The sequence below is a fragment of the Andrographis paniculata genome, unplaced genomic scaffold (genome assembly GCF_009805555.1).
Source record: "Andrographis paniculata isolate CXL003 unplaced genomic scaffold, ASM980555v1 Contig34END, whole genome shotgun sequence".
Taxonomy (NCBI): Eukaryota; Viridiplantae; Streptophyta; class Magnoliopsida; order Lamiales; family Acanthaceae; genus Andrographis; species Andrographis paniculata.
Window position 1 is genome coordinate 5,315,546 of NW_026137567.1, and position 143,549 is coordinate 5,459,094.

The 143,549-nt window shown below is 30.9% G+C and overlaps 19 protein-coding genes and 2 long non-coding RNA genes across 26 annotated transcripts in view; 12 read left to right on the forward strand and 9 right to left on the reverse strand.

The window, feature by feature from the left end:
- Positions 1-5,251: 5,251 nt before the first annotated feature.
- Positions 5,252-5,686, forward strand: LOC127248523 (extensin-3-like). The gene has a single exon (XM_051270886.1). It carries the CDS (start codon positions 5,252-5,254, stop codon positions 5,684-5,686), a length of 435 nt encoding a protein of 144 aa, XP_051126843.1.
- Positions 5,687-6,082: 396 nt separating this feature from the next.
- Positions 6,083-7,789, reverse strand: LOC127248812 (probable aquaporin NIP-type). 2 transcript variants are annotated; one of them, XM_051271350.1, is made up of 4 exons: positions 7,595-7,789; positions 7,284-7,508; positions 6,983-7,180; positions 6,083-6,387 (listed from the first exon to the last, which is right to left on the reverse strand). In XM_051271350.1, exons 1-4 carry the CDS (start codon positions 7,709-7,711, stop codon positions 6,139-6,141), a joined length of 789 nt encoding a protein of 262 aa, XP_051127307.1. In that variant the 5' UTR covers positions 7,712-7,789; the 3' UTR covers positions 6,083-6,138. The 2 variants fall into 2 exon arrangements, with proteins under 2 accessions (XP_051127307.1, XP_051127306.1); XM_051271349.1 differs by having other exon boundaries at positions 6,983-7,204.
- Positions 7,790-8,799: 1,010 nt separating this feature from the next.
- Positions 8,800-11,668, reverse strand: LOC127248919 (U-box domain-containing protein 4-like). The gene is made up of 2 exons (XM_051271487.1): positions 11,323-11,668; positions 8,800-9,959 (listed from the first exon to the last, which is right to left on the reverse strand). Exons 1-2 carry the CDS (start codon positions 11,616-11,618, stop codon positions 9,101-9,103), a joined length of 1,155 nt encoding a protein of 384 aa, XP_051127444.1. The 5' UTR covers positions 11,619-11,668; the 3' UTR covers positions 8,800-9,100.
- Positions 11,669-16,692: 5,024 nt separating this feature from the next.
- On the reverse strand, positions 16,693-18,517 carry LOC127248789 (transcription factor RHD6-like). The gene is made up of 5 exons (XM_051271313.1): positions 17,799-18,517; positions 17,566-17,694; positions 17,391-17,456; positions 17,182-17,247; positions 16,693-17,075 (listed from the first exon to the last, which is right to left on the reverse strand). The coding sequence occupies exons 1-5, from the start codon at positions 18,375-18,377 to the stop codon at positions 16,950-16,952; spliced, it is 966 nt and encodes a 321-aa protein (XP_051127270.1). The 5' UTR covers positions 18,378-18,517; the 3' UTR covers positions 16,693-16,949.
- A 5,140-nt stretch (positions 18,518-23,657) lies between these two features.
- LOC127248946 (pentatricopeptide repeat-containing protein At1g77360, mitochondrial-like) lies at positions 23,658-25,957 on the forward strand. The gene is made up of 2 exons (XM_051271542.1): positions 23,658-25,504; positions 25,606-25,957. Exon 1 carries the CDS (start codon positions 23,780-23,782, stop codon positions 25,340-25,342), a length of 1,563 nt encoding a protein of 520 aa, XP_051127499.1. The 5' UTR covers positions 23,658-23,779; the 3' UTR covers positions 25,343-25,504; positions 25,606-25,957.
- A 936-nt stretch (positions 25,958-26,893) lies between these two features.
- On the forward strand, positions 26,894-29,782 carry LOC127248429 (probable receptor-like protein kinase At2g47060). The gene is made up of 5 exons (XM_051270759.1): positions 26,894-27,906; positions 27,987-28,417; positions 28,493-28,572; positions 28,656-28,803; positions 29,127-29,782. The coding sequence occupies exons 1-5, from the start codon at positions 27,393-27,395 to the stop codon at positions 29,457-29,459; spliced, it is 1,506 nt and encodes a 501-aa protein (XP_051126716.1). The 5' UTR covers positions 26,894-27,392; the 3' UTR covers positions 29,460-29,782.
- A 1,295-nt stretch (positions 29,783-31,077) lies between these two features.
- LOC127248813 (probable calcium-binding protein CML18) lies at positions 31,078-37,910 on the forward strand. Of its 3 annotated transcripts, XM_051271353.1 has the most exons (3): positions 31,515-31,638; positions 36,961-37,179; positions 37,470-37,910. In XM_051271353.1, exons 2-3 carry the CDS (start codon positions 36,987-36,989, stop codon positions 37,724-37,726), a joined length of 450 nt encoding a protein of 149 aa, XP_051127310.1. In that variant the 5' UTR covers positions 31,515-31,638; positions 36,961-36,986; the 3' UTR covers positions 37,727-37,910. The 3 variants fall into 3 exon arrangements, with proteins under 3 accessions (XP_051127309.1, XP_051127308.1, XP_051127310.1); XM_051271352.1 differs by lacking the exons at positions 36,961-37,179; positions 37,470-37,910 and adding an exon at positions 32,482-32,498 and having other exon boundaries at positions 31,078-31,638; XM_051271351.1 differs by lacking the exon at positions 37,470-37,910 and having other exon boundaries at positions 31,079-31,638; positions 36,961-37,159.
- Positions 37,911-38,724: 814 nt separating this feature from the next.
- Positions 38,725-41,271, reverse strand: LOC127248524 (transcription factor MYB114-like). The gene is made up of 4 exons (XM_051270887.1): positions 41,169-41,271; positions 40,938-41,067; positions 38,856-38,945; positions 38,725-38,794 (listed from the first exon to the last, which is right to left on the reverse strand). The coding sequence occupies exons 1-4, from the start codon at positions 41,269-41,271 to the stop codon at positions 38,725-38,727; spliced, it is 393 nt and encodes a 130-aa protein (XP_051126844.1).
- Positions 41,272-53,626: 12,355 nt separating this feature from the next.
- LOC127248526 (transcription factor MYB114-like) lies at positions 53,627-54,519 on the reverse strand. Its single transcript, XM_051270888.1, has 3 exons — positions 54,402-54,519; positions 54,146-54,275; positions 53,627-54,017 (listed from the first exon to the last, which is right to left on the reverse strand). The coding sequence occupies exons 1-3, from the start codon at positions 54,517-54,519 to the stop codon at positions 53,627-53,629; spliced, it is 639 nt and encodes a 212-aa protein (XP_051126845.1).
- Positions 54,520-61,586: 7,067 nt separating this feature from the next.
- Positions 61,587-62,972, forward strand: LOC127248825 (uncharacterized). 2 transcript variants are annotated; one of them, XM_051271366.1, is made up of 2 exons: positions 61,587-61,849; positions 62,448-62,972. In XM_051271366.1, exons 1-2 carry the CDS (start codon positions 61,588-61,590, stop codon positions 62,627-62,629), a joined length of 444 nt encoding a protein of 147 aa, XP_051127323.1. In that variant the 5' UTR covers position 61,587; the 3' UTR covers positions 62,630-62,972. The 2 variants fall into 2 exon arrangements, with proteins under 2 accessions (XP_051127323.1, XP_051127324.1); XM_051271367.1 differs by having other exon boundaries at positions 61,587-61,843.
- Positions 62,973-70,746: 7,774 nt separating this feature from the next.
- On the forward strand, positions 70,747-75,628 carry LOC127248740 (MADS-box transcription factor 23-like). Its single transcript, XM_051271253.1, has 9 exons — positions 70,747-70,826; positions 70,937-71,176; positions 72,947-73,025; positions 74,306-74,367; positions 74,613-74,712; positions 74,836-74,877; positions 74,977-75,018; positions 75,145-75,290; positions 75,424-75,628. The coding sequence occupies exons 2-9, from the start codon at positions 70,995-70,997 to the stop codon at positions 75,437-75,439; spliced, it is 669 nt and encodes a 222-aa protein (XP_051127210.1). The 5' UTR covers positions 70,747-70,826; positions 70,937-70,994; the 3' UTR covers positions 75,440-75,628.
- LOC127248741 (uncharacterized) lies at positions 71,005-75,391 on the reverse strand. The gene is made up of 4 exons (XR_007838138.1): positions 75,343-75,391; positions 75,122-75,253; positions 71,647-71,742; positions 71,005-71,107 (listed from the first exon to the last, which is right to left on the reverse strand). It is a non-coding gene; the product is annotated as an uncharacterized LOC127248741 (long non-coding RNA).
- Positions 75,629-81,825: 6,197 nt separating the features above from the next.
- On the forward strand, positions 81,826-86,876 carry LOC127248611 (probable cytosolic oligopeptidase A). The gene is made up of 16 exons (XM_051271048.1): positions 81,826-82,252; positions 82,338-82,505; positions 82,611-82,734; positions 82,840-82,916; positions 83,254-83,397; positions 83,520-83,750; positions 83,813-83,903; positions 83,993-84,114; positions 84,659-84,766; positions 84,863-85,108; positions 85,312-85,457; positions 85,652-85,769; positions 85,954-86,145; positions 86,269-86,334; positions 86,419-86,490; positions 86,579-86,876. Exons 1-16 carry the CDS (start codon positions 81,887-81,889, stop codon positions 86,654-86,656), a joined length of 2,349 nt encoding a protein of 782 aa, XP_051127005.1. The 5' UTR covers positions 81,826-81,886; the 3' UTR covers positions 86,657-86,876.
- A 639-nt stretch (positions 86,877-87,515) lies between these two features.
- On the forward strand, positions 87,516-90,962 carry LOC127248931 (uncharacterized protein At4g37920). Its single transcript, XM_051271517.1, has 7 exons — positions 87,516-87,748; positions 87,830-88,095; positions 88,264-88,429; positions 89,377-89,621; positions 89,794-89,981; positions 90,063-90,268; positions 90,431-90,962. The coding sequence occupies exons 1-6, from the start codon at positions 87,601-87,603 to the stop codon at positions 90,265-90,267; spliced, it is 1,218 nt and encodes a 405-aa protein (XP_051127474.1). The 5' UTR covers positions 87,516-87,600; the 3' UTR covers position 90,268; positions 90,431-90,962.
- Positions 90,963-91,095: 133 nt separating this feature from the next.
- On the forward strand, positions 91,096-95,559 carry LOC127248930 (glycine-rich domain-containing protein 1-like). 2 transcript variants are annotated; one of them, XM_051271515.1, is made up of 9 exons: positions 91,096-91,214; positions 91,578-91,750; positions 92,178-92,295; positions 92,371-92,622; positions 92,751-93,200; positions 93,564-94,102; positions 94,200-94,395; positions 94,478-94,645; positions 94,741-95,559. In XM_051271515.1, the coding sequence occupies exons 2-9, from the start codon at positions 91,593-91,595 to the stop codon at positions 95,374-95,376; spliced, it is 2,517 nt and encodes an 838-aa protein (XP_051127472.1). In that variant the 5' UTR covers positions 91,096-91,214; positions 91,578-91,592; the 3' UTR covers positions 95,377-95,559. The 2 variants fall into 2 exon arrangements, with proteins under 2 accessions (XP_051127472.1, XP_051127473.1); XM_051271516.1 differs by having other exon boundaries at positions 91,106-91,214; positions 91,559-91,750.
- LOC127248932 (uncharacterized) lies at positions 95,073-97,665 on the reverse strand. Its single transcript, XR_007838201.1, has 3 exons — positions 97,517-97,665; positions 97,181-97,268; positions 95,073-96,905 (listed from the first exon to the last, which is right to left on the reverse strand). It is a non-coding gene; the product is annotated as an uncharacterized LOC127248932 (long non-coding RNA).
- Positions 97,666-111,542: 13,877 nt separating this feature from the next.
- LOC127248453 (transcription factor bHLH93) lies at positions 111,543-113,238 on the forward strand. Its single transcript, XM_051270794.1, has 4 exons — positions 111,543-112,281; positions 112,361-112,534; positions 112,632-112,799; positions 112,908-113,238. Exons 1-4 carry the CDS (start codon positions 111,739-111,741, stop codon positions 112,992-112,994), a joined length of 972 nt encoding a protein of 323 aa, XP_051126751.1. The 5' UTR covers positions 111,543-111,738; the 3' UTR covers positions 112,995-113,238.
- Positions 113,239-121,659: 8,421 nt separating this feature from the next.
- On the reverse strand, positions 121,660-122,545 carry LOC127248679 (uncharacterized protein At5g65660). Its single transcript, XM_051271145.1, has 2 exons — positions 122,057-122,545; positions 121,660-121,936 (listed from the first exon to the last, which is right to left on the reverse strand). The coding sequence occupies exons 1-2, from the start codon at positions 122,288-122,290 to the stop codon at positions 121,760-121,762; spliced, it is 411 nt and encodes a 136-aa protein (XP_051127102.1). The 5' UTR covers positions 122,291-122,545; the 3' UTR covers positions 121,660-121,759.
- Positions 122,546-128,747: 6,202 nt separating this feature from the next.
- LOC127248763 (auxin-responsive protein IAA9) lies at positions 128,748-131,664 on the forward strand. Its single transcript, XM_051271279.1, has 6 exons — positions 128,748-128,999; positions 129,792-130,350; positions 130,439-130,665; positions 130,741-130,882; positions 131,011-131,072; positions 131,332-131,664. Exons 2-6 carry the CDS (start codon positions 129,824-129,826, stop codon positions 131,367-131,369), a joined length of 996 nt encoding a protein of 331 aa, XP_051127236.1. The 5' UTR covers positions 128,748-128,999; positions 129,792-129,823; the 3' UTR covers positions 131,370-131,664.
- Positions 131,665-140,728: 9,064 nt separating this feature from the next.
- On the forward strand, positions 140,729-143,121 carry LOC127248539 (E3 ubiquitin-protein ligase WAV3-like). The gene is made up of 2 exons (XM_051270920.1): positions 140,729-141,118; positions 141,218-143,121. Exons 1-2 carry the CDS (start codon positions 140,729-140,731, stop codon positions 142,916-142,918), a joined length of 2,091 nt encoding a protein of 696 aa, XP_051126877.1. The 3' UTR covers positions 142,919-143,121.
- Positions 143,076-143,549, reverse strand: part of LOC127248540 (protein RMD5 homolog) — a 5,169-nt gene continuing 4,695 nt past the window's right edge. Inside the window, exon 4 of the transcript XR_007838118.1 lies at positions 143,076-143,549. This exon is cut by the window's right edge and continues 14 nt beyond it. The gene's annotated coding sequence lies outside the window, so the exon portion shown is untranslated.

Here is a 143,549-nt window from a genome sequence, read left to right on the forward strand (position 1 = left end):
CTCTCTCACCTACTCTCAATATATATTATATCATTTTAGTCTCAACATACTACTGTATTTGTTTGTTTAGTAATGGTATTTTTAGCTTAATAGAAAGTATTTATATTCTTTACAAAACATTACAAAAGAATTGAGAAAACAATAAAAAGATAATAAAAAAATGCCTATAAGGAATGCTCTTAGCAAGCACATTAGTGCAAATACATTTTAACATTTTAATCAAATATTAAAAAATAAATGCACACTTACCACTATATAGTAACACACTAGTAATTATTTAAAAAATAAATGCACATTACCATTTTATTTAATATCCTATCTTATCCAAAAGATCTTAGTATTAGTGGAGTTTACATAACACTTATAAAATGTTAAATTTTCTCTTCCAATGTGAGATTCCAACACTTTCTACTTTAATTAGTTGTTATATTTAATTTCCAACATGATCAGAAAAATAATACTTCATCCGTCCCATATACCATGTCCACGTTGCCGTTTCTATTTGTCCCACATATCATGTCACTTTTCTTTTTTTTGGAAAATGATTACACACTTTAATTTCATTTTAAATTTTTAAATTTTATTTATTTTTTTAATTTTAATTAAACTAATTAGTTATCTTAATCTTAATTTATAATTATTTATATTATAGAATAATTATTTTCACTAATACATTCTTAATTATCTACTAATTACATCTCTCCTAAAATACCGTGTTTACGGTGTAGCAGATACGATATCTGGGACGAAGAGAGTATTAGCATAGTTATATATTGACCTGCATAGATTTCTTTTAGAAAAAAACATTTTCATGACAACCAAAATCAGAAATGACATATATATAGTTGAGACATTCAATTGAAAAATATTCTTTAAATCCATAGGCTTGATTGTAAAAGCTTCATCCATTATCTGGTCCAAATCCGGTTCGCCCGGTTCAATCCTTCCAGAAATTTCTTTATCTAAACCAAGAACAAACACATCCTTGATTTCCTTATAGAACTCATCCTAAACCAAGAATACGTGGATCTCGATGAGATGCTGTAAACTGCTATAGGGATCGAGCGAGCGAAGGATTTTTTTCGATTGTAAGATGAGTGAGATGAGCTGCTATAGAGATGACAAGAATTTCTTTCGATGGGATGATGAGTAAACGGGGAGGTAGATCTAGAATTTTTTTTTTATTGATTTTATCTTATTGGAGCTGATAATTTAGATTTTTTTTTTTTTTTTCAACTCAAAATTTTAAATTTTTACTCTGCATTAATATATTTTTTCCATTTTCTGTAACTAATATTCTGCGGGCAAAATTGATAAATTGATGCACTTTATTGAAAAAAAAAAGAAGGAACCGAATAGAAAAAGCAATAATAATAAATAAATAAAAGAGAGCTACCTATTACTATTACTATTACTATTAATTTCGGGCAGTAATAAAGAAGGAGAGATTCCTCTTGTCCGCCCGTCCGATCCACGCGGCCCATTTTGCCCCAAATTAAACCAAATCGAAACCTCCTTTCCCCAAATCTTCCGGCGGCACAGCTCCGCTCCGCTCCGCTCCGGCAGCGGCGGAACCCTCGCCGTCGTGATCTCGTCGGAGATGAAGCGCAAGAAGTGGTCGGAGGTGGAGGAGCAGAGTCTGCTATCGAAATACGCCGATCTCCTCAACACAGGGGCGTTATCGAAGCTGAAGACGCGGGAGAAGAAGTTCAAGCCGATTGCGGAGCACGTGAACTCGCTGCACCACGCTCACGACCCCGTCGCATTCCCCTTCAAGTGGACCTGGCGCGACGTCTCCATTAAAGTCCAGAACATGCGCCACCAGTACCTGGGGGTCAAGCAGAAAATTAGGGTTTCCGACGCCGACTTCAATTGGGACGACGGCCAGAACCACTGGGAGAATTTCCTCAAGTACCGCCAGGTCTTCGGGGACATCGACCTCCCGCTCCCCGACTACGCCCAACCTAATTGCAGCAAAACGTCGTCGTTTGGGGAAAGGGGGATTTCCGATCTGTTCGAAGACGGAGGAGACGCCGCCGCCGCAGTCGGTTTGGGCTACGAATCGGACATGGACGACGAGGATGACGACGACGACGGTGTTGAAGATGAAGATGAAGATGAATTTGAAAAAAGGCGTGAGGAGAAATTTGGGGGCGATGAGAAATTAGGTCAAATTGGGGATAAACAGAAATTGAAGAAATCGTCGAAATGGAGGTTGCTTGGAGCAAACGTGTTGGAGTTAAGGGAATTGATTGTGAAAAGGGAGGCGAGGAGGAGGGAAAGAGAGTGGAGCAGAGAAACCGCCGCCATGGAAGAAGGATCATCATCATCATCAACAATCAAGGACAGGGAAGAAAGGATACTAACAAGGGAGCACGAATTGCTGGAAATGCAGGTATCCTGGATGAGGAGGGAGGTCCAGAAGCGGCGCCGCCTCGAGAGGGAGCTCGATGACGAGCGGTCGCGGCGGCTGAAGCTGGAGGAGCAGTGGGAGGAGGAGGAGATGCAATGGCGGGAGAGATTATTCGAAATGCAGATCGAACATGAGAAGCAGATGATGCAAATGCACGCCGACGCCTGCCAAAACCAGCTGCAGGTTCTCGGCGCAGTCGCCCGCCTCGTCTGCCAGTTCTTCGGCTCCGGCGCCGACGCCTTAACCTCCGGCGTCGCCGCAATTCCGCCGCCGGATTTGCAGAATCTGCAGCACCCCGCCGGATTGGGCGCCGGCGATCAGAAGCCCAATGCCAGCTTGCCGTCGGAATTCTTGTAAGAATGCTAATTGTCGATATTTATTCGGGTTTTTAAGGTTCCCTTAGCCGTTCTTACATACAATGCATATGTTTCTTGCTGTTTTTGACATCAATAAGTAGGTAAGAAATTTGTTGCATAAGGTTAGAAATGTTAGTGAGCTCTTAATAGGAAAATCAGTTATTCTTACCTAACAGTAACAAAAGCTACTCCGATGGCGGCGGCGGAGCTTTCCCACCGGAAAAATCCATCTCCGCCACCTCCTCGTATTTCTCCGAATGGCATCGAACTCCTCTGAGAATCGGTTTCTTCCAAATGGCGTCGTAATCATCATCATCCTCCTCCTCTTCTTCGGACAATTCGACTGCGGCGGCGCCGGATTTCTTCGACATAAACCTTCCGATCAGAAGGGCTTTGTCGAAAAATCGGGTCTTTGCGATTTTCTTCACCATCTTTGCGGGATTGTTCTTGATCCCTCTTCGCAGGTGACCATGGCCGTGCTCGTCCCAGCGGCGAGCGCAGAGGAAAGAGACGGCGGATAGCACACAGAGTATGGCAGCGGCCGCTGCGAGGAGATTGGCGGCGGCGGGCGGCGGCGGCGATAATGGGAGGGTGGGGAAGGGCCTGGGCATGGATGTTGGTAGAGGTATAATTGAAGGATTTTGCAGGTGGGAGTTGGAAGGAGGAATTGGTGGGCGTAATGGTATTTATTGGCTATGAACGAGTAGCCAAATTGAAGATTGGAGGATAATTAATTGTTTGGTGATTTGATAGGATGCAATCCTCTTTTGAAAATGTGTACGTAATTTATGTATAAAAAATATTGCATCAAATACTATTATTTTTTATATAAATGTATTTAATATTTGTTTGAAAGATTTTCATCAGTTTTTATTATTCAGTAAATTTTTTTTAATAATATTAAATCAAATATTTATTTTTTCATGTTTTATTTTAAAATTAAAATTAAAATTAAAATATTATATCTAACACCAGTTTATTACACTGTCATACGATTATTCAAATTTAATGTAAATTCAAAATTCAAAACATTCAATCCAACACACCATTAAGAGTTTTTTTTGTTTCATTTGAGTTTGAATGTTATAAATATTATTTAGACATAATATTTCATTAAAATAAAATATATATATATATATATACACTTTTTCAATGAAAATCATACAAATTGAATAAATGAGTTCAAGAAAAATTTGTCAAAAAAATATGCCTGTTTCAATAGATAGAAGAATATTAATCAGCACATCGTTCTACCCGACACATTGAATAAGCTTGTTGTTATCGACTCTCGTTCAAAATGTAAAAAATAAAATAAAATAGACTCTTAGGATGTGTGTATTTTTTTAAAATCTAATTTCTTAAATTTACAATTTAAACTCTAAGTTTTTAAATATATATATATATATTTTCACTAAATATTTTATCAAATATTATTTAAATACAAGATTCAAATCAAATATTCTTAAATCAAATCTAAAACATTATTAAATGAGGATTGAACCCAATTTTCAACAATGACTTGAATGTGATCTTCTATTATGTAAATTTTTGATGATCTTCTATTATGTGAATTTGAGTTGAATAAAAGGGATATAGATGTAAACATTCTTTACTCAAACTCATGTTATTGTGTATGTTTGTTGATTTACATTTCATACCACAAAGTATTTCATTTAGCATCTCATTTTTATGAAGAAAATTTGCACTCTATCAACCAACAAATTCCAAATCTAGTTTGTTTGGAAGTTTGGATTTTGAGTTGGGATTTGAATAGTAAAAATTTTGAATTTGAATAGTTGTACGATGAGATATAAATATGTGTTGATGTAATGTTTTGAATGTAAAATTGATTTTTAGTATAATATAAAAAATAAAAAATAGACGTTTGATTTGATGTTTTTTGGGGAAAAAAATGGAATGAACAGTGGATTAGAAATCCAATCCCCAAACAAACACACCCACTTTTCAATCAAGTTCAAAACAACTTATAAGTTAAAACCAATGTATATCTATTAATTCTTCTATATCAAAACTTTTCATTTTTTTTTATATATAATAAGTTAACTTATAAAAGTTACTTTTCAAATAAATTCTGCCAACTTAGTCAATTATAAAAAAAAATAAAATAAAATTTAAATCAGTTATTTTATAATATGGTTAAATTACCATACCATACAAACTCGACCACCAATATCATTCACACATCTCTTGTTTTATTACCATAGTGTGGGATGTTTGTCCCATTCAAACAAGAACAAATCTTTTAGAGTGGGTCACCTCATGCATGCATACCAAGTCTCATCAAAATCACCTAACCCTAACAAATTACAACTAACACAAAAATACACACACATATAAATAAATAAGGAAAACATTTTGCTAAATCATATTAAAAACAATAAAATCCTATATATATATATATATTATTTAATATATTCTCCACAAGATTATTCCAACAATGTTAAAATTATACCCAAACATCATGAAGATTCAAATTATGCTTTTTATTCTTAGTATAATTTTCCACATCTCCTCATCTTCATCTTCATTAATCTCCACGAAGCTGAAAACAACCTTAAAGTGCGGGGAATGCCCCTGCACTCTCAATAACCCCTACACCCTGCTGCGGCCGCCACTACCGCCGCCGCCGCCAATGCAGTATTATTGCAGCCCTCCGCCGCCGCCGCTGCCGCCGCCGCCGCCGAGATTTGTATACGTGGCGGCGGCGCCTCCGCCACCTCCTCCGAGGTTTGTTTACACGACGGATCAGAATTATTTTCCCCGAGTCGGTAACTACCTGTATCCGTCGGAACCGCTCGACATGGAGATATACTCCGCCGCAACTGTGTGTGAAATTGAAATTAAGGTGGCGCTGCTGCTGTTTCCTGTTGTTATGATTGTCTTCTTAGGATTTTAATTTTCCTGCCTGAATTTTAGTTGAGCTTAAGGGATTTTATTTGTAAAAGGAAGTTACTTTTAATATCGGTTTTGTTCTTCTACCATTTTTTTTTTCTCTATGTTTTCCTAAACATATTAATACGCTACACACATTTATTATTTTTATATTCATTTTCTATATCTTACATAAAAAAAAAAAAATAGGGGCTTTCAAAAAGAAAAAAAATACCCTCTCTTATCCAGAAATTGGGTTGGATACGAGATTTAAAAAATATTGATATTATATTGATAGTTGGCAAAAGGTACAGATAAAAGACTTTTTTTTGTTCATGTGAGTATATTAGTGTAAAAAATAGTGGCAAAACATTCACAGATTCAACAAACTTAATATTTAAAAAAAAAAATAAAACCTGATTATAATCACCACACCATTGTCACATTCATTATATATCATCTGTCTTAGGGTTAGAGTTAGGGTTTGAATTTGGGGAAATCAGCAAAGGGATCGTTCTCATGCCGGAGCAGGCTGTAGACCAGGCCGGCGATCATCATTCCGGCGACAGGGCCGAATATATAGGCCCACAGTGCCCGGAATTCGTGTTTTACGATGGCCGGACCGATGCTCCTCGCCGGATTCATAGATGCGCCGGAGACTTGCCCCGCCACGAGCACATCCAACGCCACCGTCATCCCCACCGCAACTCCTCCCATCTGCCCAATCTGAAACACACACACCATTCATATATAGCATCATAAATTCAAAACCATGTTTACACACCTTTTCCAAATTATTTTTTGCAATATTCAAAATGTTACACATTCGATACATGTTGAAAGTTTATTTTCTATTGTAACATATTGCATCCAATGCCTCTATGTACATTATGAAATTCTTACCTTGACAATGTATCCAAATTCATATATAACCAAATTCCAATACATTTTCTGGCCAGCTTAATTACTCAAGGGTTTAAGTATGATAATCACAGTAACATAGTGGTAGATTCCATGTAATTAATGATCATTTCCCAAACATTGTATCAAGTTTAGATTGAGGTTTTTGGAGGTGTTTGGAATTTTGGAAGTTTGAAAAAAAAAAAGTAAAATATTAGTATTTGATTTAATGTTTTATGAAAGAAAAAGTATATTTGATGTGATGTTTTTTTTAAAAATGAATAGTGCGAAATTGTTTTGCGTAAACAGCGCCTAAATTTTTTAATATTTCAAAAAAAATTAGAACTTGTATACAATTTGTCCCATCGATTTGAAATGGATAATATAGCTAATAGCTACACCCATATATGTATATACTTACAGAACGACCATCGGTGGTGGCCCCTAAGACGACGAACATGAGCACGAAAGAGACGATGATCTCCATCACCAAAGTTTGGCCGACGGATCCCGCCGGAAGTGTGCCGAAGTAGGTTTTCTCAGTCACGTTGAACATCAAATCCAGCGTCCAACTCGCCAGGATCGATCCTAAAACCTGAGCTATTACATAGAAGAACACCTGCAATTGCAAATCCAATCCAAACTAAATTAATTCATTAATTAATTAATGAACCATATATATATATATATATAGATATAGATTTGTGTGTATTTATCAAAACCTGTTTCCAGGGAAACTGCCGGAAGGCGGCGAGGGTGAGGGTGACGGCGGGGTTGAAATGGGCGCCGGAGACATGGCCGACGGTGTATACAAGCGCCATTACGGTCAGTCCCCAGGTCAGGCAGATTCCGGGGAAAGTGACGGCGCCGGCGAATACTTTGTTGGCCACCACCGACCCACAGCCGGCGAATATCAGAATATACGTTCCGACAAACTCCGCAATCGCCTGTCAGATCGCCGGAATTCATTCAATTTTTTTTTTTCATTTTCAGGCAATGGAAATTGAGGGATTTATTGAAATGGATCGTTTACCTTCTGTGCAATGGACACGGGCGTGTTGGAGGAATTAGAGATTTGGTCTTTAGCAACACGGCCGGCTTCCATTCTAGAGAATCCTGAATCGTCGTCTTGCGCAGGCGTTGGAGCCATTGTCAGCAGTGGAAGATAGTTTTGGGCTTCGATGATCTGATCGATGATGAAATAATCTGAGCTGCTTGGAGACGAAGGTAAAAATCTCTGTTTGGATAAGTTTTTTCTTTCATGAGATTTAGGGTTTGATAACAAGTAAGCGAATGAATGGGAACAATTTTTAAAAAATGTATATATATCAAATATCTATTTAAATATATATATAATTAAAATATAAAAAATTTCTATCTAATCTCAATCGGAATCTGTCGAACTTTCTAGAGCTATGCGGTATAAAGAACCTAAATATTTGTATTTTATTTAATTATTTTAATCTGGATGTATAAATATATGGTGTGTATATGTGCGAATTGCCGCAACTTCGGTGATTGATTCGTTAATATTGAATTTTGCAATTATATGTTTTAAATTTTATATTAGCCTTTCTCAGATTCATTTATTTTGGTAATAATTATAATTATCATTTCTTATAAAATGCAAACTTTAGTAACTATTATTATTATTATTGTTATTATTATATGGTTGCAATCATTAATTGTATTTCCATTTTAGATTTCAATCCACGTTATAATAGGCATCAAATTAGATGGCCATTATACAATTATCCATTACTCAAAAGAGATTTTTATATAGTAATTGTTTACGATTAATTTGCTCCGAAAAACACCAGGTTAACATTACCTCCAATAAAAATATTATACCAATAATTATTTTATTTAAAGAATTATATTTACAAATAAGCACACATGTAAGAATGAGAGAGAATATGTAGGGGACCATTATAGTTTTCACGGATTTTAATTTACCTCACACATTAAAAAATGTAGACAAAAACAGGGCATGCGTTCAAACCCGACACATCCAAATACACAAGTGTGACTTATCTATTGGTCCTAGTTTGCAAAATACTAGATTTGACCAAAAATTTATAATTCGATCTAGTGTGATTTGTCTGTTAAGTCAAATTTGCAAGGTATTAGATTCAGCCGAAGATTTATCAGCTGCGCACTTTCGAATAGTAGCTGCGAATTCTACATTATCCAAAAAAAAAAAAAAAAAAAAGGAAAAAAACAGAGAGAGCTAGAGAGGAGGAGCAACAAAATATGCATGGCTTTTGTGTAGACACAGTTACTAAACAAAACAACAAACCACACATAACATAACATAACATACCCTCAATAAGACTAGTAACTTATTATTATCATTATTTATTGACACTTACCAATCACCAAATGCCCAAACTCAGGGCCTGGACTGGCATGGCATTTCTCTCCTAACTTATTCTTTCCTCTAACCCTTTTCTCTCTTTATTCCATCCCTCATCGTCGTCGTCATCGTGGTCGTGGTAGCATAAAGAGAGACAACACCACCGTTCGAGAAGCTATACACTCATTTCAAATGAACTTCAGAAGCGCAACTATTCACAGGTAAGTCGGGGGGAGTACATACCAGCGCGCGGTTCTGCAAATGTCGCAGGCTCTGTTCCATGCTCACCTGCACCATCTCCGCCAGCATTTGCTTCGCTTTTCCTGTATGATCTTCTCCGTTGTCGTCCATATGAGATATAATGTCGCAAACAATATTCTCCAGCGCATCCGGTTTCAGCTCGGATCTTGGATAAGGCGTGTCTCTCAGAAGACGTAGAAGAAGCTGCGCCTTGGATTGAGATTTTGGCGTGCCTTGTACGGTAAGCTCAAGAAGCCCGGGAATTACTCCTTCTCTGAGTATCGGTTCTCTGTACATTGCGCGGTCGCTCTGACACATTGTGAGAAGCGCTCCCACCGCGTGCTCCCGGCTCTGACGGGACCCGCTCTCGAGGATTTCGACGACTGCGAGAATTCCACCCTGTTCGGATGTCAGTGCCGTTCTTCCCTCTTCGAAGGTCACCAAGGATTCTATCAAGGCAGTGCACTTCTCGACTATTTTTGAAGACTTTTTACAGGATGTGAGGAGGTGGACCAAGGAGGGAATCGGTCTTGCTTGTAGGATTTGTGTAAGATTGTCGGGTTGTGTAGACAGGTTGTAGAGAGCCATCACACCATCGAACATAGCTTGCGGAGTTCCGTTTTCTAGAAGGTCGACAAGGAGAGGAATCACGCCGGATGCGGCGATTGTTGCCTTGTTGACAGGGGAAGCAGAGAGGGTCACTAATGCGGCGGCGGCATGCTCCTGCAGGGCTACATTCTCGGACTGAAGGACTCTGATAATTGGTTTCAAGGCGCCCGCATCGATTATGTTTATCTTGTTTCTGCAAAGAACATGGAACTAGAGCCGATCATTTATGTGAACGAGTAAACAAGAAGGCTGCAAAGAATATCAGACAGTTATAATAAGGCAAATATAGATTAAGGGCTTCATCATTGTAAATGGATTTCCACTGGTCTAAATTAACAGATTGAAATAACTTAAGAATGCAATGCCAACAGTTCGATCACTCCACCAGCTTTAGCATATAATTTGGATTTCAGACGCATCGGCAATGGTTTAGCAAAAACACTATTGTGAAAATTGAAACATAATTGCAATATTACCATTCAAATTTAGGAAAGGGCTCAATGATATACAATATATAATTCAAAAGGCTTGTTGAATGTTGATAATCTCTTTAAAAGTGTAGATATTAGTTAAACTACAGTACCAAAAAAGAGAAAAAGAAAAAAGGTAGAGAAACAAGTAGTATATTAAATTGGACCTCTTTTTGATTAATAAACACTATCTTAATGGCAGAACCAATCTAGAAGCGACAAAGAACTTCAACCGAAAAAAAGGCAATACTGAAAGAGAAGTTTAGCGACACAGATAGCTAAAGCACATTAAATAGCTTAAAGAACACGATTAAATGAAAATGTTTGATGACACAAGCAAAGGCATGGATTCAAAGAGAAAAGACTGAAATCTAGAAAAATAAAAGTGAAAGCAACACGTGAAACTAGACAGCGACATACAGACTACGCTCAATCAACACGACTATATCTTCATTGTGTGCAGAATATACCTGAAATGTCTGATATTATTCCAAAATATCTGAGTTCCAACTTATAAACTATGATCTAAGAAGGCTAAAGTTCTGCATATAAAGATACTATTCCACAATCGAAAGTTAAAAACTAACAGGATAATTGCATCACAACTGAAGGATCACACCATCTGATACATTTACCCAAGCAACAACATTCCAACAAAGTTATAGCAACAACAATTTTGTTTTAATTAATGTAATCCTGTACAAAAAGAAAGCATATAGAACTTTTGAGGGCAGCTCGACAACAAATTATAGCAGTCAATTCTTCATCACATATTTTAAGATATTTCTCGATTCTACAAGTTCATATTACAGAATCCGAGGAGAAAGGTGGGTTCAGAAACAGAAAAAGGCGAGAAAGTGACTCCAAACAAAAAAATAAAAATAAAAATAAAATAAAACTATCAAAACAACAAGAAGGAACAAAATCAGCTTCAAAATTTCACAATCACCATCAGAATTTCACTCCTTAGAATTGATATATCTCGATATTCCGAATCCAGAACACAGGAACAAAATTCGTAAAATCCAAGCAAACACACAAACAAAAAGACACACACCGATTAAAACCTTAACACACAAATCTTACATCTCGTCCTTGACGGCAAGGTTCAGCAAGGCGGCTAAACCAGCCTCCTTCGCCTCGTCGGAGCCGCATCGCAGCATGTCCACGAGTGGCCCCACGGCGGCCGACAAATAACGTCGGTACCGCTGCGACGTCTTTGTGAGGCGTCGGATCTCCTTCGCCGCCTCCACTCTCGCTTCCTCATCCTCCGACTGCAGCAGAACTAGCGCTTGATTCGCAGTGTACGATGAGGACGCCGGCGGCGAAAGAGGCGCTTCCACCTCTGCCGCATCGTAACCAGCGGTTGTTAGTTCGCCCATTCCCTTTTCTCTCTCTCTCTCTCTCTCTCTCTCTCTCTCTCTTATTTTCGGCGATCACAAAAAATCTAAGGCCCAAAGGCTTAAATAGGTCCGTCGAGAAACGTGAGGCTACGGAGTGATGTCGTGGCGCAATAATAAGCCCGGGTAGTTTCACACCAGCCGTTGGATTATTTCCGATCGTACGGACTAAAATATTTAAATCATTAATGTTCCGACAATATACATAAATATATTTTTTCATGATTAGTAACGATATTTTCATAATAATATCTTTTTAATTAAAATATTTAATGAATGAGGATTTTTTGTAATTTCAGTTAGGTTAGGTGGTTATTTACAACATTTGATTGATTCCAATCCAATTGGGAATTGCACAATTCAATTTTTTGTAATATTATTATTTTAAATTATGTAGGCCTATTAATTAATAAAGCTGCAGCATCCAATTTATTTAATAGTTGCACAAATTGAAAGGTAAGCTATTGGGGCTACAGAGAACATTACGGATTAAATAACAACCATTTGATCAAACATATGGTAAATTGAACGGACCAGATTATTTTAATAATTTTACATATATTTTGACTGTTAATTAGATGGGCATAATTAATTAATTAATTAATTTAGGTGGATTATTAAACATATGGTTAACCCAAAAAAAAAATGCAATGAACTCGAATACGTGTAAGATTTTGATTATTTTCCATGTCATGCACATGGTCCACGTGTGTTGTCACAAAATCAATGATTTTGATTAATAATAATGCACGATTGCATATTTTATTTTGTATGTTTATATTAATGATGATTTGTCGAAACCCAAAGTAACGATATTTATATTAACATTATTTTTGCACCAATTGATGTAACGTCCACGGGCCACTTTATATCGTAGTTTTAGAGCTGTTTCTGCATTAGAAACAAATTGTAAAATCCTTTGAAAAGGTTTATTTGCTACGTGGGTTGTTTATTACTCCCTCCGTTCCACGTTGTAGTTACAAGAATTTAGGATAAGTATAATTAATAGATAATTAAGTGTATTAATAAAAATAATTACCCTCTATTGTAAATCATTATAGATTAAGATTAATATGACTAATTAGTTTAATTAAAATTAAAAAATTTAAAAAAAAATTAAGATGCTTACTCATTTTACAGAAAAAGAAAGTGGGACTATTTTTCTTAAAATACGGTACTTTCCACTGTTTCAATTCAAATAAATTTGAAATTTTATAATAGATTAAAAATATTTCTTCCGTTCCAAAAAAAAAATTGTTTTATTTTTTTATTTTCGTCTATTCCAAAATAATTGTCATGTTTTCTTATTTAGTCTTCACTCGTTATTAATCTAATTTACTTTAAAAATCCTTAAAAAATGATGATATTTTAATATTTAATATTCTATTTTATACTCCACTGTTATTATTCCTTCATCTCTATTCCAACACCCAACTAGATATCTTTTAGATGAGTGAATAATATTTATTGGTTAATGAAAATATGTACAATGTAAGATGATTTCTAAATTTCTATTTTTATATTTTATATGTAAATTAATTATATTTAAAAAAAAAAAAAAAAAAACTTGTTAGTTGTATATAAAAATATATAGTTAGCATTTAATGCACTTGTACCGTTGATATAATAAAAATTGAAGATGGGGTGGAGTTTACTTTTTGGGCATTCAATTCAAAGAAGAGTTAATTAATGAAACTTTAATTAATGCTAAAAGGTCCAGCAAAGAAGAGTATACAGAGAGCGGTAACTATTGAATTGCAAGAGAAATATCTTATCCATTAATTAGGCCTGGCAAAAATTAACCCGACCTGATAATCCGATCTGAATTTGACCTGAAATAGTTGGGTTTGGGTTGAGATTTTTGACCAAATTAATAATTGGGTCAAACCCGTTTAACTTATTTAATTAAATGGGTCATGTTAAGGTCTACATTTTCGATCTGAAAATAACTCGTGTAACCTGTTTAATTAATATTACTTTAAATTTAAATGTATTTTTTACATTTTATCAATACAATTAAATATTTATGGTTAATTTTATAAAAATAAACAATAAAAAATAAATAATTGTGTTGTATACTATTATGTAGTGTTTGTTAATTCAATTCTTGAATATCGGTTTCATGATATGAATAAATAATTTTTTGTTTTAATATGTATATATATTATGCATTTAAAAATTTTGTTCGTATACATTGTAATTTTAAATTAAAATTAAAATATTTTATATTTAAACGGGTTATATGAGTCAGATTCAGGTTGACCCGATTAATAAAAAGTCAGGTTAAGGTTGCAAATATCAACGCATTTAATTAAATGGATCAGATTTAGGTCAAAGATTTTGTAACCCGTTTAAGCTGACCCGAACCTGAACTCGACCCGACCTGATCCGTTTGCTAGCCCTATCATTACCTTCCTAAAAGTTCCAACAAAATATCCGTATTTAAAAAAAATAAAAAATAAAAAATAAAAATGTAATAATATAATGATTAAAATAAATACAAACCACAATATATAAATTATAAATTAATGTAAAACTTTGTTCATAGTAAATATTGTTTGAAGTATGAATTAGAACTACAATACACAGAGGGGATAAATGAGATGGGCCGGGTCAGATTAATCAGGCCTGGTATAATGGGCTTTATCATATTTTTGGGCTAGTTTATAATTATATTGAATTTATATTTTGGTGGGCAGACTTAGCCCACTGCTAAATACGTTTAAAATAAATATTCTCTCCGTCCCAAACACCTGCAATATTTTTTTTTTATGGTATGTTTCAAACATCCTGCTAACATTTCCAAAATATGAAATAATTAATTATACTTAATCTCTACCCCACACTTTATCCCCTCACATCATCCAAATAAAAAAATAAAATATATATTTCTCTCTCCATCACATCACCTAATTTCTAAATTATCCTACTTAATACTATCCACCTAAAAATCCGTGCCAAAAGCAAATGTTGCACCTTGTTTGGGACGGGGGAGTACTTTTTTTTATATAAAAGTAAATTTTTTATTTTTTTATTTAATCTGTCCAAGTAAAAAAAAATTTTTTTAAAGAAATAAATATCAATTAAATATTACAATTTTTTTTTTTTGCATTGATTTTACTTTAATATCATTAGCAAAATAGATATTATATTACTTTATTACTTTACATATCTATAAAAATACTAATTTATATTACTCAAAGTGCAAAAGTCAAATGAAAAATTGATGTATAAACCGAAGGAGTATGTATATATATTTGAAAAAAATGAAAATTATAAATAAGTTTTGTTACACTTCCTATAAATTCAAATTATATTATTAAGAACTAAATAATTAAGTGGTGATCCCGTGGTATGAATTAGCTAAATCATGAGTTCAAACTTTCAAATTCTTCGTAAAAGTATTAATACATTACAATTGTAAAATATAATTGTTAGTACAAATGGTAGGTTGCACAGTGCAAATGTAATTTAATGCTATATTCGTCCAGTTCGAAGGGTTTCACTTACTTTTGACGTATTCATTTTTTAATATTAATTATTATTTGACAATGTAATACAATTAAAGAAAAACGACAAAAATATTTTTAATAGTATCTTATAATACTATTACAATGACATTTGTGAAATATTTTTTTTTTACAAATATAAATATATTTTTGAATACTCTATCTGTCCCGGTGCAAGGTTGTCGTTTACTTTTTGCACGTAGATTTTTTAATATTAGTATTATAATGGATTGTAGTGAAAATAACGAAAATGCCCATATTAGTATTGTGTAATATAAAAGTAATGACATTTGTGTAATATAGTGTAAGTAGGAAGGATATTTATTATGTTAGGTAGGCAGTACAGTTACTAAATTAGCAAATGGTAATCTTGTTTTGGGACGAACGAAAATGAAAAATGACAACCTTTTAATGGGACGGAAGGAGTATTAAATATAATGACGCAAAAGGTAAATATGATATAGAAGTACTTATATTTAAACCCAAATTAATTTATTAAATGTATCCAATTGCAGCTTCATCTCATCATTTTTTTTTTTTTCTCTTCCATTTTCGTTTTATGTTTTATTTTATTTATTTTAATAATGTTTATGATTTAAAGTATAATTAAGTCAACGCTATTATATTAATATACGTGCGAATGTTGAGTTGGTAGCTCATCAATTGAGAATCTTTCTGAGTATTTTAAGCAAATTTGGCTCTATATGTATTAATGCATGGACGAAGAAAATGAGTTCCGACAAGGACATCGGTGTCATTGCAACACAAGGTTAATTAATAATACGATGAAGTATATTTTAAAAGTATTTTCGAATTTAAAATTAAAATATATAATCATATATTAAAAATATATATATATATATATGTAAAATGAATGAAAAAAAAAATGAATAAATTATATGTGAATAATTAAAAAAATATATTAGTAAAAATAATTATAATGTAATAAAAATAATTATAGATAAGATTAAAATAAGTAAATAGCTTAATTAAATTAAAATAAAAATTTTAAATTTTAAATTTTAAAATATGATTAAAATGTATAATTATATTTTTAAAAAAACACAAATGAATTATGAGACAGATGAAAAAAAAATAAAAGTGAACAAATTAAATAAAACGGATAAAGCACTCTATTAATAAAAATCAAACTCAAAATCGGATTATAAACCCAAAATCAAATAAAGCCATCGCTAATAAATAGATGTGATGTTACAATTTACAACTAGTGAACAATAAGGATTCGACATGTGACAGCACATGCGTGGCATTAAATGAAGTCACACGTGCTTTAATTGCAATTCAGTATATACTAATTATTACAAAATTATCAACCACTTACCTAACATATTGAATTTAAATCATCATTTCACACTCTATATATTCTTTAATTTTTATAGAATATTCATCATCTATCTACACAATAATTTGGAAAATCAAATACTTCCAATTCTATAAGAACAACACATCCAGATTCGAGTAATTAAGTGTTTTTTTTTTTTTTTTGAAAAAAATAAAATAGATTGATTATTCATGAGAACCAAAACTGCTGCAAAGGTTAATTGGAGATCACAATTTTTTCGAGACACTCCAAAACACAATTGATTCGTTGAATAAACATCAAGATGATGGAATTAAAGAACACACTAAACTTATTTAATTAATTAATTAATTAATTGTACCCTTCCTGTAAGATTCTTGTAAATCGTTGGTAATCATCGACAAATTCGTTCGAACCAATGGCTACTATGGTCCCTTTGATAATCGTATATAATCAAACTCTTCTTCGGTTACGATCGCATCATTATTTTGAGCTCGAATTTCGATCGGATCTTTGAGAAGCAAGAATGGCATCAATGGCTTCTCTAACTTGGGAAAGGTCAGGAGCTTTCCCACCTTGTGCTGGCCAAAATTCATCAGTAGCCAAAACCTAACCAAAAACATTGAATTCATTTAGGGTTTCTTATATTTAATTTATATGATTTGAAAAAAAAAAAATTAAATAAAATAATATATATATATATATATATATATACCTTCACTTGCAATTGCAGAAATTTGACATAGCTTATGGCTTTCTCCAGCATAGTGACCAAATCAACCTTGAATAATACAAAAATAAAAATGTGAATTATTGAAAATGTTTGAAAAAAATGTGAATGTAGACAAGTTTGCACCTTGGATCCATTAGTAAAAGAAAATAAGAACTTGTAATAATGTCCATGAATTGAGACAAAGGTTGTACCTTTGATCCATTAGGAACAAGATCTTGTAGTATCTTTAGCCGCTCGCTAATCCGTTCGCGTCGATTCTACAATATCGAAAAAAAAAAAACATTCTTTTAATTTCCTTAATCAACACACAAACATTTCTTCTAATAAACTAGTCATGTATCGTATTAACTTCAGGCATAAGCTAACCTTGGCAGCAATGCTTTGTGTGTCTTTCGACGGCGACAACGATGCCGGTTTCGGTTTCGGCTTTTTCGAAGCACTACTAGAACCAGCTCCTCCACATTGCTTCTTCATTGCTTGTGTGCTGCTCTCTCCCTACAAAATTTCATCCAATTTTTTTTTTTTTTTTCAAAACCCTAATTCCCAAAAATAAAAACAAGAAACCCTAGAATTTGGGAATTTGATTTGAGGATTCTTACAGTGTAAGGACGCTTGTTATGACCTCCTTCATGCCTACCAAGTTCTTGATTGACATTATCTTCTTGATCATTCATCCACTCGAATTGAAACCCATTGCAGGTAGAAATTCCAGGCACGCCATGGTTCATTACATTGGGTTTAGGATTTAAGTGATAGCAGCCATTAAGGTTGTTCAAATTATCCTCCCAAACTGGATATTCATCTTCTTCTTCTCCTCCGCCGCCGGCGATGAGCTTCGAGTAAAAATTCTGAGGAATCCGTTTAGGGTCTGGTGCATCGAAAGCGAGCAAAGATCTGTGAGAATCGAAAGGGTTTCCAGCAAACTGATCAGGCTTGAAGCTGATGACAGAATGATGATCTTCCTCGGACAAGCTGTAATTGGCAGTGGCTTGGTAACCTAACCCATTCGAATTCGTGCTGCTGGGGCTCGATTGCACTGATGAAGAACCCAAATTGTTCGAATTCTTGCCCTTTTCAGGGCTGCCCGAGTCCCGACAGGCTTCGGTCGTCGTCTTGTTGTTGTCGTAGAAAGCACTGGCTTGGATGATTGCCATGGTGGGAGTGTTCTTATTACCCATATTTGGACAGATTATTAGGTCAGAATCTTTCTTGATCAGTAGCTATTAGAGGGAATTTTATTTCTAGGTTTTGATTTTGATGTTGGAGATGGTGATAATGAGTGAGAAAAGGACAAAAGGACAAAAGGGGGTATGGAATTAGTAGGTGTGTGTGTTCGAAGTTTGTAGGGGGTTCAATCCTTGTATTAATAGTAGGTGGCCAAGATTGAATTTTTAATTTTGTTTTTGGAAAATGGCAGTGTGGATTAATTAAGTGTGGGTTTGATGGTTAGGTTATTTTTATATATGGTGTGTATGGGGATTGTTAGCTGGCAATGTGATGGAATTGAAAATAGGATTTATAATTTTATTTATTTATTTATTAAAAGTAAAATTAAAGAGGGGATTGGAATTACTGAGAGAGTTAAAAACCAGCTGAAGGCTCGGCGCTTCTCTCGGCCTGCCCACGTCTTTTAGATTATATACATACACACATATATATATATATATATAGAGAGAGAGAGAGAGAGAGAGATGAATAAACAAACCCATGAGCACGTGGGTGGGTCGAAGTGTTTTTTTTTTTTTTTTTTTGGGTTCTACTTACTATTTAATTTGTTAATTACATTCCATGCAGATGATGATTCATGGATATGCTTAGAAATTAAAAGTTGAAATGATATTTTTTATGACATATATATATATATATATAAGATTAAATTGTTAGGAAATATATTATGTCATGTCAAACACGTAGATTAACCAAAAAGATCTTAAAAAATCCAGATCTCGATCAAGAACTCATAAGAATGTAATATTATGCAATAAACTATATATACCTTAGTTAGTGAACCCTTCTCAGCATCTATAGTAAATAGCGAGTGACGTTAATCTGAGTTTTTAGAATTTTTTATTGTTAGTTATAAATAAGTGTTATTAAAATTTTATTTCTATTATTAAATAATTTATAAAATAAAATATATATATTTTATAAATTTAACCAGTCGACAAAAAAGCTTATTGATTAGTGAATCCAAATTAATATAAACAAACTTTAACGTAAGTATTTACGAGAGTTTGTTTCTTTAAAGTTTGGTTTTTATCTTGCAATTTATCCTCATACTTCAATAATTCAGTTCTATTCATAAGTAACAACATATAATAATGGGAAAGGTTAGGCTGTTGATTTGAAAAATTCAATAGCCTTCAAATCAACACTCGTAATATATATAAACAACACAGTTTTATTATATATAGCACATGACGTATATAGTAAAAACATGTGATGTTTGATTTATACTTATAAGTATTGTATAAAAGTATGTGGTGTGTTGAAATTAATTATTATTTGTTGTATAAGACTATAGCATGTGTTGTTGGCTCATAATTACAACTGTGTAGTATGAGAGTATCTGGCGTGCTGAAATTAACTATTGCTTGTGTTGCATAAGACTATAACATCTTCATATGTTGTATTTGTATTATATAAATGTATACGGTGTGCTGTCTAAAAGCATACATTGTGCTATGGTGTGTTGTCAGGTGCTGAATAATACAATATAATATTCTGACAATATAATAAGTAATAATCTCTATGTTATTCAAACTTATTTTTATTTTTATTTTTTATCATTTAAATTTATTCTCGTTTATCTTTTTAGTAAAAAAAATAATCACTCCATACCATAAGTAAATATTCATTTGTTTTTTGCACCTAGTTTTAAAAATATTAGTATTATATTGGGATATAGTAGAAATAAAGTAGAAACGACTAAAATAACCTTATTAGTCTGTGTGATATAAAAATATGACATTTATGTAATATATTGTAAGTTGTAAGAGTATTTGTAATGTTAGGTAGATAATATAGTTACTAAAAAAAGAAATGGATACTTTATTATGAGACGGACTAAAATAGAAAAATAGATATTTCGTTATGGGACAGGAGGAGTAACATTTTTTCTACTTTCGTCTTTATTATAAAAGAAAAAAGTTTTTATCTTTATCAATTCTTTTAAATTCGTACCCGATCAAATAGACATAATTTTAAATGACGGATAGAGTAATACAAGACCTATTTTCATCATCTCATATATATATATATATATATATATGTAAATTATTATTTTTGCTAAACTCCAAACTCAAACTAAAATAATAATAATAATAATAATAATAACTGAATTTATTATACCAGTATACAGCGGAGCCACAATTAATCACGGTCAAACTCTGGTTTAAACTTTTCATTTTTTATAAATCATACAGTATTTATTTCTAAATTTTCTTAATACTTATATGTACATGATTGGTTGGGACCACCTTGACTAACTGTTAATAAAATTTCAATTATTATTATTATTACCTTTTTTTTACCAAGGATGTACACATGTATATGTAATATATATACAGCACGTAGGATATTTATTTATTTATTTAATTATGAGAATAGATCAGAATGAAGTAATAGTGAAGTGTTACAATTTAATTAAATTAAATTACTGTAACAGAACAGATGTCTATATACTAATGAGTTAGTGCCTAGTTGTGGCACATCACAACTTCACCCTTTTCCCCTGACCCTCGTTTATTAAAATGGACGGCCCACGTTGTTTCGAGCGTCCACGTGGCATCCGGAACACCGTAGATCTACTGTACAGAAAATCCATGCATGCATGGATAAGGACACTCCACTGATTTATGGATAGATCGACAGTACGGACACAATACGAATATACGATCAATTCCATGAACATTATCTCACTTCAGACGATTCTTTTCTCGATATAATAAAATATTTGCAAAATGATCACTTCATTTAATGAGATCGATTGCAATTGTGATGGATTTGATTAATTTATATATATATATATATATATATCAGACAAGTTTATTTTTGAAAAATTGATCTTGGGATTGACAGAATATATATGAAAATGTAACTGAATAATAATAATAATTATTATTATTTTGTTTAGCAATTAATTTTAAGTATAGAGGAAATCAAAGCTGGCTTTGGAATGTGGGCAGTTTGCCTTGTCTCCTGGAGATTTGTTAATTTTATGAAAATATTAAATTATTACATATAGTATATATATATATATAGTTGCAAAACATTAAATGATGGGATGTAATTTTAAAACTAAATGATATTATGGGCATTTCGATTAAGGGAATATTGTGATTAATTAGTCATTTAATTTGATCCTCCACCTGATGAAGTGATTAATTAATTAATTTGGTGATAAATAAATAATTATGAGCTAGCTAGTGTTGTGTGTCACAACTCAAATGTGCATTGGATCGATTCATGAATGTCAGCAATAGCACATGGACATATATTTTGTCAAAGCACAACATCTTAAGATGATCTGCTAATAATAATAATAATAATAATAATAATAATAATAATAATAATAATGGGACAACAGTGAATTGATTGCTGTGAATGTTGACCTTATTTAATAAAACCCTAATAGTATATATACTAATTTTATATGTAAGTATGTTTTTAGGAGTAGTGAAATGAGCATGCATGGATCAATAAAATTAGTTTGATATTTAGGTTTGTGTTTGATTATGTTTGGGTGGTGTTTTCAATATATATATATATATATATATAATACTTGTTAGAAATTTTGGGGAAAAATAATGAAATTGTCTTATTGATCATCAAAACAAGGAGTCTTTATATAAACAATACAAAACATATTCGATATACTCAAATCTAAGTAATCTAATCTATAAATAAGATCAAATTTAAATACGTACATAAAAATAGGTTAAATATAAGAAATATATATGTGAAGTCATTCGTATGAATGATGTAAATAGATGAAAAATAGTGAGTTGAAATTTAAATAATTTTTTTTTAAAAAAAATAAATACCATCTAGCACAATTTTGGTGGATAAACTAAAATAATAAAACAATATACACTTTTTTGTATAGAGAGAGAGTTTTAAGGGTGTGTTTGTTTGGGGGATTTCTCTCCTAATACATTATTTATTCTATTTTTTTCTCAAATATATCAAATCAAATATCTATTTTTTATTTTTTATATTATACTAAAAATTAATTTTACATTCAAAATATCACATCAACGCTTATTTATATCATATCATACAACTATTTAAATTTAAAATTTTTACTATTCAAATTCCAACTCAAAATCCAAACCCTCAAACAAACATACATAGGGATAAGTCAATGCAGTGCTAATAGTACATTATATACTAAGTAAGTATTAGGTACCACAAATGTTATAATTCAATACAGTGTTAACAGTACATTATATGCTAATAGACATCACTGTCACATAACTAAAGACAACATACTATTTATATTAATTAATTAATTAATTTTTTTGTGACGTGAGAATTCGCGATCATTTTGGTAAACTCCTGATCGAATATAATACCCTGCAAACTAGATTTGAACAGATAACTTACACTAGGTGAAACTAATATTGCATTTAATTAAATTAACAACACATACATTGTTATCATTACTTTCAACACAATATATATATATACATGAGCAATTCTTCTTCTTCTTTTTTTTTTTATTTTTATTTTTTTATTATGTAAAATTTTATTTAGTATTTTAAATAAAGAAATTTTTAAAAATTAAAAAGAAGATGCGAAGCCTACAAGCCCGAAAACCTAATTGGGTCCAACTTCTAGTTTTATACATAGATTTGGGCTCGATATTATTGTATTGGGTTATTTTATATTTACTGGACAAGTTACATTCCATCCATTTTGAATATTGTCCCTAGGTAAATGCCCTAGGTAAATGTGTGAGACTCGTTAGTATACAAGGGTGAAGGCCACTTCTGTGTGGCCTTGATCTCTTCTTAAATGAAAAAAATTAGTCTGAAAATAAAAGAATGATTTTTTTTTTTTTGGGTGTAAAATAAAAAATTTGAATGAAAAAAAATAGGAGTATAACCTAAAATCAATTATTATTTATACAAAACATGATGTATAAATTAATAATTTAAAAATACATTGATCAATAAAAAGAAATAATGTCTGAAAGACTTCACTATCAATTTGCAAAACTCTTCGATATATATTTTTATTTCCTCAAATTAAATTGAAAATAATTTATTTTTTAAATTTTCAATTCTCTAATTTAAATTTTAGAAAATCATTTTATTTTTATTTCTCAACCCTTATTTCTGTACTCCAAACACCTCTGAGAATTCCATTCGCGATTTTATTTAATATAAAAATAAACTATTTTGTTTTTATAATATACAGGGAGGGGTATTTCTGTCAAAAAAAAAATTATGTACAGGGCAGCACCCAAACCCCTCTCGGCGCACGAATTAGGGTTTCAATCGATTTCTGAAATCCATCATCGATTCGTCGGTCTAGAGGAACGCCCATGCTGCAATTGCGGTAGTCAATCGAAGCAATGAGGAATAACAGGAAAAGGTCTCATGGCGAAGATTCATCCTCGTCATCGTCGTCCAAGATGGACCACAGTAAAAAGTATCACCACTACCACCGGTACCATAGTTCCACGGCGTCGGACTTTGAAATCAACAACCATGTCGCTCCGCGTCTCAATTCCCACCCCGAATCAACGAATAAGCGATCGCTTTTCGTTTCGTACACTGATGTACCCTCGCTGCCCCCAAAACTCAAAATCCTGTGCGAAATCATCGCGAAGAACCCGGTGGTAACTGTGGAGAGCATTCTCGAAGATTCAGGCATCCGTGTGTCTGAAGAAGATGTGATTGAGGTTCTAAAATTGTCCTACGGCCACCCAGGCTCCGCCGTGAAGTTTTTCCGGTGGTCCAGTTTCCAGTTGAACAGCAAGCACAGCCTATACGCTTGGAACCTGGTTGTCGATTTGCTGGGTAAGAATTGCTTGTTTGATGCAATGTGGGACACTGTTAAATCCATGATAAAAGAGCATCTGCTCTCTATAGATACTTTTGCTTCTATATTTGACAATTATGTGATTGCTAATCGTGTGCAAGAAGCAATTCTTAGTTTTGAGGTTATGGATCAGTATGGTGTTCGAAAGGACTCCGCAGCAATGAATTCATTGATCGGCGCAATTTGTAAGGTGGAAGGTCCTCAATGTGCATACGAATGCTTTAAATCATTGAAGGATAAGATTAGAGCAGATGGGGGGACATATGCCATTTTGCTTGAGGGGTTGGAGAGGGAGGGGAATTTAAGTCGAGCTAGGTTAATCTTTTCGGAAATGTTGAACGAAATTGGATGGGATACGTCAAATTCCCCTGCGTACGATTCATTTTTGTGTACCCTCCTTGGTGGCGCTGAAGGAATACATGAGGTTTTAAGGCTTCTTGACATGATGAGGAGCAGGGGATGCTATCCGGGCATGAAATTCTTGAAGTTTTCGATTGAGGATTGTGTGAAGAAGAGTGACGCAAGATCTGCTAAAGTGATTTGGGACGTGATGGTGGGGACGGGAATATGTCAGCCAGATACGGGACTCTATAAATCGATGATTTCGATGTATTGTATCGCCAAGGAATTTGATTCTGCCGAGAGGTTATTCGATGAAATGGTGTATAACGGGGCGTTTCCTGATTCCGAAACTTACAGTTTACTGTTCCACTCTTTGATCAAAAACCGGCATCTGAAGGAAGCGACGCCGATATTCAAGGAGATGGTGAAAAATGAATTTGTGCCATTGCAAGAGGACTGCAACGTCGCAGTTAGGGCGTACGTAAATGCCGGGGATCCTCACATGGCGACGAAAGTGTGGAGATGCATGCTGCAAAACTACAGCTCTGATTTGGATGAAACTGGGAATCTTCTCGTCGTCAGGCTTCGAGACATGAATCGTGTTCCGGAAGCAGTTAAGTGCGCCGAGGACATGATCGAGCGAGGTATCAAGTTAAGTTCCGCGACGCTGTCGAAATTGAAACAGAGCTTGTCTAAAGTAGGGAAAGCCTTCGCCTACGAACAGCTTTTGCGCAAGTGGAACAACTGCTAACTGAACACTTGTACAAATCGCGTTGATATTCTTGTTTGCGCTGACTTTCCTACATCTAACCGACTAACTTCTGTATGTCGAGCTGCTAGGACTGTTGTGCCGTCTAGCCAGCCATTTGGGCATGACCGGTGGATGTTTTCGGGTCGAATCGAACTTAAATTGGTAAGCTTTTCTTACAATAGCTAACAAACACTTCAATTGATTCTTGGCTTGTGATAATGTCGTTTTCTGGCAAAATATTTATATATATATCTATTGGGCAGTTGGAATCCGGCGTTGCAGTTAGTCGAGAGAGGAATTTTCTTGGATTATTGGTAAGATTGATTGTTGAGGGCCATAATTAGTAGTATTACATTTACAACCGTCAAATTAATTGTCATAAATGTGATTAGTTGAGACAACGGGAAACGGAACTAAGTTTGACACAAATAGGATATGATGTAACAATTCCAATCTACATCAACATCTGCAAATTGGATATATATATATATATATGGTGCTAATAATTTGTTTATTTGATGATGACCAATTAGTTGGTTAGTATTTAGGAGTTATATATATTTTTGATAATGTGTAAATTCGCAACCATTATTATTGGATAGTCCTTTGGGTAAATATTTATTTATTTTTTTCTCCTTTAACACATGATATTGATTCGCAACAGAAACATACATCAATAATGACACGCACCCCAAAAAAATCCCAAATTTATTGAAGGTGCAAATTTAATTTGGACGTATCCATCAATGGAGTGGAATTAATGCTTAAACGGTGCTGCAGTTGGATGTTGTAACAAAGAAGAAGAAATTACTAATTTGCTTATTATGCAATTACGCCATCAATTTTGTTTTCTTCCTTCCAACTAATTTAATTTAATTCAATACTTTACGTAATTTTTAGCTTCGGACAAACCGTCACACAAATATCGGTTTTTCTTTAACTAAGATCGATCATCGAGCACTCACACAAAACGTTCTTCCTTAATAAGTGCATCATTTTCTTGGCAACTCCGTGGATCTCGAGCTCCAGAAATTAATGGACCATCCATTTCGCGTGGGGTCAGCCGGGCTGGATCCGAATCCGATCCATCTACCGTTGGATTTTCCTGGGCAGCTACTGGCTACTGCAAATTAAAATTAATAATAATAATAATAATAATAATAATAAAAGGTTTCTAAATATCTTGTAATGTCGCGTCAGTAGGCAACAATGGAAGGAAATACGAAGATAATCTAAAAGTAGGATTGTCCAAAAATATTAAAAATTTATAAATATAATTGAAAAGGAATAAAATGGGGAACCAACAGCAGAGGATAAAGGGGGTTTAAAATTTAGGTAACTTAGCCATATCTTGTGCGACTTTCGCACCCACCAGTCGCTGCCAAAACGCCAAAATATTTTATTTTATTTTATTTTCTTAAAGAAACAGAAATAACACGATATTATTATTATTATTATTATTGGTAATAATTATGAATATCGATGATATATAATCAGCAGCAGCTGAGATGGGCTCTCCTCCTCTGCTGTCAAGCTGGGTTGTTGGGGAATGAGAAAAAATTATTTGATTTGGAGGGGTCAGGTCACCCAACACAATTTCTGGCATTTTCTTCAATCTTGCTTTGTTTTGTTCTTGCCACCATTAAATTAATAAACTATTCTAGCCCCCACTTAACTCTTGATTATTAGTAGTATTATCTGAGTTTCAAATTGATTATATAATGTTATGTGCCCCCTTTCATGCGGGTAGCTTGTCTTGTTCATCTCTAACCTCTAACAATATCATATCATTATCTCCACTCAACCCTTTCTTATTTCACTATTATTATTATTATTATTATTATTATTATTTTGCATTACATTAGCCCAATTCAAACAACTTTGTGGAGTCTGGAGATCTGTCGTCTTCTTCCTCCTCTTCTCTGTAAACTAAATACTATCCTCTCTTTTGAAGCAAAGCTGCTTCAGACTTTCTTGCTTTTTCTCCATTTCTCTTTATTCTCTATTCTCTCGGCTTTTGGGAGATTTGTCATCAGAATCAGTGAAAAAAATGGGGTTTTCGAGGAATGCTTGCCAAACTAAATTTCTTACCTCTACCGATCACGAAGATTCCGACGAATTCGACGACCAGAACGACGCCGTAAAGTTCGAGTCGTTTCTCTACAAAATGATCTGGGACTTCGGATTAGCCTGCGCCATCCCTCGCCGCCGGCAACGGACCTCCGGCGCCGACGACGAGCTTAACCCAAAATTTGACCACAACAAAGCCTGGCTCCTGGCGGAATCCGGCGGGTGCGGCGGCGATGAACCCTACTCCGGCCACTCCTCCTTCCGCTTCTGCTTATGCTCCCAGGTCGAGCTCGAATCCATGGCGGTCCACCCCACGCGCTCTGCTACTGTCCTCATGGTTAACCTCGACAACGGCTCCTTAATCGATTCGAACCTTCGAGAAACAAAATGGAAACGCCTCGAATCTCTCGAACGAAGCATTTCCCCCGTCGCACACTCTCTGGTCCGATTCACCTACTCCCAAATCCTCTCCGCCACCAGGAATTTCTCCAAAGGTACCCCTAAATCCATCGAATTTCAATTGAATCCCCAAATTTACAAAAATTCTAAAAAAATCGTCTCTTGTTTCGATTAGGTCGAGTTTTAGGCAGAGGAGCGTTGAGCTGCGTCTTTTGGGGCCGCGTCGGATTCCTCAAAACCGCCGTCGCCGTCAAACGTCTGGACAAAGAAGATAAGGAATCTTCCAAAGCTTTCTGTCGGGAGCTCATGATCGCCAGCTCTCTCCACAATCCCCACATTGTTCCTCTCCTCGGATTCTGCATCGATTCCGACCACGGCCTGTTTCTGGTCTACCGGTTCGTCTCCGGCGGCAGCTTAGACCAGTTTCTGCACGGTAAGAAAAAGTCCGGCGCCGCCGCGGCGCTACTGACGTGGCAAGTCCGGTACCGAGTCGCCGTGGGGATCGCCGAGGCGATCGAATATTTGCACAATGGAACAGAACGATGTGTTGTTCATAGAGACATTAAGCCTTCTAACATCCTCCTTTCGTCGAAGAAGACACCGAAGGTAATGGTTGTCTTGGCTCAGAATTTTAACCCGATTGTATATAGTCTAATGTTTGGTTGGATGATTTTTTTGCAGCTGTGCGACTTTGGTTTGGCGACGTGGACTCCGGCGCCGTCAGTGCCGTTTCTTTGCAAGACCGTTAAAGGCACATTCGGGTGCGATCATTGATTCTTGATTCTATATTTCTCATTTCCGGATAACGATGTTTGAAAAGTTACCAATCATTTGTATCGTGTAGGTATCTCGCACCGGAGTATTTCCAGCACGGGAAAGTTTCGGACAAGACTGACATTTACGCCTTCGGCGTCGTGCTGTTAGAACTCATCACCGGACGGAAGCCAATCGAATCCAGACGAGGTCCCGGCGAGGAAAACTTGGTCTTATGGGTACGTCGCCGCGTTTATTTTCAAATAACATTTTACATTTGAAACATCACTCGAATATCTAATTTTTATTTAATTTTTTTATTTGAATGTAAGTTTTGGACCCTCCTAAGTTCATAGGATCGAACATGTGGGTATGATTGTTGTTTCATTAGTGCATAAATTATTTGCCATTGTCGTCAACTTGATGCTCAATAATGCATGTGCCTCTTCATGTTCATCAATCAGAGAATATTTCCAGTTTTTAATGTACCAAATGTTAGGTTTCCAATTCATTTAATTTATTCAAATATTTTTTTAAAAAAAAATTAAAATTTCCATTTTAGGCTAAGCCTCTGCTGCAGCAAGGAAATGTCGAAAAACTCCTTGACTCGCGACTAAAGCTCCGGCGCAGGAACATGAGCCAGGTGGCGAACATGGTCAGAGCAGCCACGGCTTGCATACACAACGAGGAGTCGAGGCGGCCCGACATGGCAGAAATCGTCGCCATACTTAGAGGAAAATCCGGCGACGGGATAAATAGAAAGAAGAGCTTAAGTAGCGCAGCCGAGCATCACAACTCGCAGCTGCAGCGGACAAAGAGCGAAATGAAGAGCCATTTCGCGCTGGCGATGCTGGGAGTCGAGTTCGACGAGGACACTCACCTTCAGTGCCGCTAATCCGTCGTTGTCAACGACGACGAATTTTTTTTTTTTTTTTTTAAAAAATAGAACTTTATCATGTCTCTGGTTTTAGTAGCAAGGAAGATGTGGTTTTTGTAACCAGTAGGACTGATTATAATGGCTATTTGTATGTTGTATAGTTTTGCATCCTCCCTTTTAAAATTTCTGAATTTAGAAAGGGAGAGATGACATTTTTATTTTTTTTTTTCATTTTTTTTTTTTTTTGGATTCTTGTTTGTTCAGTAATCAGACCATGTGCCATGTTCTTGGTAATAATGTAGTGGCCATGTGGTGTGTGGTTTGTACTAAGATTGAAAATGTGTATTGGTTTTTTTTTTTTTTTTCTACTTGTATTATGGAATTAGATTAAGCCCATTTATGGGCAGCCCAAATACAAAAGGGCCCATCTCATTTAAAGTCCAACAATGGCACATGATATGACACGAGATAATTTGGTAAATAAATTGAATATATCTGATCCATAAATGTGTGTGACAGATACTTGACTCTAGTCTGAATAATTTAAATTAACTGCCCCTCTGCTTATGTGCCAGGGTGTTGTCTAATTATGACAATTATGATATCGGCAGGGTGGCAATTGGATTACACGTGTCAAATTCTGTTTGGCTTTCAAGTACTCTTTAGGTACACTGGAACATGTCGGGCACCCTTTTAGGTTCAACCTAAAGCTCATTGTCCTAATTGTTTTTGCTTTTTAGGTGCGCTTATTCCATAAATTTTCACTTAGAATTTGAATAATAAAACATTTGAATTTGAATAATGATATAATTTGATATAAATAGGTATTGATACGATATTTTGTATGTAAAATTAATTTTTAATGTAATATAAAAAATAAAAAATATGTGTTTGATTTGATATTTTTTAGGAAAAAAAAAAAAATGAATAGTAAATTTAAAATTCAATCCCCAAACAAACACACCCTTAATGTTAAAATCGTAAACTTCATGTGATAGTGCGGTATCGGGTAAATTTCGATCCAATCTAGTATAGTATAAATTAAATTTAACAAAATAAATCACACAAAACAAAATATGAGTACCTCTTTTTTTTTTTTTTGTATAATTGAGGTTTAGGCTACGTATAAAAATACCATAATATATAATCCTTATCTCTCAAACTTATCTCGTTTTATAATACATTAATAAATTATAATATTTTATTTATATATAAAAGTATTTATGATAGTTTGATATTCATATTTTTTGGTATTTTATTATTTTTAAATATTACATCAAAATTCTCTTTATGTTCCAATTTAAAGGTATTTTTTGAATTTTTAGAATAAATTAAAAAATAATAGTAATATTTTATTAATTAATGAAAATATATAAAATAAATTTGATGTTTTTATTTTGTATATCATATATATATATACACATTAATTATATTTATAATTTTAAAAAAGTTAATATTAATTAATAAAAAAAAGTAATAATTTTAAATACTTTGAGTTGAGAATACTATTTATTATAATTTGAATTATTTATTTATGTTACGATATGATATGTATAAAAGTGTTGAGGGGAAAACTGAAATATGACTCAACGCGTTTAGAAAAGCGCGTTTTGGGCGAGCGGGCTATAAAAGGCGTTGAGCATCCCCGGGTGTCACGCAAAGCCTGCTACCGCTACTCTACGCATATCTGCCGTCTCGCGATTCGTTGCAGGCCTGCCTCCCTCCCTCCGTCGCCAATGGAGAATTCCGCCGTGCAGATTCCGTTGACCAAGGAGGAGGAAGTGGAGAAGGTTTTCAATAAGTTCGATGCCAACGGCGACGGCCGAATCTCCTTGAACGAGCTCGCCGCGGTGCTCAACGGCCTCGGATCGCCGACCTCCGCCGACGAAATCAAGCGCATAATGGCGGAATTGGACACGGACGGCGACGGGTACATCGATTTCAAGGAGTTCAAGGCCTTCCATTGCGGCGGAGGAGACGATAACAAGGAGTTGAAGGAGGCGTTTGATCTGTACGACAAGGATAAAAACGGTAAGATCTCCGCGAGCGAGTTGCACTCCGTACTCCGTAGCCTTGGGGAGAAGTGCTCGCTCAAGGATTGCCGGAAAATGATCAGCTCCGTCGACGTTGATGGCGACGGTTGCGTGAATTTCGAGGAATTTAAGAAGATGATGACTAGAGCATCGTGATCATCGCGGTACGCCTGTTATTGTAATTCAGCTAACAAACTCTTCTCCACTCGTTGCTCTTAATTTTCAATCCATTCCAATTTCTCAGAATTTTAGTAACCGCTAGGGTTAGTTTAGTTTTACTTTCTGTATAGGAGTACTTCCTAAGCTCCTCCAGCTTCTGAAGTCCTAGAAAACGAAATTTGCCCCTAATTTTCAACCAAAACAAAAAAGTAGCAGCGAATAGCGATGCATAAATCACGAGCACGAAAAGGTAAAGCGTGTTGGCATTTAATTGAGAGAGATGTTGCCAGCAATTTGCCTATGCCTTCTATTGCTTTCAAAATAAATGTTACTTGGCCTTAATTGTCAACTATCACTGTTCATCTGCACAGCACCGCTCAACGCGTATACGCACTAATTCATAGAAATTATTGCAATCAAGTTACGTCTCAGCAATTTTACTGCAAATTTTATATAACTTAAATTCAAGACTACTGTGGCTTTTTGTTGGTGTATTTTGAATTTAATACACAAGTGGGGCTTTATTCTGGAATGAGTGGTGGTGCATAAGAGTCTTTGGGGTCATATATTCAATGATTGTAGGTAAATAAGGCAATTAGTTGCGAGGTTGTGGCTACTATAAAATATACAGTGTCAGTTTTATATTGAGATTTGTGTTGTGTTAATTGTTTGTTTATGATTGGTATATGTATATGCTTGGAATGATATATGTGGTTGACCATAATTCCATGTTTTATTTTATTTTTTTGAAATTCTTTTCCTTATAAGATGGAGTGGCTTTTTGGGTTTTTTTGTTCCTATAATATTAATTCGAATCAAGTATATATTGTGTCACATTTTCCGAACAGAGGAGGAGGAGCTACGAATATGAAATTTGTGGTCCCGACTAGTTTAAATGTTGTATTTTTCATATCCCACCTCTCTTCTTGTGTATGCTACTCACTTCCCAAGTGTTCTATCTATTTATTACTTTTTATTTAAAATATTTATATTTTCTCTGCCCCAAAGAGTATATTGGCTTTTTTAGTGTAGATTTGATTTCACGAAATTGCTTCAAATCTCTCGTACTTTTGAAATTGAAACTGCGTTATACTCCGTCGTGTTTTCATAAACTTTGTGTCTAACCCTTTTGGCAGTCCTTATTTAAGGGTATTTGACCTAAATGCGTCAAACTGCGAATAAATTTTAGAATTTCAATTTTTAAACTTGAGAAATTTTTAAAACCTGAGAAAAAGTAACTATATTTTTTAGTATATTTACTATTTTTTTAGGCTAAATATTAAAAAAATGAATATATTTGTAAATTTAGAGGTTCATAAATTGAGATTCTAAAATTTATTCGCAGTTTGAGCTAATTTAGGTCAAATCCGAGAGGTTTATAAAATGAGCTCATTTAAACGCAGAGTTTATGAAAACCACAAGAGAGTTTGACGCATATGATTTGACACAATTTTATAAAATGAAGGGTTGGTTTTGTGCAATTTAACCTAGATTTTTTAATAGTAGTAATTATTACTCCGTCCGTCCCTTAACAATCTATCAATTTTTCCATTTTGGTCCGTCCCATAACAAAGTATCCGTTTCTTTTTTTTAGTAATTGTACTATCTACTTAACATTACAAATATTCTTATAATTTACAATATATTATACAAATGTCATTACCTTTATATCATACAATACTAATAGGGTTAATTTAATCTTTTTACATTTATTTTTACTTTATCCCAATATAATACTAATATTTCTAAAACTCCGTAAAAAAGCAAATGGATAGATAGATCGGGGACGAAAGGAGTATAAATTAAGAGAAAATAATAAAAATATTTCTATTAGTTTTTTGTAATAATATTTTTAATAGTATTAATAAAACAAATAATATCCCTTTCTTATGCACAGAGGTAGTATTTAAGTTTTTTTTAAAAATGATGTGTGTTTGATTATGGATTTTGGATCTTAAATAGTAATAAATTTTTTAATTTATGTAATTATTTGATTTGATATAAATTTAATATTTTAAATACAAAATTATTTTTTAAAATAATATAAAAATTAAAATTTTAATTTGATATACTTTGAAAGAATTAAAAAAAAATTAAAAATTTGATGAGAATAGCTCCAATAGACTCCATACGAAAAAAGATTCTCCAAATTTCGGTGGCCCTCCATTTTTTAGGAAAAATAATTCTCCAAATTTGGAAGGATATTTTTTTATTATATTTTGAAAATAAATTTATTTTATTTTGAATGTTTGGTACTTTTAATTTATTTTTACATTATTTTGTAAAATAAAAATTAAATATAAACACAAATTTTCATATTATAATGAATTAAGTATAATATTACACTAATTTTAATTATTACATCATTAAAATATGATATAATATAAAATAAATTAGCATTATATTAACTGCAAATGTTACAATATATAATTAAATAAGAGTATAAATATTCGTAAATGTTAAAATACAATCTTCACATATTTATAAATAATTTTATTTTAAAACTTATCATTATTATAGTATAATTTAAATATATAAAAATTTATTTTGGGACAATACGTAAATAACTTAAAGCTAAATGAAGCTTGTGTATCTGTATAAAATAAATTAAAAATAATAATTAATTAAAATCCACATGTCGACCCTCCATTGCTGGGCGCAAGAAGGGTTGTAGGCACGGGACCGATTATCGCAAGCCATATATATATATGTATAATTATGATTTATGACCTTGTTTATAGACATGTTTTTAGAGATTTTGCTGCTATTTCAAAATAATATTCCTTCCGTCCACTTTGAAAGTTTACAGTTACCTTTTGCGTCATTATACTTAACATTAAAAATATCATTGTATTTTTATAAGTTTGTCTACAAATATCATTATATTTGTATTATAAGACATTAATAGAAGTAATTTTGTCTTGTTTACTTAATTTATACTATGTTTTGATATAATAATTAATATTTAAAAAGTAATACGTAAAAAATAAATATAAACCTTTAAAGTGGACGGATGAAGTATTATTTAAAAAAATATTTATCATATAAATGATGACGGGTGCCCCGATTTCGGATAACGGCTTTTTACATCATCCCAACGGTTTTGGTGTAGTTATCCATAATTTATTTGAAGATTGAAATATTTTTTTTTAAAAAAACATACTGGCTAGCTACCTATTTTTTTTTTATTTTTTTTATTTTTAATTGTTTTAGATTTTAAAATTTTTAACCATTCATAGATAGTGAAATGCAATCTTTAAAATGAATTGTATTTTAAATATGATACTCCCTCCATTACATAACAAAATATCTATTTTTTTATTTTAGTTTGTCCCAAAATAAAATATTTATTATTATTTTTTTTTAAGTAATTGTACTATCTACCTAACATTACAAATACCCCTTACAACTTATAATATATTACACAAATGTCATTATTTTATATCACACAATACTAATAAGGTTATTTTAGTAATTTCTACTTTATTCATACTAAATTTTATACTAATATTTCTAAAACTCCATGCAAAAAGCAAACGGATACCTAGTTATGGGACGGAGGGAGTATATATTGTCAAAATTTTGTACACAAATCAGAACAAAATGTGTTCAATGAAAAATATACATTTTTTTTTCTTAATATTTCATCTTTATATTTTTCAATAAATATTTGGTTTGTCTAGTGTCAGACTTAGTTTATTAAGCTATTAGATTCGATTGTAGATCTATCAAAAACATAAATAATAATAATAATAATTAAATAAATATATAAATATAGTTCCTTAAAAAATAGTTTTGACTTTTGACCACGAGGTCAGGTCAAACTCTAATCACTTCAAATTATGAGTGCCAGAAATGGTATATAATTAATCATTAAAATATTTACTAAATGAGTAAAAAACCCTATATCCATGTTAAAAGATGCAACAAATTTTGATATGGATGCTAGATATTTAATTTAGATTTTAGTTTAAAATTATTTAATTGGATTAAAATTAATTAAGTAAACAACATATTATTATTATTTTTTTATGACGTGGAAATCCACCGTCGCTACTCGAAAGGCACACTAGAAACTGAATCTATTAAGTCCGGCGAGAAAGTCACATTAGGAGAATCATGAATGGCAGGTAACTTGAGGTGTTGGAGGTTTGAACCTATAACCTCACGATTACAAGTCCAACCTCTACACCACCAGACATTGTTACGAAAAAAAATAAAATAAAATAAAATAAAATAAAAAAGTATTTTATTTTAGGCCTCATTTAAATATAGAGGCACAAGTGGGCTAATTTGTTGGCCCATTTAACAATTTTGAAGTATTTTAAAACAGGCCTCATTTAAATATGGACTTATATTTTAGGCCTTTCTAATATGAGTTTGAACACAAGAAAAAAAGAATAAAATAAAAAAGCCAATTTCTTTATTTGCCGTTTGATTTTCGATTTTGATTTTGACTTTTGGTATGAATTGTTTTTCAAATTTGATATATGTATTATTAAATTTAAATATTGTTATAAGAAATCGTAAAAATCATTTAGTAGAATAAAAAAAATATTTTATCATGTTTAATCATTCCTAATACAATATAATTTCATCGATTCGTATCCAACCGCTTTCACTTAAAATTAAAACCAAAATCTACAAAAATATATATATAGTATTTTATTATTCAATTTTCTAATTTACTTTATTTATTTTTGAATAGTTAAATATATCAAAATTCTAAAATAAATTAAATTGGACAACTCCCTTTCTTAAATGATCTAATACATTTTATATATTCAATTTGAGTTGAATTATCTAACCAACCAATTTGGTATTAGGTACTTTACATACATGATTCACGACGTTATACTGCACCTTCAATAATACACTGCACCCATCAATAGTTCATATTTAAATTTTATGAAATTCCATTCAGATAATAGTTTTGAAAGTATTAAAGTTTCGAAAAAGTTTGAAATTAATAAAAAGCTAAGTATTTATAATATAATTTATTTAATAAAAAATTACCACAAAAAAAAAATAAAAATAAATAATAATAATACAAAAACTTTCAAAAGTATATATATATATATATATATATAAATAGACAATCTTTAGCACCCAAAATTCTACTATATATACATGTTAATTTAATCGAAGATCTCTAATTAGAGTAATTTAATTGATCAATCCTACCTAAAAATCATTTGCTGAGATTTATGCTAGATTTCACAATGGTTACATTAAATCATATAATAAGCCCTTCTTCTTCCCTATAAATAAATGCTAAAAAAAATAAAATATATACCATCACTTAACTTAATTATTATTGGTATCAGAGTAGTGTACTTTTCCGACTGCCAAAATGGCCTCCAACCAAATCGAGAGCGTCGACATCACTTCTTCAGTGAAAGCCTCGCCGGACAAGTTCTACAACTTTTTCAAATTCGAAATAAACGACCTCCTAAAAATAGTCCCCACGGTCTTCATCGGGGTAAAGCTCCTCGAAGGCGAGGAAGGCAAAGTCGGATGCGTCAAGCAATGGAACTACATCCTCGGTTAGTTTAATCAATCCATTTTTGTAACATGTACTTTAAGCCCATAACCTAAAAATTATAGGTATTTGATTTTCTTGGATGACTTTATTTTTTACGTTAGATGTGAAAAATTATATTAGTAATATAAAAAATATAGTAATACATTGGCTTGGTTGAAAAGTTGACTTTTTTGAATGAATAAAGTGTATATATTATATTTTTATTAATATTAATTGTATCAGATAAAAAAACAAAGTGAACAAACCCTATTTATCTATAGTACATGTACTTTCTATTTTTCATGCATCTAGGCGCAATCCCAATGAGTGCAAAATTGAAGCTTACGGCGCTAGATGATACTGCAAAAACCATAACATTCTCGGTGTTGGAGGGAGATTTGTTGGTATTGTACAAGAGTTTCGTGGCTAGCCTTGAATTCACCGAGGGGTTCGCCAAATGCACATTTACCTACGAGAAATCTACGCTCCTTTCCCCGCCTCCGGAGGCTTATGTTGTTATTGTTAAATCCATCTTCATGTTGCTCGATGCTTATCTTCTCCTCGTCTAAATTAAAAGCCACTCTCATCCATTTTCACTCGTATACATATGCATGTTTGCGCGTTTAATAAGTGTCCCTATTCGATCTCGCGTTTAAATTTCTATTCCTCTTAACATTCCCTCGATTTCGCATCATTTGTACTTGCATTGCTTGTGTTTTGAATAAAATTGTGTTGAATTTGTTTCTTGTTTTCTATCGATTTATCTATTAATTATTACATACATAATGTATTCTTGTTTAGATTTTTAATTATATATATATATTTATAAAACATAGCATGGATTCGGTATTTACATATAAAATACAGATATTGTACTAAAATTAATTATCTCCTATATTGTTTTTTGTTAATTCATTAATTAACCTAATCAACACCAATCTGCCTCCATATATATATATATATATATATCTATTGATGTATAGGTTTCTATTATTATTTTTTATGATTTTATTAACCTAATCAACATCAAGATTTTTAAATAAAACCCTATGTCATCCGTTAGATCAAACGAGCATGACTAATCCAACTATTAATATAAATTCAAAAGCCTATTCGACTTTCACGTAATAAAAAAAAAAAAAAAGAAAAAACCACAGCCGCTAGATAAAATGCACGCGATTAATCCAACGGTTGATATAGATTGAGTAAGAATGGCGACTCAATTAATAGTGACTAGATCCGCAGCGCAGCCATGCCAACTCATTATTATAATGGCCATCATCCTCCCAGTCCCCGTCCCAGCGCGAACTTCCGAATCCATGGGGAATATTCCAAAATCCATCGTTCTCCTTCTCATATAATCCCGCCGGCGGCAACACCGGCACTTCAACTCCGGCAGAATCTCCGGCGGGGTTTCCTAATTCCTGATCTCCACTGTCAGCTGTCTCCAGCAAGTTCTCCCACCAACGAATGCATTCATCCTCAGCCGTCCGATCACCAGATGGCATCTCAAGATGACGATGATGATGATTATTATTATTATTATTATTATTATTTATATTATTGATTAGGAAGTTCCGAGGTCGGGGGCGTATGACGACGACGTTATCGGTCGCAGAAACGTTGGGCTGAGTAGTCTTTACATGGAAGCAACAATTATGATTAGTAGTAGTAATAAGATTGGGTGGTTTGGATTGCAGTGCTGATCTTTTCGAAATATGAGTGTTCCAGAAATTCTTCACGTCATTTGCAGTCCTGCCCGGAAGTCTGCCCGCAATCAGAGCCCATCTGCCCACACGTGACAACGAAAATTATTACATTAATTCACATACTGCCCTCCACCGCACTGAAAACAACAGTAGAGGTTTTGGACTACTGCCATGTATCACTTCCAACAACAAGGACAAATTTTACAACCGATTAAAAAAGAAAAGAAAAGAAAAGAAAAGAAAACGACAAATTTGACTATTTATTAGTAGCTCTGTCCCACTTATCACGTCTATGTTTCCGTTTCTGTCTGATCTACATTTCATGTCATTTTCCTTTTTCAGAAAATAATTATGTATTTTAAATTTAATTTTTTTAAATTTTAATGAAACTAATTATTAATCTTAATTTTAATTTATAATAATTTATATTATATATTAATTATTTTTATTAATACATTCTTAATTATCTACTAATTATACTTAACTTAAATTCTCGTGTCTACAATAACTAAGACATCAAATTAAATATATATTTTTCATTCTTTTTTTTATATTATACTTCCATGTCCAAATGGGTCATTTGAAATTTTAAAGTAAATTAAGAAATAATAGTATTTTATTAGTCAGTGGAAGTGTGTTAGAGGTTTTGACATTTTTGTTATTTAACTTTATATAAAAATATGTTTGTAATTTAGGTAAAAGTTAAAAGTATTTTTATAGTGCATAATTACTTTTACTAAAATAAAAAATAGATACTTTGAAGTGAGACGAACGCAAATGGTAAAAAAAATACTTTGAGTTGGGACGGGAGAATACTAAAAGTTAATTTTATATTTAAAAATTACATCAACACCTATTTATATCGCATCAAACAACTATTAAAATTTAAAATTTTTACAATTCAAATCCTTAACTCAAAATGCAAACTCCAACAAACACTCTACTATATATGCGTGTAGTGTGAAAAGTTCTCTCTTTTTCAACACAAAACGTCTCTGCTACAAAATTATTGGAAGAAGACATTTTATTTATCTATTTATTTATTGCAATGCCAATGCTAAGACTCACGCTCAAGCATGATATATAATGAATAACAGTAATAATAATAAAATGTAACACATTCCTCAAAAGTACTAGTAATATTTAGAATTGATCCTTTTTTTTTTTGGGGGGGGGGGGGGGGGGGGGGTAAGGGTTGTGTTTTGATATAGTTCTTCAAAGTGTTATTTAAAAGGTAATGATTTCATCATTTTCTAATGTAGGCTTATTTCTATTTTTAGCAAGTCTTACAGTATATTATAAATGCTTTTAAATCATATATACTTACATTAAATACCATTATATTATATTACATGGGCAAAATTACTTTTACATAAAACATTAACACCATTTACTGTTTCAATACAGTATTTTTTCATTTATGTGTAGTAAATGATTAAACTATAGTTGGTATTGAAAAATAGTAGGCTTTTTTGATGGTTTGATTTGCAAACACTCCAAAGTAAAAAAAAAAAAAAAAAAAAAAAAAAAAAAAGCCTTCAATTTAAAAATATGCTATACTTTTAGATATAGATTTTACCATCAATGAATAATAATTGATAGTTTTTATATTTTAGTATTAAAACATATATTAAAAAAAAAAACATATCATGATTTCTTACTTAAAGAAAAAAAAGAGACATAAATTATTACTTTTGAATGTTACCTAGCAAAAAAAAAAGTATATTTTTTTGGAGGACATGCAATTTTTAAATTTAAACTTTTACTATTGTCTTGAAGTAGAAATCCAACCCCAAACTCTTGAGTAATCATGGTTCTTGGAATTAAAGTGTGATAGAAGTTTTTGTAAAGCTGTTGGTCAAACCTAGCTAGGCTTCTATTTTCAACAAATACATCGATCCATACATCATGGAATAAATCATAATTAATCACTTACACAAGAAAAATCAATTCCATGCATATATGCACACACGACACCCCTTTTGATCGAACTTATATAATATATATATATATGTAATTAAATAAATGAAGATAAAAGTGATGAATATAAGGTGCAAGGTAGGTAGAATGCCTGTTGCCAAGAAGTTTGTGAAGCCTGATAATGAGATCGACTTCATCTGTGTTGAAGAAGCCCCTTTTAATATTAGGCCTTAAGTAATTCATCCACCTCAACCTGCAACTCTTCCTGCATCTGTTCAGCCCTACAAACAATTACAAGTTATACCTACAACTCACCCACCCACTGTATATACATACATATATATATATATGTATATATATATATATATATATATACACGAACCAGCTCTAAAGGGGACTTGGTGCCACTTCCCTTCTCCATACTTTTCAATACATTTCCTGAGAAGTTGGTCTTCTTCAGCACTCCACGCACCTTTCCTCGCCATTTCCATGTACACGCAGGTCGATAGATATATGATCAATAATGAAGATGAAGATCCTCTTCACCTTCTTCCTATATATATATATATATATATATGTATATATAGATGTTAAATATATATGTCATAGTCTTCATAAAGGTATTTACTTATTTAGGGTTTCTCTATTTTTAATTTCTTATTATTCAGTTTTCATGTTTTGTTTTTTTTTTTTTTTTTTGATAAAAATATAAACTTGTTATGTCCACTTTGAATGTATTTAATTTGCCATTTTAGCCTTCATTACCTTTTTTAGTAATGATATTTTTTATTTAAAAGCAAATGAATTAGGGGTAAAATTTTTTACTATTATATATAAATTACTAATATTTTAAAATTTACGTGCAAAAGGTAAACAATTGCGTTGGAAGTGAATGGTAGGATTATTTTTTGTTTTCTATTTCAAGTATTATATTAAACAATTATTTAAACTAAATTACGAACCTAAAAGAAGTGTTTCTTTTTTGTTTGAATTGAGTTTACTTGTTTGGACATTTAATTTAAATAGTAATTAATATGATGTTTTTGTAAAAATATATATATTATTCTTATTACTTAAAAAGTAGTGTTTAAATAGTTAAAAAATAGGAAAATACTCGAAAGAAATAAAGATTTGTTGTTGTTTTCTTATATCATGATCAGCCTGCATGTTTCACTAATGTCAGATTCTTTTTTTTTTTTTTTTTTTAATTGACCTGGAAATTTGTAATCGCTACTTGAAAATGCGCACTGGGTAAAGGCCCCACCGAACCTAATACCCTGTAAACTAGGCTCGAGAGGCAAGTCACACTGGCACTATAAAAAAATAGTATATTTGTAACAGAATTCCGTCCCTAAAATTTACGTAGCTAATGTAATTTTATCTCTAATATCATTAGTAACAAAAAAGAAAAAAGTGAATTTGATTAATCAAGAACGAAACTTCGTTACAGAAACAATATTTTCTTATAGTAGATTAACTATAAGTAACAGGTGACCTGAAAGGGTAGGGGATTTGAACTCAAGACTTTACGGTCATAAGTCCAGACCATACCACCAGGACATCCTTCCGGCACACTAATGTCGGATTCTTACATTTCCCTGCAGTGAATCGAAAACTTCCAGAAATAGGATAAAGATATAATAAGTACAAAAACCTCCATGTTGGGAAGTGGGGCTGAGGGTCCTCAACAGATATAAAGATATATATATATATATACATATACACATGCATATACATATATGGAAATTGAAAGAACACAAAACGGTATGTAAAGGCACTGTACAAAGTCAAGTATTTGAGGTGTGATTTAAAAATATAAGTAAATTATAACGGCTGTTATAATTTACTAGCAGCACATCGTGCACTAAGATACATTACATAATATTACTACATATAATATACTACCTCCGTCCCACGTACCGTGTCTGTTACACTGTAAACACGGTATTTTAGGAGGGGTGTAATTAGTAAATAATTAAAAATATATTAGTAAAAATAATTATCCTATAATATAAATAATTATAAATTAAGATTAAGATAACTACTTAGTTTAATTAAAAATTTTTTAAAAAAATTAAAAAGTTTAAAATGAGATTAAAGTGTATAATCATTTTTCAAAAAAGAAAAATGACATGGTATGTGGGATGGACAGAAACGGCAACGTGGACATGGTATGTGGGATGGAGAGAGTATTATTTAGGTTAAATTGCACAAAACTCACATGTAGTTTCACGAAATTGCGTCAAATCCCCGTACTTATAAAACTGCGTCAAACTCTCTCATAGTTTTATAAACTTTGCATCTAACTCCTTGGGCAGTCACTATTTATCCGTATTTGATCTAAGTGAGCCCAGACTGCGAATAAATTTTAAAATATCAATTTCTAAAACCCTAAAATTATAAATATATATTTATTTTTCTTATATTTAGCTTGAAAAAAAAAACAGTAAAAATAAATTCTTAAAATATGAGAAAAATAACCATTTTTGAGTGTATTTAATAATTTTTTGTCTAAGTAAAAGTAATTATACACTAATACCAAAATATCATTAATTTTTACCTAAATTTCAAACATATTATTACATATACAATTATTTTATATATAAAGTCAAACGAAAAAATGTCAAAGTCACTTACACACTTACACTAACTAATAAAATACTATTATTTTTTAATTTACTATAATATCCAAATGGCTATTTGGAGTTGGACGAAGGAAGTATATAATTTTTAATTTTGGCACTTTATCTATTATTGTTTTGAAGTATAGTTTTGGGTTTGTATCTTTAATTACATATCTATATATATTAACACTAATTTATACTTCATTATTTGAAAAATATATTAGTGAGTTAATATTGTAAAGTTGTTTTTGGACAAATTGATAGCTGAAACGATTATGACATATTTGTAATAAGTACAATATTGGAAAAAGACAGATATATATTTGGTTGATAAATGAATATTATAGTACTACCTAGAGCTACTATCTATGTATTTGTTTAAATATTTATTGTTATTAATTAAATTAAAAAATAGTAATATGTTATATGTGATGGATTGCAAAATAACATAGAGTAAGATGCTGATAATTTTCGATAAATATAAAAATATTTTATTATTACGTGAAAACCATCTCTATAAAATAAGAAAAATAATATATATATCCTACTGAATGTGACCATTCAAATTCAAATAATAAAATAGATGCATCAATAGTGTAATATGCTTGATAATTAGTTACTTATAATACTAATATAATGACATTTTTATAAAAATTTATACAAATATAAAAATATTTTTAACGTTAAGTACAATAATGCAAAAGGTAAATGAATACCTTGTTATGAGACAGATGGAGTATATTAATTGGAATTATTACACAATGATTGTGAAATGATAAAAAGTCATATATATATATATAAAATATCAAACTATCCGAAGATAGATTTTCTAAGAGAACTTGATTAACCACCGCATGAATAAATTAATATATTAATTGGAATTATTCCGCAATGATTGTGAAATGAGAAGAAGTCGATGAAAAACGTGGTCGAATTTCAGACATAAAAAAGTAATCTTACTTTTTAGACATGAGGATCTTTGGGTGTGTTTTTTTGCCAAAAATAATACACGTATTTTTATTAAAAAATATATATATATTATATACATTTACTATTTTTATATTACATAAACAATTTTTTTATATCTTATATAAAAAATATCATTTTACACCAATTTTACTAATATAAAAATATATATTTTCAATATATGAAAATAATATATACAATAGCAAGTGTACATTAACGTATTGTTTACGTAGAATTTTTGAATGATATAATTCTCATAAATATTTTTAAAAAAGATAATACGCATATTAACACAATATATATAATATATTTTATTTTTTATAAAAAATTAATAATACAAACAAAATATTATTTTTTATTTTTTTAATACAATATTTCATACTTAATATAAAAAAAGATATATTTATCCAAAAAATAAAAAATAAACAAACCTTATATAAAAAGAAACATTATATTTGAACTAACAGCATATAATAACAATAATAATTCATACACCATTTAGTGATTGATTTTAATACAAAAAGAAAGTTAACACAACATACTTGTAACCTATAAACTTGCATTGCATCGTAATAATTTATATGGTACATGTTGTATTAATGCAAAGTATAGTGGTTGATCATATTCACAATATTGATAATATTGATGTATCTCAATCAACACTATAATCATTATCATATATGTGTCGGATGTGCATAATGATCGTCTCATTTAAAAGTTCAAATTTTTAGAGAAATACATCATTAATTTATTTATCGGTAAAACGGGAGTTCCCAACACGCTCATTCGATGCAAGTAGAGGTATGCGAAAACTTGTACTTACATATGCCGAAATGGGGACGGTAAGACTCGAACTCGAGACTTAGGACTCTGCTACCATGTGTTGTTACCTGATGTCAAGGCTAAAAAAGGGTGAACTGATAGAACCTGAGTGAATATGTGACGAAGGTCCTCAAAAGTGGGAGGCGATTGTGATACGCTAGTTGCAGCAACAATGGTAGAGGAAGAGCCGGAAGAAGAGGACTAACCAGTCTTCGGATTCTTGGGACAATTATGATGGATGTTGTCATTTTAATGACCGTAGCGACACTCAACCTTAAGGTAGTGAATAAAAAAATGATTAGCATTCAGGCAACTGCGACATTTATCATACTGAAGTGGTCGAGCATCCTTGCGATTATCATTATCCCTACAATAAGGAGTAGATGAAGAAACTGCGAAGACCGAAAATCATGGGTATGAGGCTTGAGCATTTTGAGACGAGTGTCCTCAAACAAAATCTCCTTTATTGTTGTCTCCAAGGAAGGCAAGAGATGACGGTAAAGCAAAGAAAGATGCAAAGACTTATATTCTCGACCAAGTTTCATCAGAAGCTGAATCAACCAAAAGTGCTCAATCTATATATCTGCTTCATTAATACAATTTCTCATAGACTGTATAGTAGAAAAGAACTTATTCATATCCTAACTCGAGTCAAGTGTCAACGTATTCAACGACCCAATAAACTGATAATAACGTATACCTCTACTGGCATGATATCGATACTGCGAATGATCTGAAGCTTTCTTAGCAGTGTTCATGCGGCGAAGTTGAATCTAAGGGTGTGTTTGTTTGAGGGATTGGATTTTTTTTCACTATTCATTCAATTTTTTTCTCAAAAAATATTAAATCAAACACCTATTTTTCATTTTTTATATTATACTAAAAATCAATTTTACATTCAAAATATCACATCAATACCTATTTATATCACATCATACAACTATTCAAATTCAAAATTTTTACTATTCAAATCCCAACTCAAAATCCAAACCTCTAAACAAACACACATGGACTTGGAAGAGGTATTTCGAATCCAAGTAAGAATAATGTGATTCTTACTATCTCAATCATCCAAGGTCTCCCGATAATCCATAAGCTCCTTATTCGTAGAGGCGCTGCAGATGTGATAACAGAAGCAACCGGAGCATTAAAGTGACTCGTAATATAACGTCATAATCTTTTATCAATTAAGATGTTTTTCATGGATTTAACCTACAAAACATAATTATCAGTAGAAAGAATAACAGTAATTCTGAAAGATTCTACATGATCCATATTAAAAGTCATACTATGAAGCGAAAAGATAAAAAATAGTACAGCGGTACAAAAAAATTCGTGCAGAAAGTCAGACTGATTAAGCTAACCCAGTAATATCGCAAAATAAATTCGAATCATGATAAAACCGACCATACCGGGACGTCAGAAATCGAAACATAAGGCTGCGGCCAAAAGACGGCTATCAGATGATAAAAGTAGTATATAGAACTCCCTCCGTCCTATTTCAAAGTATCATTTTCACTTTTTTCGTCGGTTCCACTTCAAAGTATTTATTTCCTATTTTAGAAATAAATAATTACACATTAATACTAACATACTCTTAACTTTTACTTTAATTACAAACATACCATTACATATACAATTACTTTATATATAAAATCAAATGGCAAAAATGTCAAAACTTCTTACACACCTACATTAACTAATAAAATATTAGTATTATTTCTTAATTTAATAGAAAATCCAATAGGACCCCTTTGAAATGGACCGGATGAGTATTATATTAGTTGATTTTGATATAAATGAGTGTTTTGAAAAAAAAAATACTAGCAAGTTAATAAGGTGCCAGCAAAATTGTAATGAATTGAATGTACAAATGATTGTGACATGTTCATAAATAAACATAATATTTGAAATATAAATTAAGAAAAAAACAAAGATAAATTTGACAGATATAAAAAGTATAATTCTCTTTAAAAAATTACATTAATCACATTATTTATTATTATTATTATTATTATTATTATTATTATTATTATGTTATTTTATTTTATTTTATAATTTATTTTTCCCTATTATCTCTTCGCAGAAGAAGAGAAATCCAATTGTGGATGTGGATGCAAGATCAACGGTTCGAACTTTGTCAACGTCTCTTCCAATACAAGTCTGTTATCCAGAGTGGATTTCCGACCTATTGTACTATCTATATTGCAATATTCATAATAAAATAACAATTAATAAATAAATAATTGAAAGCTGGATTCTCCGACATGAATTCAAGATTTCCAATCTCTTGCAACAATCAAAATCGGATACCCTACAAAATGAATTAATTAAATCCTCTGTTTTCCTTGTAAATTAAAGTGAGTGAACTTATCATATTATATATATTTTTTATATGCAATATATTAAATAAAGATAATATATATATATTTTTGTTGTAGTTTCAAATTAATTTTAAATGAGTTGTTAATTTAAATTTTTGTTTAAATAATATTTTTTCAATCTCAATTTAATAGTCTTGTTTTACCAATATTATTAATCTTAAAAACAATAGTCTTGTTTCTATAAAATCATATTACTATAAAATTGTCCATATATTTTTATTATTATTACACAAACTTTACTATTTTTGTATACAAACACACTCACAGAGTAAAAAAAAAAAAAAAAAGTATTTTAATTATATTTTCTACGGACTATCAATCTAATATTAATATTTCTTTAATTTTCAATTCAACAAAAATCTGTCTATTATTTCAGGACGAATGAAATATTTTTATACGATATTTTATAAGAAAAATAATATATTTTTCATATTAAAAATCATATTGTATAAATAATATTGATTTGAATTTAATTTTTGTTTATTTTTATTTTTTTTAAAAAACTCTATAATAGTTTAAAAGAAAAAAAAATAGTATATCAATAGTAAAAACAGGAAGGGTAAAATACAACCAAACCACATATATTCTATGAGATATCATTTTGATATTCTTGTATAATTTTCTTAGTTATATAAATATATAAATCCAAAAAAACAAGATCGATCGAACAAAGATTCCATGAGTTTCTAGATAGTGTCTCACAATAACTTAACTCAATTAATGCATGTCGCGTCCAAATAATAGTTTTTGTCGAAAAATGAAGCTCAGTCAAATCTCATTCGAACAAAAAAAAAAAAAAAAAAAAGGATAGCCAATTTCACTAAGCGTGGTTAACTGACAGTAATTACAATACTCAATCAACGGAATAAATACTGAACTTCAAATCAATAAATGAGACAAATTTGTTAACCCAATTCGATTATCAATCAACTTACATATGTGAATCTCAATTCAGAAATAGTTCAACTATAATAAATGTGGATTACTGATAAAAAAAAAAAAAAAAAAAAAAAACAACCACAAACTCCCTTAATGCATTTCTTCTACAATGACTAATGTTTGAATACCTCTACATAAAGGCACTGATTGTCACAAATACGTATCGACAACAGAGTTTACAACGGTCATAAAGTAATGCAGCTCAGACTTGGTCGTCTTTTCTGGTTGGACTTCCGATAACTCCGTCCTCCGGCAACTCTTCAGCATATGTTATAAGGGTGATCGGTAATATTTATATATATTTCAACATATTTATAATAATATATATAATGTTATAACTCAACAGCTAATCACCTTATAGTATATACTGATCCGGTCAAATACTGATTTAGCCGGATTAACACAAAATCTGCCGCCCAAAATAAGTATTTTTATGTGAATGCTCCAAAATATTAGAACAAGATAAAATTATTATTTATTATCTCTTAAAATAATTAGTCTTTTATATGAATTATGTTTAAAATTAATTACTAACACCCGGCTCAATCACACCAGCTATTCAGGAGTCAAATTCCATCGACAAAATTAAATAAGGTATATAAGATAAATGGCAATCAGACACCAAGCTATTTTGAAATAGGTTTATAATATTAGTATTAATATTAAAATTTAATTGATTAAAGGTTTTCATTTTCATAATAATAATATATACATTTGTTTGTAAGTACATACATATTTTGACACTAAGTAAGATGCAATAATATATATTTTGAATATATCTCAAATTTAATTAAAAGATTATATTTTATACTACATCTCTCGTACAAATGTGTGCTCATTTGACTGAGTACGAGTTTTAATAAAAGTGAGTAATAATTACTCCCTCCGTCCAGTTAGAAAGTACACATGTTTCTATTTTGGGACGTCCAATTACAAAGTAACCATTTCATTAAATATCCAATTTTTTTCACAAATACCTCTACTTTACATCACATCATTACTTTTATAACAAAAAAGTAAGGGCAAAAATGTCATTTCACTACTTTTACCTACCTATTATAATTAAAATACTATTATTCCTTAATCTCCGCGCCAAAAGTAATGTATACTTATTTTGTGGACGGAGGGAGTTTTATTTTTTTTTTATAGTAAAAAAAAGTACAAAAATATAATAATTTTTTACTTAAAAAAGAATCGAGAATATTTTTTTGATGACAATCCTAAAAAAAAAAAGAGTATAAATTTAAATGAGAGATGAAGTATTTATTTTTCTTTAAAATATATTTTATATTAAAAATTCATCGCTATCGAAAATATAAATACGATTTTTCCAAATCAAAAATAATGACCGGTTTGATTCTTTTAAGGGTTTTTTTTTAAAAAAAAATATTTAAATTAAATAATAATTTTTTATGACATTTTATTAAAAATTTATAGATCCAAAACTTAAAACCGAATAATAAAAGATAAAATCCTAAGAATTAATAACAATTGATGTCCCGATGGTAATGGGGTATGATATAGTGTATTATTATAAATTTATAATATATTGTTTCTGTCCCATATCAAACTATCTATTTTGACATTTTAGTATGTCTCATAATAAATATTTATTTTTTTTAATAACTGAACTATCTACCTAATATTACAGATACTTTTACAATTTATAATATATTACACAAATGTCATTACATTTATATCACACAATACTAATAAGATTATTTTAGTCATTTCTATTTTATTCATACTATATCTCAATATAACATTAATATTTCTAAAATTACGTACAAAAAACAAACGGATACTTAGTTATGGGACGAATGAAGTATATTTTTTACAATACAAGAATTCACAGCCGTTGCGCTTTGGGTAAATATTTGGTTGAACATAATAATCTGCAAACTAGGCCCGACAAAACAAGTCACACTAAACGAATCATGTGTAGTAGATAAAAAAGATCTGAAAACGTCAAAACAAGTCACACTAAACGAATCATGTGGAGAGTATTAAGTATGGTAATTTGAGATAATTTAGATATTAATTGATGTGATTAGAGAGAGAAATAATTATTTGTTTTTTTTTTATTTGAGTGATGTGATGGGATAAAGTGAAGTGTAACTTAATATATGTATAAAAATATTATTAATTATTTCTAAATTTGGAAATATTGCAGTGAGTTTGGGACAAACAAAAAAGGAAATGTTGCACGATATTTGGGACGGAGGGAGTAATATTCTTTTCGTTCCATTGAAAATTTGTCATTTTTTTATTTTCGTCTGTCACAAAACACGATTATTATTTTTTAATTTAATAATTGTACTATCTACCTAACATAATAAAGATTCTTCCAACTTACATTATATTATATAAATATCATTACTTTTATATTACACAATAATAATAGAAGTTTTCTTTTTTTAATCTTTTTCACTATAATTTAATATAATATTAATATTTAAAAATCTACTTGCATAATTTTTTTACTGATGAAATATTAATATTTTAATATAAAAATTAAATAAGTAAAAACTAAGAATCTTATTACAATTTGATTAAAAATTTGATAAGAGAATAATTGAGCTAATTAGTTAGTTAATAGTGCAATTAACTAATTAACGATTATTTTGTACTACATTGATTAATATATTTATATATGAAATTGTGTATAGTTAAAATAGATATTAGATAATGTCCATAAACTAACGTCTTATTTTTCTATTTGGGGTGTGTTTGTTTGGGGGTTTGGATTTTGAGTTGGGATTTGAATAGTAAAATTTTTGAATTTGAATAGTTGTATGATGTGATATAAATAGGTGTTGATGTGATATTTTGAATGTAAAATTGATTTTTAATATAATATAAAAAATGAAAAATAGGGGTTTGATTTGATGTTTTTGGGGAGAAATTTTTGGATGAATAGTAGGATTTTGTTTAAATCCTACAAACGAACACACCCTTGGAATATTCAACAATTATTATCTTTCTATTTTTATACATAAAATTTACTCTTTTATCCTTACTTTATTTACTTTTTTATTTTTTATATACAAGATTAAGGACAAATTTGTCATTTTATAACAAAAACTCTAATTATCTAAAAATATGTATATATATCAAATAAGACATTAAAAAATAGACGAATAGAGTATATATATGGGTGGAACCCGTGAGCGTTGGTGAGTCATACATGCCGTCTGTACATCTTACTGTTATAATTATTACAATCATGAAGGGCATTAACGTCATTGAGATGCCTCACATTATACATTTTTCGCTACAATTATATTTCATTTTCACATCAAAGTATTCAGTATTTTTATAATTTATTTTTCTAAAAAATAATGATTAATATTTAGATCATTTTTTTAATTTTATAATCTATAATTTTTTTAATTTTATTTAATTATATTAATATAAATATTTATATTATATCATAATTATTTTTACTAATATAATTTTTAATTATTTATTTTTAAAAAAATTCCGAATCTACAGACGAAGGAATAATAATAATAATAATAATAATAATAATAATAATAATAATAATAATATAATTTGCAATAGCATGTTCGATTGTTGTCCAAAAGGCAATGGGATAGTGTCTTATTTTATGTTTGTTATTTGCCACTTTATTCAGTGGCTCCCATTTGTACGAACTGAAATGAATGATTCTTGTCATGTGCATAATCCACGACAATATATCCATTTGTTCTAATGAATATATAATCGGGTGTGTTTGATTTGTAAAAATATTAAAAAGTAAATAAATTTATATGAAGTATAAAAAATTGTATAAAAATATAAAAATAATGAATATATGTATAATGTATTAATATTTTTTAAAAAACCTAAAACAAGAAAAAATAAGAACAATATATCGACATTTTTAAAATAATATAAAAAATTTAGTTATTTAATATAGTATAAATAAATAATTAACTAATATATTATTACTACTAACTACTATATATATTATTTGAAATGATTTTTAGCCATACAATGTTCCTTTTTAAAATAGTATTTTCTTTCTCCATGAAACTTATGTTTTACTATTTGGATATAAATATTCAAAAATAATAATATTTTAATATAATAATAAAGTAGATAAAAATTAAAATGAAAATATTATATGAATTTTATTAAAAATTCGTTTAAAAAAATAGTATAATAAATATAGAAAATAAGGTCAAATTAATTATTATATATTAAAGTATAAATAATAATATTATAGTTAAATAGAACTTTTTACTATAAGTGAATTATACAAAAATTTAATGAATAAATAAATAAATAAAGTAAAAGAATTTTGATGTATACCGTGCATATATATTTTACAGCAAAAACTTGTAATGCATTTACTGTGATGCATTAAGGGTGTGTTTGTTTGAAGGATTTTGGAGGATTTCTACTATTCATCCAATTTTTTCCCCCCAAAAACATTACATCAAACACCTATTTTTCATTTTTTATATTATACTAAAAATCAATTTTACATTCAAAACATCACATCAAACCCTATTTATATCACATCATACAACTATTCAAATTCAAAATTTTTACTATTCAAATCCCAATCCAAAATCCAAACCCCCAAACAAACACACCCTTAGTGTGATTTCTTCCATTAGTGATACGATATTTAAGATAATAATTAATTAATTAATTAATTAATTAATAAGTTATGTTATTTTTTATATGATTAATAATATTGAGAGATTAAAACAAATTTAATATATATGATTAAATAAATTTAAAATATATATTCAAATATTTTAAAAATTATATCGCAATAAAAATATATTCAATATGAATATTATTTTGTAAAAAATGAAATTTGTAAACAAAAAATACATTTATATATTTATAATTAATATAAATTAATTTTATAAAAACAGTAAAAATATGCTAATTAATTCAGCACAAGAGCTGATGTGTAATTAATTGTATAATTAAGAATTTATTATTTAATGATGTTACTACCCTTTGAAATACAACTTCTTTTACACGTAAAATACTTATTTTCTGAATTCTATACAAAAAGTAAAATTTTAAATTAGTGTCAATATATATATATATATATATATGATATGTAAATATTTGATTTATTAAGCAAGTTGAGGGGCATAATATGGATCAACAAATAGTTCAAAATCTCCATTTTGAACATTTGTTTGAAGAAGCAAGTTGCTCCACCATTGGATGCATTCTTCCGCCTCCACTCTCTCAAAATCGAGCGATGATGACGACGATGAAGAAGATGACTGCTTTCGGACATCATCGTCGAACTTATGATCCATTTTATTACATGTTTCCGGCGGCACCGTAGCCGTAGCCGTAGCCAAATTCTGAGGCTGAGGCTTTACTAATTTGTTCTTATTTTGATGGTCAATATACTTCATTTTCTTCTTATTATTACTATTTTTAATCTTCGTGTTCCAATAATTCTTCACGTCGTTCGCCGTCCTCCCCGGAAGCCTACCGGCAATTAGCGTCCACCTTAACCAAACAAACAACCTAACCTTAATTAAGTTTTTTTAAAAAAAAATTAATAATGTAAAAAAAAAAAAAAAAAAAAATGTCATCTAAAAAATGAGCAAAGAAGATGATTTTGATATGAATATTGCCTGTTGCCTAAGAGATTGTGTAGTCTGGTAATGAGGTCAAATTCGTCTTTTGTAAATTGGCCTCTAACAATATTAGGCCTCAGGTAATTAAGCCACCTCAGCCTGCAGCTCTTACGGCATCTGTTCAGTCCTGCGTAATTATTTGATTTATTAATTTTGATATATAAACATTTTTGGAATCTTGAAATTAAAAAATTAAAAAATAAAAAAAAAATAATAGAATTAATATGTAATGAAATAATTAATATTGAATTACCAGCTCTTAGTGGGACAAGACTCCAGTTACCCTCTCCATACTTGTGTATGCATTCTGTGAGGAGAATATCTTCTTCTTTTGTCCATGTACCCCTTCTCACTCCTCGATTATTCTCCATTACATAATTCTCCTTCCTCTCTCTCTCTCTCTCTCTCTCTCTCTCTCTATATATATATATATCTATCTATCTTTGATTATATATATATATATACATATATGTGTGTCACCGATTAATTTATATGTCTAAAATGTAATACAGCTGAATGATATAGGCAGTAAAAAATTTTTAAAAAAGGATTATGTACGAGACAGGAAATTACTAAAAACATGAACATATAAAATCATTAATTATAAACCCACAAGTTAGAGATTGTTCGTCTACAAGAATTTATATATTCCCACTGTTTCCGATAAATTGTCTATATTACTGTACATACGGAAATTTAAGTAAAATATAATTAATAAGTAAATAAAAAATATATTAGTAAAAATAATTACAAATTAAAATTAAAATAATTAAATTATGATTAAAAATTAAAAATTATATAATTTAAAATGTGATTAAAAATTTGGATAGAAATTTTTTATTTTTGTTATTTCCTTAAATACTAATTATATTTGGTGATCATTCATATAATGCTTTATCGCGTTCACGTATGCTGTTTTAGCTGATAATGAGAAAAAACAGAAAGTAAGAATAGTGTCCCACTAACTCAATGATAATCGTATTTTCGTATGGGACACTAGTGCAAAGAGAATAATAATAATAATAATAATAATAATAATAATAATGGATTTTTTTAGGGAAGTGGAAGTTTTAAAATAAAATTATTAAGAATATAATATTTATTTGGTCCACAAAATCTCTACCACTTAAAACTCGATTTACTAAAATCACAAAATGTGAGGCGAAAGTATAAAAGCAATTCAAATAAACTTAAAATCAATTCTCCAACATAAATATATATATATATATATATATTGTAATAACTGAGGAATTGGCTATTTAAGACTTCATAAATCTTGAATTATATTATATATAAATTTAACCAATATATAGAAAAATATGATATAATTATTTCAGACCGTAAATACATTATATTTTATTAAATTACAAATATACACTTTCATTTGTTAAAATATTATATATATATATATATAATGAGTACCTATTGATTTGGAAAAATCGGTATCATTTCAATTAATAAACTAAAATTGATAGAATACATATTTTTGTTTCATGTACGGTATATTGTATAAAATAAAGAAATGTATTGCCTATTTTTATTTATAAGTGTATTGTATAGAAATAATTAACTATTGTATGTGTTGAGAGGGGGTTGCGGCTACGATACTGAATTGTAAATTCAATACAACACAAAATATGCTAATAAATAACACTCGATATTACTATTAACAACATATCATTTATGTTAATATAATACAAATACAACACATAATATAATCTTACGCAGTACATAACATGCAAACGTTAATTTTAGCACATACTCCCTCCGTCTCAATACAATAGTCTTGTTTACCATTTTTGTCCGTCCCAAAACAATAGTCTAATTTTCATAAATAACCATATTACCATAAAACTATCCCTATTTTTTCATTATTATTACACAATTGTCACTACTTTTTACACTAATATACTCACAAGGGCAAAAAAGTTATTTATCCTTAGTTTTTTACCAACTACTCATATAATATCAATATTCCTTAAATCTCGTGCCCAACACCACAAAACTATACTTTTGAGACGGAGGAAGTATAACATATTCTTATACAGTATAAGTATAAACAAACAACACATGTTTTTATTACACACAACGTACTTTATGTAATAAAAACATGTATTATTTTTATATACTCCTATTACGTATGTTGAAATCAGCACGACAGTGTAACCCTTCCCATTATGTGAGTTGTATATGTTGTTAGTTTATGGATTATATTTTGTATCATATTAATATAAATAATATATTGCTTGAGATATATCGTATGTCATCTATTACCATATAATATATACGGAGCTAAATTTTAAAATTCAGTTCAATAACCACGACTATATATATAATTTTGATAAAATAAAAATTTTGTACGTATTTTTATTAAATTAAAATAAAGTATACATATATATATAATAATATTTTTAAAGTAGTTATTTGTTAGACCCTACTAATAATTTCCCCGTATGGAATTATTCACACACAATCAAACAGCTAAAAAAAAGAAAAAGGAGATTGAAATTGAGGACAACCCACATAAATAAGTACGTGTCCTGATTACATATATATATATATATATATATATATATTATTTGCTAAATAATTTGCCACCATCTTCAATTCATCAATTTTATTTATCCAGTTTTAACTTCAAATATGCAGTTGCTACGGTAATTTTACTCCAACTATAACTCTATTTTTCACTATTATTCTTTAAATATTTATTTTTTCCTATTATTTTAAACAATTTTTTATTTTTATAATTTAAAATAAAATTTTAAAAAATTTGAAAAAATAAAATCAAATTTTAAAATCAAATTTATAATTTTAAAAATTAAATAAATTAAAAAAATAATAACACAACGCAAAAAGAAAATGGCATTGCTACAGTACAACACCAAAATTGGTTGGCGTTGCTAGCTAATTTTTTACGTTGAATTTGGCGTAGGTTGAAGACATGGCGTTGGGTTGGAGATGGCCCGTCTGATTGTGCCCCACTGGCTGGACCGCCTCATCCTTTTGTTATAATTATTCTATGGGTTTGTTTCTTTTATTTTCAAAATTCATGTTTCTATTTTTGGATTTTGCGTTTTTTAATTTTTTTTTTTTTTTTGAAATATCGTACTCATTCCTTTTTAATACAATAGTCTTATTTATCATTTTTGTCTGTTTCAAAACAATAATCTCATTTCCATAAATACTCATATTACCATAAAATTATTTTTATATTTTCATTATTATTACACAAATGTCACTACTTTTTACACTAATATACTCACAAGAGCAAAGAAGTTTTTACTCATATTTTTTACCAACTATCATTATAATATTAATATTTTTTAAATCTCGTGTCTTACTCAAATAAGATCATAATTTTGGAACAGAGGGAGTATTATACATTACTTTAATATCAAATTTAAACAATTTTTTTTCAAATTAAATAAAAGAAATATATACATACTTTCTCTGTTCTAATTTAAAGAGTTTTTGGAGTTTTGTAATAAATTAAAAAATTACTCCCTCCGTTCTAATATAATAGCCCTGTTTATCATTTTTGTCCGTGCCGAAATAATAGTTTCATTTCAATAAATAATCATATCACTGTAAAACTACCTTTACTTTTTCATTATTATTACACAATTGCTGCTACTTTTTACACTAATACACTCACAAGGGCAAAAAAAACTTTTACCCGTACTTTTTACCCACTATCAATATAATATCAATATTTCTTAAATCTCGTGTCAAACATAGACTATAGTTCTGAAACGGATGGAGTATTTTATTAGTTAGTAAAAATATGTAAGAGTTTTTGAAATTTTTGTTCCCTAACTTATAAAGTAATTACATGTGTAATGGTATGCTTGCAATTTAAATAAAAATTAAAGATATTTTTATATTAATATATGATTACTTTTTTCTAATAGAAAATAAATACTTTGATGTAAGACCGAAAGCACATCGAATTGGAATGGATAAAATATAGATATATATATATATTAATAATTTATGTAATACTATACTATAATTATTTTCCTGAATTAAATTAAGTTTAGGTCTAAAGTAGCTGTTATTAAAATGGGCCGAAAGTCCACTAATATATGGGCTAGTTATTGGTGAGCATATGCATATACAGGAATTTTGGTCTTAATAACTTTAATATTTCCTATATCCAATAAAATTAGGTCACTCCCGTTGGAAGATTAAAAAAAGATAAATATATTAGTAAAAAGTTACAAAAGTATAAAAATAACTTGGGGGTATTTATAAAAATTTAGTTAAAAATGTAATGATACTTTTTATAAACAATTGTTCAATTTATTATTAAAATTAAATATTGATTTATTAATTTTATGAAAATTTATAATGAGATAAATTTAACGAACAAACCAAAATAAAATACGAATAAATTTGATGGATTGGGAGACTATAAAATATTATCATTTTTAAAATAATGAATGTGAAATGAGATAGCAAATAGGAGATTCTGCATAATTTGTCCCTATTTTTTTATTTTCGTCTGTCCCACGTGACTTGTCCTTTCTATTTTTGGAAATATAATTATGTACTTTAATCGCATTTTAAATTTTAGATTTTATAATTTTCTTAATTTTAATTAAATTATTTACTTATTTTAATCTTAATCTATAATTATTTTTACTAATACACTTCTTAATTACTTACTAATTATATTTTATCTAAATTCTCGTGTCTACACTAATACGCGCATATTACATGGGATGGAGGGAGTATGATATATGATCTCAGTTGGCTACTTCTTTTGGACATTATAGTTGACAATAATCACATTAGAATATTTGTTGTAATTATTACATACAACCATGCATGTGTGCATACATATGATGTGATTTTTATATAAAAAAAAATATATTAATATAATATTTTTTAAAAGAAAAATAAGAATAATGCCAAACACCTTAAATATTTGATTGTTTTGTGTTATGTTTTGAAGGGATTTTTTTTTTTTTTTTTAATAAGGTATGGAATAATGAGTGTGTATAATATATTATTGTTTTTAAAAAAATATATGTTAATTTTTTATTTTTTATTTTTGAAAAAAAACACCCTAAACACATTGTCTAAACAAAGCAACGTTCTTTTAGGATTACGACAGCACAATCAATTTTTTATGGACAACTTCCAATGGTATACTTCTTTGCACAATCAATATAGATTTTTCATGGACAACTTGCAATGATATTTATATAAAAATTATACAAATATAAAAATATTTTTAAAATTAAGTACAATAATATAAAAGATAAATGTCACTTTCGTTATTGAACGGAGAGAATTATAAACTTTGTTACAAAATGGCAAGAGCTGTAATGAAAGCTTGTTGAAAATGGCTCCAAGAACAATTCATTGTAAACTTAAATTTGTGTCATGGAGTATCAGCATGTAATAATTAGGGTATTTTGAATTTAAATTTTTAATTAAAAAATTGTTCTTTTTTATTTTTTCACATCATTTTCCATAAGAAAAAAAAAAAATTATTATTCCATCCTATAAAATATATAAATAAATAACAATATCGTAAGTTCCAAAAATATAAATACAATTCTAATAATTAATAACAAAAATTATATGAGATCTAAAACACTAAATAAATAAATAAAAACACCTAAATGATGAGTAAGTATGTGAAGACTAGAATTAGAGTGGGTGGCTATAATGAATTAAATTCCTAAATGTAGTAGTAGTAGTAGAGGTCATATAGCCACCTGTCTTCACTAAACATCACAATATATATATATATATATAATTAAACTATTCATCATCATCCTTAATTTCTTCCGCTACAAAAAATTAATGTATTTGTATCCGTTCCTAAATTTTACGTAACTAATGTAATTCCATTCATATTTCCGTCTCTAATGTCATTAGTAACGGAAAAAATAGATTTAGAGAAAAAAAATTTTGTTACAAAAATAATAATTTTTTTTTTTTTTTTTGTAGTGCCTCTTAATGGTTGGATTGAATGGCAATAATGTTTCTTTAGACTAAAATTAAAATCTCATCCAAATAATCAAAGAAGAAATTTATTTACTAATAGAAGAATTTATTTCGTTACTTTATGTAGAATTTCAAAATTTTATATTATTAACAATGAAATCAAGAATTATATATAAACAATCGTACATACTAAAAATACTTAAACAATAACAATATAATCAAATAGATATAACGAAATAATATATACCACAAATCAAATATCTCAATATCCCATTTAGTTAAACCCCAAAAGTGCAATATAAATTAACTGGAGTTTGTCGAAAAAGATTGAAACTTACGTAACTAACATAAATCAATTTGGGTTCGTTGAGAGAGATAAAAAAAAAAAAAAAAAAAAAAGAAAAGAAAACTGTTAACCAACATCATCCATTGGGTCAGTCAAAATCAAAGGACTCCAAATACAATATGTTATACTCTTTTCTTCTGTTCACAAGCTAATATATATATATATTTTTTATTTAAAATGTCAAACAACTATTTTCATACTTCTTTCATTTTAATTCAATGGGATCTTTTGGAGTTTTTGTAGGAGATTAAAAAATAGTATTAGTATTTTATTGGTTAATAGAAGTGTGTAAGAGTTTTTGACATTTTTGTCCTTTGACTTTACATATAAAGTAATTATATGTATAATATTATGTTTGTAATTTAAATTAAAATTAAGGATATTTGATATTAATATATGATTATTTTTTTAAAAAAAATAGGAAATAAATATTTTGAAATGGTACTTTGAATTAGGATGGACTTCAAATGGTAAACTTGTCAATTCACCGGATCAATATATGTCATCGGCAAGATCGAGGAATCAGAGTTTGAACCCATAACCTCATGATCATGTATTCATTCTCACACCACCAGGTCATCTCTTACGGATTTATATAAATATAAATCTTTTTTTTTTTTTTTTTGATAACGTAGGAACCTACAACCGCTACTCGAAAGTGCGCACTGGGTAAACCCCCGGCCGAACCTAATACCCTGCAAATCAGGCTCAACGAAAAAGCTACATTATGCGAACCATGTATGACAGGTGACCTGAGACGTCGGGGGTTTGAACCCATGACTTCACGGTCACAAGTCCAACCCGAAATATAAATCTTCTTGTTTTGTGAACTTATGGTTCATGTGATGCCTAATGTTTTGTATGGACGCATTTACATATTGAATTCCGCAAATATACCAAACAAATCCCCCAAGTCAATACTTAAGCAATTAATTAACCACAAGCAAGTTTAGTTAATGCTTACCTAGTCTGCTTATTACACGTATACCCTAATTCATCTTCACATTAAACTCAATATATGACCTACATAATTAACTTGAATCTCTCTCTCTCTCTCTCTCTCTCTCTCTCTCTATATATATATATATATATTGAATGTATGTATATTAGAAACGCGATTGAGATGAAAATGATGAGCGTGAAGGCAAAAAGTGTCCGGACAAACATCAAAAGGAGTTGCTGTAATAAAGCCTACAGGTTCTTGATAAGCATCACTGTTTCTGGGAGCGCCGGACCGATTAGGTTTGTCGTCCATGGCGACGATACTTCTAGAAGAGTGATCGAGATGGCTCTCAAAATTTATTCGCGTGAGGAGAGGCTCCCGGTTCTCGACTCCAATAATTTCGACAGCTTCTTTCTCTACCCGGCCACCGCGGCATTCGACGGTATTGGTATCAATCAACACACGTACATATTTATTGTTAGTCCTAAAAAATTTGACCATGCATGTTTGTTCTCAATGGTGTATTTTTAATACAATATTATATTTTTAATTAATATAAATATTGTATCTAATAGTAACTATTTTACGTTCATGTTAAATATCTATTTTTACTATTTTTATTATTGTAATAGTTTAAACACAACATAAATTATTGTAATAGTTTATCGATCCATTTATTCGAAAGGTACTCATAATTTGTTGTTTCCGATCATTCAAATATAAAATATATATTTTATTTTTTAATTAACATGAACTTAAAAATTAATTATAAAGATTTTCAAATTTATATTTATTTACATAAATATTATTATATTAATATATATATATCAAGAGGGGGATATATATTCTTTTATATATAAAAACTACTATTAATTATCATTAAAATATAATATTTATCGAAGTATCCGTCAAAAGTAGACAACATACATCTTGAGGAGATAAGGAGTTTCCTATATTTCTAAAATAATTACGACATTTTCGATCAAAATAGTGTCTTTCCATACATCGATTTTTAAGGGTTTTTTTTTTTTTTTTTTTTATTGCAGCATTGGAGCCATGGGAGACGATAGGATCTTGCTCCGAATGCCGGAACTTTGTGCTTTACCAGAAGCCGGAGATGAGGATGTCGGGAGGCCGGGGAAAATCAAATCCATGGCGATCATGGCTGAAGAAATCCTTTAGCCCCAAGATCATACCAAGGCTACTTAATTCATTTCAAAAAGTATAAATGCATGAAGGGTATATATATATATATATTATAGAACTATTCGAAAATTTGTACAATTTCACAATGGTTTTTTTTTTCACCCACACACTCACGTACCATAAGGAATGCCGAGAGAGTGCTCAACCACTTGAACTATAATCCGTAAGCCTTAGCCATGATTAGTTTTGAGCAAAGAGGAATGTCATTTTCCATTTCTTTGGTGGATGCAAAGGACTGTTCTTAATTAAGATCCAATCAATTGAGGCTACTTATAGGGTTGGCCCTCATCAATCAATTTCTTGTTTACTTTGTTTTGGGATCAAGTGGCCATCCATTTGTGTTATATACACACATAAATATATATATAGATATAATAGCTAATTTTTTAATATATTTTTATACATATTCCAACATATGTTGTGTTATAAGATAACATATACTGAATTATAATATAATATATATATTGTATTATAAATATGTTAAGATACATATAAATATATATTGATCACCCCTACAGTATATTTTGATCCAATCAAATCAGTATGATCAGATCAACTACTGATCCATGCTCATATTTCTACACCTACTTGATTCAATCCCTTACATATATTAATCAAATAATCTAATATTTAGTAGATGACATACATAACATATGTTGATTCATATTATATAAATATTGTACTATTCTATAACCCTAGGGTGTGATTGCTTGTACCAATTGAAAGTTCAAATTTGTTTTTTAGTAAATATTGTTTTCTTGTAAGTTGAATTATAATGTTTATATATTTAATTTAAAATAAAATTTAATTTGGTTTTTACTATGAATATGATTTTGCTTATATATAATTATTTTAAAATGATAGAAAAACTTTTAAGGTATATAAACATATTTGTTTATTTAAAAAATAGATAGAAATATGATAATACAAATAAGTCATATTTTTTTAAAAAATTAGAGAAATAGTTGATATGGAAAAAGATAGAAGTATAATGTCAACTCCTATTTTAATTGCTAAAAAAAATAGACTTTTATATATTAAATTATATTGAGTCGGGTTTTTCCTTTTCATTTTATTTACTGTTAGAAAACATAAGTTGTGTTATTTTAGCATTTAGAATTTTTTTAAAAATTTTTATTTGTTATTAAAAATTATGAAAACATTATTGAAATTCATAAAACTATTATTGAAATATTTATCTTTTTGATTTTTTATATATTATTAAAAAAATAATAAATTTTTATTGAGAATGATGCTAGGGTTTTGTGAAAGTAAAGTTTGGTTGATGTATACAAAATGATATACGTTAATGTATCAAAATACTAAATCTATTTGAAAAATATATCAAAGATTTAGATTGAACATCCGATTGTGCGATCAAAATAACGTTACGATCATGAGTCCATCACACACCACCAGATCATTTTTTACGGACTACAAAAAAAGACCAAATTTGAAATCAAAGAACTAACGTCGGACTTATACAAGCTAAGAATATAATATTTGATTGTCAAAAGTAGCGAGGTTTATTCAATTTTATGTTATATGTGAACTCGAGATTGTTGAATTCACATAATTAGTATTTTTCTACAATTTATTTATGAAATAGTGTTAACGGGATCTGGATTAATATTCCCCAAATTAGATTATTTATAGTTGAATTGAGTCAATAAATTTGTTTCGCATATTTTACATTTAATTAAGATTTTCACTATGTTAATATGATATGAGAACAATTTATATATTTTACATAAAAATTCGATAAGTTCGATTGTTGGATATCTTTGGGCATGCAAATATTTGACCGCACTCTGAAAAAATTTTACTATGCATTACAATTTTCTATGAAAATATATTATTTTTTCAAAAAAAAAAAAAAACCGAACAACTATTTGAGTGAAAAACACAAATCACAAAATCAAAATCAAACACAGTAAACACCCGTTAATATAGTTTAATATACATGTGTTTATATATTAATTATTATTTGAATTATAATTATAAAAGAAACCATGCAAATATTTATTAAAATAGCGTATGATATTTAAATAATTGAAGTCAAATAAGTTATAAATACTTAGTTATGTAGCTAATTAACTAATTAAAGTTTTACTAAATCATTTTTATCTTCCTATATGTAAATTGGATTGACTTTCAAAGATTTGATAATCAAATCAAATCAATGCAAGATTTACTTATATATAGAGTTTGGATGAACCTCTGAGTTAAAGAGAATTTTTCATTAAAAAAAATAAAAAAATTGAATGTGTTCACTTAATATTTTTTTTAGATGATACAATTTTTTATAAATATTATTAAATATAATATACATATATAATAATACAATATATAGAATATATTCACTTACAAAAAGTTAAAGAACTATATATAAAATAATATTTTTATATTATCGATACAATTTTAATATCTAACGTAAAAAGATATATTTATCTAAAAACAAAAACTAATTTGTTTATAGAGTTTGTGTTTTGAGATTGAATTTTGAATAATATAATTTTAAATTGAAATACTTGTTTCATTTAATAAGATATTTTGAGTATAAAAATTATTTTTAGTATAATATAATAAAAAATAAAAAAGTTTAAATTTGAATATGTTTGAAAAGAAAATTTATATGAATAAGAAAAATTTACAAACAAATATAATCAATTATTTTATATTCATATATCTTATTCACCCTTATTCATATTCTTCATTCTAAATTAATATACTATGACTTTACGAATCAATCTTTTCTACATTAATATAATTTTAATAATTTCAATATAACTATTTCAACAATATAAAGAAAACCCACAATGTGTAAATCATTCAATAACTTTTGATTACTTAATTATTTTTATTATTAGTGTTTTTTTAATAGTAGGTTGAATACTTTTGCCTGTGATAGAAATATATTTATTTTTATAATAAATCATATTTTATATATATTCATATCTGAACAAAAGAAATTGAATTAAATCAAATCAAATTTAATTTAATTTTTGTGTGTGATTAATTATTGACAGCTCATGTTGAATTAATAATCACAAGTATATATCTTTAACCTTTTACCTAAGCACAAAAATAATTGTCTTGAAAGTTAACAATTTATGGTAGTTATCTTATTTAAGAGATTCGTATGATTTTTGTCTTATTTAGACGGCTTATATATCACTATAAATATGTACATATTCTTATGATTGAATAGAGAATTTCAATTTCATATTCAAACATCGAATATATACGTGCTCATTATCACTATAAATCCATTGATAATATCATATATATATATATATATATACCCATAAATTAAAATTCTTTTTTACTTTATTATTATAGTGTGGCTTTGGATCTGATGCTAAGATTGATTTAAAATCCAATTAAGCATCCACGGAATTAGGTTTCAAATTATTAATAATTTATTGAAAATTAAACGCATAATTTTTATAACTTTACTATTAAATACTCTCTCCGTTCCAGATATTATGTCCACGTTGCTGTTTATGTCCGTCCCACGTACCATGTCACTTTCCTTTTTTGAAAAATAATTACACACTTTAATCTCATTTTAAATTTTTTAATTTAATTTTTTTTAAATTTTAATTAAACTAATTAGTTATCTTAATTTTAATTTATAATTATTTATATTATAGGATAATTATTTATATTATAAGATAATTATTTTCACTAATACATTCTTAATTATCTACTAATTATACCCCTCTTAGAATACCGTGTCTACAGTGTAGCAGACACGATATCTGGAACGGAGAAAGTAATATATATATATATTGAATTCCATACATATATATATATATATATATGATAGTGCACTAGTACAATGTTACATAACTAGTTTAAAGTTGAATATATAATATATATTGAACGATATAATAAATTATGTTTATTGAATTATATAACATCATGTTTTAGTACTCGATCAATAAAACAAAATTTAAATATATATGATTGCTCATAATTAAAAAAATAACAAGTTGGATTTGTTTTTGTCTAAGTATGAATCTTTTCAGCTTTTATGTCCTGTTCGAAGGTACAAAGCCCAGAGGGAATATAATCGAATTATTTAAATTAAATTAAAGTAATTGTACAACAATCTTTAATCTCCTTTTTCACTTTACTGAATTGGCAACACTGCATAACACACCATTATGCATGTGAAAAGTTATACATGAATATTATATATTGTATAGTTCTAAATAAATATTCGAATCAAGTCGAATACCCTATTTACCCTTCAAATTCAACTAAAATTTTTATTGTGCTAAGCTCGAATTCGATTGATTAATTCATTAAAAAATAATAATAAAAAAAGGCTTGAACTTTATACTTTGAAAAAAAAAAACAAAACAAAACAAAACAATAAGAGCCATTTATTTTGATTAATTCATTAAAAAAATAAATAAAAACAAAAAACAAAAAGGCTTGAACTTTATAGTTTGAAAAAAAAAAAAAACTACCAAAACAATAAGAGTGGTTTATTTTGAAAGATTATATTCCCTCCGTCCCAAAAGAGTTTTCTTGTTTTCTTATTTAGTAGCTGTGGTCTCCACTTTATAACAAAATTATTCATACGTTTCCAAATTACTTCTAATTATTACTCTAACCTACTTTTTAAAATCTTTCAAAAACTAAGGGCATTTTAGTCTTTTACATTCTACTTTATGTTCACTTTCAATTAAATACTATTATTCCTTAATTTTCGTGTTAACTCCCAACAAGACGTCTCTTCTGGGACGGAGGGAGTATCTATTTTTTCATTTTTGTCCGTCTCGTAACAAAGTATATATATATATATTTTTTTTTTTTAGTAACTGTACTATCTACTTAACATTATAAGGCCATCTCCAACCCTCCACTCCATTTTTGCAGTTGCTACAGTAAAAATGGAGTTGATCTACAGTAATTTTACTCCAACCATAAACTTTAATTTTTTACTCTAAAAAGTATATTCCCTATATATTCCTCTTTTATATTATTTTATATAACTTTTCATATCTATAAATTACACCCTAACTTTAATTTATTTTTATATTAGATCCATACACATATAATTTATAAATTATTTAAAAATTACATATATAAAAATTAACATTTATAATTAATAACTAGTACAAATAAAATAATTTTAAATAAATAATTAAATGCTATCAAGACAAATATGATCATAATAATTACACGTTAATTTAAAAAATAAAATTACATATCAATTTTTAAAAAATAAAAATTATATCACTTTTCAAACAGTAAAATTATATATCAATATAAAAAATAAAATTATATATTACTTTTCAAAAACTAAAATTATATCACTTTTAAAAAATAAAATTATACATTATTTTTCAAAAAAAATAAAATTACATACAACTTTTTAAAATATAAAATTATATATCATATACTAAAAAATTAAAATTACACAATATACAAAAAAATACCAAAAATATAAAAAACACCAAAAAATCTCCACTCCAAAAATGGAGTGGAGCAACAGTGTTACTCCATTTTGGAGTAACACTATGGATTCCTGCAAAAATGGGGGTGATTTGGGGGTGGGTCGGAGCCCCTCCCCTCATTTTTGGTACATGCAGTGGGTTGGAGATAATCTAAATACCCTTACAATTTACAATATATTACAAAAATGTCATTACTTTTATATCACACAATATTAATAATGTTAAGTTAGTCATTTCTCTTTTATTTTTACTATATCCCAATATACTACTAATATTTTTAAAACTCCGTGCAAAATATAAACGAATATATAGATATGAGACATAGAGAGTATTATAATTTATAAGATTATTTTAATAAATTATACTCCCTCCGTCCTACACATAAAGTATACAATTACTTTTGGCGCGGTGTTTAAGAAATAATAGTATATTAATTATAATGAGTAGTTAAAAGTAGTGTAATGATATTTTTGCTCTTGCTTTTTTGTATAAAAGTAATTAATAAAATATGGGTATTTGTGAAAAAAAATAAGTTATTTAATGAAATGTTTACTTTCTAATTGAACGTCCCAAAATAAAAATATGTATACTTTCTACCTGGATTGAGAGAGTATAATTTTGTGATTAAGTAATATGAGTATTTATTTTATTTGATTAAATATATAATAACATAAATTTTAGTATAAAATAATAATAATAATAATAATATTTTATGTATTTTTAAATTTATATCCATATTTTATTTTTTTAAATAATATTTTAAACAGGTAAAGGTATTAATTAATTAGGGTGTGTTTGTTTGGGAGTTTCGATTTTGGATTGAGATTTAAATGGTAAAAATTTTGAATTTGAATAGTTGTATAAAGTGATATAAATAGGTGTTGATGTGATATTTTGGATGTAAATTTAATTTTTAGTATAATATAAAAAATAAAAAATAGGTATTTAATTTGATACTTTGGAGAAAAAAAAATTGGATTTAAATTCAATCCTCCAAACAAACACACCCTAAAAGGACAAGTTTTGGAGTATTAATCGCATCGTATCATCATTGGCTGATGATTGACACGTGTCTCATGACGCCTTGAGATGTAGACAACAAAGATTCTCTCCAATTGCCTTCACGTGCCCTTCTTCACCATTGTCCAATAGCAAATGGACAACATTTCCCCAAACAATCATTATATCTCACTATTTAATAATTTTTATTTTATTGATAATGCCTACTTGTAAATTATTTAACACATCCATCGATGCCAACAGTGGACCCACTACTACAACATAGTATCACTCATTATATATATTTATTATTTTTATATTATTTATATAATTTTTTTATATTTTACATTAAAAAAAATATTACTTTAAATTATTTACATAACAAACACGTCAAAAGTTTTTATATTGCTTCATTTGTAAGTTTTTGAGGTTTAATGAAGTTTCTTATTTTGGATAAATCATACCACATGACGAATGTTTACTGGTCGCAATTATTCCAGTGTGTTTCTTTTGTATTAAATTTTTTTAATATTTAATATGATATTTTATAAAAATATATATTTTTTTTAGTAAAAAATTAAATAAAAATCACACCTAGAACTCTCGAAATAAATTAATCTATTGAATTGGACCATATCATTTTTAAACTCGTGGGTTGACTCACCTCATCATTTATCTTGACAATTCTGATTTTGAATCTTATTATTTGTATAATATATAAAATTTTATAAAAATTAAATTAGATTATTCAACAATATGCATAAATCAAATCAAAGAATTAAACCCATCCCACTATAGTCCGCCCGTCAGTGCATTTTGATAACTTTAGTCTCGTGACTATGATTTAATATTCACAAAAGTATGTGTAATGCATTAAGAGTGAAATAATAATAATAATAATAATAATAATAATAGTAATAATAATAATAATAATAATAATAATAAACCAATAAATAAATAATAAGTGGTTTAAGGGAAATTAAGTTTGAATTAATGTTATAATAATATTATCCAACAAATCAAGAAAGTAAATATGAAATGAAGAAAGAACAAACCCGCCTTGCGTCTTGCTCTATATTATTATTATTATTATTATTATTTCATGGGAATCCAAACTATACATAGTACTCCCTCCCTCTCGCGAGTGATAGAACCTTTAAGTTAAACACGATTTTTTAGGTAGCTTAAATTAGTAAATTATTAATAATAAATTATGATATTAGTTTATTATTTTTTATATAAATAATGTTATTGGTATTTTACAAAATTTTAAGATTATATCTAAAAAAATGTATGCAATATAAATATCAATTTTTTATAGATAATAAAATTTTATATAATACAAATAAAATTTTTTATATTTTTATTTATTTATTATTACCATAAATTAGTTTTATAAAAAATGAGAAGTTTTAAATATAGATAAAAAAAATATGTTAATTGAGGAGAGATATAGAAATAAAGGGATTTTGAGTGGGTTGTAAGACGTTAGAAGTTTAATAAAATTGATTTATATTTGTTAAGTATGTTTAAGATCGATAAAGTTATAAAAATTGAAATGAATTATCTTTTGTGGGGAGTACAAAAAATAAATGAATCATCTGTGGGTCGGACCGAAAAAGTATTTAATTAATGCACTTACTATTAAACAATTCCCTTTCCCTCTCTCTATAAAAAAAAGGGTCTTGACTGTGAAATTAATTATGCCTTCAAATCGGATCATTTCACACTAAGTCATTTCTAAAGGTATGCCTTTTTATTAAGCACTTAATTCTTGATCTTAATTAGCTTCTTCAAATTACCTTGCTGCTGCTTCATTGATGCATAAGTTAATTTGATTAATTAATCCTGCAAAGAAACACAACAAGAACAAGAACAAGACCAACAATTAAGAACAGGAAACCCTAAATCTTGATGGGGAGGGGGAAGATTGTGATCCAGAGAATCGACAACTCTACTAGCAGACAAGTGACGTTTTCCAAGAGGAGAAGTGGGCTGTTGAAGAAGGCCAAAGAGCTCGCCATTCTCTGCGATGCACAAGTTGGATTAATGGTCTTTTCCAGCACTGGAAAGCTCTATGAATTCTCAAACACCAGGTACTAATTATTCTGTATATATATATGTATATATAATATGTATATCTCTGTGTGTGTGTGTGTGTGTGTTTGTGTTAATTAGAAGGTATTATTAGTACATGATAAAATACAGTTCTGTATGCTTCAAATGCAAGAAGAAGAAGAAGAAAAAGAGTTAGTTCAGATAACAGCACTAACACAGATCCAACAAAACCCTAGCAAGATGTTTTCAATTTATGGTACTTTGTATTCCAATCGTACGTACGTTGGGACAGTATTATGTGTCTTAAGGAATAGATACATCCCTATGTATGTATGCATAGTTTATGATTCTCTAAAGTTTTTTAGGGTGTGTTTCTTTTAGTTGATTTTGGGAAAATAATATTTAATTTGATGTATTATAAAAAATAATAAAAAAATTGTATTTTTTTTTTCGAAAAATGCAAAGTTCAAATAGTAAAATTCAAAAAAATTGATACAAAGAAACATACCTTAATCTCCCTTTTTCTTCTCATCTTTTCCGCTAGTCATCGTATTCTGATATCAAATCCACCCAACTTTACTCTCCAGACAGTAAGTGGAAAGCACTGTGGAATATAGTCTTCAAGAATTATAGTACCATGTTTTGAATGAATTCTTTTATAGAACAATGTGAAGAAACTAAACTAGAGCAGTCCTTAAAACCTATAATTATATATAATTAATTAATCTTAATTAACTATGGCATAAATACTTCCTAAAATTGAACTCAAAATAATAGTTTTTTAATTAAATATTTATTTTTATTTAAAATATTTTTCTATGCAAAACGTGAAAAATGAACTCAGCTTTATGTCTTAGATTCTTAGAGGATTCAGAGTCGTCTCACCAATATTTTGATCTTGACACCTAAAATTGCCATATGGAGAAAAATGGATATAAGAGCAATTAAGAATAAATTAAGCTCAAAACACATTAATGATGGATAAAAAATACATAAATATATCAAAAAATCTGTAGAAAATCAGTTGAATGATGCATTCGATACAAGCAGTATTTAGCATGGGTTTTCCACTGTGAAGGGACTGCAGTGGATTTACCAAAGATCTATTTGCTCCAATTTAATTTCTCTAGATTTGCATATTTTTTTCAATACTTAAATAATGCGATTAATTTCTTATTAGTGCTATTTACCTTCAATATTATTTTGAAAGCCATATACGTAGCATCACTTTCTCCATTCTTCTAATGTGTTCACAGGTATCTTTTTGATAATTATATATAGCAAAGACATACCTAAATACTAGTTTTGTGTCCTATTCTTTTTTTTTTTTTTTTTTTTTTTGTCATATTGAATATATTGTCTGCTAGGATATGAATTTTGAATATGAGAAAGCACTCAAAGAAGCATAGCTTACCAAAGTTAACTTAGCCGTAAAGATGTAGGTTAGATCAATTATCACTGGGAATAACATGATCACATAAACATATGATATTAATAAAAACAAGTTGTGTGAGAGTAATACATATGATGAAAAAAATCATATTCTAGATAGTTAAAATTCAAAATATAAAATATTTTATTTATGATGATTATAACAAATATAAAATCTGAAAAACACATTGATTTCGTTAATAGATAAACTTTTACTATAGAAACTAAAGAATAAACTGATGTTGGATGTTTTATTTTAAGCTTATTTACCCGAATATTTATGTTGTCTGTCTTGTTTTTTCAAGTCAGTGTTGTTGATATTCACGACTAGAGTTTCAGCAATATTAACTTCCTTACCATACATTCTTGAATATCAGCATGAAATCAGTTATTGAACGTTACATTAAAGTAAAGGAGGAACAACACCAGATGCTTAATCCTGGATGTGAAAGCAAGGTATGATTCTACCCTTTGTTAAAAATGTTACACTATTGATTCTTCCAGTTTAGTTCCAATCTTTCAAACATGCATCCATGATGTTTTCAATAGTCACCCATCTTTTTCCAGGTGTAATTTAATCGGCAATAACATTGTCTGAGATATTTATGTGGTAATTATTTCCGAACATTTCCATTACAAACTATTTTCTAAGTAGAATATCAAAGCTGTAATTTCATGTGTAAGCATTTATAAAAAGAATGTAAACGCCTAAACTTAAGGTAAACTTGAGTAATATGACGAAACATTAGTGAATCTAAAAGTGGTTGAGGACTTAATCAGGTGACTAGAAATCAGGCTAAGGTTCATTATTTTCAATCCCTCGATAAACTTGTCATTTATAACTACTCCACTTGTGAGGTTCTTCTAGTAATACTATGGCTTGGTTTGTCCAACTACTTTTGTGTATGAGATTATCTAACTACATTCAGTTGCAGCAAGACAACCTATCTAAAGAAACTATTTTCATTCAAGCTCCTCTTTCTACTTATTCAGAAAGGTGTCTATGACCAATCACAATCAGTTTATGATACCATTGTAATATAATTACATGAGGTGAATTTAGTAGACCATCTATCTAAACATAGATAATAAGATAATCCATGTAATAGTGTGTATTCAATGATCTAAAGATGAGTTTTGATTTTATCTTTCCTCAATTACTTCAATGCGACTAGGTGTTGCTTCATATCATTTCCATAACATCCTAATATGTTGTATATGCTTTGTACCAATCAATGAAACAAATATATTACATATATATAGCATATAAGAACTAAAGAAAGATAATTTCTCACTAATATTAGCTAATGATTCCCAACCACACCAGAAACTCAACCAAAAACTCAAGTGATTTAGAAGAATTGTATTTCCGATTGCTACACCTTATTTGGGCTTAAAAGGTTTTTAGCTATTGTTAAATCTCATGTTCTTGCATCATCATATGTAAGTGGATCTCAACAAGTAGAGAAGTTGTGAAAAATCCATCAAGTTGTGTACAGTACAGTTCCATTAAAGGTACAATATTTTGGAATACAAAAATAAAATTCTCAATGAAGTATAAGAGCATAAGATCATCTTAAATCCTAATATGCGTACAGTTATGCATCTGTGAGTAGATGAATAAGTTGACTTCGTAAAGATTTATGGAAGCATTAATTCGTTTTTATGTATTTTTGTGATGTATATGTTGTTCTTTTGCAATTTTCTTACATGACATTTTCACTTGTATTTTCTAGTTTTGGCAACAGGAAGCAGCTTCTCTAAGGCAACAATTACAGAATTTGAGAGAAGATCACCGGTAAGCGAATAACTCATGATTTAGTCTGTATTATGATATATGTATATAGTATACCACGTACTACTTAAAATTCCTGTATTTTCCATCTTGATACCAGGGAAGTTATGGCAGAGTAATCTTGATTATCACAATCTAGTGTGCCGACTGTATACACAAGCTTTTCTTAAATTCTAGAACTCTGAAGCATGCGTACACAATAACATGTCTCTAGTCTTGCATTCAAGTTAACATACAATATAAGACAGGAAAATGATGGGAGAAGAACTCTATGGGCTGACAATCACTGATCTACACAGTTTAGAAACTCAACTTGAATTGAGTTTGCAAAGGATGCGTGTTAAAAAGGTTAGATAGTCCCATATTATCCATGGAACGAGCTTCTAATTAGTTCTTGGAATAGCTCTTATGGAACATCAATGTGCATAAAACATCATTAAACTACGGATTTGTGGTGTTTTGTTTTCACAGGAGCAGATATTAACCGACGAGATCCAAGAGCTGAATAGAAAGGTATGTCTAATGAGCATCCAAGAACAAAACATAAACAAAGAAATGTCAGCTATTACCATCACAATGAACTTATAGATTACTTGTCTGGACTTCTTTTAGGGAAATCTTATCCATCTCGAGAATATTGAGCTTTTTAAGAAGGTAATCAAATTCATGGAGCAATTAAAATGTATAGAATTGTAATGTAAGGCGTTGCGGCAAAGTGGTTACTTAGATAAAACATATATGGAATCTTTGGCTTTACCTGCACTAAGCGGTGTGGAATAGGTTTATGGCTCAAGGGACTTCGGTACAACAAATGGACATGGATTTCTTCCATTCGATTTCACAATTAGTACAGATCACAACCAACCAATCCAGCTTCAACTACACCACCCTGTAACCCAGAATATCGAGACTCAAGCAAGAGCAAGGTATAATAATTTCTGATTCGTACAAACAGAGAAGAGAATCATTGAGAATTACCAGCGGTCCGAGCTTTCTTCTGCAAAAACAAATGCTCCTTTAAAAAAAAAAAAAACATAACATTTAATTGATTTTCACCAGGAATGAAGATAAATAAGCAGAAGGAATTGCAGTAGCTACTTGAAGTTTAAAGTGCATTTGAAAAGTTCTTACGGTTTCATGTCTTTGAACTGCTTTTGAATATAAAAATTCAAGTGCATTTAGTTTACATACTCTTTCCCTATCCTTAACAAAGACAATCAACAAACAACCAACAACAGAGGTGAAGACTATGGCACAAAGTAATTTGTACAGACAAACAATATATATATATAATATTAATTCTTTTGAAAATTAATGTTCTCCTGTCCATTAGGGGTTGGATCCGAACCTCTCTAATGGCAGAATATGATTTGTGCATGAGAAATTCGTTGAAAAGCAAACGAGCTAGATTGAGTTGATTTGAAGGATAAAACAATGTTAGGAAGATGAAATCGAAATCCAATGGCGAACCTTGAATTAGGGTTTTGTAACAAATTTAACGCTCGCAAGCAGATGCAGTTGTTGAATTAATTAGTGGGCCCAATTCCAGTTAAAGTCGCTACATAGGTGCCTTCACTTGTAAATGTGCTTCAACTTTTTTAAAAATATTATATAAATATTTATGTACATATAATTTTTATTTTATTTCAAATATTTAATATTTATTTTATTTAAAATATTATGTTCAATATTTTATTTTTTATTTAGAGTATTTTTTAAAATATTAAATTTAAAATAAAACTCACCTAATCCTTATAATTGTGTTTGGTTGTGAGTTTTGCTACAACTCTTACTATTTATGGATTTTTAAAAATATTGAATTAAACGTTATTTTTATACTATATTAAAAAAAAAATTTATATATATAATATTATAATATCAATACTAATTAATTCTACTATTAATTTATTATTTTGATATATCTACAATCAATTTATTAATTTTTGTACTAATTATACTTTTTTGAATAAAAAAACTTTTTATATTATATAATACTAAAGATCTCATTTATTTGTTGTTGGTTAAAATTTGAATATTAATTATTATATGAAAATATAATACAAAGTAAAAAAAATGACAAAAAATACGCAAAATATTATACATATATAAAAAAAATTTAATGTTAACTATGATAACACAAAAGATAAATTGACCTTTAGAATCGAACGGGGAATATTAAAAAAAAATATTATTTAAAAAAATAAAATTAGGAGAAAATTTTCTTTTAGAGTGAAATAAATGCTGAATTAATGAATTCAACATTTGCTAATTTGATTTCAACAATACAAATATATATATATATATAAATTATTGTTATAAATGTGACAGTGTATTATATCTTAGTTTTTAAGTTAATATATAAAAAGTATAGATTTAACTTTTGATACATAATAATATTGAATGAATTGTTTTGACTAAAATTAAATTTCAAAAACTTAACCACTGACTATTGTTATAACTTTTTTAGATATTTTATTTATAATTATCAATTTTTTATAAATATTTTATAAGCCATTTATTATTTTTAAATATATAAAAATTCAAACAATAGATATAATTTATGATTTTATATATATATATATATATATATTGACATCTTATGTGCCACTCTACAAGTAGGCACCAATCGTTTTCCTGTAGCTCTCAACAATAGCTTGCTTGTTCCATTTTTTATTTATTATTATTATTTTTTTTAATTTATTATTATAATGTTTAATGTGAGAATCAATAATTGTTACAATGTGTTCGAAATAAATTTATTCCGAACCTAATTGCATGTAAATTATAAAAGTAATGCTTCAACCTACAATTTGCAAAGACAAGTAGAGAAAGCAAATTGTAGTCAAAATATTACTCCCTCCGCCTCAAATAAGATGCAATATTTACTTTTGGTACGAGTTTTTAGGTGAATAGTATTAAGTAGGATAATATTACTCCCTCCGTCACAAATAAGATGCAACATTTACTTTTGGCACGAATTTTTAGGTAGATAGTATTAAATAGATAATTTAGAAATTAAGGTGATGGAGAGAGAAATGTATATTTTATTTTTTTCTTGCGAAGGGATAAAGTGTGAGAGTTTTAAATTTTAGAAATATTGCAAGATGTTTGGGACATACCAAAAAAAAATATTGCAGGATATCTGGGATGGTGAGAGTATTAGATTAAACATTAATAGATAATTTAAAAAGATAAGATATCTTCTAGATTTTTAATTTTTCTTTTCTTCTCATTATGCTTTTACTTCTTGATATATATATTTTAAAGAAATTTATATTTATTAAAAAAAAAAAAAAGTTCAAATTACTCCTTCAGTCTCTAATAAAATATTAAATAGTTATAATTAATAAGAAATTAAAAAATATATTAATAAAAGTAACTATAATATAATACAAATAATTATAAATTAAAATAATTAAATAATTAGTTTAAATTTTAAAAATTTATATATTATAAATATTTTTTTAAAATATATATAAAATAGACTGAAATAATTTTATTTTTTATTTTTTACTTTTTTAAAAAAAGACATTTTATATATTCAAAACTTAGGGGGTATATCAAAAAGCAAAACACGTCGACACCCTTACAACCTGTCCAAAAACGATATAAATAATTTAGCAATAATTTTGAGTAGCCTTGGAATCAGTTTCTTGGGAAATTTAATTCATAAAAACTAGACCAGGTCACCCTAGCTTGCAAGAAATTATTGCGACTAGTAACAACACCCACCCTGCGACTACTGTATATTCCTTCTTTGAACCAATTTGTACCAAAAACAAGAATCCAATCCAGACAATCAGATTCATTTAATTTATCTAACGAATCGCAGAAAAAGTATTTCAATCTTGCTTTCCTGATAGATCTACGCAGAGGAAAATCTCATATGATTAAAAGATTACGCATATCAGAATGAATGAACAGATGATTTGCAGCAACTTGGAAGTGGTTTAATACCAGCATTTCACACTATAGAAGGGGAGAGAAAAGTACTGTAAAACTGCAAAGGAATTTACAGAAATCCAAGCATGGAATGAAAGGAAGATGAAATGCAGATAAGTCCTATTGTTCCTGCAAATATACTGCAAAATTTATGCGGAAATCTTAGGATCAAGATGCAGAGTATTAAATAAAATTAGTGAAGGAATTTGGAGAAGGAGATCCATCCATGGCAAAGCATTTTTTAAGTTGTGTGTGTGTGTGTGAGAGAGAGAGAGAGAGAGAGGAAGAGGAATATAATCCAGAAGGAAATCACATATATACTCGAATTCTTCAAATATCCGACGGATCTGAAAAGCGATCCGGAGTTTCATACCAAAAAAAAAAAAAGCTGTAAAAGATTATTCAATTATGTACAGAGCGCTGTCGCCACCGACAATCCTGAAACGCCTGTTGAGACCGCGCATATTCATCGTCTCTGTGGCAACCGTCGTCGAAGTTCTGAGAGTAACTCACCGCATCGTACTGGAAAGTGAGCGGTTTCGGCGCCGTTCCGTAGATGCACTTCCCTTCGTTCACAATCCTCCGGAGGAGTTTCCGCAGTCTCCTGTTCCTGTTGCGACTCTTATCGTTTCCGCCGGCGATGTGGATGCGCGCGTACTCCTCGTGCACCGGTACGCACGACGGAGACATGCATCCCGATAGGTACGACGGCCGCCGGCAAGCAGTATCTCCGCCCATTCTGTTCCAATTTCTCGACTGGATTCGCGGCGGTTGTTAGCGGAAGAGGCGCACTTTATAGATTGCAGCGGTCAGTGAAACGTTGAAAAGGGCAAAGCCAAAAGGCATCCAATGTGTGGAGAGCGTGAGATAAATGCTTTATATTATCATCATTATTAATTACTATTAATTTATTATTTTTATTATTGGGTTATTTATGTGGGCCTGCATTTTATTTTCGCCAGCGCGGATAAGTACGATATAAATCAAAGTAAGTATATAATATTTATAAGATATCTATTTTTTAAATAGAAATAATACTGTGCAGATTACATAATCTACTTTAATAACAACACTGATTATTATTATTATTATAATAATTGAGATTTACTATAGCAAGTAAGATTTTTTTTTAGGCAAAACAATAAAATTTAAAATTGTTTAAAGGCGTTTCCTTTTTTGAAAAGAAAAAATTCTTTTTCCAAAAACAAGTATCCAAATATTATGAAGCTACAGCAGCGGTTCATTTTATCTGAACAGATCCTTCAAGCGACACTAATTCAAGAAAGAATCTTTATATATTTATTTATTTTTGTCCATTTCCACATTTTTAGTGAAAGAAAGCAAGAAGAAGAGGATAGGATGCCACCAAAAAAGGGTGAGAATAAATTACTACTGGTGTAGAAATGTGAATAAATCAATTTTATGCTAATATATATATATGTATGTATGTATGTATTTGTAGTGTAAGTAATAGATTCACATTCATCTCTTTTCTTCACATATTACAGAATGTATTTTGCAATGGATTCTGTACGAATCGACGTGAATTGAGTGTGTTAGTTTGGTGAATTTGTTGGTACTGTGTGAGAACATGTCACTGTTGTAATACACAAATTAGCTTCGAGTGGGGGAGGGGGTTAGCAATGGCAGAGACACCTCTCGTACTGTACTATTTAGCAGCAATGGACACGGCAGAGTTCCTGGTGGTTTAAGGCTGCCATAGCCAAATGCTAACTTCTGCTGTACAAGAAAGAGGACAGGTAATTAATTACCTGGATGGATTGAATTATTTCTTACCTCGGCCGAGCATCTGTTTATCTGGCTATGGCGATGAATTTGATTGGAGTTTACTGTGGTTTGTATTGGTCTGTGTTTTGTATGATTGGTTGTCTCCTTCTCTCCAATCAATGGAATCTTATAAACCCTAGCTGTAATGCAATTTGGGAGTGGATAAACAGAAGAATTTATGCAATCATTCCAGTGTAGTGTAGGTCGACAAATTTGAGCCAGAAGTTATTGTCGGGGTTTTCCCCACCATTCAAAACCTCGCCCACAAGGCCCATGATGTTTCCCTTTCAATGAGTTTGTCGCTGCGCATGGATTCTGCTTTGCTCAGTGATGAATTGAATAAGAGAAATGGAAGACACAATTGGCATTGGCGATGGCCATGAGAAAGGTAATGCCCACCAAGTGTTCGACGTATTGCTTGAACTGAAGAATGAGTTTGTTTGTTGGTTCTTTTTGGTTTTCGAATTAGCAGTGGGCAAAACAGGTGACATTATTGAGCTCGGAAAGGCTCAGCAATGGAAGGTATCGCTGTTTCTTTGTGCTCTTCACTACTGGTTTTCTTGAACATGAAACCCATGAATATCATTTTCTTTGAAGTTAATGTTGCAATATCTTTGTTGGATGTGTTCTGTTCCCGTTGAAAATGCATGATGATCAAGTGATTGGACTGCATCAAGTTAAGAGAATAGTTGCCTTTTAATTCACAAGTTTTGCTTTCCATTATTATTATTATTATTATTATTAATACTAATACGCGGCAATCCACAGTCGCTACACTTACAATGTGGATCGAATCTAATACTTTACAAATCAAGTCTGACAAGACAAATCACACTAAGCAAATAAGTGAGGATTTGAATCCATAACCACAAGGTCACAAGTCCAAACTCCACGTCATCGTACCTCCTTATGGAATGCTTTCTACTGTTACTTTGATCCTTGTACATTAGGGGAGGAAAGTGTTTTTTTTTTACTCCCTTCTTTGTTGTTAAATTTAATTTGATTGGAAACAATATCCAAAGCCAAATTTAGCGGAGCTGAGGGGGTTTCCTCTCGGGCAGACCCATTTTCTTTTTCTTTTGGACGGGCAAAAAATCTATAAACAAAAATTGTGTTAATATTGTAAATACAAAATTTTGTACAAATTATATTTAATTTAATTTATGTTGATCCTATTTTTCATTTAATTTTTTTTATTCTTTTTATGTGTGATTCAATTTTTCATTTGAAATTGGATGCTTCTTTGATCTTTAAGATATTTGATCTTCTGTTTGATTTTGTCGAACTTTGGAGAGCTTTGACATCGTAGACAAATTTGATTCTCGAATTTGAATTTGAATTTGAAAATTAAGAGGAATTTGGGACCTGGATTTGGTAATGAGCCGATTCACGTGATTGACCCCACCATTGTGTTGCCGAGGTGTGGGAGGAGCTTGTTTCGCGAAGAACAAACAACAAGATTAGGGAAATGTATTTATTACCTATCTCCAAACCCTTGTAGGCATAATATGCTGATCGTTACAAGAAGCAATTATTAAATAGTTGTGTCTTTTCAATAATGTTATAATGTAATCTAATTAGAAACAATTGAATTAGGGAAATTGAATTGGAAACAATTGGCAGCAGACAGTTTATAACCATGTGATGCTTCTCAATTCATTACCAACAATACAAGATGAAGAGCCGGGGATGGATGATCCGATCCGAATATTTCCGACCCACCCGATTCGGTTTCTGTACCCAAATTCTAGTTATTCGGATTCTTATCCCTTTGCTGTTCTTATTTGTAGCCATGGCGGCCCGGGTTCCTCTCGCTCGCGCTGTTCAATACCAGCCCGTCTGTTTGATCAAACCCTCGATTCGCAAGCCCCATTTTCTGACCTACTCCTCGTCTCTCAAATCCCGCCCTTGTCCTCTCTGGTCTTCGTCCTTCTCGCTCTGCCTCCTCCACGCTCGCGTCTACTCACGCCACCGCGCTCCTCTCAAGTCAGTCGTCCGTAGACGACCGATCTCGGCCGTCCGATCGTTGTCTTTCAAGGCTGCGGAGATGGCGGACGTTGGGACCAATCCTCTACTGAAGGACTTCTACTTCCCGCCTTTTGATGCGATCGAGGCTGAGCATGTTCGCCCCGGCATCAGGGCGCTGCTCAAGCAATTAGTACGTTTTTGTTATCTGTATTTTTTTTTTTTTTTTTTGTCGATTGGAACTTTGGAGTCGGGTTAATGGATTGGTGGAATTGTAGGAGAGTGATCTGGAGCAATTGGAGAGAACTGTCGAGCCAACGTGGCCCAAACTTGTGGAGCCGCTGGAGAAGATATTGGACAGGCTGGGGATTGTTTGGGGTGCTGTTTCTCATCTCAAATCCGTCAAAGATACTGCTGATCTCCGTTCTGCCATTGAAGAAGTTCAGGTGCGTAGTTAATAACTAGGGCTTTGGTAATTTCATGTTCTGCTAACTCGTTTTCTGCTGTCTCTCTTTGCTTCACTTGATTCTTCTATTCTTTATTTTTGATAGCCAGAAAAAGTGGCATTTGAGCTTAAATTAGGTCAGTGCAAGGCAATGTATAATGCATTCAAAGCTATAAGAGAGTCGCCAGATTGGAATGCCCTGAGTGATGCTCGTAAACGGATCGTTGAAGGTAGACACTGATTTTAGATGTTTTGACAAAAACTAATGGAAGTTTTTATCTATACTGATTCGTATACATACGATGGAGGTTTATTTTAGTGTTCTATATCTGCAGCTCAAATAAAGGAGGCTGTTTTGAATGGTATTGCTCTTGAGGATGACAAAAGAGAGGAATTTAACAAGATTGAGCAGGTTTATCTTTGGCCAAATTTAGATTATCAATCCATATCAAGTTGCTCAGTCTCGTATGCTATTGACTGCTGTCGTCAATGGATAAACTGAAAAATAATGTGCAACAAGTAATATGCTTTTCTTGAATCATGGTCAAACATCCTGATATACGAAAGATAATCAAGCGGTTTGATGAAGCTTGTGAATTTCAGTCTCTGCCAACTGCCATCCCTTTTTAAATTTTGAAAGCTTCTTGATTATGCTGCGTAATTTTGTACTCATTAGTCATTATATAGAGATTCTTTAATGGTGACAACTTTGTGTCTAACTGGTTTTCTCCTTTCGAATTCACATTTAGGAATTGGCAAAACTATCTCAAAAGTTTGAGGAGAATGTTTTGGACGCGACAAAGAAATTTGAAAAACTAATAACAGACAAGAAAGAAATCGAAGGTTTACCGTCTTCAGCTCTTGGGTTGGCTGCTCAAACAGCAGTGTCCAAGGTACTTCCATTAGATGTTTAACTTTTGTGCTTATTTTAGATTTTCTGTGCTGCGGATGTTGGTCGTCATGCCTCTTTACTATCTGTACTAATTTTACTTTTCTTTTCTACTTTTAACAACAGGGACATGAAAATGCAACTGCAGAGAATGGACCTTGGGTAATCACATTGGATGCCCCAAGTTTTATGGCGGTAATGCAGCATGCTAAAAACAGGACACTGCGGGAGGAAGTCTATCGTGCCTATGTAACCCGTGCTTCTAGTGGGGATCTTGACAATACACCCATTATTGACCAAATTTTGAAGCTTAGGATGGAGAAGGCTAAGCTTCTTGGATATCAGAATTATGCGGAGGTATGGCTTGTAATATTCACGTGTATCTTTCTGGACAAACCTAAGTCTGTGGCTGTTATCAGGTAAGCATGGCTACTAAGATGGCAACTGTGGAGAAGGCAGAAGAGCTCCTTGAAAAACTTCGCAGTGCTTCCTGGGATCCTGCAGTTCAAGGTATCCTGGTTTCAGAAACTGGTTTTGTAGTTTCTATGATTCTGTATAAAAAATTGCTGTAAATTCACAGTTTCTGATGAACCATTCAGATATGCAAGATCTCAAACTTTTTGCAAAGAATCAAGGTGCTCCAGAAGCTGATTCCTTGATGCATTGGGACATCAGCTTTTGGAGTGAAAGATTACGCGAATCAAAGTATGAAATAAATGAGGTCAGGCTCTGTCGATCGCACTTCCCCATCCTTTGAAAATTACAGATTTTTGGTTGGTGATATTTGTTAGTTGTGCTTCATGTTTATGTCGTCCTTATCTTCTTAAAACTATGTGTGCGATGGTTGGATATCATTAACAGATTTTAAGTGATTTTGAAAGAACTATTCAGTGCATCTTGTTCTAGCCAAATACAGCTGTGCATTGTTATGTTCGACACAATTGTAAAGATAGCTTATTAAGTGTTTTGGTCATTAAAATATATGAATTAGTTCCTATGATTTAATGATTATCCTTCATGCAAGATTATATTGGAAAAAGTCATTGAGCATCCAATTTAACGAGAATTGATTTTGGGTGCTAGCTCTTCTGTATACTTCTCAGAGATAACTAAAATAGAGATGCAAACTTAACTGAACTTTTCAGTACTGATTAGACCTTTTTGTTGGAACAAATCCATGGTTATGGTTGTGATGTAATGCTTTCTTGCCTGTTTAACTTCTCTCTTTGGATAAATAATCCCTATGATTTGTTCGAATTCAACAGGAAGAGTTGAGACCTTATTTTTCATTGCCAAAAGTTATGAACGGACTTTTCAGCCTTGCACATAAATTATTTGGGGTCACTGTTGAACAAGCTGATGGCTTAGCTCCAGTATGTAATTCTCTCTCTCTAAAAATATACACACATATATCATCTAAGTAAGACATGCAGTGGTTTGTAACTAACAGAGATTTTGGTATCTTTTAGGTCTGGAACAGTGATGTCCGGTTTTACCGTGTCAACGATTCTTCTGGTAACCCAATTGCATATTTCTATTTTGATCCATACTCTCGTCCATCTGAAAAACGAGGAGGAGCATGGATGGATGAAGTAGTTGGTCGAAGTCGTGTCATGTCACAAGATGGTTCCTCTCCCCGGTTGCCTGTGGCCCACATGGTGTGCAACCAAATGCCACCAGTTGGCGAAAAGCCAAGCCTTATGACATTTCGTGAGGCAAGCCATGATTTCTATAATAACTTAACTTTGGCTCTTATAATTTATTAGCCTATTAGATTAGATATTGAGATTGTAGTTCTAGCAACTGATGACAGATTTATGAACCGACTGCTTGGAAAGCAACATCTCTTGAAAAGTGTGAATAAATACCAATTTCTCTATACATGTATATGTATGTTTGATGGTCATGGTCCCTGCAGGTTGAGACTGTCTTCCATGAATTTGGCCATGCTCTTCAGCACATGCTAACAAAGCAGGATGAGGGTTTGGTTGCCGGGATAAGGAACGTAGAATGGGATGCTGTGGAGTTGCCTTCCCAGTTCATGGAAAATTGGTGCTACCATAGGTAGGCTTGACTTTTTTTAATCCATTAACAATGTAATTAACCAGAGAATAACTATCTGTACAGCTCAAGAATTCTTTCAATACAAGCATCGGAGTTGGCTTTTTAAGTTATTATAATCATTATTTGATTCACCAATCTGTATCATGCTCGTTTCTTATGATGAGGTGTGATTTCCATGGTTGCCTTTTTTCCAGAGATACCTTGATGAGTATTGGTAAGCATTACGAAACTGGAGAGCCTATTCCTGATGATATATACAAAAAGCTTCTTGCTGCTAGGACTTTCCGCGCTGGCACTCTAAGTCTCCGACAGGTTAGTTCTCTTGTCAGCCATAACCCTTGATCCCCGCCAAATTTGTCTCATGTTGATGCTGCTGCTTTAGCTCTCCTCCATGGATGTATGAGTTTTTGAATTTAATCTCATCATCCTTTTACCCATACAAGGACATCGAAGATTGATTCACATCACCATCCTTTACCATGTATGAATAATGCAGCTTAAATTTGCAACTCTTGATCTGGAGCTACACACAAAGTACATCCCTGGTGGTTCCGAATCAATCTATGATGTTGACAGAAGGGTTTCTGAAAGGACACAGATTATTGCTCCCCTTCCCGAGGATAGATTCCTCTGTGGTTTCAGTCATATTTTTGCTGGTGGATATGCAGCTGGATACTACAGCTACAAGGTATAATTTTATGTTTTGGATATCTTATCGTAAAACTATGACTAGTATGTTCTAGACTTACGGCTGTAAATTCATTTTCAATCTGAATTTCGCATGGTGTTTATATATCGACTTTCTGTTCAGTGGGCTGAGGTTTTATCAGCCGATGCCTTTTCGGCATTTGAGGATGCTGGATTGACAGATGACAAGGTATTTCTATTTTCTCCACACCTGTATCTATTTTATAAATCCTCACTGCTAAAAGTTCTCTTACATATTCCACTTAAAAAACAGGCCGTAAAGGAAACTGGTAATAGATTCCGAGAAACAGTTCTTGCACTTGGAGGTGGAAAGACTCCCCTCGAGGTTGGGAATGGCGCGATACATTCATTACATTTACCATTAACATTAGCTGTTCTTAGCATTGCCTGATTTTGTGCTGGAAACTGTTCAGGTGTTTGTTGAATTCCGCGGGCGTGAACCCTCGCCCGAGGCCTTGCTGAGGCACAATGGATTGCTCCAAGCTGCCTGAGATCATCGAGCCAATCGATAACTTGTTGAAAGAAGTGCAAAAATTTGCTACTGGAAATTACCTCACTTGAGTTGATTGCCTGATGTTCTTCACATGGAGATGATCGAGGTTTAATTGTTCATTTTAACTTATCTGTTCTAACCCCAGTTTCAAACCACATCACATTTTGCTGTTTGCTTTTTACTTAAAAAAAAATTATGAAATGAACTATTTATAGCTACTTTGATCTTCACCGGTCTTAATGCATTTGTTCTTTAGCAGATTATGTTACTTTGCAATTAGGGGTGGATACGATTTGGGTATTTGCAAATATGCAGGTATTTAATATTCGAATAACATCGAACAAATAATTGAAATCGCAAATCGTATCCAAACCTAAAATTTCGATTAACCCTGAAAATATTTGTAATATTTGTAAGTAATTCGAACTTAATCGAATTTAATAAATAATTTAAATTTTAATTAAATAAAAATATTTGTAAATATTTTAAATATTCAAATTGAAATCGAATCGAATATATTTATTAATATAAATTTTAAATATAATAATATAAATATATTCGGTTTATTATCAAATTCATTTTTTTGGCCAACAATTTTTATACTATACCTTCTAAGGAAACGCGCAGTGGCTAAAAAAAAACAAATCAATTTTAAAAATAAAATAAAAACAAAGACGTCGAGAAAACCTTTTGCTTCTCCCGACGCTGCGACACGGACGCAAATGGGTTCGGGACGAGGCCGGTTTTGCAGAAGATAGCTCCGGTTTTAAACTAGAAGTTGAACCGGACAGCCACGTAGTTAGTTAACCGTTCGGGTTGCCGGCCGGTCCGGTTCGGAAAGCACTATATATTATCTTTATTTTATGGGTCAAATTATCCTTTTCCGAGCCGCCATAGCATTCGAGTTGCAGAGCTCGCTCTCAAGAGGAAGACGAACACAGTATGGCCTCAAAGCTCTCGCTCTTCAGCTCTACACTGACTATATTCCGAACGGATTTGCTCCATGATTCATTCAAGCTTTCTCCCCAAGTTTTTATGCCCTCTCAGAACCACCACTACACCTTCCTACCCTGTAGATTAAGGAGGAGGAGTGAGCGTCCGCTGTTTTGTTTCCCTAAGCTCTTGTATTCGCCTTTACTTTGAGAATTATTTATCCTTATTATTTCAACAGGGTTTTTGGCTACTAGCGTGGTTGCAGAACAAGCGGATGTTGAAGTTGCGAATGGTTACACATTGACGCAATTCTGTGATAAGATAATCGATGTTTTCCTGAACGAGAAGCCAAAGTCTAAGGATTGGAAGAGATACTTGATTTTCAGAGAGGAGTGGAGCAAATATCGGGATAGATTCTACAATCGCTGTAGAACTCGTGCTGTTGCGGAAAATGATTCTCAGATTAAGCAAAAATTGATTGACCTGTCGAGAAAAGTTCAGAAGGTTTGGTTTATCCTGACCTCGTTTAACACCTACGATCAATCATTCTCAAATTTGATTCCTAATGTACCATTTGTGAATAATGCGGTGTTTTTTGCTTAATTTTTGTTGTCATTGGTTTATATAATCTGTATTACCATGTAAATATATTGATCTATACTGCTGTTTCAGATTGATGATGAAATGGAAAAGCATGCTGAACTCTTTAAGGAGGTGCAAGATAATCCCTTAGATATAAATGCTATTGTGACAAAGCGACGCAGGGAGTTCACCGGGGAATTTTTTCGGTATCTTACATTGCTCTCAGAAACATATGACTGTTTGGAGGACAGAGATGGTAATATCTCGAACCGAATTTGACAGGCAAATTTCATTTGCAGCATGTAATGTTTTATAGCATTCAAGGGCATTGGTTGTCAGTTTCATATACTGCTATTGGAATAGCTATCGCTTTGATGAAATTTTAATTAGTTCCTTACCTTGCTTTTGTTTGAAATCTCATCAGAGTTCTGAATTTGCTGATAGTGTGCATAGCGGCAATTAGAAGTTTTTCTGGAAGTCTGCATTGTGTTTGCGATCTAGTATGATTTTATTGTCATTGCATTTGCTTCTCATACATGGTGTAAAAATGGTGGTACTCATGTCGTTATGCAAAATTTATTCCGTCCCTGAATGTACCTCTAGTTATAAAAATCGCGGATTATGCTCTAGGGTCAGGGAGCATGCACAGGAAAGAAATGTATGTATCTGTATATACCATGCCTCTCTTTGTGCTCAAGCATAATTGTGTGAATCCTTCAAAAATTATATAGTTACGCGACAGATTTGTATGTATACATTTGTTTCCCTATATATTACATTGGAAAAGAATCATGCTTAGTTATCTCTTCGGCTATTGAAAGTTTAAAATTGCTGTATGATTGAATTTATCATTTCCGGCTGAACATGGGTTTTATAGAGTACATTTCAGATCTGTATTTGTCAATGTAAATTAGCTGCAAAATATAATGTGTTCCTCTTCATAGAAGATTGTTTGCTTATGTTTGTACATGATAAAAGTTGTCTTATTTCATTAATAGATACTGTGTCTCATAAGTAAGCATGTCTGTGGGGTAACTGACTCTGTAAATCGTGCTTCTTTGTCATCTGTTTGTGTGTGTGAATAAACATTTATAGGTGAAACATGTGTAACATCTTGTGTACCTTTATAATCATGGTCTTCTGGTACATGAAATTGTGTTTTTCCATTACTAAAAGCATGCACACACTCTATCCATTGAGCAGGGGTTTCGCGGCTGGGGGCCAGGTGTTTATCTGCAGTGAGTGCTTTCGACAACACTCTGGAGATTGTCGGCACATTAGACGCCGCCCAAAAAAAGTTTGATGAGATCTTAAATTCTCCTTCAGTGGATGTGGCATGTGACAAAATTAAAAGCCTAGCAAAGGCAAAAGAACTCGACTCTTCTCTCATCCTGCTGATAAATAGTGCTTATGCATCAGCCAAGGAATCAGCTACCATGAAAGATGAGGTATCACAGATCTTTTTGTATCTCGAAAATATGTAGATATATATATATATATGCCTATACGCCCGGTGACATATTTAATCAATAATCAAAACCATGGTTAAGACTGAATTTCTTTCTCACTACATGTATCTTTTACCAAATTGATTGAGTCGATTGGAGCAAATTTTTGCAGGTAAAAGATATTATGTACCGACTTTACAAGACAACGCAAAGTAGTCTGAGGAGCATTGCCCCAAAAGAAATCAAGCTACTAAAGTATTTGCTAAACATCACCGATCCTGAAGAGAGATTCTCAGCTTTAGCCTCTGCCTTCTCCCCTGGCGACGAGCACGATATCAAAGAACAAAACGCTATCTACACGTAACAATTATATTTCCAAATTCTCAATTCACTTAAATGACTTCAAATGCATTTTCCCCATCCTTGCTTTGATTGTATCAGAACACCAAAGGAGCTGCACAAGTGGATCAAGATCATGCTCGACGCCCATCATCTCAACACCGAAGAGAGTGAGATTCGGGAAGCCAAGAAAATGACCCAACCTGTTGTCATCCAGAGACTCTTCATCCTAAAAGAAACCATCGAAGAGGAGTACTTGGAGCAAGATGCCAGATCAAAGAAAATTGTTGAAACAGACGAATCTTAAGGTACTTCACACTCAAAACGATTTTACTTTCCATTTGGCGCAATCCATAGTGTAATTATTCCATGGACCACACGATTTCCCCGATGCTTTACCTTTTCTGTTATTCGCAGCATGGGATTTGTGACTTTGACTGTTTTTCCATTCTTGATGCATAATTTCGCAGATTTTTACGTCACGAAACATGTGAGGCTGCATAGGCCGCGTGAGCAAAACAGAAAGTCGCTTATTTTTCGCGCCTCCGGTAGCACGAGAACAGTTGCTAGCACGTATGAAACGGTGTCTTTAAGTGCAATGTAGCTCAGAATCGGCCAAATCTGCTCAACTGAATCCTCTTGGAGCTTTGCCATTATTCAGTTAGAGCTACTACTGTCCCAAATATTATGCCTTTGTGTTGTGTGTATGGATGGATAACAATGACGAATAGTAGGTGATCTAATATGAAAAATAGGTAAAAAAAAATTAATATTTAATCTAATGTTTTAATCGAAAAAAATAATAATAATGCATAAGTGTGACAAATCAATATTAACTAATTTGCTTTGAAAGTAGTCATTCTCTTGTTGTGTGCTGTACCATTTGGAAAATGAACTGCTAAATTAGGTAGATGTTATAACATATTACCCGAAGTAAACACCAGAAAGGAAAATTAATTTTGTTTTTTTTTTAAAAAAAATAGTGCTATACTAATACTGCAATGATTGTTTCTTTAAAATAATTATATTCCATATTTATTTGTTTTATTTAGTTTGATTATAAATATTCAATGAGAAGTTTTATAGCAGTGATGCGTGTGTGGATTTTTCTTGCAAGGGTATTTTTGTCATTTAAGCCATTCCCACGGAAGCGTCGACTGCCTATAAATAATGGTGTCCTGCCCGTAACGTCCATTGCTCAGTAGTTTCCGAGAACTCCAATTGACGTCAACGGCCATAGCTTGCAACTGAGAGGTAAAAGTTCCTTCGTTTTCCCAGTGATTTTCCGCTGAATTTTACGAGTAATTGTTTGTTTCTCTGTTTGATAATCCTTGGTCGTACGATCGTCGTTGCTATTTTGATACGTACGTACTCTGTAGCTGTATTCGCTGTTAGTACACGATTTTTGATTCGTTTGCTTTTGATCTGGAATAATTTTTGTTTGTGTGGCTTGGAGTAAGTCTTGCTCTACTTTTAATCAACTAAATTTGGTTTGAGTAGGAAAAATGATTTAATGAAACATGTACGGATGACCATTGTGTCTCTGTATGCCTTTGTTGGAGCATTTACGTGATTAAGAAGTGTTTTTTGCTGAGAAGTGATTGTGTCGTGTGAAAGTCCAAGGATTGAAGAATGGAGAAGGAGCTGGAATTGGAATGGAGAGAAGCTCAGAGCATTGAGATAAATGTTGACCTTGTCGCTGCAGCCAAAAGCCAGCTCAAGTTTCTTACGGTTGTTGATAGGAACCGTTGGCTCTACGAAGGTCCAGGTCTAGATAAGGCCATTTACAGGCAAGAACTCTGTTTCGGTTTTGTTTTATGTAGAGTTTTATTCATCCCCCTTGTTGTTTCTGAATAAATTCATGAGTTTGTAATGCAGTGTGTTGTTGTTGTTGATTTTAAGTTCTAGGATGAATTGTGCATCATTAACCAGCAGAATAAAAACCATGATATATATATATATTCTATTGGAAATTGGAATGATTTTTGTGAGGTTTGTATAAAACAGTTGATATTGTGGTTTCTTTTAGCAATTACGGTGTGTGATCACTATTTTCCATTTTTAAAACTTAGGCTCTTATTTATCAGATCGATTGTGTGTTTTGGTTATTATTTAATATTCATTATTGAATATCATGAAATCAAGATTTTAGCATTCATTACTGAGGCCTTTCTTGTGCAATCTTGACTGGGATGATTGTTATCTATTCATCATCAGGTATAATGCATTTTGGCTTCCCTTGTTGGCAAAATTTTCCGAGTCGACACTATGTGAAGGTCCATTGGTTGTCCCTTTGGATTGTGAATGGATTTGGCATTGTCACCGGCTCAATCCGGTATGCTTCATTTTCTCGATGTACACCATCTCATGAAAGCTTGAACTGAAATGCCAATTTTTGTCTCATCACCAGGTTAGATATAAGAAAGACTGCGAGGAGTTGTATGGAAGAATTCTTGACAATAAGAATGTTGTCTCATCTTTGAAAGGAACTTCCCGACGGGCAACTGAAGAAGCTTGGAAATCTTTATATCCAGATGAGCCCTATGAATTGGATTTCACAAATGATCTTCATTATAACACTGGAAAAATTGTAAATGGGGAAAAATGGACAAGCTATGATCTGGTCTCAGCTGTTAAGAGGCAAAGTCCGTTCTTTTATCAGGTAAATAAGTGAAAATTATGATCCATTTTTGAGGATTAGAACATTCTTCAATTTTACATTAAATCTGTTGTACTTCATCAAGTTGTCCATTGTTAAATATACTCTGTTTTTTTCGTATTCTTTCGTAGGTTTCTAGACTGCATATGAATGATACTCGCTACATTGAAGGAGCAGTGGCAAGGTACAAAGGATTCCTGCACTTAATCAAGAGAAAGATCGAAAAATCCATAAAAAGCTTCTCGGTTCCAACTTACGACATTGATCTCATCTGGCACACACACCAGTTACATCCAGTTTCCTATTGCAATGACCTTTTAAACATAATGGGAAAGGTCTTAGAACATGATGACAATGATTCTGACCGAAGCAAGGGGCAGAAACTAGATGTCGGATTCTCTGAAACTACCAAGACATTTGAGGAGATGTATGGATCTCGATATTGGAGGGCTGGAGCAATGTACAGAGGTACTGCCCCTTCACCTGTTAGAACCACTCCTTACACTGGCATTGTTTCCGAGAAGGTTCCAGCTTCAAATGACATCCCAAACATAGCCCCCCCAGCAGCACAGGTTTTTGAGGTAATCCTTACTATTGCAAGTTCCTGCAATTTATTTCAGCTTTGTGTCATGTAAAATTGATGCCCTTGTCGTCTTAAGTGTGTTTTGGAAGGAACTTTCTAGAACCAACGATTTTGTTCACTGATATTTCATCTTCTAAGTCATTGAATTACAAGCTATGAAGCTGATTCTAATCGATCCAATGACCCTAGGCTTACTTGGACTTGTAGTTTTGTTCTTGAGATACTAATCTAGTTCCCTTATAACAAAATACTTTGGCATTTCCATATATCATCGTGGATTCTTTACATAGAATTGCGCTATCCATTTCATTCTTACGAGATGTGTTTGCAGTGGCAAAGTTCATATTCTTTTAACCTGCAGGTCATGTTGGAGATCGTTGGCGTAAGGAATGTTCCAGAGGGTCACAAGGGAAGCTTATTCGTGTCCTTCAGTAAAACACAGCCGGATTCGATCTTCGATGCAAAACGAAGCCTCACAATTTTATCAGAAGCTGGTGAGAAACAAGTGGCTTCCTTCCGGTGTCAGCCTACTGGGGATCTGCTCCTCGAACTCGTGTCCTTTGTTTCGAGCTTTCCACTCTCGAAGTCGTCGAAAACAATTGGAACAGCTTCTATTTCTCTGGAAGATTTCCTGTTCCCGGACTCTGATCTTATGGTGGAGAAATGGTTGGATTTGGAACCAAGTTCTACTAACATAATGGTAACCAAACCAATTGGATTACGAGTTGCCGTATCTGTTACAGTACCTTCCCCGGCACCGTATGCACTTCACATGACTCGGAGTCAGCCTTTTATGAAAAATTCTTGCATGTTTCCGCTTCCTGTCAAGGTTCAGTTCAGTAAAAGTTGGACGAGCATCATCGATGATGACGGGAATTCAGTCTTAAGCCTACAGATGAGGTACTTAAACATCTGCTTGTTTAGTATTTATAATTTATATGTTTTTCTCGTAAACATATATTCGATACTTTTCTAACGCGTGCAATGAAAACATTAGAGATTTGAAAAGGTTGAATGGCGGAAAAGAAAGTAGAAGAAGAGCAGTGGTTGGCGTGGCGGAGTCGAAGGAAACATATACCTTGGCCGAGTGGGGGGAGTCCGAATTGCTGCTGGTAAATTCACCATGGTCGATCAAGCTTCAAGACACGAACACTGATGACGGTCACCTCTTGGAGCTGACGGGTCCTCGTACTGTAAGAACTCCTCGTCTATTTCCTTACTCATTCCGACAGAATCATGAGATCTTTACGTATTCGACATTTCTTCTTCATGCAGGTGAGACTCTTTGGTGGCGGAAGGCTAGATTACGAGGTAAGGCGATGCGAGAAACATAAAGGCGAGAATAAGGCCGAGGCTCACCTGATTACGGCTGTAGAATTCTCCGGCAAAGAGCCGTATGGAAGGGCTGTGGCATTACTGGACTTAAAGAATGGCACTGTGAAGGTAAGAGTTTCTTTTCAGTCCAAAAAAAGTTGATAAAAATTGAAAAGGAAGACACCTGCAATTCTTTCTATCTTCACTGTTGTTGAATTTGTCAGGTTAAAGAAGAATGGTTCCTTATGCCTGCAATGATACTTGCATTCATACTGAGTGATATAGCGAAGAAGGCTGGTTATGATAGCCGGATTGTAGGTTTCCGGCGGAAGGCGCAGAACGGCGAGAAGAATGAGAAAGCTGCTGATCTACCGGAAGTGGAGGGCAACATGGTGAAATCCGGTGGTTGTGGAGGTGGCGGTGGCGGTGGATGTGGTGATATGGCGAAATCGGGTGGTTGTGGCGGGAGTGGAGGATGTGGCGGTGGATGTGGTGGCATGGCGAAATCGGGTGGTTGTGGCGGGAGTGGAGGATGTGGCGGTGGATGTGGTGACAAGGCGAAATCCGGTGGTTGTGGCGCGAGTGGAGGATGTGGCGGTGGATGTGGTGACATGGCGAAATCCGGTGGTTGTGGCGGGAGTGGAGGATGTGGCGGCGGATGTGGTGATATGGCGAAATCTGGTGGTTGTGGCGGGAGTGGAGGATGTGGCGGTGGATGTGGTGATATGGCGAAATCTGGTGGTTGTGGCGGGAGTGGAGGATGTGGCGGTGGATGTGGTGATATGGCGAAATCCGGTGGTTGTGGCGGGAGGTGCATGGACAAAGGTGACAGTGGCTGCGGTGGTGCAATCTCCGGCTAAGTGATGAAGGCAGTAAAAGAGATAGCTGCTGCCGAGTAGATGATTGTCTGCTCAGTCTCTCTAGCTCTCTCTCTCGGGATGTTTACCAGTATTTCTTTAACCAGTTCAAGTATGCATATGGAGATGTGTGTATTTATGTATTATTATTATTATTATTATTATTATTATGTATTAAAGCTGTAATTCAAAAATTGACACCAGGTAAATTTCTGATCGAATTTAAGACTTTGCAAATTAAGCTCGACAATTAAGCGAACGATATGTAACAGGTGATCTGAAGGTGTTGAGGGTTTAAACCCATATGCAAACTAGGTTCAACAACTAGTGTCGGAAGGTTTGAACTATGATCTCGCAATTATATATAAACTAGGCTCAACAACTAAATGAACCATATGCAAGATCATTTACAAACTAAGCTCAACAACTAAATGAACCATATGCAAGAGATATGTACAAACTAAGCTCAACAACTAAAAGAATACAGGTGATTTAAATTTGAACTCATGATCTCAGAGTCATAAATTCAACTCGACGCAGTTAGGCATTCCTTAAGGACCTATATTTACAAATATGTGTAATGTAGACTCATTCATCTTACCATCTTCACCCTATAAAATTTATTATAATAAAAATAATATAATGTATAATCGGCTAATTCGTCAATTAAAATTAAATATCAGCCACACAACTCTTTTGTCCAATAAAACTATTATTTTGAATTGTGATGTTTTGGTGCCATCAAAATGAAGCGACGTTTCGTTTTTTACTATCACTAAAGTCATGTTTTGTGGTTTATATCTTTTAATTTAGTTTATACTTTATATTAAATATCATTATTTTCTAATTTTTGTACTAGTATAAAACTATTTAATTTTGGGAAACTAAAAAAGAGTATATTTTTATTTTACAATCAATCGTTATACAGTAAAAACTCTTAACTAGACTATACTCCAAAAGAATACAGTTTAGCATTATTAAATAACAAAAATTCAAAGAGGTGGGGACAGAAATAAATCCAAACTCATGACACATCCTCGGTGGTGGGGGGCTGGACTTCAGACTAATGCTACTTTTTTTCCACACGAGAAATAGCAGTTGGAAAGCAAAAGCATGACCAATTCTAAAATATGTATTTGTCTCTCTCACACACACACACATACACAAACACATCACAATTTCTAAGACCTAAAATCAAATAGACTGGAGCGGATACAACATAGAAATTCATCTAAGTAGCAATTCAATAAGAAAAACATAGATAAAATTAATATCTATAGCGGAACAACTTGTTTGTACATCATTGAAGATCGAAGTTGGAAGATAGGGTGACAGCTATCAACAACACGGCATCATCATATATAAGCTTACGACGCAGAATCATATACTTCTACAAGTCTCTGCGTAAATAGCGTTTGATGTGTGTAGGCAGTGATAGCAGTGCGGTGTTTCCTGTTTATCAGCAGATGAAAATAATGGAGGGGTCGCAGCAACACTCATCGATTAGGAAACAGCAACACAGAGCAGCCAGACTGTCACTCGACAACACATCAACATTCAACACAGTCTTATTTACTTATTGATTCATTACTAAGAAATCATTTGAAATATATATATATATAATGAAAATAATTTGGAGAAATTAGTTTTAGTTTAGACTGTTTGGTAATCCTCGGTGTGCTTTGATAATTTCGTACAAGTAAACATACACTACCTTAGAGCGATTTGAATGAGATCTAAGCAACATATACAGATTTATGGAGCAGAGAGAGAGAGAGAGAGAGAGAGAGAGAGAGAGAGAGAGTACCATCCTTCAAGGAAACCAGTATTTTTCCGAGGCGGTGGTGCAGCATAATACTGTGGAGGCGCCATTACTGGAGGTCCTTGATATTGACCTTTCACACGAAAAAGCAAAGAGCAAACCTCTTAACTGATCTGTTTCAACTTAAAAACTTGAGTAAAGCACAAGCAGAGTTCATCTATTGCAAGCTTCCTTCGCACACAACATATGTAACAAAAACCTCCCATGCTGTTCCGATACGATTCGATTCGATTCGAAATTCGATAGGATTGGTTCCTATCGTCAAAAAGTATCAAAAACTACAACAACATAGAAGACGATTTCCTTGCGGAGAATGCATACCTTGAGCAGGATAGGGATAGGCGTAGGCATATTTTGGAGGTTCAGTCATTTTGGCGTTCAACTCAATCCGAATGAACAACAGAAGATGGTTCGAGAAGAGGAATGAAAACACCTAGCCAAGCTGCGGGTCGTTCATACTTATAATCGATGTTAATAGAGTCACCGCACGCGGAAACTTGCGTCACTCTCACACAATAATTTTATTTATTTAAATTCATTATATTTTCAAAATAAATATTTTGTTATTTAAAGTTTTACACTCTCAATAGTCAAGAGTGATTTTTTATTTAGTAAAAATAATTTTAAATTAAATATTAATTTTTTTTTTTTTTTTGCTGTTAAAAGATTTTACATTACTAATTTAATTTGATCCGTGTGTAAAAGTCGAAAGAAATTGTTGAACGAAAAGAATATTATTTATCAAAAATATGTTTCTTTAGTGAGATTTTTTTTATACATCAATAATATGTATTAATTTTTCTGCAAATATATTTTTGGTAAAATGTATTTATTTTATTAATATCCACATAATAAATTAAACAAAAAAAATCTAATGAAATAGATGCATCTGATTCAAGAGAGATATCTCACCGCTTAATTTACAAAGTTTGACCATTCCGAACTTAAGTTGTTAAGATGTAAATTCGATCAATTTCAATTTTAATTCTGATTTTGGTTCAAAATCATGTATTTAGCAGCTAATTTCAATTCTGATTTTGATTATAATTTAATATTTTATTACTTAAATTGTATTCCCTTGCGGGTCAGATTAGTTATTGAATTTAACATTAAAAATATTATTATATTGGTATTATTTTTTTTTTTTACAAATATTCTTCTGTTATTATTATTATTATTATAAGACATTCAATTTTTTTTAATTTGTATTACGTTTTGATATAATAATTAAAAAAATAATTCAAACCCGTAACAACTTTTTTTTTTTTTTTTTTTGTAAACAAAAAGTGTTAATACGACATTGGTAAATAATTACTCTCTTCACTTTACATATAATATCACAATTTTTCATTTTTGTTTCTTTCATATGCTATGATATTTTTTTTTCAAGAAAAAACAAATATTTTACTTTTTAATCATATTTAAAATTTTATAATTTATAAGTTTTTTAATTTTTTTTATTAGACTAATTAGTTATATTAATCTTAATATATAAATATTTGTATTATCTTTTAATTAATTTTACTAATACATTTTTAATTATTTATTAATCGCATCTCACCTAAATTCCCGGGACGGATAGAGTATAAATTAAAATTAAAATAACAAAATAATTTATTAAGATTAAAAAAATTATAAATTAAAAAATTTAAAATGTAATTAAAATTTATAATTATATTTTTTTTTAAAAAAAATTATATGGGACTACCCGAAAAAAGGAAAAAAGAGTTTGACAATTTTATGTGAGACTTTTTTTAAATAATAATAATACACTTCTAAATTATAATATGGAGAATAGTTTTAAAAATATATATAATGTTCCATCCTTAGTCTCTTTAGTAATTTGAAATGAAATATTAATTTAAATTTTTGTTTAAATAGTAAATTTATTCATCCAGTGTTTTTTTTTAAAGAAATCCAATATATATATATATATATATTTTTACAAAAATCAATATTCAATTTCAAAACTAATTATTTTTAAAGTAGAGTTGTCCTTCAACTTTCTAAGGTGAGAAAATCCCAAACATTTTTCTCAATTTGGGATATATTCTAATCTTATAATATTCGCTTTCAATTTATTTCATAGCTTTCGGTGGTATTAAAACCAAAAATGAAAAATCGATAGCTTGATCGGTTGATTTGAAATATAGAAATTGAAGTTTTACTATTATTGAATGATACATTACTTAATTGCAAGTTGATTATATATTCCATTTTGTAAAAGATTTAAATACATATAAATACATTTATATGGAGAGATAGAACTAAAAAAATAAAAATAAAATTGATATTGTAAGTAAAATTCACTTTAAAAAATAGTTTAAAAAAAAATAAAAATAAAATAATAACACTTTTTAATCATTTTCTGCCATATTATAAAAAATTGAATTAAAAAATAATAATTTATTATATACTTATAAATTAAATGCAAATTGCATGACGAGGGTACGTGGCCGTTTTGTTCTATCCTATGAAGGAAATCAGTAATGACTTGCCTAGGTGTCACAAATTTACGGCTTTACCTAAACAGACAGGTCATATGTGCATAGCCAAGCTAAATACAGTGCATTCAAATGAAATCAGAATCCTTAGTCAGCAATACAGGTTGTGAAGTAGTAATTATTTCCTCCAATAGGGGATTTTGATTCATTCTCCCAATTTGAGACGTAATTAGCAGACACCTAATTTCAGTATAGTGTGGTGTGGTGGAGCAAGTTATATAGTTAGTTAGAAATTATTTGTACTTGTGATGTGAGGCTCAGATTTCATGGCTTACAAATTACAAGAAGCTGATTGATTCAGTTATCTTTATTGTTCTGTAAATGGAGTGGTTGGCGAACAAGAACACTAGAATTCCATCTATACCTACTACACTATGTGTATAAAATGAACCTAAAAGTTGGGCTATATATTGGGCTTGGATAGAAATGTAGAGAAGGAAAGCCCAGCTTCTATGGGAAATTAAAATGCAGAGAGAGATGAATGGAAACAAAATTTAAAGCGAAAATAGTTGGAGAATGATTTGCGGAATAATGGGGAACAAATTCTGAAGCAATCTAAGCTAAAATGGAGCAAAATTATGGAAAATATCAAACGCAATATTTACTGAATTATCTAACGTTTTTTTTTTTTTTTTTTTTTTTTTTTATGTACTTGATTGCAAACGGTCCAATCAAAATCCAGGTTTATGAGGAGAAGGTATTACCGGAACTGCACTGTGCGCAGGGCGATCCTCGCGGCGAGTAGCCATGGCCGGCGGCATAACGACGGCGTAATGTCCGGTTTGATATAGTCCGCCGCTGAGCGTTGCAGGCAGGGGGTAAACAACCGGTTGCGCCGCTCGATTCTCGGTTGCATTGCTACCGCTGATTGCCATGTGGCATTCAGAGAAGCCTTTGTTTCCTTCAACAACGCCACACGGAATCAATCCGCGATTATCCTGTAGCGACATCACCGGAATCGGTAACAGATCCAGAGGCGGTCCAACGCTAGGCTGATACTCCTTGTCAAAACCAAACAAAAAATCCGGATTCGAATGCGTGAGCGGCGCGGACTGTTTGGCATCCGATTTCACCGGACGAACCGCCGGAGCAGGGGAATCGAAGATGAAGAGGCGTAATTTCGCCGGTTTGGAAGACGCCTTCTGCAAGCGGTCGTACTCCACCATCATATGCTCCACATCGTCGTCGTCGACCAAGGAGACGAGAGAGTCCAGATCCTCGTCAGGCAATTGGTACTTTATCACAATCTCGGAATTATCGCTCTTGTTGCAGATGAATTTAAGCTTGGCGGCGATCTCCGAGAACTTGATGCAGCGATCGACGGCGAGAATTTTGGTATCGCCGCCGATGTAGGAGAGCTGGCGGTCGGTGCGGCGCGACCAGATCTTACCTCCATGACTGCACAGCAATTTAACCTTGCTGCCATTGCTGAGATTTGAGCTCTGTTTCTCCATGTGCGATTCCAACAAGCAGAGAGAGCCGTAACAACTTGAAGATTCTCGACCTACAAGGCAGATTTTGGCATCCTTTCCAAGCCGTATCCCAACTGGCACCTATTACTTATAAATAATATCTACTCCCCTGGAATTCCTATTATTACAAGATCGCCCCTCTCATTTCCGAATTTGCAAAATACCCCTACCAGCATTAAAGAACCAACCGATTACATTCACTGCATATGATATCAAAAATAAACAAAAAATAAAAATCTTAAATCAGAAATATTCACTTATCTAGCTATATAATATAAATTAAATATATATTTATATATATATCACCAAAAAATATATTTTCTTAATGAGTAAATTTTATAAAAGATTTTGTAAAACCAGTTTATTTTTCTCTAGAAAAATTCAATTTAAATATTCTAAAACATAAAAATATCAAGAGACAACTAAATACATTCTTATTTTTAACTTTATTGAAACTAATAATCATATTACAAAAGTATTGCTCATATGCGGATCAAAAAAATAATAATAAAAAAATAGAGCAAAATAAAAATTCATAGGTTCTATAGAATACATTTTTATTGAACATAAAAGATTTGTTTTTTTTTATTTTAAAATAAAATCAACACTATTTATTATGTACGATTTAAAAATATATTATTTTATTTTATAAAATACTACTATATGATATGGAAATACTAATTAAATAAATACTCAAATCAACATTTAATTTTAAAAGCTTTTTGAAAACAAACATACATTCTAATTTTTAACACAAAATCAGAGAGAAAAAAAAAAAAAACCATTAAAATCATCTATTTTCTTATTTTTAATAGTAGAATACTCCATATATTAAAATCTCTACCATTTTTTCCCCATGTAATACAAGGTTATTTGTATAAGCATATAAAGGTCATTACATTTGGACAAAATGAGTTTTTGTGATAAAACTAACATCTAAAATTTCGGAGTACAAAATATTATAATTTATTTAATATTTAGCTAATAAATTGAAATAAATAATAATGATATAATTATATATGAATTTTTCGAAGCAAATTGTATATAAATACATGAAAATTAATATTTTTAATACTAAAAAAAATTATAAAATTTTGGTTGTGTAGTTCCATCCTGAATACAATCATTGAATATATGATGTTCTTTGTATTTTTTTTTATGACATAGAAACTCACCGTTGATAATTTTCTAATGTATTTTGAATAAATTTATAGTCAAATTTATGGGTGGCAAAAATAAACACAGTTCGAAAACTCGGTCCGAGCACGGCACAAAAAATCTGTGCTTAGACCTCCAGAAATAGGCCCGAAAAATTTCAGACCTTGCCTGGTCTGGCACGCTAATAAACCGGGCCGTGCTTGGCCGGGCCGGATGTTAAAATTAATATTTAAATTATAATAAATTTATACATATTTATTAATTTTTGAAATAAAGATAAAAATTAAAACATGGTTTAATGGTAATTTTATTAGCTTATATATATATATATATTTGGTTGTGGATTCAATTATCATGTTCAAATATAATTTGTTTGGTACTTTGAATTTTGAATTTAAATTTTAAATATAGTTAAAATTCTTACCACCACCGTAACCAAACACATATTTATATTCTTTAAATCCAAATGTGTTTGCGATCTAGTGTAATTAATTAGATCAATATAACCTTTTTTAAATTTAATCAAGTTCTTCATTTTTATGGAAAATAACGTGGATTGATGACCAACAAATGCCAAATTTGCTCACCTATCTTAGAATTTGTGTTAATTGGTAAATGATAGGAATTTGTGCCTAAAATACATAAAAACAAACATTTATTATTACTAAACTGTATTTAACTATTCATTAAAAATTATGATTCAATAATCACTAGAATTATTTGGCAATACTGAAGATTCTATATAGATAAATTCAAATCTTATTTTGTATTTTGGCACTATTAATTTATGTAATATTTTTTTTAAAATAGATGAAAATTAAATATCTCTATTTTCACTATTATTCAAAAATTTTAAAAATGTCCAAAGATTCCAAAAAACTAAGCTCTATTAATACAATATTTTTAGAAATTTTCTTACTATTTAATTTTTTTAAAAAATATCAAATTAAATATATTTTTATCGTAAAACATTGTATTAAATACTAATTTTTACTATTTAAAAAAAAATAAACTTTAAAATTTTAAAAAATTTCTTGTCTATTCTTATCCAAAACTCCAAAAACCCTTTGTCTATACTACTTCAAAATTTCAAGTTTTTTTTAATATTATTTCAAAATATCATATCAAATCTCCTTTTGACTATTCTAAAATAATAATAATAATTTGTTATATAAACATTTACACCATTGAAATATATATCGTAAGTGTTGAAACCTATATAAGAGCTTGTTTTATTTTGTATTTTGAGTTATATATATATATTAGATATGTAGAAGAGTTTTATATATAATATATATATATAAATTGTATTGAATTGTTGATTTTTCAATAAATAAAATATATAAGTATATTGTATGTAAATATATACTCTTTTCATCTCAAATTAAAAGGACCATTTTGGATTTTATAGTAAATTAAAAAATAATACTAGTATTTTATTCGTTATTAGAATTTTTGACCTTTTTTTTTATGACGTGGGAATCCGTAGTCGCTACCGGAAAGTGACATTTTTGTTATGTGACTTTAAGTATAAAGTAATGTATATATAATGATATATTTATAATTTAAGTAAAAATTAAGAATATTTTGATATTAGTGTATAATTATTATTATTTTTAAATATGAAAGAGATATTTTCAAGTGGAATATATAAAAATGGTAAAAGAAAAAATATTTTAAATTGGGACGGAAGAGTATTGTATATTTTATTATTTGTGTCAAAAATATTTGATTGGGGAACAATATATATATATATATAACTTTATCCATATTTATAATAATTAATTAATTTGTTTGATTTCTATTCCAATTCTAATAATGTCATCAATTATGATCATAACATATAAGAGAAACTTTTAACAATAAGTGTAGTAAGTTGTTAATTAGTAGTAATTTATTAATATATATATATGTATTTTTAAAAAATAACTATATCTATTGCAAAACTTCTAAACAATTTATTATGTATAATTTTCTTTAAAAAAAATAATAAGAAATAAATACTTCATCCATCCCATTGAAATATATTTTTTGGTATTTAATACTATCTTCGTCATTTAATTTTGTTCTAATTCACTTTGTATTTTACAAATGGAACATGAATAAATTTGAATGACATAAGGAATAGTAAATTAAAAAATAATACTAATATTTTATTATTTAATGAAAGTGTATAAAAGATTTTTAACATTTGATTTTATATATAAAATAATTACATGTGTGATATGTTTATAATTAAAATATTTTAATATTAGACATGCATGCAAAAATGATAAACAAATAAAGAATTAAAATTGGAACGGTAATAATATAAAGTTCTAAAAAGAGTAAGGCTACACATCCGTCCAAACCAAAAGAGCAAGAAAGTGAAAGGGTTCAGTTACCCTACCCCAATGTATTGTGTCTCTTCTATATCGATCAATCACTATCCGTCATGTGTATTTAATTTTTTTTTATTTTATTTTAAAAATACTCGTAGCGCATGGTGATTGATCCGTATAAGAGAGACACATATATGTTGAGGGTATGGTAACTGAACCCGAATTTTCACTTAAAAGTAATAAAAAATTATAAAATATTATACACATATATGACACTAATAAAAATTTACGCAATGCATATTATAATTTACATATTAATATAATACAAATTATAATTGCATATAGTAATCACCCATATACACATATGGGTAATATCACCATTAATTCCAGCACGTAGTATATATTAAAATAGGGTAACATATGATAGTAAAAACACATGATTATGTTAAACCGCATCACATATTGTTTTAACCTCAATCATATATCTTATATTATTTTATTATGTGTTAATTAGCCCTAATTACTATATAATTATTCCATATATAAACATATTTTGAGATTATTCAGTTGTATGTCTCATAAATAACATTGAGTTATATACGTGGTATGTAATGTAATGATAATTATTATAGTAATTTTACCACGACGGTGGGGTGGAGTGGATTGTAATATTGGGAAAGTAGAAGGAGCAAAGCGTGAAGGAGGTTTCTAAATTGGATAAGTTGTGGGGCCAAAGAGCATGAGATAACGTTGTAACAAATGGGGTCCACACGGAGAGGAAATTTAGGAAATTTGAAGTGGCGATTTTCCTTTACATGGATTGTGATATGTTTTACTCCTATGAAATTGAATTTCGTATCATTTCAAAGATGCGTGTGGGACATTTTTCCTATTTTATTTTAATTTATATATTTTTTAAATTCACTTTTCTATAATGGGACTTATAAAAAATAAAAATATATGTTATGATGATTAAGACCCACTTGGAATATACCTTTGCTTTCTTGTCTTCCAAATTTGCCCTCCTTCCATTTTTTATTTTATTTTTCTAACTTTTTTTAATATTCCATTAATCGAAATGTCATTCCTAATCTTTGTTACTACCTTGGATTTTGCTACAATTTTATTTTACTTCCAAAATATACATAAGTGAAATAATAAAAATAGTAGAATAAAGATTGGAGAAATTGACAGTTAGTTAGTGGGCAGTTTGAGGCCGTTGAGATATTTGGGTGTTTATAAGTTAATGTGATTGGTAGCTAAGGTTTTTAGTTGACTTGACCCATTATAGAACTATTTGGAATGAAGAACAAGTCAATTAATCTATAATATCTATATCTATATATTTACATATGGGACTAGTTAGAATGAAATATAAATTGACAGCATATGTTAATATGAAATATAAATTGTAAATAAACAAATAGTGACAAATTAGTTATTTTTTGTTAAAGTAAAAATAATAAAACTATAGAGATAAATTGTTTTTTTATAAACAAATTGGTAAAGAAAAAATAAAAAATAGTTAGATAATTTTAATTGTCAAGAAAGTATAACTAGAAAAATATTAAAAGAAGATATAGGCACAATACAAACACAAAAGGAAGAAGAAGTCATCTGGACTGGGCTGGCGCATGCCTAAGGCCTTTAAAAAAATTTGGGGCCCTCTTCAATTTTTATAATGCAAATATTACAAATGTATTTGCAAAAATATTTTTAAATTTTAAAATAAAATATATAAATAGTAAAATAAATAAAAGCTCGATTATATTTATTTCGCTCGAACCCATGATATGCATAATGCATCTAGATTTTCGCACATGGATATGCATGTAATGAAATTAATAAAAAAGAGTACGGTGGTGTGGTATCACAAGAACAACAGTAATCATGGGAATGCATTGTAGACAGCTGCACCCTAACAATATATGTATTATAATACTCCCCCTCCGTCCCAAAACTATAGTTTTAATTGGGTTGGGTACGAGATTTAAGAAATATTGATATTCTATTGGTAATTGTGTAATAAAACAAATGAAAAAGTAAAGGTAATTTTAGAGTGATATGGTTATTTATGGAAATAAGACTACTGTTTTGGGACATAAAAAAAAAATGGTAAACAAGACTATTGTATTGGAACGGAGGGAGTATTATATTTATTTATCGTAATTTTTTCTTTCTTTAATAATATCGAAATTCGTAATTGTTATTTATTTATTTATTTTTTTCCAGTATACATGTACTGAAAATTTGAACTATGTGTAATAGTCTGAAAATTATAATGTTAAGTTAAACAAGTTATGTCTGACGGGCAAATCCATCTACGCACCAATATAGAATATATACAATTAATATATATATATATATAAATAATATGTGTAATATAAAATTGATTGAAATGCATGGAAGCACAAGAGTGAGCTGGTATTGCACATGTAGTGTGTACAAGAGTGAACTATTTCAAGTATAATAATTTATATCATCAACTATATATACAACTTTAGCTATATATATATATATGCATGCATGCTCAACTTTATATATATATATGTTATATTTAAGTGGATGATTGAAGAATGTCTGGTTTACATTTTATAATTATGTTAACATGCTTGGCACTTGCATTTCTACCTGGCTACAGGTACCTATATTTAATTGTTTAGGTTTCCCTTGTATAATCTTCGTCTACTTATTATAATTATATATTTATTATTTGAACATATATTAAATTTAATACTATTGTTTTTTAATTTATATATTATTATAAATTTGTGAAAAGATTAAAACATATTTAGGTTGTATCACACATAATTTGTGTAATATTTGATAAGATATATAGAAATGCATGTGCATTTTGATATATTTATATAAAGTGAAAATATTTTATTAAAACAGATAGTCATTCGTGTTTGAACAATCATGCGTTGAATTTAATTTAATTTTTTTTTTTTTCTTATTTGTGGACAAAAGAAAATTAATGAGAGTGAAACCTCTTATATAACTTACCGGGTGAAAATGTTGGAATTTTTTTTTTTTTCTTTTTTTATGATGTATATGGTTGATTAATACATATTATTATAATTTACATAATTAATTGTGATTTATTATTATTAAAAAAAAAAAAAGTATGCATTCATAGATCCTCTAGATCAAATTGGATGTCTATTGTCTTTTATTTTCAATTTAAAAATACATCACCTTATATGTCACATGGTGTGTGGATTTCAAATGTTATATGCATCACGCTATATATATCTGGGCCGACTGCCAAATTTTTAATAGTAATTGGGCTGTAAAAATGTCAAAAGCCCATTCATCATTTTTTTCTTTTTTTGCAATCTTGGCCAAGATTTTATGGGGGATTTGGAATTCCATAATTATTATTCTCTTTCGTCCCCAAAAATTTAGTTTTATATTTAAAATACAAATAAATAAATTTAGTCTTCTAATTACAATTTGTATAAACCATCGACTCCCAAATCTTGGAGTAGATATATACATATATATATATATATATATTATTGGAGATGAATGGTTTAGGGTAGGTTGGGGTTGGGTGAGATTGGATTGGACCCATGAAAGATCCAGCTGCAATATCTTTCCCTGTTCCCTCCTCAGCATTACTTTGAAAGAGGAAATATTCCCCAACGTACACAGAATAATTACATCACACAAACATATGCATATATACATACATACACGCATCTCTGTATGTATATATATGTATATGTAAGTATGATAATAGTAATAATTAAAATAAGAATATATAATAGGATATCCATAATGCAGACTGCAGCAATATTTCGATACGAAATAATTATGTTGGTCGCCTTTGCACTTTTTTAGGTACGCTTTGCTGACACGCTTACAAAAATTCCTCCATTAATGTTACAAGTACATATTAAGGTGCATGTATTGCATTGCATGCACATGCACCACCACGACGTCGTTTTGCGTGACAGAGAAAGAGAAAGAGGCTATACATCAATATAATAATAATAATTGGCACACGGCAGACAATCTGTAACAGAGGGACGTCCATTCCGTCGTCCTCGACACCACCATTAATGAATATACCAATACACATACATATTATATATATATATATATATACTACAAAAAAAAATAGTATATTTGTAACGGAATTCCGTCCCTAAAGATCACGTAGCTAACGTAATTTCATCATTAATTCCGTCTCTAATATCATTAGTAACAAAAAAAGTAAATTTAAAGACGAAAAAATCTCGTTACAAAAATGATATTTTCTTATAGTAATATATATATATATATATGTATATATAGAGGGAGAGAGAGAGAGATGATTGAAAGCGGTTTGAGTTGGAAATGATGATGATAATAATATTGTGGGCTGAGTCCACGGGTTTCGTATATTGGATTGATGTTTTTTGGGGTTATAATAATGATATTTTAATAATTAATAGTATAATATCATAGATCGAATAGATTGTTACTGGAGAAATTCATTCAATTCCATATTCCAATTCATGAATTCGACGTCGCATCAATCAATATTATATATATATATATTGTACTAGTATTGTATTGTAGTGTTATATATATATATATATATATGCATGCACAATGCATTATTGCTTGTGTGGGTACGTGTATATCGTTATCATGTCAAGACAGGTCGCTGTCGTATATATAAAACAATTAATTAATTAATTAATTAATTCATAGTGTTGAGATAGAAAACAAATTAAACACAAATATGGAGGCCAATAAATTAATTAAGGGAAACGAGATTACCCCTTTTTATTTTATTATATATTCATCATCAAATCTAAGCCCCATGCATTCTTGCTACCAATTATTAGCCATAGTATTGTATATAAACACACACATATAAATACCTATATATATATATATATATAGAGAGAGAGAGAGAGAGAGAGAGAGAGAGAGAGAGAGAGATGCGTGCACCTACATAATTCATAGTTTGAGGATTTACGACACCAGACGTGAATGTGTTTTGGATCAATCTCACTTCTAGTTAGTTTTATTTTGTTGTTTTTTAGGTTAATTTGGACCTAATTATTTTATACTATACAAAAATATTTCTCAAAATTATTAAATTAAATACTTATTTTTATTCAATAAATTACTATATATTAATTATTATTTTTATTTAAAAAATTATATATATAACTCATTTATATTTTATCAAATATTATTCAAATTCAAAATTTTATTGTTTACAAACCTTAAATTCGACTAGGTTATATACATCTACTTAAAAAATAGGCTTTAGAGGGGCAGCCTGTGACTATAGTCTATACATAATTGGAGAAGGAATTTTTGTCACACATTTTTTAATGTAGTCTCTTGTATGTATTTGTGTATATACATATATATATATATACTTGAATTAAAAATAATTATCAAGTATAATACTATTGTTTATTAAAAATAAAATTTGTGCAGGATAATAAAGCATCCAAATTGGAAGGTGAGTGTTCGTTTTGTATTTTATAGATTTTAGTTTTCGTTAATTAAGTTGAAATTATTATATTTTATTTAAAATGATGAAATTACATAATTAAAAATAGAAAAGAACATTGGAGATTTGACAACATGATTTTGAATTTGCAGAACGAGACACAGCGACAGCCAGGTTATTTTTTCAGGTGAAATATTCACGTGACACCATAAATTCTCCACACATATATATATATATATATATATAATTTAATAGCCAGCAAGCCATTTATTGGAAATTTGTGCATATGGTACCACAAAACAATTATAGATAGAATGACTTTTGTGCTGTAATAATATATATACCCTTTACCAATGGATTCTCAGCTCAAGCTAGTACTAATTGTTAATTTTGAATGAACCTCCGTGAAGTTATCTAAAAGTGAAGGTTGCTGGAAACCAATATATCATTACTATTATACTACTAATGATATGGATTTGTTTGTTTGTATTATATATATATATATATATATTATTGAAAATTTGTTAATGAACAACTCAAACTTTATATAGAAGAATAGATGTGATTTTGTGACATTTCAAAAAAAAATGTATACAATTTTTACAATTTTCTAATAATATATATATTCATAAAATATAAACTTAAACCCTGTTTACTTAGGTTTGTTTGTAACAACATTTTTAAAGTTTTACTTTTATCAATTATTTTTAATTAAAACACCCAATATCCAAATACTTTGATGTGATAGTTAAAACCCAAAAATCAAGATGGATCCCATGCTGGTTAGATCCAATCAAAATTATTCATTTTAACTACAATTTTTAACTTAAGATTGTTGATAGAAGATTTAGGGTTAAAATTAAGTTGAACAAATGTCACACTTAATTATGCCTCAGCACATAATCTCATGCCAATAATTATAATAATAATAAACTAATTAATTGATATTAATAATGATTAATGAATGAATGGAGCTAGGGCAGAGACGACAGACACGAGGGTCGTGTGGTGTATGATGGGTGCAGCCAAGCCAAGCCAAGCCAGCTTCATCCTTTTCGTTCCAGACAGTCACAGATACATCATTTGTAATTGTGCTTGCATGTGGGTCAACACTCTAACCCTGCCTACATACCTAATGTATATCCCCTGGTCCTGTCTGAAATCTCAATCATGATTTTAGGTACTCTCTGCTGAGCCGTGGTTTAGGAGGAATTTTTTAAAATAAATATTTGATACATTATTATAGTTTTATGTTTCTAATTTTAAATACTACAAAATATAGGAGTATATATTTAGGGTGATAATGTGGCAAGATCAACGGTGTGGATTCCCCCGGCAAGAATCGACCAGAAAGGGCATGCAGAAATGCATCTTAGAATTACTATAATAAACAGACACTTGTGTGAGGTGAGGGGAAAAGCAGATTCCAATCCACCCTAATTTTACGCATATTTTACACAATGCATACCCTAAACCCTACTCCTATCAATCATTATTTATTCTTCATTTCTTGACGATGATGCTATAATATATACACACATACATATATATATTGAGACAAGGAGAGAGAGAGAGAAAGAGAGAGAATCCTTTACACAGCAAAATTGAGAGGACGAGATAATTAATGGAGCTTTCACAGCACAGTTTGTTTGAGGAACTAATCATGGCTCCGAAAATGGATACCCCTTTTTTAAATGAATATACTTTCCCCAACCACTGGACGGCGGCCGCCGTCGATAATCCGACGGCGCCGCCCGATCACGTGCATTTTCCGGCGACAAACGCCTCACTTTTGGAGCTGATTTCGCCGTCCGATGAGCATTTCAACTACCCTTTCCCTCTGCCGGAGTTCCACCCCTTTCTCGACGTCCTGACTTCGCCGGAGTACGGCTCCTTCTACGACAAGGACGACCTGCCGCCGATGGCGATTCAGGAAGATCACTACGCACAAAACGCCGGCAGCCACCTCGCCGGCGGCGGAATCCTCGACGGCACGATGAGCAGCTACTACAACGCCGGTGGCCCCCCGAGCATCGGCGAGTCCCGGAGCAAGTCGAAGAAAGCCGACGGGCAGCCGTCGAAGAATCTGATGGCGGAGAGGAGACGCCGGAAACGGCTCAATGATCGCCTTTCTATGCTCCGATCGATCGTTCCTAAGATCAGCAAGGTATACAGTTAATTAATTAATTAATTAATTATGGGGAAATAATGTGGAGAGTTTAATTAATTAATTAATTAATTGACAGATGGACAGGACATCGATATTGGGAGACACCATAGATTACATGCGTGAGCTTCTGGACAAGATTCAGAGCCTCCGGGAAGAAGGCGTGGAAGACAACCTTAACCAGATCAATCCGACAGGGAGTTATCTGAAGGAGTTAAAGCCCAACGAAATGCTTGTGAGAAACCCTCCAAAAGTATGGCTGTCTTCAACCAATAGTTTCTTCTTAAAGCTAATTAATAAATTAATTAATCAAAATTAAACTTTCTCCTTGTGATCGATCGATCGATCAGTTCGATGTGTCGAGGAGAAACAAAGACACGAGGGTTGAAATATGCTGCGCAACAAAGCCGGGACTTCTGCTCTCGACTCTCACCACGCTGGATGCTCTTGGACTTGAAGTCCAGCAATCTGTCATCAGCTGTTTCAATGATTTCTCTGTGCAAGCTTCTTGTTGCGAGGTAATTAATTAATTTCATTCGATTTAATTTCCAATTAGTATAATCAAATTAAATCAATCTAGGGTTTTCTTAATTGGAATAAAAATGCTTTCTTGGTTGTGATTTCAGGGAGCTGAGAATCAATCACTTTTAAGCTGTGAAGATATCAAACAAGCATTGTTCAGTAACGCAGGCTATGGCGGAAGATGCCTGTAGACCAAAAATTAAAAAAAAAAAAAAATGAATGAATGAAAAAGGAAATTTGGAAAATCAACTGGAACAAGAAAAAGTACGAAATTGAGGGTAATTATTGGAGGGGCAGATGGGATATGTCTGTCTGTTTCTACTTTGAGAATTCTTTTAGTTGTAAAATAATGCTTGTCTTTCCAATTGAGAATTCTTGTGCAATATTCGTACCTGGCTCGTTGTTGTTTCTGCACATACATATTTAATTTGAGTATGCTTGTGGAGCTGTGGCTTTTCCCAAATTCCAATTAAACATTAATAATTAAAGGTTAATAATAATAAAAATTGATATTGGGATATATGCAGACAAAAAGTACCATGAAAAGATTTTTTTTTTTTTTTTATGACGGTGTGGGCAGTAATGGAAAATTGCAAGTAACCGATAAAGTTCGTTCACACATGCGAATGCTGCGGCACGTGTGTGGCGCGTGCTTTTGGAATGCCAGCCTGGCAGTAATTCTGATTTACGAAGACGACAACTAAACGACGTGTATATATAAGCATGCATATGAAATTAATTTTGGTGTTGAACAGGAGCGTAGGATCTGTTTTATTTTCAAATCGGACGGTCGAATTTTATACACCATTAATTTGGATAGTCGGTGTTGTATATAACGATATCTTAATTAGTTAATTAGGGTTATAAGGATTGGCATTGCCAGATCGAGAATTAAGGAATGCAATAAATGCAAAATAGGAATGTTTTGAGTTCAATAATTACTCTGTATTAATTGCAAGTAATGTCTGCACATAAATTCCTAAAGATGTGCCATAAATGGTTGATTATATTCCAATTTGATGAGATTCCCTTTCGTAGGCCTACGCCTATAAAAGAAGCCAACAAATGCAATGTAAAATCAGGGGAGGGGACTCAATTATTGCACTTGATCCAGACCTTTTGTATAAATTTGCCGCAAAAAAAAAAGAAAAAAATACTCCTTCCGTCCCATATAATACGGGTATATTACTGTAGACACGGAATTTATATAAAGTATAATTAAAAAGTAATTAAGAAGTGTATTAGTAAAAATAATTATTTTTTAATAAAAATAATTATAGATTAAGATTAAGATAAATAAATAATTTAATTAAAATTAAAAAAATTTAAAATTTAAAATGTAAAATACAATTAAAGTGCATAATTATATTTCCAAAAATAGAAAAAACAAGTTATGTGGGACGAACGAAAATAAGAAATAGAAAATAGAGATAAATTATGTGGGATGGATGAGGGAGTAATAATAATAATAAATATATATATATATATATGTAAACTAATTTCATTTCAGATGAATAGATTTTTTTTTTTAATTTAAAATTGTCCACGCAAATAACTTATTTTTATGTATAGTATATATGTGTGTGTATTACCTAATTATCAATTTACTTTTCCTTTTATTTATATGACAAAAATATTACAAGTACATACTTTATTTTTGACCCCACTGAACTAAAAGACATTTTAGATTTTTTTATGTTACCAAAATTTAGCTCTCAATATAATGTTATTATTTTTTATTAATTTACTAAATAAAATTCTTGAGACAATTGAGACAGGAGGAACTATATTTAGGCATCCTGGCTTGTGTATAGACAGATGTTTTTGAAAATTTTGAATTTTAAAATTAATGAAAGGCTAAATATTTTATATGATTTTTATTAAACAAAATAGATACTCAAGTTATATTTAAAATAATAACAATAATCATAGTCATAATACTGTTGATAAATTGTGTCAAATTTTCTTAATATGGTTGTAAAATAGAGGCTTAATTTGCGTCTCATGAGCTCTACGTTTCGTTATCAAAAATAAATATTTGATATTTGATTCCGATAAAAAAATTAAAAAAAAAATAATAATAAATATTTAATATTATATTTAAAAAAAAAAAAAAAAAAAAATTACTTAGGTGGTTGGTTCAATGAAAGTTGCAGTACTCAGTTCAGCGCTGGATTTGTTTATTGGACTTAAAATTATATGTCAGATATGGACCGAAATCTAAATGAAATAAAATTTGATCATATTAGGCCGGCCCATTCTGCACTTCTATAAAGAAATATTAATGTACAAGTTTTATTAGGGTGCCTTTGTTTCGGAGTTGGATTAGATTCCCACCGTTCATCTCATTTTTTTTTTCAAAAAATATAAAATTAAATACTTATTTTTTATTTTTTATATTATACTAAAAATTAATTTTACATTCAAAACATCACATCAACACCTATTTATATCACATCATACAACTATTCAAATTCAAAACTTTTACTATTCAAATCCCACCTCAAAATTCAAACCCTCAAACAAACACACCCTTGAGAGTATCTCGTATGAACGTAGCATGATTTTTATTTATAATGGGTATTACATTTTACATTATTCAACAATATTAATATTTTTTGAAAAGTATTACATTAAATAATTATTTTATTTTTAAAAAATTAAAATAAAATATAAATTATTTTACTATTTAAAAAATTAAAAATTAAAAATTAAAAATTATCTATATATCTATATAAATAAGAAAATATTGCAAGGAATTCAAAGAGAATTGAAGATGAGTTTATTTTGTAAAATTGTTTCAAAGGATATATATATATTTTTTATTTAAAGTATAAAATATTATATACATAATATAAAAATAATAAACATATATAATATTTTCCCCGTTCACCGTATAAAGTGATTAAATATTTATTTTTGTTACGATGTTTAAAAAATAATACTTTCTCCGTTTTTGAATTATAGTTTGGGTTGTATTCGGCACGAAATTTAAGGAATATTGATATTATATTAGTAGTGGGTAAAAAGTACGAATAAAAGACTTTTTTGCCCTTGTGAGTGTATTAGTGTAAAAAGTAGTGACAATTGTGTAATAATAATGAAAAAGTAATGAAAAAGTAATGGTAGTTTTATAGTGATATAATTATTTATGTAAATGAGAATATTGTTTTGGGACGGACAAAAATAGTAAACAAGACTATTGTATTGAGATGGAGGAAGTAATATTTTAATTACAGTGGATAGTTAAAATAATGTAATGATATTTTTGTCTTTACTTTTTTGTGTAAAAGTAACAATGTAAAGTAAAATAAAGATATTTGTAAAAAAAAAATTAAAAAATTTAATAAAATATTTATTTTGTAATAGAACAGAAATATGCATATCTTCTAAATGAAAAATAAAAAAATAAATAAATAACTAATTTTTTATAGCAAAAACTAATTTTTTTTTTAGCAAAAACAACACACACTGAGCGACAGAATTGAGTGACAAGTGACAAATAAATATCAAATCAACATACAAAACAATAATGAGAAATTTCATCAGCAAAAGTACATTCTATTCACTAATTTTTAGATATTTTTGACCTATAATGTTACGTTTAATAAGTACAACCAGCGGCAAATTAATAAATAAATAATGAATAAAATTCACAAGTGTTTATGAAATATAAAAGGGTTTATATAATTGATTAATATATGGCTTTTTTTTTTGATTTTATAAAGTACTATATTTGGTTTAACAAAAAGGTCTAAAACTAATATTAACAATTATTAATTAATAAGGATTAATCCTACGCATTAATAAACTAAAGCATTGTTTATTTAATTTCATTATAGTGATCAATATTCACTTTATACTAACTTTGTTACAAATTTTTATTATTTTTTTATTTGAGAATTTAACTTTTGCAACATATATATATATGGTGGAAAATAATTTTCTCCATCTATTTTTGGCATATGGTACTTCCTAATTTCCTGCTGTTGTGTTGACAGGTTTTCATTTGGAGTAAGATGTCTCATCAGCTTGTTGCAACAGGCTGACAACAACATTGTTTGTCTTACACTCTTCGGTTGGTGAGCACACAAGACAAATGAATGAATATTTTGGGTAGTCAAATTGTATCAGAATTATGCAGAAATACATCATTTCATTTATGTGCAAAGAGTTTTAATTGGTTTTGTCTTCCATGCAAAGCAAGATGACTTTATAGATAATTGTGAGGAGAGAATTTGGTTGTTGTGAGGGTTTAGAGAGTGAAGTGAAGTGTAGTGAGAGAAAGTGTATCTAATTCTCTCAACCTCAACCTTTCTCTTCTCCATGTATTGAGTGAGTGTTAGACATTTTTATCTTGCCGGAGACCTCGTCGGAGGAAGGAGAAATCGGAGTTCCGATCAGGGGAGGCGTCCAAATTCTGAGCAGCTCTGCTCCGTGATCGTTGTCAGCACGAGTTTGTGACAACATAAGTCTGTTGAGGGAATTTCCAAGGTAAACCATATTAAGAGGTTAAGTTGAAGGAGTTGTGGTTGTTTTTGTTCTTAATTAGCACTGATTAGTGAACTTCACATGGATTGGTATCCCCGAATGTACGATTGTTTATATCCGAACCTGGTAAACAAACCCTTGTCTCATTTACTGCTTTGTATTTTCCGCATACATTCAGTTGACAGTAGAGTGTTACAACTGTGATATAACCACGCTTCGAGAGTTGGCCCATTTAAATAAGTGTACGAGAATTTATTGGTGCAGCACTTATTCTCACCCCAACAATATAATTTACTTTCTTTATCACTCTATATTCACCATTTATAAATGCATAAAATGTTCTAACAAAAGAATAAAAATATATATTATTTAAAAATTTATGCCAAAAAAAAAAAGAATTATATTAACTAAAAATATTTATAGCGATAAAAATATATAAAATATTATTCTCTATATATATTCATAATTGTACATATATCCCACAAGAATATCTAAAAGTATATAAATACTAACTATAATTATTGCATTGAAATAGTTGTAACAGACTAATTAATACTCCCTCGTCCCACATACCGTGTCTGCTAGATCGTAGACACGGTATTTTAGGAGAAATGTAATTAGTAAATAATTAAGAATATATTAGTGAAAATAATTATCTTATAATATAAATAATTATAAATTAAAATTAAGATAACTACTTAGTTTAATTAAATTTTTTAAAAAAAATTAAAAAATTTAAAATGAGATTAAAGTGTGTAATCATTTTAAAAAAAAAAGAAATGTGACATAAAATGTGAGACTGACAGAAACGACAACGTGAATATAGTATGTGGGAAGGAGAGAATAGCAATAATTATAATAATATGATAATGATGATGAGTCAGAAACCAACTTAATTAATAGTACTACTATATAAGTAAAATTTTAACTATTTGATTAATAATCACTGCATTGTACACCATAGCTACTTGCTAGGATCTCAACTTGGTAATATATAACTAATAATTACCTAAATTAATTTTGTCAATTTCTCTTAATCAACAATAAGCTTGCTTGCTGCATCTTTTTGCTTTTCTTTTTCTTGTATTTATAAGTCTTTGTATTCTCAAGATAAATTAATTATTTGATATAATGTTTTTTAAAAATATATATTTAGAATATAATATTCTTTAAAAAAATAATAAATTGAATAATAAAAAATGTATATATATTTATATATATATATATTTTAATGAACAAATAAATATCCCAACTGCAATAACATCAAGTGGGCTTTTATTAAATAAAATATCTATTTATATATAGTTAGTATTGGTTGAAATCATTAATAACTTTACCACTGCATACCTAATTTTCCTACGATGGTTTCCACTAATGATTATGGGATATATCTATATGATGGATACCTCCAATATATATATATATATATAATATATTTACATCATTAATTTGTTTGGGAAAAAGTTAGCACACAATTTATTATTTTCTTGAAAGAAACCTAATTTTATTTAAATTAAATAAGACCTTTGTGATTACTATTTAAATGCTATATAAGTATCAATTCCTATGGAACAATTCATTTTCAATTTAATAAAGCATCAATACTTCAAATCGGATTTCCTTTTTAGTATTAATTATAAGTATTTTACATCCACAAAAGGCCCAGTTTTTTCTTTTTTAGAAAAGATAAAAACCACTCTAATTATATCGAAAAGTAAGTAAATTATTGTTAAATTAGAAGATAGATTAATATTGATATGAGGATTTTGACAAAAATCTTAAATCAACAAATGTGTAATAAATCCGAGGTTTCATCATCACTGGTGGTTGATGAGATAAGGTAGTGTGAAATTATAATCCACTACAATATGTTCCCACCCCCCCCTGCAATAATCTACTTTTTAAGGGGCCCTTTTGAAGTTCCCTAAGTTTGTAAGGACCAATTCCAATAAGTAATAATTTTCTGGGTTTGGTGTGTACAGTGTACTGGCGGCGAAGTTGCAAAAAATGCCTTTACAGTATTCCCACTTTCACTACCATAATTTGTATGTTATAAATATGTCACTAATAAATAGTAATAAGGCATTAAACATCACCATCCCTAATTGTGTTATGTATATATTTTCTTAAACCAATTTGGTTTGTTGATATTAATATGATCAGTAAAATTGGATTCAATATATATTGATTTCAAATAATATGTAAGAGTATGGCCAAGCTTTTAATTTCACAGCTTCTTATATGAAGGAAAATAATTAATTTTTTTTTTTACGTAAATTATAGAGAATTGTGTAAATAATATAAAAATAATAAATATGTGTACTATATTAATTTTTAAAAAGAAATATGAAAAAAATACAAAAACATATTATATATATATATATATATTTTAAGACCAACAAACCAAATCAAGCTGGGATTTCATATTTGAGTTTGGCTTGTAATCGATTTAAACTTGGTTTGTATTCGTTCATTAAAATATGGAATCTAAAATTTTTATTTGAATTCAAATTGTTCAATTCAATTCATTGAGTAAATTTTTATTTTATTTTAATTAAATTCAAATGCTAATAATAGCCATTATTTTTGTAAAAGTATAATTAAGTATTAATTGAATTTTTAATGAAGAATAGTGATTATTGGTGTCCAAACTTAAGTTCATTTTTAAATATAACAAGTTAAAATTTATGTCAATATTTAATTCGTCTAACTAAACAAATGAGTTCTAACAATATAAATCAAATCAAATTTGTGAAGAATTAATTTGTTTACAGGTGTCATCGTACAAACCAATTGTATAGCAATTAAATTAAAAATAATCATTTCCTTGTAAGGAATGGTTGAGTTTGTGACATATCGTGTCACAGATTACCTTGCAGTTATTGGTCCGAACCCTTTTTTTTTTTTAGTTAAATGTCACTTAAAAATGATAAGGGGTTCATTTTTACCATAAATAAATAAATAATAATAAATTTAATTGATAAAATTATATACAGTGAAATTAGGTCACGGCTATAATAAAGTCCAAATGGATCATTATTTATCTGAGCATCCACTTTTTCTTTAATAATAAATAAATAAATAAATATAATCTGTGAGTGTGTGTGTTTTTCCTCACGATAAGATGCTTGAGTGCTGAGTCACGACTTCTCTACTTAGTGCAGTAATAAAGTTCTTTTTTGATTCTGTTACACCAATTCCCTCCCAAAAATGACAAACATTCAATCTTTAATAGAATTGTTTATATATATTTAAACTATCAATTATCATGACAAAAAAAAATATATAATACATTTATATATATTGTCATCTATTAAATATTATTATATTATTACACATTGATAGTTAATTTGTGAAAAAAATGAAAAAATTGAAGAGAATCGTACTTATATAATATTTTATAATAATGATTGACTGATTCAAAATATATTTATATTTTTTTGATATTTTTTTTATAATAAATTATTTATACAATATAAATCTAATAATTTATAAAAATTTGTGCAACGGGTAAACACACTAGGTATTATTATTATTATTTGCAATGATTGTGATTCCATGGCCACGTTCAAAAGTACGGATACATAAATATGTAATATAACTCAGAAAAATAAAATAAAATAAAATAAAATAAATAATCGTATTAATGAAAAGGTAAAATCTTGGGCATGATAGAAAATATTTCAATAAGCGTGAGATGCACGTTGGTCCTTGTGAATTCATGCTAAAAATAATAATATGTATAAACATGGGAGAATCTCTTCTGATAGCAATCAATTAAAATAAATACACAAACATATATGCTAAAGATAGGGACGAAAACAGTATTTTCACGCTTTCTTTTCTTTTTTTCTTTTTGAAAAAAAAAATATATTAAATTGAAGAAAAAATAAAATAAAATATACTCCCTCCGTCCACAAACTAATATCCTACTCTCCTATTTAAAATGTCTAACAATTATTGTTCTCTTTTTATTTTTATATAGTACGTTAGAAAATGAATTGAGGAGTAGTAATAGTTTAAATAAAGTCCCCACCCCCACCAGTCCTATAGCCCCATTCATTTACAGCAGTTGATAATTATGTGTCAATCAGTGTCAAATTACAAACCGGCTTTCGTTTAAAAATACACTTTTACTTATTATCTACTTTTTAAAAAATATATTATTCCTGATATAGAACCTTCAAAATTGTAAAAGTTTTCAAAAATTTCTATCTAATCGGAACTATAATTTTGTGCTTGAATATAATTGGGAATATTTTGATTCACAGCTGGTTCGTCAGTTCCACAAAAATCAAAATTAAATTAATTATCACTGAATTAATTAAATTAAGTTTCACAGCTGGTTCGTGCTAGCTTGAGGAGTTTCATTACTTAATTAATTAATTTTGTATTGATTCAATCCGTAAATATTCACATGACAATGATTAAAACTGGATACTAAATACATGGCTAGACATTAATTTCAGCAGAACGGAGAGCCGATCCTCGGCGGCTTCGGCGGCGGTGGCGGCTTCGCCACGGGGGCGACGAGCTCCTCCTTCCGCGGCGGCTCACACGGGCAGGGCAATGCAATGAATCTAGGAACGCTGTCGCCAGGCATTATTACGGGCAAGCTCTGATTCTCCCGCTGCCCGAAACCCTAATCGAAAATCAATTTGGGAATTAGGGTTAATAAATTAGGGTTATAAATTGGGGATTTTGATTTCTTGTAAAATTTATTAAATTTCAAAGACGGTGGTCGGAGGAGCAGATCCAATACCTTGTCGGGGAGTTTAGGCTTAGAGGGGGCGTGCGCCGCCTCGAGATCCGGCGACCGGAGGGAGAAAGTCCGGCGGAGCTTGTCCCAGTGGTAGCAGCAGGAGAATATTCCGCTGAGACTGAAGATGACTAGCAGGAGGAGGGCGGTGCCGAGCGGGAATCCCAGCGACGGCCGCGACGCCGAGTCATGGGAAACCGCCGGCGCCGGCGGGCCGCCGTGATAAGTACTCGCCATAATCAACCAAATTGCTACTGTCGCTGCTTCTTCTTCTTCTTCTTCTCCTCCTTCTTATTCCGACAAGATCTATTGATCCAATAATTCCCACTCCCCTCATCCAGGGTGCAAGAAAACCTCGAAATCCCGACGCCCCTGTCTCTATACCTGAGCTTTATGCAAGAAAAAAAAAGACAGGCTTTAATCTTAATTTGCTCGAAAGTTACACCAGTCGAATGTAGTGAGTGTGGGAGGTGAGGAGGAAGAAGAAGGGGATGGGAGGGAATTTATAAAGAAAAAGATAGTGGTGGGGTGGGTGCGTGGGGTGGGGTGAGTAATGGTACGTGTAAAGGTACATTTTGCACAGGGGCCAGCGGTACGGAAAGAGTGCATTCATCAATGGTGGCTGTAAGGATGATCCACACAGAAAGTGGCGTGGCCGCCGGCATGAAAGCTCCCTTCCATATATTAATTAAAAATTTAATTATTTCGATATATATATTGTGGGAACCCATACATACAGATTGTATTATATATATATACTAAACCTTAATTGGCGGAGAAAAGGCCATGTGAAATTAATCAATCTTGGAAAAGGGTTTCAATGGAATTAATTTCACCAACCAGATTAGGTATAGGTTCTTTATTATCATTAGCTGGGGTGTGACTGTGAGGTTGCTTTCTTGATAGGCTTCCCAAACTGATTATACACCACCTTGCTCAGTTTCTTTAGGTGCCACTTTTTTTCTCTGCAATTTATTTTCTTCTTCGAATATAGGTGAATGTGTTCTGTTGTGTTTTCACAAAAAAAGACATACAAAATCCTATGTTACATAAAAAAATATATATTTGAAACGAAGGAAACTTGTGTTGAATGTTGATCTGTTTCTAAAGAAAACTGATAGAAAAATCGTATCTTGGGACAGACTGGCATGTAATAAATAAATTTGATGTCAAAGATTTGAGAGTAACATTAATTAATATAATAATATGGATAGTAAATTTAAAGAATGGATTAATCCAGAATATTCTTGTTATAATCGTCTCTTCAAGTCCCAAAAGGCCAAAACTAACCCTCTGTACTTTTGCAACAGCCACATAAAATAAAAATCTCTAACTCACACAAAAATATCTCATCGTAGAAAAATATCCCCTAGCAGATTTTCACCTGGGCTTTTGTTTAAACTTTTCCAAAAGTTCTTACACTAATTAATCTCCAAACTAAACTGTCTTATAATCAAGAAATCCTTACAAGTTTGAAAATTGAGATGTCCTATTGGGGCATTTGTGGGGCTGTCTCACTAGTGGCATACAGTTCCCATCTTGGAAATTCCTATATATAGTGTGAGTAAGGAATGCAAATTTGAAACGTATCCTAAGAAAAAGTGCATCATCCCAATTGGCTCATTTTAATTTCATAAAATTCATAATTAGGTTTTCCACCATGGTGTCCACACATCCATCCAAGTTTCTTGTTCTCTACAGTTCCTTCCCAACCATTTACGTGCAATTACAGCTGACACTGCGACAGCGGGGCTTACTAAAATGGCTGCTGTATACATACAGCACAGATACAGCTGTATGTTTTGTTTTTACACTGAGCTACTGCAAGATTCTTACAACTGTCACTATCATGTTGTGATCGATTTCTCTCTTCGTGAATGTTTGTGTGTGCAAAATTATAATCTACCTTATCCATGATCTGGAAAATGCTTTCCTATAATGGTATGGTGACATATCCTTTTTTTTTACCCACTTTTCCTCTAATTCATGTGGTTTTATATATTTTCTGATCTGCAAGTTACAGTTGCAGCAACCCTTTTCCATTTTTGAGTATTAAATAGTTTATTTATTGCTTGAGATTTTTTTATTTTTTATTTTTTATTTAAAAAAAAAAAAGAAAATGCTGAGCCTTTTCTAGGGATGGTTCTAATTTCTTGGGAGAATCTTTCATTTCCTTTTCCATCAAAGAAGTAATCCAATTGGATACAACTAATGAATAAACTTAAAAAATACATTGAACTTAGAAATGATCTAAGTTATGAAAATACACAAAATAATAATAATATGTCTTGTAAAGAATGACCCATGGTGTGAGGGTAAGTTTCAAGTTTTTTTTTTCACAATTCAAATATATATATATATATATTAACATCGTTATCTATTAAGATTGAGAAATAAAAACAGATGGTCCCATCTTTCTTACATAAAGCACGCTTTCTTGTTTTCATGTCGATTTTATCTTATATACTAAGCAAGATTTGCTTCGATCAATTCATATCAGTTTCGTGTACTTTCATGCATGGTGGCTTAAGGATTAAGCGCCGATTGCAAGTGCCTGCTATTTTGCAGAATCTTTGAGAAAGTAATAAGAAATTTAAATAAAATAATCTTTTTATTTATTTATTTATTTATTAGATTTTCTTTTGTTTTTTGCATTTTTTTTATTTTTTTATTTTTATCTCTCTTCCACCTTGATGGAGAATGACAACAAATTTTGTTGTTTAGTTTACATAAGATTAAATTAGAATGATGATCATTGACTGATAAACGGGAGTCTTGTCTTTATTAATTTTTTCATTTATTTATTTTTATGCCAAGTTGAAGGTGGGCTTTAGGAAAGACAAATTCTTGTGTTGGATGTGGACAAGAAAGAGATGATTGATGATGGATAATATTCAAGATGCTCCGATTGAGTTTGCTTGTCACTAAGTGTAGTTATTTTCCAAAAAAAAAAATAGTATTGTAAATTTCTATAATTTTTAATTTACCATGATGTTCTTCCTTTTTAATGATTGAAAAGTGTTTATAACACTAGCTTTAATTAATCATTGTAAACGAATCATGTGTGGCAAATGACCTGAGGCGTCGGGGGTTTACCTCACGGTCATAAGTCAAATTCCTACACTACCAGGACTTTAAATAGTTCGTTTTCATTTATAGTTATGTGATCTCATTCAATTATCAATTTATCCTACTTTTATTTTTGATTACTCAAATATCGTATCATACTTCATTCTTAGTTGATATTAGATTTAATACTACCTCTGTCGTCCAATTCTGTTCCCATTCGCTTTCTGTTTCTAACAGTTCGAAACTTTAAGTGAGACGGTCATTCTCCATCCGATGTATTAAAAACTATTTTGAATCTAAAATATAAAATGAAATACTTCAATATAAATTTCATAATTTAATTATATGTTTGAATTATGAATTTTTTGATATTTTGCATTGCGTTTTTTAAGAATTGGACATGGTCTCCAATGGTTCATAAAATATAAAAACTTTCACAAAAATCATCAAATAAAATATACATAGTTAATTTAAATATTAAAAAAAAAAGAAAAAATTTCATTTAAATTAAACGTCAAATCAAACGTATATAATTATATTATATTAAACATTATTCAAAATCAAATTTTAGTATTCCTAAACCAAAATCACAAATCCAAACCGTAGTGAAACACCTTTATATTTGGAAGTATACACCAATTTGATTTTATCCTATGTTATTATAAAAAGAAAAAGAAAAAAAAAAAAAGTCAATTCCCACCAAACATTTCAAATCATAAATGAATATATAATTTATTATTTGGACAAGAAGACAGATATGGGCCTTAGGCGGCATCTGTGGTCCAGGCCCATTAGCAGTAAAAGGAGACTGTTGGCACGTGCGGGACCAATTATTTTGACTTATTTATCATCACTCGTCTTTTCTTCAGTGTCATCTTCTTACTATTATTCATTTTACTTGTGCTTATTACTATTATTTTATTTTATTTTTATTATTATTTTATTTTTTATGGTATGAAAAAAAAAAAAAAAAAAAATATCATGTCGTACTTAGAATCAAATCGCATGGTAACATTCACTGAAAGTATGTGAATGGATTCTGATTATAGCCCATACCATAGGCCAAGGCTAACTCAAATCAAGTGGGCTTGGATAAAAATAAAAGTTTGTGGATACATAAATAATTAGTGAGCATATGGGGACATGAAATAATTTGAAGTTCTTTTTTTTTGTTTTTTTAACTCTATTTTTTTTAAAAAAAAAAATTATTTTTTAGGAATCAAAATTGAAAATGAAGTTGAAATAACATAGCCAATAGCAATAATAGAAATTAGTAAGTGGATGTTAAAAAACTTCTTCGTTTAATTTATTAAATAGTATTTAATTTAGACATTAGTTAATATCACGGCGGCTCTTAGTATGAGTAGGGTAAACGACTACAAGTTATAAAATATTACCTATTGTTATTATTAAATTTTAATCCGTAGTTTATATTTTTTTTATATATATAATTATCCAAATAAATTTTAAGATTCTAATTTTATATATTTTGTTTTCTCTACTTTTTAACTAGTCTCATATTATTTTTTCAAATTCAATCGTCATTTACAACTCTCTGCCTTATACCGTGTCGCACTGCGTCCATCTACTCAGACCAAACTCGCTTCACTTTCTCTCTTCTTTATCTTTCGCTCTTACTCAATCCTTCTCGCTTTTCAAACCTTCGAACAATTCATCTTTTTTTTCTCAAATTTACTACGCACTGTTACGTTAAAATTTTTGTCCAATCGATTTGAATCAGTGATACTATTTTACAAATATATTTTAATAATGTATTTATAAAACTTATAATTTATTTTTTTTCCGACTTTCAAAAAAGTCCAAAACGGCCCGTTTAATATACACATATTTATCATAATACAATTAAAAAGTGAAAAACAATTGCAAACTATGCTACTTTGATAAGTCATTTCAATGACAATTGCGTTTTGATTCCGATCAAATCAATGGCCAATATATTAGATTAGGAAGATAAATCAACTATACATGACATATAAATAATAAATGATAATTATGATTTCACCCCGCATCTTGGTTAATATATAAATTTTGTACATATTCAGAGTGTAGAGGGAGAGAGATAGTAGACATAGGGATAAGGTGTCAGGCGATAATTGGACGGCGTTGACCGCAATCAATCCATTTAATTTTGACCAAATTAATTGAATTTGAGAAGTATGGTATAGTTATGTAAGAATGTATTGTATGGGTAAAGGCAGAAAGTTAAGCAGCAAAGGCGGAGGTCCGCCCGGCGGCATCGGGTTTGGGTCCTCCCCGTTTTTTTGTCGTCGTGCCCCCCTCCCCTAAAACCCTAATCTAATCTAATCAATTGTTTTAATAATAATAAAAAAATCAATAAATAATAAATTAATATAGTAATGGTTGTTTAATAGTATAAGGTTTGTATATTATACGATAAGATACGGGTGTGGGTGACGTAAACAGTGACGTCATACTAAACCCTCTGAAAAGAAACAAAATCTTGCGATCATAATTGCTGCTTTATTTTGCTTCAAGAGTAGTAGTACTAGAATAATAATAAGAAGAATTTAATAATTTATATTATTACATTATACATTACAGAAACGGAAACAGACGAGCGTGCAAAGGCACCCAACGCAATGCAATGATGCTTACGCCACTCTCTGTCTCCCCTTTAATTTCCTATAATTTATTTTATTTTATTTATTTATTTATTTATTTATTACCTCCTTAAACTACTCTTATTAATTAATTAATTAATTAATCTATTTCATTCCCATTCTTTGAGCAATAATCACTACTGTCCCTGCCTGTTTCTTACAACTTTTAAATTATTATTTTAATCAAAGAAAGACACAACAAACGCAAAAGGGCCTTTGGTTTTTTACTACTATCATTTTATATTAGAAAAAGAAAGGATAGGGGGGGTGGGGTGGGTAGTAGATGATGAGCTAGCTAGGTAGGTGGGTAGTGGTGTGTGGGGTCGGGTCCCGACAAATGAAGTTCAAATGCCGCTTTCTTGTCCCCCTACACAGAATCACTACTGTTTTCCTCTACCTCTAAATGCCCTTTGCGTGACTCCCACTTTTCTCATTTCCCTTTTTACCCTTCCTATTTATCTTTTATTTCAATTTACCCTTCTTTATTAATTATTTGTCCTTTTTTAGGAGGGGCTTGGGGAATAAATAATATCATGAAATTTAATTCCAAAATGAGATGAGTGTAATGTAAATATGTAATGTAATTTAATGAAAATGAAGAAATAACCGCACGTGACCGACTGGCTTTTACCCTATTCTCGTACGAGTAGGTCAAAAGGGGTAGAGCTCCGGAAGGGTATATGTGTCAAATAGCAGGGACAGATAGGGGTATATGCGTCATTTAATAGGCGTGGCAGAGAAATTTATGAGCAAGAACCTGAGAGCACTGTCCTGAAGAAACTGTAAAAAGGCATAATTGGCTGCCACCATTTACCATCCCTGCACCAAGAACGACAGGTAATTATTTTATCTCATGGACGGCCACGATTCGATTCGGATGGTGCAATCCCAGCCGTTGATGGCGAGTGGAGGATGAGACCTAAATGGGTGCATATTATTTATAATTCCCTCAATGCCCCTGCTCTGCGTTTGTGTGTATTTTTCATTCGTGCTGAGCTGATCTGATCAGTTTTAAGAGTATCTCGGCCAAAGAAAGCCAAACTCTCTCTCTCTTGCTTTTGTCTTTAGCTTTCTGCCGGAATGGAGGGACCTTGAAAAATTCTCTGCCTTGAAAAATTCCTCTCTGCTTTGCGTTTCCTGCTTTACCTACAGTTTCTTCTTCCTCGCACCTCCTAATCTTCATTCTCTTCAAGCTGTTTCGTTTGCACTGTTCGTTTGTGATTACTGGTCTTCAGGTATGTTCTTGTTTTATTTGTTCTTTTTTATTTTTTTATTTGCAGGTTCATCTTTGCTTTTCTCCATTGTCTTTCCTGAGCAGAGCTTTGATTTAAATGTAGAGATTAGATCTTGTAACCTTCTGGCCTTATTTCTGGTTCTCTGTGACTCAGTTTGGGGTTTCATTTCGTTGCTCTGGATCTTTTGTGATGTTTCATTTTCTCCCTAGTAGTTATTGGTTTCCCCTTTTCATCTGTATGAGACACAATTTTTATTTTTATTTTGCATATTTATTATCCATTTGTGTTTCATTTTCCCATGCAAAAACAGAATATGTTCTGATGTGTTTCTTTATTTTCATCCAATAATCCCTTCTACTTTCTTCTCCTTAGCTATTGTAATTTTGCTTCGGTTTCAGCCTTAAAAGATGTTTTTATGTAGTTTGAGGTAAAGTAACAACCAAGAGAATCCTTTAATACTGTGCTGCAATTCCTATTTTCTTGCCCTAATTTTGACCACCACAATGGACATTGTAACTTCGGATATTGCCTGCTTGTCCTGATCTTGCCCTAATGATTAGTCACTGCAGGCACAAAGAAATTGAAACAGTATTCTATTAATTCCTGTTTTCATATTTTAGGGTTTTTAATCGATTTCTTCCGACATACCCCATAATGGCATGTTTTTCTATTTATTTCCACCAATTGAAGAAACTGATCATATGAAATTAGTATACTTTCGATTGTTCTTTTAAAGCGACAGGATTAGGGTTTTTGAAATAAACTCCATTGGTGAATTCTGCAAAATTGCAGATTTAAACACAGACGCTGGAATTTCAGACTTAATGTCTCCACCGGTGCTGGGGGTCGAAGGGCAGAGTCAGTATAACGTAGCTTTGATGGCTTCCTCGTCGTCTTCAGTCTGTATTTCGCAGAGTGGCTCAGGTTTGAAAGAACGTAACTACTTGGGATTATCTGATTGTTCTTCACAAGACAGCTCAAATGTGCCTGACGAAAACAAGAGCAATCTGAATCTCAAGGCCACTGAATTGCGCCTCGGCCTTCCGGGATCGCAATCCCCCGGTCGGGACTCGGCCGACTATTCGAGGGTAATGCTCGGAGAGAAGCAGCTCTTTCCATTGGCTCCCTCCAAGGAAGGAATTTGCACTCTGACCCAGAAGACTGCTGCTTCTGGAAACAAGCGAGGATTTTCCGACACCGTCGATGGATTCTTGGAATCGAAAAGCACCAATGTATTTTCCGGTAATGGAAATCTGGCAGCAATCAAGACGACGGATGCTCCGGCGAAGGCGTCGCAAGAAATTAATAACAAAACGAATGGATCGAATACTAATAGTCCGTCTGCTGCTAAGTGAGTGGTTAAGACAAAGAATTGCCCTACTGATATTTTGAATTCGGATTGCATGTTTGATGTAATAATATGATTGGTTTTATTGCAGGGCCCAGGTAGTCGGTTGGCCTCCGATTAGATCGTACAGGAAGAACACTCTTGCCACGTCGTCGAAGAACAATAATGAAGTCAATGGCAAGCTGTGTCCCGGCGTTCTTTTTGTTAAAGTTAGCATGGATGGAGCTCCTTACCTGAGAAAAGTGGATCTTAGGACATACTCGACGTACCAAGAACTGTCATCGGCTCTTGAGAAAATGTTCAGCTGTTTTACTATAGGCAAGCAGTTTCTTGCAACCTAGATTATCTTGTGTATGCTGTTTGCAAGAATAAGTGAGTGTCTTTTGGTTTCAGGACAATGTGGGCCCCAAGGAGGTCCGAGCCGGGAAATGCTCAGCGAGAGTAAGTTGAGGGATCTTCTTCATGGATCAGAATATGTCCTGACGTACGAGGATAAGGATGGCGATTGGATGCTTGTCGGAGATGTTCCATGGGAGTGAGTATATATAAATAAACATATATATATGCAAATGTTTGTTTATTTCGATGTTTTTTGTAATACTTGTGTCTATATTAAATTTTTACCTTAGTTCATTTCCTTTCTGATAAATATTTTCTGTCTAGGATGTTCATTGCCTCCTGTAAAAGGCTGAAAATTATGAAAGGAGCTGATGCAATTGGATTGGGTAAGCATTTATGTTACCTTTTATTACATTCTCTGGTAGATCGAAGGTGTCCAAAAATTAATGTGTTAAGCATTTTATATACATCTTGGGAAGCATTTAATCGTGCCATGATAGTCCGACTAAAACACTGGTCTTTGGCTGTAATAACTGGATTATGTTTTATGATACATATAGTCATATTGATGCTTTGTGGAGTTTACAATATTAGTTCGAAAACTTTGTTGTAGAAGTACGATGAATGTGTTTGTCTGATTTACAGCTCCAAGAGTCGTGGAAAAATCCAAAAATGCGAACTAGCTTTCTGATGGTTTAGCTGACAGGAGTGATCGCCCCGCGGAATGAACACAAAAGCAGATTCAAGCGTTGTCATTTTGTTCTTCGGTGCGCCCGCACCGGCTAATGTCAGACTTTTTAAATTTCTTTCATGTTTGTTGATCTTCAGAGTGTCTAATGTCTGTTTTTTTTTTTTTTTTGGTTTGTTGATGATCTATTTTCAGCTTGTGCTATAGTTGTAATACATGTTTGTGAAGTGCATACATGACTTCCTCAGACCAATCTATTTTGTATGAATTAATGAATGTGTGTTGTCTTAGTCTGAATTGTATTCATTTCAATTTGTGCTCTTAAGTCTCAATATAGTAATTTTATAAGTGTATTAATTCATGTAGAGTTTTATTTATACAATTGAATGATAAAATTTAATTTATCTTTTGTGTGTAATTTTTTAATAACAGAATAATGGAATGCATGTTTTAGGCTTTTTGCTAATTCTAAGGTTAATATTCACCAATTGTTAAAAGTTAGTGGATAAGTCGGCTGGATGGGATAAAATATAATTCAAAATCCCATGATTGGGTTTGGATTACATTGTCGAATCCTATTGAATTATTTATTTATTTATTTTATTAAACTTTGAAATTAAATAAATCGATTAATGAACAGAGTCAGTGGGTGCACTGTACTGTACTGCACTGACTTCAAACCCTTCACTAAACCCTCTTTTGGGGACATTAAGTGAGCTTTCCTATTGGAAGTGCAGCAGATATCATCATTACCAAAAAATAAGATTTGATAGTTGATTTAATCACTCACTTAGTGCGATTTATCTCACCAATTAATAATATATCCTTAATTATATTCCTTTGTTTATTTTGATTTTATTCCAAATTATGGGGCTGTGGTTAATCTAGTTTAGGACATCTGTTGCACGAAAAGAGTTAGTTCTAAGAATAATTGAATTTTATTCAACAATGCTTTCACAGGTGGCTTTATATGCTCAATTGTAAGTTCTTTGCGTCATTTTAAAATCACTCTTTCTTTTGTTCATTCTTACTCTTATCATTATTATATACTCCCTCCGTCCAGCTAGAAAGTATACACATTTTTATTTTGGAATGTCCAACTACAAAGTAAACATTTCATTAAATACCTCAATTTTTTCCACAAAAAATACCCTTGCTTTACATCATATCACTTAAATACCTCAATTTTTTCCACAAATATCTTTGTTTTACATCACATCATTACTTTTATACAAAAAGCAAGAGCAAAAATATCATTATACTACTTACAAAAATAAATGTATATTTTATCCGTGGACGGAGGGAGTATATATTTTTTATTATCGATCTATTTATATATATATATATTTTAAATACCATTATTTACTTATGTTTTATTAAATGAAAATTAAATTGTTTTATAGCTTGAAACTTGGGGTGGAAAGAAGTACACTCCATCGTCCAAATTCATATTCATTTTTTTCTTTTAATTATAAAAAAATACTTTTACTTTTTTGGTAAAAAATATACTTTACTTGTTACGATTCAAAGTATTATTATTATTATTATTATTTTCGATAGTCTAATTTAAATTTTTACATAAATTACAAATATATCATTACATATAAGGGTGTGTTTGTTTGAAGTATAGATTTTGAGTTGAGATTTGAATAATAAAAATTTTAAATTTGAATAGTCGTGTATGATGTGATATAAATAAGTGTTGATGTGATAAATTAATTTTTAGTATAATATAAAAAATAAAAAATGAGTGTTTAATTTGATATTTTAAAAAAAAAAAATTAGATAAATAGTGAATTTAGGGTAAAATCCCCAGAACAAAGACATCCTTTATACGTAAAGTCAAAAGTAAAAAAATATTATAATATCTTACACACTCTATCAAATAAAATACTATTATTTTTAATATAACAAGTAATTATATATTTTTATTAAAATACATGTCCGAATATTGAGGTACGTTCTATGACGAGAGAGTATGTAATACAAGATTCCTACTCAATTTATTATTTTTATTATTTTTGTTTATTATATTCTAAAATAATTTTCTTTTTTTGTTACAATAAAAATATAAGTACCAAAATATTTTAAATTTTTATAAAAATATTATTTTTTTTTTACTAATAAAAGTAAAATTTAAAAATAATTTATAATTTTTTATGAAAACATAAAATACTATAATTATAGTACAAATAGTACAAATATTTTTGTGAAGGAGGTAGTGTAACACAGAGATACATACAGAGCTGGAATCCCGTGTGGTGCAGTCCACGTGTGGTTGTGATTCCACCAATCAGAGCCTTCCATTTCATTTTTCCCGATTTACAATTTCTTTTTTCTCCTCCCGACTTACAATTTCTTAATTTTACTCGTTACACTTTATAATAATGTGTTTCCTACTAGAATATCAGTAAAAAAAAAATAATAATAATAATTAACATAATTTCTTTTACATAATTAAATAAAGTGAAGTGAAGTAATTAAGCTAAACTTGGTCTAAAATTGCATTGACAAAGTAGCCTATCAATTGCATGTAGAAATTTATATACACATTAAAAACAAAACAAAGCAAAAAGAGCAGAAATTAATCAATACATGAATATATATATATATATATATATATAGTTAGGCAACCAATCAATATTATATAACAGCTGGCAGACAGACCCAAAGGGGAGTAGGCCATGCATAAATAAATATTCAATTGGAATGTTGGAGGAAAATATATATATACACACAGAGATAAGATTAAATAATCTATTCTGAAATTAATATTCACAAAAATAGTAGTAATAGAATCACCATTCGTTTTTTTCTTTTTTATTTCAAAACTCTATTTCTGTAAATTTATTTCAATACATACAATCATTTAGTTTTGTTTGTTTTGGCACGTATTTTGATTATTATTTATTTTTACATAAAAGAATTATCGAATATAATATTTTATATGTTGAAAACTAAATATATTTTTATTAAAAATTATAAAATTACTAAAAAAAAAAAAAAAGGTGAGGCTTAAATGGGTGTCAGAATCATGAAAATGTGCTTCTGGTTCATGATCATATATGATATATACATATCGATTGAGGACCCTCATGGATGCATTCAAGACGAGGATGATGATAATGATCGCGATTCATTAATGGTAGCTTAGCTTACTGAATATGTTCGATCGATCTTCCCCACCACTGCATTCATTAACTTCACCAATCAATACGTACATATATATATATATATACATATATTTTCTTACATGCCTTGTGTATATATATATGTATGTATATATGTTCCCTGAGCTGCCACATCGCATAATGTTCAATCGCTCGGTCGCATTTAATTGGCTCATACGCGTTTTATTACATAAGCCGACCACCACCACCACCACCACCACCACCACCACCATGGCGTCATTTTCATTATCTAATATATGTTGTAATAACAAACCCTAGTTAGCTTAATTAGCTAGCTTACATTAATTCACTGCCTGAATTATTTGCATATGTATTATATATATATATATATATGTTGTTCTAGTACTGATAGTCGGCACATGAAATATAATCTTACAGTACATAAAATATAAATAGACAGTATATGATATAAGTTAATATAATATAAATTCAACATATAAATTGACAACAAATCACAATAATTTATATAATTGTACATATTATATATAATTGAATTGATCACCACATAATGAATGTAAAAACAGCACAACTTTTTAAATTAATATTAACTAACATATGAATCAACAGAAAACTGGTTAGTATTCAATCAAGTCATGTGTTGATAACTTATAGATTATGTATTTTCAACACAATTTTAATCAATTTAATTAAATCAAACACTCCAGCCAAACCAATATATATATATATATATATACACACACACACATAATGCATTAGTATAATTTTGTAAATACTAATAATAATAGTAATAATGATAACAAAGTGTGTATTGGGACATGATGAGAATGGAGGGAAGGAAATATGGCAATTGGCAAATGAAAAATCATTTGGTCCTAAAAGGGTGAGGCATTATCATCATGCTATTGTTTTTGGATTTTATTAAATAAATTATATATATATATATATATATGTGTGTAAAATTTGACACATCCCACTAGCTAGCTAGCTCATCCTTAATTTTTCTTTACAACAATCCAATAATTAGTGAATAAAAAACAACACCACCATCACAACTTTTTGTCTCAATTACACTCAATTTTCCCCCCAAAAATAAGGGCCAATTGATCTTTTAATTTATCACTTTCCATCTCCCAAAGCACTCAAAAACCCTTTTTCCCTTTAATTTGGATTTTGGATTCATGAACTTGGGATATGACTAATTGTCATTGTTACAAATTGTTATTGGAATTCTATTTATTTTGTTGAGGTTTTGATTCAAGCTGAAATCAGATCAAGAAGTTTTGTTTTGTTATTAATGTTTGAGATTTTTGTCCAACAAAATGTTGTGATATGGATGTTAGTTTTGGGAGTTGAAAATAAATAATGATTCGAATTGCATTAGTGTTTGTATTTTTGAATAAAAATAACTTTTTAATATAATAAAAAAAATTATATATATATATATTTAGTATTTCTAACGTATTAAAAAGATAGATAGTAGGGTTTGGGCCAAGTTTTAATATTTTGATTCCATTTTGCTAAAAAAATACTATATCTCTTTCGTCTTAGTAAATATTAAATAAAATACTCAGTATTATTTAAATTTAAAATTTAAAATTTAAAATTTCAAACTCAATCAAAACATCAAAGAAAAGCATCCTTGGTGCTTTATATATATACTCACCCCATTATCCAATATTGTACTCAAAACAAGTGGTAATATGATTTAATAAGAATGCTCTTTCACTAAAAAGAGAAATGAAAATACTTTTTTACAAAAATATTTTAAAAATGAGTATAAATTTGAATAACATAGAGTAATAAAAATTTGAATGAAAAATATGTGAAGAGTGTGACGTTTTGAGTGAAAAAAAGAGTGGTATTATGTATTAAAAATATATACTAGTATATGGAGTAATATTTTAAACAAGATATAGGCGTTCAAATTGGATGAGATATATCTTTTCAAGAAAAAAATAAATAAAAATGAATGGTATAAATATATATGACACAGCAATAATAACAGAATTTTGCTATCTAAAAAAAATTGTTGATTGCATTTTTTTATAACAGACTACAAAGATAACACAATTCCACATGTACTTACATCAAATATCATAACTATTGCATTGTTTCATGTGACATATGTTTACTTCAAATGGCAAAATTATAATGTTTGATTTTAGAAACTTTGAGATTATTTCATTTCATTTTTAGTAAGATATATAATCTAAAAGTTAATATGTTAATATGGTATCACATGTTTGTTTGACTAATTTCATTTAATTTTTGCTATTTATAAAAAATTCCCCCCCCCCCCCCTCAAAAAAAAAATCAAATAGGTATTTTTTATTTATTATATTACAATAAAAATTAATTTTATATGTTAAATATAGCATCAATTTCTACTTATATAACATCAAGCTATTATTCAAATCAAGCATTGTCTCAAACTAATAATAACTAATTAAATCAACTTAACGACTATAACAATAACAATAATAAACACTTAAGCATTATATATACAAACCCATTAATTATTTCAATCATTTCTATAACTTCTCGAATGAATTTTGATTATTTTATTTGCACTCAATTTGGGTACACATTCAATTTGTTTAATTATGATTGAGTTGGTTGGGACTGATTGAGGAGGTCACAACATGTGCTGCAATAATGACCACATTTCAATTTTCAGTACACACATCTTATGTATATATATACATATATACGTATAAAAATTGTATAAATTGGAAAAAAAAAAATTAAATTAAAAATAGTATGTACTATTTGATTCATTTATTGTCCTAATTAAATAATGCATGTGACTCACCATCGTGCATGAACTTTGAGCTGCACCAAATTTCTTAGGATTGGATTTGGGGAAATGTCACGTCCATGGGGAAAAATAAATAAATAAATAAAATTATATATAAATTTCAATTGGACAATATTTAAGTAAAATGAAATACAACATGGGCACCATTAATTTGTATGTACATGAATAAATGTATCTAATTTCACTATTTATTGGAAGTATAAAATTATAAATAGTGATATTATAGAAATTTTAATATTCATATAGAAAGAAAGAAAATAAATAAATTAATTAATCGAAGAGAGGAAAGAGAGAATGTGGAGAAATAAAATAGTGAAATCCATCCCTTTTTATTATTATACAAAAAAATTAATGGGGATTGAAGAATTTCAAGATGATATATATATATATATATATACACACACAAGTGAATTGAGAAGTATAATTTAATCACTCCAATCCAAGGGTTTGAGTTTCTTTATTTATTTATTTTATAATTGTCAAGAACAATATATATATATATATATGTATATTTATACACACCAACTCTCTTATTGTTCATACAAATACCAACTAATATCAACAACTCCTTTAATCAAGACAAATTCCTTGACAGCACACAAATCCAAAAAATCATGTAGGACGAAACCCTTTTTCTAAAAAATAAAACTTAAAAAAATCAATTTCCCAATTTTGAATTAATTGAACCACTAAATCATGTTAATTGTCTGTATAGCATACAATGATGATTAAAAAGAAAAGAGAGGTTTTTATTGGCATTTGCCCCTAATAATTTTAATTATTATTTTTATTAAAATAAAATACAATTTCATAGTTTTGTGGGTGCCCGCCCACTTCGCATGCCCTTTTCTTTGTTTGTATATTGGGATATTTAAGTTTAAAAAATCAGGACAATTATACTAATCAAGAACCAATTTTTAAGTGGACAAAAATTGGGCCTTTGTTTGTTTGATTATTTTGTAGTTAATGCATTGGATACTTAATTAGAGGAATCAATCCCACTTTTGTTTACTAGGAAAGAAATCCATTAAATTAAAATAGTAACAATAAATTATAGTGTGTGACTGAATAAAATATAAAAATTCAATTCTATATTTTTGCATACTTTAAAAATAGAAGTAAGATCTGCAGCCAGTCCAAGGTCCAGTTGTGTTGCTGTAACGGTAATTCCGTGGACCATCATTATAATAATCATCATCATAATAATAATAATAATTAATAATATACATTATTTTTACGATAATCAAACATGTGCAATTACAGAAATATCCAATCAAATCCATAACTAATTAATTAATTAAAATTTTGCAGGTGTAGTAAAAAGACATGTTATGTCCACACTGACCGATTGACTAATTCACTTCTGACTTCGCATTTAGCCGTTTCTGATCCTCTGTATCGCGGCCCATCACCCTACGGTGCTCGCCCAATCACATGCAGTTAAAATTAATATTTTAATATTGATAAAAACTAACCATTGGATAGGTGCACTGCACCCGTCTCATCTGATCCCGTCATAACGCGGAGCTAACGCCGTTAACTGTCGGAACAGTGAGGAGACAGAAGAAGACGCGACGTCGGTAGGTTACTGTCAGTCTGTTACTGTTAATTGTCAAATCAAACTCTACTAGAAAACATGGCCCTGCTAATTTAATTGTATTTTTTAATGAAAGTGTCCTAAAATCTACCAGAAAAAAAAAAAACTGTACTACTATAAATTTAACAATAATTTAGAAGAAAAAAATAAAATTGGGATTGGAGAGAATTGATTGTTACGTGGGGCATGAATAGAATAGGGGTAGACATTAGACAAGTGACACTGCCAGTCGATGGAGACTAATAAAGGCTGAAAGATTCTCAAAATATTTTCTTACTAATATTTTGTCACACCCTTCAACACAGTAAATAAATAAATCATATTATATTCAAATTAAATAAGCTTCATTGGATTAGGGATGGATGAATTTTTTATTTTCTTTTAAAAGTCCAAATAAATATTTTATTACAGTAAATGTCTTCAATAATGGACCATAAATTGCATAGATGATAAAGCTGTAGAGGATGTGTCCCATTACTACAACTTCTAATGTACCAAAGTCATAAATTGGCTGCACAATCGGTATTTATCCTCAATCAATGGAACAAAAGGACAAATAATAAATAGTAATAAAATGAAATAAAGATAAACATCAGTAAATCGCATTAAAGAAAGAATGCACTGTCAGTGTAGACACACAGACACCAATTAATCTAAGCATTCAATTCCCACATTAAAAAACCAATAAAAACAAAGAAATAAATAAATGGTGATGGTACGAAGGTGGTGAAATTATTGGTCATCATACTCATAATCATGACCACCTATCAAACAAAAAAAAATTAACCCTAAATTCTAACAAGATGGGATTTTTATTCATATTTCTAGTCATACCCCTTAACAAGAAAAAGGCGGCAGGGAGTTAAAATAAACCAAATCTAAATCCTTAATTAAATAAAAATGTTGATGGAAGAAAAAAAAAAAAAAAAAGAGAAAGAAATATAATGGGAATTGGGAACACAGTAAGCAAGCAAGCAAGTAGTCCATGTGGTTGTTTACAGAAAAAATCAATATGGGCAGAATAAAAGATATGATGGTGAAAATGGCAGAAGAGGGAAGGAAGAGAAGTGAAGTGATTTCCGAAAAGGAGTAAGAAAGTTGTGATGCAGAGAAGCTTAAGGCGAAAGTGCAGATCAAATGGGGAAGAAGGACATTACCAATGGGGTGGGAGGGTGGGTGGGTGAGTTTCTACTTTCTATGCGTTGACTTGTTGGAAACCTCCACGTGTCAGTCATTTTTCTTGGGTTTATTATATTTGTATTGTGCATTGCCCCAAAGCCCACTTCTGCAATTTTAAATGTAACAGCAGCAGCAGCTTCCTTTCCTTCCTGTAATTAAAATAAAAGCTTCAGAGGAAAAGGGTGGGTAGGAAAGAGACAGTGTGTGATTTTACATTTGATGTTTTTTGGGGGCTTTTTGCAGTGATCTTTTTGTGTGAATTCATTCACAGATACACACAATAGAGAGAAAGAGAAAGAGAAAGAGAGAGAGAGTGGATTGGGATTTGGAAATTGGGATTTGGGATTTGAGATTGGGACTGTGGAGAGGTGAGGGAGGGTGGAAGGGTATCTTTTGTTTCCTCTTTTCCTTGTTTTCTTTCATGTGTTTTTGTCATGTTTCTCAATCCTCCTATTCTATAATGTCTTGTTTCGTGTCTGCTTTGGCTCTCTGTGTTCTTCCTTTCTCTTCCCCAATTCCACAATTTATCTTCTAGCCCTCTCCCACTCACCATCACCCAGAAACCAGAAAGAAATCAAGAAAAGCAGAAGTGCAGGCAGGCAGGCAGAATGGTTTTAGGTTGGAGAAGGGCATTCTGCACATCCATCCCAAAGGATAAAGATAGAGACTTACCAATCATTAAAGACAAATCTGCTTCTGCTTCTGCTTCTACTCCAAGTCCAAGTCCAAGAATCGGCTCCAGATTTGGAGGGTTTTTCTCCAATCCCTCCACCCCCCGCCCGGATTCTGAAACCCCCAATCTCCGGTGCAGAACCACGGCGGAGCTGCCCAATGCCGCCGCCGCGACACTCTCCAGCAAATCAACCCCACAGAGCCCAAGACTACAATGCAAAACCAGAAACAGCCCCAGGCTGGGGCTTTTCCACCGCTCTGCTCCGTCTTCTCCGCGCTCCCCCTCCGCCTTCTCTTTGCTCAAGTCCGGCCTGCGCCTCTCAAAGGTCTGTTCATAATAATAATAATAATATATTTTATTTACAGTATGTAATTTTTGTATGATTGGGTATTGATGAAAGTATTCATTAATGGCGGTACTGCAGGGTAGGTGTGGAATATGCTTACATAGCGTGAAGACAGGGCAGGGAACCGCCATATTTACGGCGGAGTGCGGCCATAGCTTCCACTTCCCCTGCATCTCCGCCCACGTGAAGAAACAGGTCTCCCTCGCCTGCCCAATCTGCAATTTTTCTTGGAAGGAAATGCATCTTCTCGTAGCTGACGATCACAACAAACCATTTGGAGGCGGCGGCGATGCAATTCCCCGAGAGAACGATAAGAGATGCGTATTGAAGGTTTACAATGACGACGAGCCTCTGTCGTCTCCGACGTCCGGTGCACGATTCAATCCAATTCCTGAATCGGATGAAACCGAGGAGGAATACGACGAATTCCCAGGCTTCTTCGCCACCAACAGTGTGATTCCCGCCGGTGAGCTGAAGGCGAAGAATATGGACGTCGCTATGCTGCCGGAAGCGGCTGTGGTTTCAGTCGGAAGGACCAGCGAGACTTACGCCGTCGTTTTGAAAGTCAAAGCTCCGGCGGCGCCTGTACGCGGAATTTCGATCGATTTGGTAATCGTTGTTAACGTCAGCCGGAGTCTCATCGCCGAGAAGCTTCAATTGTTGAGGAGAATGATGAGAGTCGTCGTTTCATCTCTAACCGCCGCCGACCGCCTGTCAATTGTGGCGTTTTCCACTTCTTCGAAGCGGTTACTGCCGCTTCGAAGAATGACAACTTCCGGCCGGAGATCCGCCCGTAGAATTATCGACGCAATAGTTCCGTTGGACGGCGGCGCCACCAGCGCTACTGACGCGCTTATGAAGGCGGCGAAGGTCATCGAGGACCGCCGCGAGAAAAATCCTGCATCAAGCATCTTGCTATTCTCCGACGGCCATCGCGGCGGTCCAATGGTTTCTTCCACGCGATTCTCCCACTATGAAATCCCTCTCCATTCCGTGAACCTCAGCGCGTGCCTCAAATCGCCGCCGGCGGACGATACATTCGCTGAATTGCTTAACGTCGCCGTTCAGGATCTCAAAATTCAGCTAGGGTTTACATCGGGGTCGGCTCCGGCGGAGATAAGCGCGGTGTATTCGTACGCGGGTAGGGCGTCGTTTGTCGGGTCCGGGTCAAGCTGGTGCCGGGTCGGGGACCTGCACTCCCAGGAGTCTCGAGAATTGTTGATTGAATTGCGGGTCCCATCATCATTGGGTGGGGCCCATCGCCGCCTGACCGTTCGATGCACTTACAAAGACCCGTCAACTCAAAAAACCATATGCGACAAGGAGCGCCCCATTTCGGTGCCTCGCCCACGCGCCGTCGGATCATCTGCCACGCGGGACATCCAACGCCTCCGATGCCTCTTCGTCACCACACGCGCCGTCGCCGAGAGCCGGCGAATGGCCGACAACAGCGACGTGGACGGCGCCCACCACATGTTGGCTTCGGCTCGGGCTATGGTTCTGCAATCGGCTTCCGGCTCGAGCGAGGAGTTCGTGCGCGGGCTCGAAGCTGAGCTGGCTGAGCTGAATTGGAAGCGGCAGAACGGAATGCTGCCGCGGCGGAGGAGCAGCCGGGGAAGAGAAGCTGCACGGGCGGAGGACAAAGCCGCCGCCGCCGCCGAGCCGCTTACGCCGACGTCGGCTTGGAGGGCGGCTGAGCGGCTAGCTAAAGTGGCCATAATGAGAAAGTCATTGAATAGAGTCAGCGATCTACACGGCTTTGAGGATGCAAGATTTTAATTAATCTTATTTTTCCATTTTCCTATTATTATCATTCGTAATAAAAATTAAAATAAAAAATCCAAAAAAAAGGGACATGTATATCTAAATGTATAAATGAAAAAGAGACCCCACGTAGTGTATTGTATTATTAACTGAGAGGGGTAGGGTTGGGGGGTCCTCTCAGCTTTTTGTCTTTATTTTACTTGCTCTATTATTTTCAATTGTTTTGTTCTTGCCCTTAACGTCTCTCTCTTTCAAAAATATAATCGAAAGAGAATGATGATATGTATGATGATATATCTTGTCCAATTCAAACCAATTGAACAATTAATATTGTCCAGGTGTCATTTAATTTATATTTGAAAGTAAATATATTAAAATTGAGAGCTTTTTTGGTAGCAAGCATATACATGTCTTGTTCCAATGAGCCATTATTTCCTAGATCTTTTTGGTTTGTATTTACATGGTTGAGCTTTCAGAAATTCAAAACTTTCCTCCAAACTTCATATGATGCAATTGATTGTTTATGACTCGTTTGCCCTTGTTCTCCCGTATTCACATATCACTTTCAAATTGTTTGGAATGTGAAATGGCAGGGCATTTGGTTTTGGTCCCGCACAAGGATCATCACACGTACAAAGATCTATGA

Bases quoted from the DNA above. Each gene is read 5' to 3' on its own strand.
- LOC127248523 (XM_051270886.1), top strand. From the start codon at position 5,252: ATGAAGATTCAAATTATGCTTTTTATTCTTAGTATAATTTTCCACATC.
- LOC127248812 (XM_051271349.1), bottom strand. From the start codon at position 7,711: ATGGCTCCAACGCCTGCGCAAGACGACGATTCAGGATTCTCTAGAATG. The intron at 7,205-7,283 runs GTTTTGATAAAT...GAATTAATTTAG, and splicing joins GGCAGTTTCCCTGGAAACAG to TTTGGATTGGATTTGCAATT. The intron at 6,388-6,982 runs GTAAGTATATAC...TGTGTGTTTCAG, and splicing joins CCACCACCGATGGTCGTTCT to ATTGGGCAGATGGGAGGAGT.
- LOC127248919 (XM_051271487.1), bottom strand. From the start codon at position 11,618: ATGGGCGAACTAACAACCGCTGGTTACGATGCGGCAGAGGTGGAAGCG. The intron at 9,960-11,322 runs GTAAGATTTGTG...TGTTCTTTGCAG, and splicing joins CTTGCCGTCAAGGACGAGAT to AAACAAGATAAACATAATCG.
- LOC127248789 (XM_051271313.1), bottom strand. From the start codon at position 18,377: ATGGGTAATAAGAACACTCCCACCATGGCAATCATCCAAGCCAGTGCT. The intron at 17,695-17,798 runs GTAAGAATCCTC...GAAATTTTGTAG, and splicing joins ATAACAAGCGTCCTTACACT to GGAGAGAGCAGCACACAAGC. The intron at 17,457-17,565 runs GTTAGCTTATGC...TCGATATTGTAG, and splicing joins CACAAAGCATTGCTGCCAAG to AATCGACGCGAACGGATTAG.
- LOC127248946 (XM_051271542.1), top strand. From the start codon at position 23,780: ATGAGGAATAACAGGAAAAGGTCTCATGGCGAAGATTCATCCTCGTCA.
- LOC127248429 (XM_051270759.1), top strand. From the start codon at position 27,393: ATGGGGTTTTCGAGGAATGCTTGCCAAACTAAATTTCTTACCTCTACC. The intron at 28,418-28,492 runs GTAATGGTTGTC...ATTTTTTTGCAG, and splicing joins CGTCGAAGAAGACACCGAAG to CTGTGCGACTTTGGTTTGGC. The intron at 28,804-29,126 runs GTACGTCGCCGC...TTTCCATTTTAG, and splicing joins AGGAAAACTTGGTCTTATGG to GCTAAGCCTCTGCTGCAGCA.
- LOC127248813 (XM_051271352.1), top strand. From the start codon at position 31,178: ATGGAGAATTCCGCCGTGCAGATTCCGTTGACCAAGGAGGAGGAAGTG.
- LOC127248524 (XM_051270887.1), bottom strand. From the start codon at position 41,271: ATGGCGAGGAAAGGTGCGTGGAGTGCTGAAGAAGACCAACTTCTCAGG. The intron at 38,946-40,937 runs GCATTCTACCTA...ACGTGTGGGCAG, and splicing joins CACAAACTTCTTGGCAACAG to ATGGGCTCTGATTGCGGGCA. The intron at 38,795-38,855 runs GCAATCCAAACC...TTCCATGTAAAG, and splicing joins ATTTCGAAAAGATCAGCACT to ACTACTCAGCCCAACGTTTC.
- LOC127248526 (XM_051270888.1), bottom strand. From the start codon at position 54,519: ATGGAGAATAATCGAGGAGTGAGAAGGGGTACATGGACAAAAGAAGAA. The intron at 54,276-54,401 runs GTAATTCAATAT...ATAATTACGCAG, and splicing joins TCTTGTCCCACTAAGAGCTG to GACTGAACAGATGCCGTAAG. The intron at 54,018-54,145 runs GCAATATTCATA...TGTTTGGTTAAG, and splicing joins CACAATCTCTTAGGCAACAG to GTGGACGCTAATTGCCGGTA.
- LOC127248825 (XM_051271366.1), top strand. From the start codon at position 61,588: ATGATGAGCGTGAAGGCAAAAAGTGTCCGGACAAACATCAAAAGGAGT. The intron at 61,850-62,447 runs GTATCAATCAAC...TTTTTATTGCAG, and splicing joins CGCGGCATTCGACGGTATTG to CATTGGAGCCATGGGAGACG.
- LOC127248740 (XM_051271253.1), top strand. From the start codon at position 70,995: ATGGGGAGGGGGAAGATTGTGATCCAGAGAATCGACAACTCTACTAGC. The intron at 74,713-74,835 runs GTTAGATAGTCC...TTGTTTTCACAG, and splicing joins AAAGGATGCGTGTTAAAAAG to GAGCAGATATTAACCGACGA. The intron at 74,878-74,976 runs GTATGTCTAATG...GACTTCTTTTAG, and splicing joins TCCAAGAGCTGAATAGAAAG to GGAAATCTTATCCATCTCGA.
- LOC127248611 (XM_051271048.1), top strand. From the start codon at position 81,887: ATGGCGGCCCGGGTTCCTCTCGCTCGCGCTGTTCAATACCAGCCCGTC. The intron at 82,735-82,839 runs GTAGACACTGAT...CTATATCTGCAG, and splicing joins TCGTAAACGGATCGTTGAAG to CTCAAATAAAGGAGGCTGTT. The intron at 84,115-84,658 runs GTCAGGCTCTGT...CGAATTCAACAG, and splicing joins CAAAGTATGAAATAAATGAG to GAAGAGTTGAGACCTTATTT.
- LOC127248931 (XM_051271517.1), top strand. From the start codon at position 87,601: ATGGCCTCAAAGCTCTCGCTCTTCAGCTCTACACTGACTATATTCCGA. The intron at 87,749-87,829 runs GTGAGCGTCCGC...TTATTTCAACAG, and splicing joins CTGTAGATTAAGGAGGAGGA to GGTTTTTGGCTACTAGCGTG. The intron at 89,982-90,062 runs GTAACAATTATA...TGATTGTATCAG, and splicing joins GAACAAAACGCTATCTACAC to AACACCAAAGGAGCTGCACA.
- LOC127248930 (XM_051271515.1), top strand. From the start codon at position 91,593: ATGGAGAAGGAGCTGGAATTGGAATGGAGAGAAGCTCAGAGCATTGAG. The intron at 93,201-93,563 runs GTAATCCTTACT...TTTAACCTGCAG, and splicing joins CAGCAGCACAGGTTTTTGAG to GTCATGTTGGAGATCGTTGG. The intron at 94,646-94,740 runs GTAAGAGTTTCT...TGAATTTGTCAG, and splicing joins TAAAGAATGGCACTGTGAAG to GTTAAAGAAGAATGGTTCCT.
- LOC127248453 (XM_051270794.1), top strand. From the start codon at position 111,739: ATGGAGCTTTCACAGCACAGTTTGTTTGAGGAACTAATCATGGCTCCG. The intron at 112,535-112,631 runs GTATGGCTGTCT...TCGATCGATCAG, and splicing joins TTGTGAGAAACCCTCCAAAA to TTCGATGTGTCGAGGAGAAA. The intron at 112,800-112,907 runs GTAATTAATTAA...TTGTGATTTCAG, and splicing joins TGCAAGCTTCTTGTTGCGAG to GGAGCTGAGAATCAATCACT.
- LOC127248679 (XM_051271145.1), bottom strand. From the start codon at position 122,290: ATGGCGAGTACTTATCACGGCGGCCCGCCGGCGCCGGCGGTTTCCCAT. The intron at 121,937-122,056 runs GTATTGGATCTG...ATTTTCGATTAG, and splicing joins AGCCTAAACTCCCCGACAAG to GGTTTCGGGCAGCGGGAGAA.
- LOC127248763 (XM_051271279.1), top strand. From the start codon at position 129,824: ATGTCTCCACCGGTGCTGGGGGTCGAAGGGCAGAGTCAGTATAACGTA. The intron at 130,666-130,740 runs GCAAGCAGTTTC...TTTTGGTTTCAG, and splicing joins GTTCAGCTGTTTTACTATAG to GACAATGTGGGCCCCAAGGA. The intron at 130,883-131,010 runs GTGAGTATATAT...TTTTCTGTCTAG, and splicing joins GTCGGAGATGTTCCATGGGA to GATGTTCATTGCCTCCTGTA.
- LOC127248539 (XM_051270920.1), top strand. From the start codon at position 140,729: ATGGTTTTAGGTTGGAGAAGGGCATTCTGCACATCCATCCCAAAGGAT. The intron at 141,119-141,217 runs GTCTGTTCATAA...GCGGTACTGCAG, and splicing joins CCGGCCTGCGCCTCTCAAAG to GGTAGGTGTGGAATATGCTT.